The sequence below is a fragment of the Nomascus leucogenys genome, chromosome 4, assembly GCF_006542625.1.
Source record: "Nomascus leucogenys isolate Asia chromosome 4, Asia_NLE_v1, whole genome shotgun sequence".
In the NCBI taxonomy this organism is placed as follows: domain Eukaryota; kingdom Metazoa; phylum Chordata; class Mammalia; order Primates; family Hylobatidae; genus Nomascus; species Nomascus leucogenys.
In genome coordinates, this window is record NC_044384.1 from 83,409,195 (window position 1) to 83,548,176 (window position 138,982).

The 138,982-nt window shown below is 51.3% G+C and overlaps 4 protein-coding genes and 1 pseudogene across 28 annotated transcripts in view; 3 read left to right on the forward strand and 2 right to left on the reverse strand.

Annotated features, from left to right (window-relative positions):
• The first annotated feature begins 7,634 nt into the window (after positions 1-7,634).
• SPINDOC (spindlin interactor and repressor of chromatin binding) lies at positions 7,635-24,738 on the forward strand. 9 transcript variants are annotated; one of them, XR_004029677.1, is made up of 7 exons: positions 7,635-8,063; positions 12,048-12,377; positions 12,459-12,608; positions 12,770-12,895; positions 13,045-13,245; positions 16,502-16,719; positions 23,951-23,987. XR_004029677.1 is itself a non-coding variant. In XM_030811005.1 (7 exons), exons 1-7 carry the CDS (start codon positions 7,937-7,939, stop codon positions 24,081-24,083), a joined length of 1,125 nt encoding a protein of 374 aa, XP_030666865.1. In that variant the 5' UTR covers positions 7,635-7,936; the 3' UTR covers positions 24,084-24,738. The 9 variants fall into 9 exon arrangements, 6 of the variants coding, with proteins under 6 accessions (XP_030666865.1, XP_030666863.1, XP_030666868.1 ...); XR_004029676.1 differs by lacking the exon at positions 23,951-23,987 and adding an exon at positions 17,049-17,492; XR_004029678.1 differs by lacking the exon at positions 23,951-23,987 and adding an exon at positions 17,049-17,492 and having other exon boundaries at positions 16,508-16,719.
• A 12,121-nt stretch (positions 24,739-36,859) lies between these two features.
• Positions 36,860-110,205, forward strand: MARK2 (microtubule affinity regulating kinase 2). Of its 12 annotated transcripts, XM_030811011.1 has the most exons (19): positions 36,860-37,487; positions 94,339-94,518; positions 94,761-94,814; positions 97,409-97,457; positions 97,784-97,849; positions 97,939-98,009; positions 98,229-98,285; positions 99,061-99,297; positions 99,746-99,865; positions 99,967-100,066; positions 100,144-100,256; positions 101,369-101,501; positions 101,772-101,953; positions 102,229-102,326; positions 103,155-103,316; positions 103,955-104,212; positions 105,257-105,283; positions 107,447-107,491; positions 108,057-110,205. In XM_030811011.1, the coding sequence occupies exons 1-19, from the start codon at positions 37,434-37,436 to the stop codon at positions 108,415-108,417; spliced, it is 2,367 nt and encodes a 788-aa protein (XP_030666871.1). In that variant the 5' UTR covers positions 36,860-37,433; the 3' UTR covers positions 108,418-110,205. The 12 variants fall into 12 exon arrangements, with proteins under 12 accessions (XP_030666871.1, XP_003274190.1, XP_003274189.1 ...); XM_030811010.1 differs by lacking the exon at positions 36,860-37,487 and having other exon boundaries at positions 101,775-101,953; XM_003274142.2 differs by lacking the exons at positions 103,155-103,316; positions 107,447-107,491.
• LOC115834874 lies at positions 81,309-81,407 on the reverse strand (annotated as a pseudogene).
• A 200-nt stretch (positions 110,206-110,405) lies between the features above and the next one.
• RCOR2 (REST corepressor 2) lies at positions 110,406-118,827 on the reverse strand. 5 transcript variants are annotated; one of them, XM_030811021.1, is made up of 13 exons: positions 118,781-118,827; positions 115,597-115,828; positions 114,820-114,876; positions 114,443-114,523; positions 114,177-114,229; positions 113,929-114,090; positions 113,691-113,815; positions 113,535-113,607; positions 113,228-113,443; positions 112,055-112,132; positions 111,861-111,918; positions 111,490-111,719; positions 110,406-111,364 (listed from the first exon to the last, which is right to left on the reverse strand). In XM_030811021.1, exons 2-13 carry the CDS (start codon positions 115,721-115,723, stop codon positions 111,050-111,052), a joined length of 1,575 nt encoding a protein of 524 aa, XP_030666881.1. In that variant the 5' UTR covers positions 115,724-115,828; positions 118,781-118,827; the 3' UTR covers positions 110,406-111,049. The 5 variants fall into 5 exon arrangements, with proteins under 5 accessions (XP_030666881.1, XP_030666880.1, XP_030666883.1 ...); XM_030811020.1 differs by lacking the exon at positions 118,781-118,827 and having other exon boundaries at positions 115,597-116,220; XM_003274143.2 differs by lacking the exon at positions 118,781-118,827 and having other exon boundaries at positions 110,415-111,364; positions 113,535-113,604; positions 115,597-116,444.
• Positions 118,828-137,052: 18,225 nt separating this feature from the next.
• The window catches only part of NAA40 (N(alpha)-acetyltransferase 40, NatD catalytic subunit), an 18,167-nt gene continuing 16,237 nt past the window's right edge, over positions 137,053-138,982 (forward strand). For both annotated transcript variants that reach the window (XR_004029679.1, XM_003274144.4), the window contains exon 1: positions 137,053-137,299. Coding sequence is in view for 1 of the 2 variants with exons in the window: in XM_003274144.4 (XP_003274192.1) it covers positions 137,294-137,299 (6 nt within the window). In the remaining variant the exon portion in view is untranslated. The remainder of the gene's footprint in view (positions 137,300-138,982) is intronic.

Genomic DNA, 138,982 nt, shown 5'->3' on the forward strand with positions numbered 1-138,982 from the left:
CCACCGCGCCCGGCCCCCATATTTCAGTATCACCACAGCTATTCCCACTTGAGGCAGTCCACTCGCTGTCTCAGCTTGTCACAGGGGTCCTAAAATGCTACCAACAATAACTGTGCCAAAAGGAAATGCTTCCTCCAGCTTGGGCCTCCAGCCTAGGGGACACCATGGAGAGTGGCCTGGAGCAACTATTTGCTGGGACAGAAGCCGTTGGTTCTCCACTCTTCCTGTTTCCAGTCCGTCCTGCCCCATCCTAGGAATCTCATGTCTCAAGGCCAAATTCACTAAGTCAAAAGACGAGTTACAGACATAACTTAGATTAGTAAGGGTCTACCCTCTCTCCTCCACAGGGAGCTGTCTCAACAATTAAGATTCCTGGCTAGGCGCAGTAGCTCATGCCTATAATCCCAGCACTTTGTGAGGCTGAGGTGGGAGGATCATTTAAGCCCAGGAGTTTGAGACCAGCCTGGGCAACATAGGGAAACCCTGTCTCTATAAAAATACAAAATGGGGCCAGGCGCATTGGCTCACGCCTGTAATTCCAGTACTTTGGGAGGCCGAGGCAGGTGGATCACGAGGTCAGGAGTTCCAGACCAGCCTGGCCAACATGGTGAAACCTCATCTCTACTAAAAATACAATTAGCCAGGTGCGGTGGCTCACGCCTGTAATCCCAGCACTTTGGGAGGCTGAGGTGGGTGAATCACGAGGTCTGGAGATCAAGACCATCCTGGCTAACACGGTGAAACCCCATCTCTACTAAAAATACAAAAAAATTAGCTAGGTGTGGTGGCGGGCGCCTGTAGTCCCAGCTACTTGGGAGGCGAGGCAGGAGAATGGCGTGAACCTGGGAGGCAGAGCTTGCTGTGAGCCAAGATCATGCCACTGCACTCCAGCCTGGGTGACAGAGCGAGACTCCGTCTCAAAAAAAAAAAACAATTAGCTGGGCATGGTAGAGCGCACCTGTAATCCTAGCTGCTCGGGAGGTTAGGGCAGGAGAACTGCTTGAACCCAGGAGGCAGAGGTTGCGGTGAGCAGAGATCACGCCACTGTACTCTAGCCCGGGCGACAGAGCAAGACTCCACCTCAAAAATATATAATAATAATAATAATAAATTAAATAAATAAATAAATTCCAATTCTTGGCCAGGCACAGTGACTCACACTTGTAATCCCAGCACTTTGGGAGGCTAAGGCAGGAGGATCACTTGAGCCCAGGAGTTCGAGGCTGTGGTGAGCTATGATTTCGCCACTGTACTCCAGCCTGGGTGACAGAGCCAGACTCTGCCTCTACAACAAACGAACAAACAAAAATTCGATTCCTGTATTTGGCACTTTCTATGTAGCTGTGTAGCTGGTGGAGGAGAATTCCTGGAATTCCTAATAACTCCACTGAAGATGGTCTGGAGTCTTCCCTCAGAGCTCAGCGCAGAGAAGGTTTACTCAGCAGAGCAGGTATGCAAGGCAGAAGGCCTGGCTTTGCAGGCCGACCAATTTGCTTCTGTGACTTCCTTGTTGTTTGATTTGGTTTCTTCATCTAAGCATTGTAGTGTTTAAGAGCAAGGACAGGGGATAGACAGAGCTAGGGTTGGGTCCTGGCTTAGCAACTAGCCACATTTCATTAAATCTAGGACATCATGGGTTGCAAGATGAACCATTATTTTATGTATCCCCAAGGAAAAAAATACTGCTAAACTATGACAATGATTTCTTATCACTTGGAATTTTATTTTATGGTCATTAAAAGAGCTCTTTTGGCCAGGCTCGGTGGCTCATGCCTGTAATCCTATCACTTTGGAAGGCCGAGGTGGGTAGATCACTCAAAGTCAGAAGTTCAAGACCAGCCTGGCCAACATGTTGAAACCTCGTCTCTACTAAAATTACAAAAATTAGCTGAGCATGGTGGCACATGCCTGTAATCCCAGCTACTCAGGAGGCTGAGACAGGAGAATTGCTTGAACCCAGGAGGCGGAAGTTGCAGTGAGCCAAGATAGCGCCACTGCACTGCAGCATGAGCAACAGAGCAAGACTCTGCCTCAAAAAAAAAAAAAATTAAAAGAGCTCTTTTAGGGCCAGTGCAGTGGCTCATGCCTGTAATCCCAGCACTTTGGGAGACCAAGGCAGGCGGATAACTTGAGATCAGGAGTTCAAGATCAGCCTGGCCACCATGGTGAAACCCCATCTCTACTAAAAACACAAAAAATTAGCCGGGTGTGATGGCAGACGCCTGTAATCCCAGGTACTCAGGAGGCTGAGGTGGGAGAATCACTGAAACCTGGGAGGCGGAGGTTGCAGTGAGCCGAGATCGTGCCACTGTACTCCAGCCTGGGAGATAGAGTGAGAGTCTGTCCCAACAACAACAAAAAAAGAGCTCTTTAAGACTTGCAGATTTTTTTTCTTTTTTTTTTTGAGACAGAGTCTTGCCCTGTCACCGAGGCAGGAGTAGTAGCACAATCACAGATCACTGCAACCTCCAACTCCCAGATTCAAGCAATTCTCATGCCTCAGACATCAGAGTAGCTGGGATTACAGGGGCACGCCACCACACCAAGCTAATTTTTTTTTTTTTGAGATGGAGTCTCACTCTGTCGCCCAGGCTGGAGTGTGGTGGCGCGAGATCAGCTCACTGCAAGCTCCACCTCCCAGGTTCACGCCATTCTCCTGCCTCAGCCTCCCGAGTAGCTGGGACTACAGGCGCCTGCCACCAAGCCCGGCTAATTTTTTGTATTTTTAGTAGAGATGGGGTTTCACCGTGTTAGCCAGGATGGTCTCGATCTCCTGACCTCGTGATCCACCTGCCTCGGCCTCCCAAAGTGCTGGGATTACAAGCGTGAGCCACCGCGCCCGGCCTTTTTTTTTTTTTTTTGAGCCGGAGTTTTGCTCGTTGCTTAGGCTGGAGTGCAATGGCCCAATCTCAGCTCACTGCAAGCTCCACCTCCTGGGTTCAAGTGATTCTCCTGCCTCAGCCTCCTGAGTAGCTGGGATTACAGGTGCCCACCACTAGACCCGACTGATTTTTTGTACTTTTAATAGAGATGGGGTTTCACCATGTTAGCCAGGACGGTCTCAAAATTCTGACCTCAGGTGATTCCCCTGCCTCAGCCTCTCAAAGTGCTGGGATTAGAGGCATGAGCCACTGTGCCTGGCAATTTGTTTTTTTTTTTTTTTTTTGAGATGGAGTTTCCCTCTTGTTGCCCAGGCTGGAGTACAATGGCACAATCTCAGCTCACTGCAACCTGCGCCTCCTGGGTTCAGGCGATTCTCCTGCCTCTGCCTCCTGAGTAGCTGGGATTACAGGTGCCCACCACCACGCCCGACTAATTGTTTGCATTTTTAGTAGAGACAGGGTTTCACCATGTTGGCCACAGTGGTCTCGAACTCCTAACCTCAGGTGATCCAACCGCCTTGACTTCCCAAAGTGCTGGGATTACAGGCGCGCCCGGCCACCCAGCTAATTTTTGTATTTTTTGTAGCAACTGGGTTTGGACATGTTAGCCAGGCTGGTTGCGAACTCCTGGCCTCAAGTGACCCACCCGCCTTGGCCTCCCAAAGTGCTGGGATTATAGGTGTGAGCCACTGCACCCGGCCCTAGATTTGTTGATATTTTAACAGGTTTTCATGATATATCACTCTTCATATACATAAAAATGAAAATGTAGGCAAAATAAATTGGTTGGGGTTGTCAAAGCCCTGTGACCAAGGACCACCAGGAACACACCTGTAACCAAAATTAGGTTTAATTTGCTGCAGTGAAGGAGAATACATCCCAGGGAAACCCTCAGGGCACCCTCTGGAAAATCCTTAAATTTGGCCTTGTTCCCATAGTTCTATGGAGGAATTAGGGAAATGGAACTGGTTCAGGATTGAATGCTGTCAAGAAACGGGGGCAGTTCAGAAACTGGGTATCTTTTTTTTTTTTTTTTTTTGGAGATGGAGTCTCGCTCTATCACCCAGGCTGGATTGCAGTGGTGCAATCTCAACTCACTACAACCTCCGCCTCCTGGGTTCAAGTGATCAGCCTGCCTTGGCTTCCCAAAGTGCTGAGATTACAGGTATAAGCCACCACGCTCAGCCTGGACTAGAGTAATTTTTGCTAAAGAGAAGTAGCAATTGCTCCAAAAAAGGTGAAGTCAGGCCGGGCACAGTAGCGCACACCTGTGATTCCAGCACTTTGGGAGGCTGAGGCAGGTGGATTGCTTGAGTCCAGCCTGGACATGGTGAAACTCTATCTCTAAAAAAAAAAAAAAATTCTTTTTTTTTTAAAAAAGGCAAAGTCGGCCGGGAGCAATGGCTCACGCCTATAATCCCAGCACTTTGGGAGGCCGAGACGAGCAGATCACCTGAGGTCGGGAGTTTGAGACCAGCCTGACCAACATGGAGAAACCCCATCTCTACTAAAAATACAAAATTAGCCAGGCGTGATGGCAGCTACTCGGGAGGCTGAGGCAGGAGAATCTTGAACCTGGGAGGCAGAGGTTGTAGTGAGCTGAGATCACGCCATAGCATTCCAGCCTAGGCAACAAGAACAAAACTCCGTTTAAAAAAAAAAAAAAAAGGCCAGGAGCAGTGGCTCGCGCCTGTAATCCCAGCACTTTGGGAGGCCGAGGTGGGAGGATCACAAGGTCAGGAGTTCAAGACCAGCCTGGACAAGATGGTGAAACCCCGACTCTACTAAAAATACAAAAATTAGCCAAGTGTGGTGGCAGGCGCCTGTAATCCCAGCTGCTTGGGAGGCTGAGGCAGAGAATTGCTTGAGCCCGGGAGGTGGAGGTTGCAGTGAGCTGAGATTGCACCACTGTGCTCCAGGCTGGGCGACAGAGTGAGACTCCACCTCAAAAAAAAAAAAAAAAAAAAAAAAAAAAGGCGAAGTCACTTTGTGGTCATGAAGTGGCTTCATCTACGTCTCATTCTAAACATAGCTTACCTTCTGCTGGTAACGGCACAATCTGAATGCCAGAAAAGCCATCTTTCACTTTCTTGATAGTCCTAAACTTCAGTCCTAAACTTCACATTGATGTTGATTATAGAAAGCATCGCCATTTGAGGGATATTAAAATGTGGGAGAAGCTGGGCGCGGTGGCTCACGCCTGTAATCCCAGCACTTTGGGAGGCCGAGGCAGGTGGATCACGAGGTCAGGAGATGGAGACCATCCTGGCTAACACGGTGAAACCCCATCTCTATTGAAAATACAAAAAATTAGCCGGGCTTGGTGGCAGGTGCCTGTCGTCCCAGCTACTCGGGAGGCTGAGGCAGGAGAATGGCGTGAACCTGGGAGGCGGAGCTTGCAGTGAGCCAAGATTGCGCCACTGCACTCCAGCCTGGGAGACACAGCCAGGCTCCATCTCAAAAATAAAAAATAAAAAATAAATAAAATGTGGGGGAAATATTCACTCTAGGTTGGATGAAATAAGATTCTTGCTGTATTACCTTGGGCAAGTAATCTAACCCTTTAAGCGTCAACTTCCTGCTCTAAGCTGAGAATAATATGACCCAAAAGAAATAATGTCTACTAATTGGGTGGTACAATACTGGTTGTATCACTCAAGGTTCAACCAGGAAAATAGGAACCACTTTTTTTTTTAGACAGTCTAGCTCTGTCGCCCAGGCTGGAGTCAAGTGCAGCAGCACAATCTTGGCTCACCTGCGCTTCCTGGGTCAAGCGATCTTCCTGACTCAGCCTCCTAAGTAGCTGGGATTACAGGCACACACCACCATGCCGGGCTAATTTCTTTTTTCTTTTTTCTTTTTTTTTTTATGGTAGAGACGGGGTTTCACCATGTTGGCCAGGCTGGTCTCGAACTCCTGACCTCAAGTGATCCACCTGCCTCGGCCTCCCAAACTGCTGGGATTACCGTTGTAAGCCACTGCGCCCCGCCAGGAGGTAACCACTTTAAGTAGTGAAAACAGAGAGAATGTAATGCAAGGTTTTGGTGACACGATTAACAGGGGTTAACAGGGAGGTCTGGAAAGCCCAGCAGGGGACAGAGAGAGGCAGTACAGAGATTAGCAAAAGCAAGAAGCTGCCCACAACTCCTAACCTGCAGGGACAAAAAGAGGAGGTGGACTGAATAGAGCCCGGGGCATGGATCACCCTACAGATGTTGGGACCACAGCTACCTATCCATGAGCGGGAGCCACAGAGAGGCCTCATCTGCTGCTGGAGATGTCACCTGAGCCTGGGCAAGAGAGAAAAAGAGAAGAAATAACCTGGCTTTTTCTTTCCTCCTGCCTTCTCTTCTCCTGCCACTGCCTCCCATTGGCTAAAACGAAGCCTGAAGCCAGATGCTCTGGGAGCCTGAGAAACTGCCCCCCACAAGACTCAGCCCACTGCAATACAGAGCAGAGCAGAGGGGCACGGAAGGGATCTGTAGCAAATGGTAGAGAATGACCATTCAGTAGAAATAGTTAAACAGGCTTGGTAATACCTTTGTTGTAAAACCTTTAAAATATCAGATACACTTGCGCATAACAAAATAATTCCTTTAAAAATAGACTGCAAGGCTGGGCGCGGTGGCTCATGCCTGTAATCCCACATTGGGAGGCCGAGGCAGGCGGATGATGAGGTCAAGAGATCAAGACCAGCCTGGCCAACATGGTGAAACCCCGTCTCTACTAAAAATACAAAAATTAGCCGGGCATGGTGGCACGCGCCTGTAGTCCCAGCTACCTGGGAGGCTGAGGCAGGAGAATCGCTTGAACCTGGGAAGCGGAGGTTGTGGTGAGCCGAGATGGCGCCACTGCACTCTGTCTCAAAAAAATAAAAAATAAAAAAATTGACTGCAATCCATATAGACTAGTTCACACCTCTTCTCACACCCCCATCCTACTACGCGATTCTGAATACTACTGTGTCTAGTCTGCTATAACGACATTTAAAGATGGATTTTCAGTGTCAGACATTTTGCATTTTCTGAGCTGAAATCTCATGAGGGTTGCTATAGAAGAGGGAGATGCACATTCCATGTCACAGAAGTAAAAGCTCACCCAGAGTGTGGTTATAGGGCAGCAATGTCATGGCAACTGGACTCTGGTTTTGGGGCTCTCAAGGGATTGCTGTGTGTCCTTGGAGAGGGTCACAAAATCTCTGGACTCACGTGTAAAAAACGGAAATCATACCCATCAGGGTGGTTTACGTCCGCTCACAGTCCACTCCGCTCCTCTTCTTTGCCTTCCAAGAAGGGTCCAAAATGGTTTTTGAAAGAAACGATGAGCCGGACTAAGAAAACAGATAATGTGCCCACGGCCACAGAGCTGGCAGATGAGAAGGAATTCGGTCTCTGCGTTTCCACACCAAGGCCCTTTCCACTCACCCACCGCTTCTCTTCCTGCCCGGGGCATCTGCTGGCGGAGGAAGGCTTGTCCACGGAAAGGCAAAAGCGACTCCCGATCAAAATCCGAGGGCACCTGGTAGCGCTCTCCACGCCAGCAGAAACGCCCAACTGACTTCTTAATGGAGGGAAACCCCGGGCTCGGCCCGCCGACTGAGGCGCCCGCGTTGCGGGTTTCGGAGGCCCCTCTGCCTCTGCGCACCGGGCGGCCCCGGGTCCCCTCGGCCCTTCCCGCCGCCTCCCGGGTCCAGGGATTCTAACGGGGCCGCGTGCCCGGGGCGGGGCCACGCGCGATTGGCCGCGCGGCATCGGGGGCGGGTCCGCCGCTGGCCGGCCGGGCGGGCGCCGACAATGAGCCTCCATAAAAGGGAGCGGCGGGGGGCAGGGGCCCCGGATTGAGCCCTCCCCGCCCGGGCTCCCGACGCGCCGAGGTCTCGGGGAGGCCCGGACGCGCCGGTCGCAGGCCCGGCGGGCGGGCGGCGGGGAGGTGGCTGCGCAGGGCGGGCGGCTGGCCCGGCGCTGTTCCGGCCAGGAGGCGGGAGGTGGTTGCCGGCTGCGCGCCGAAGCCTGCGCGCCAGTCCTCCGGCCAGCGCTATCGCCCACGGCCGCACCATGGCCCTAAAGGCCGAGGGCGCCGCACTCGACTGCTTCGAGGTGACGCTCAAATGCGAGGAAGGGGAGGACGAGGAGGAGGCCATGGTGGTGGCCGTAATTCCGCGGCCAGAGCCGATGCTCAGAGGTGAGGATGGAGGGGATCCCACTTCCGCGTCACGGTGCGGGGCCCGGGCCGGGGCCGTCCCTCCCCAGTCGGGGTCCGGGACCCGGGCACCTTCTCACCCCCTTCAGCTAGGGGCCCAGGTTTCCCTCTCGGATCTGGGTCCAGGACGCGCTCTTGCACCTCCCCCACCATGGTTTAGAAGCTCAGGCCTCCTCGATTTCCCCCTCCCTCCCTCTTTCCCCCGCCCAGGGTCTGGAGGCTTCGATCCACGCCCCGCACGCTCCGGATCTTCCGGTGCCCAAGCGCCCCCTCTCCCGGGCCCAGCACCGGAGGCCGGATCCCCAGAGGCGCTGAGGTGGTTGCGGCCGCCGTCTCACAGCCTCGGAGGCGGAGGCAAGCACAACGGCCGGGCTGTGTTCTAGTCCGAGGGGCGGCGAAGCCTCTAGGCCGGAGACTGCAGGCGGGCGCCGCTGCCGACCTCCAGGAGAATTTTAAGGGCTCTCCGAGCATAACGCTTTCCTGCCCACCACCCCGCTTCATCCCCATTCCCAGGCCTTCCACTTGCAGGAGCCACAGGTGTCAGGTTCTGGAGAGAAGGGATGAATGGGACTGCATACAACAGCTAGTTTGGAAAAGCAGTGCAGTGCTAGAATGAGATTAGCTTTGGGAGTGGATGGGAGGAACAATCTCAGAACACTCGCTGTCCCCTCCCGCTTCACCGATTTCTAGTCCTCAGGAGCTTGCAAACCATAAGAAAACAAAGAGCCATCTTTGTGGGAGAGTTAATATGCATGAAAATGCAAATATCTTTCCATTCTCCCACCCCGCTTTTCTTAAGCGGGATAGTACCCAGAAGAGATTGAGAGCAGCAAGGCCATTCATTGAACTTCAGCCGAACAGAATGATGTCTGTCTGCATTGCCTGTCATCCTTTTTGGAACTGGAAGGGTTATAAAATTCATGAAGGAAATAAAGGTCACCTCCCTTCTTGGAGCATTTAGTCCAAAAGACAGGTTGTTTTCCTACTTCTGCTAATATTTATTGAGTGTGCATTGGGCATTGTCAGAGGCTGTCTCAGTTAATCCTCTCAACCCTGCAAGGGTGGCCTTATCCCCACTGTTAGGGCGAGAATAGACAGGTGAATTCATTCAACCAATATTCACTGGACATCTACTTTAGGCTGTTTAGGCTAGTGTTTTTAGGCTGGGAAGTAGTAGCAGTAAACAGAGCAACCAAAACCCTGTTTTTGAAGAACATATATATACCAATGGCTAAAGACAGAGAAATAGGTTCATGTATAGTATGTTAGGTGGCAGTAAATGGTTCAGAGATCACTAAAGCAGGAAAAGGAGAAAGAGGGGGAATGGGTATTTAATTGGATATATCGAGTGGTTCAGAAAGGGTTTTCTAATAAGGTGAATTTTGAGCACAGACCCGAAGGAATTGAGGATGCCAACCTTGCAGATATCTGCAGGAAGAGCACTTCAAGCCGAATAGCAAGTGCAAAGGTCCGGCAGCACAAACTTCTGCAAAGATTTCAGTGGAGAAAGGAAGATCGAATTCAAGGTTTTTGACCTGAGCAACTGGAGAAACAGCCTTCTTATTTTCCGAGATGGGGAAGGCTGCAGTGCTCGTGGGAGACTGGGAGTGAAAGTTTGAATATGATTAAGTTTGAGATGCCTATTTATGACATATTCAGGTGGAGAGTTCAACTAAGCAGTCAGATACGTGTGCCTGGATTTCTTGGGAGTATCTGGCTAGTGGCGTAAACGGAAATTGCCAGCAGGCAGACAGTGGGATGAGAAGGAAGTAGAGAAGTGTCTAAGGACTGAGTTCTGGGAAACTCCAGTGATGGAAGGTTGGAGACCGAGTCAGTCCCTCATCACACATTACTAAATGCCACTACATGCCAGGAGATACAGATGCCAGAGATACAGATGCAAAACATCAGAAATCTGTGTGGTCATGGATTTTTTTTTTTTTTTTTTTTTTGAGACGGAGTTTTGCTCTTTTTGCCCAAGCTGCAGTGCAATGGCACGATCTCGGCTCACTGCAACCTTTGCCTCCCGGGTTCAAGTGATTCTCCTGCCTCAGCTTCCAGAGTAACTGGGATTACAGGCATGTGCCACCACGTCCAGCTAATTTTGTATTTTCAGTAGAGATGGGGTTTCTCCATGTTGGTGGGGCTGGTCTCGAACTCTCAACCTCAGGTGATCACCCGCCTTGGCCTCCCAAAGTGCTGGGATTCAGGCATAAGCCACCATGCCTGGCCGTGGTCATGGATTCAATGGTGTGGTAAGGAGACAGGCAGTGAACATCCCAAAAACAAGTGCCAGGTGGTGACGTGTGCTGTGTTGGAGATGAAGCATAAGGGGAATAGGGTGCTCTGGTGAGGGGAGATGGTTCTTCAGCAACAAGCCAGAGGAAGGGAGGGAATATTGAGAAGAGATGAGGAAGAACCAGCACACGTAACTGAGAAAGAGTGCCAGGGAAGCAAAAGAAGAACCAACAGAAGGTCATGCCCTAGACGCAAGTGATGAAAATCAAGATGGAAGAGGTGATCGGCAGAGGACAAAGTTGAGAAACTAACTGCAGAGTTTAGCACTGCTGACTTGGATGAGAGCTGTTTTGGAAGACTAGTAGGGAAGAAAGCTGATTGCAACTGAGAGGTCAGGTTTTCTGCCCATGGTCGCATGAGAGATACGTACAAGACATATCTCGTTATCTCTTTCAGACACCACTTCTTGTATCCATGCAAGCCGAGGCTCCTATTTCTCATACCACCTCTCCCATGCAGCCCCCAGGTATTAGGGCCTCCTGTGTTTTAATTATGTCCCATCCTCTCTGGAAGGTAGGAGGGAGATGCAGCCGTGAAGGATCATGGGCACTTCGTAAAAGCACTGAGCTTCCAGGCTGATGCAGGTCTACGGCTGCCTTCTTTGCTGAACTGGAAAGGGCTGATGCCCTGTGAAAGCTTATGGTCTGTCTGTGTACACAAAGAGCAGGTATCAGGCAGCAGTAGGAGTGGGACCGTGGCTGTAAATGCTCTGTGAGCACTGAGAAGGGAGGCGAGTTCTGAGGGGATGGGGTGGCCTTTAGAACGGGCACGGTGGCTCATGCCTGTAATCCCAGCACTTTGGGAGGCTGAAGCAGGAGGATCGCTTGAGCCTAGGAGTTCATAACCAGCCTGGGCAACATAGCAAGACCCCATCTCTTAAAAATTTTTTTTGTTAGCTGGGTGTCATAGCATGCATCTGTCTGTAGCCCTAGCTACTCAGGTGGCTGAGGCTGGAGGGGTCCTTTGAGTCCAGGAGTTCAAGGCAGCAGTAAGCTATGATAACGCCACTGTACTCCAGCCTGGGTGACAAAATGAGACCCCCATCTCTTAAAAAAAAAAAATTATTAGCCAGATGTGGTGGCGCTCACCTGTAGTCCCAGGTGCTTGGCAGGCTGAAGCAGGAGGATCGCTTGAACCCAGGAGGTCAAGGCTGCAATGAGCTGAGATTGCGCCATTGCACTCCAGCCTGGGTGACAAAGTGAGACTCTGTCTCAAAATAAATAAATAAAATTTAAAAATTAAAAGAATTTACCTTCCTCACCCTCCAGAAAGTGTAGAAGTCAGATTTGGATGAAATCTATTGTCAGGGATTGGGGTTCTGGAAAGCTTCACAGGGATGATGTTGCCCAGCCCAATCAGGGTGGTCTGGACAGATGTGCAAAGGCTGGAGACCTGCAAGAATGCAGCCTGTTGGGAAAGTATGTGTAGTCCTAAGGTCCAAGACTAGATCAAGAGGAAGTATAGACGCGAGAGTCATGGGATCCCGGGCACGTCGGCTGTGTTGAGTGTGGCGTGTGCCTCATGGGCTCCAGGGGAAGGAAGAAGGACACTTTTGACAGAAATGCTCTCCTCCCCCATCCCACTCAAACCACTGAGTCTGGAGACATGCTAAGTGTTGTCGGCTGTGGGCACCTTTAGTGATAACACCCTCCCCCTCTCCCCTCACAGTAACCCAACAGGAGAAGACCCCACCGCCTAGACCCAGCCCGCTAGAGGCGGGCAGTGATGGCTGCGAGGAGCCCAAGCAGCAGGTGTCTTGGGAGCAGGAGTTCCTGGTGGGCAGCAGCCCAGGAGGCAGCGGGCGGGCACTGTGCATGGTGTGTGGCGCTGAGATCCGGGCACCCTCGGCTGACACGGCTCGCTCGCACATCTTGGAGCAGCACCCTCACACCTTGGACCTGAGCCCTTCTGAGAAGAGCAACATCCTGGAGGCCTGGAGTGAAGGGGTGGCCCTCTTGCAAGATGTGAGAGCTGAGCAGCCGTCCCCACCCAACTCAGGTAGTTGGTCCTGGGGCGGGCGAAGGGAGAAGTCAGACTTGTTTGGGCACTAGAAGCTCATTGTGCTCTTGCTCCCTACAGACTCAGGCCAGGATGCCCATCCAGATCCAGACTCCAACCCAGACCCTGCCAGAATGCCAGCCGAAATTGTCGTTCTTCTTGACTCTGAGGATAACCCATCCCTCCCTAAAAGGAGCCGGCCCAGGGGACTCCGCCCCCTTGAGCTTCCTGGTTAGTCAGCAGAAAAGCCAGTGAGCCCCGGTGGAGGTGGGGGTTTGGGGACAGGGTGAAATACAGGCCCTGTGTTCTGGGCAGGTATCTTCAGGAGCCCTGGGGTGGCAGGGTTCGGGGATGGCCTCTTAAAAAGGGTATGAGGTCTTTTCTTTTTGCAGCTGTCCCTGTCACAGAGCCAGGAAATAAGAAGCCCCGTGGTCAGAGATGGAAGGAGCCCCCAGGGGAAGAGCCAGTCAGAAAGAAAAGAGGCAGACCTATGACCAAAAACCTGGACCCTGACCCAGGTGAAGGGGAGGCCCGGGGGAGGCGTGGGCTCTGGCTACAGTGCTCTGAGGAAATCCGCGTCAGTGAGGATGCAGCAGGGCCCGGGCGCAGGGCGCCTGCAGCCCCTGAGGCTTTTTCACTCACAGTTCCATCCCATCCTCCCTTCCAGAGCCCCCATCGCCAGACTCGCCCACGGAGACTTTTGCAGCACCAGCCGAGGTCCGACACTTCACTGATGGCAGCTTCCCCGCCGGCTTCGTCTTGCAGCTCTTCTCCCACACCCAGCTCAGGGGCCCAGACAGCAAGGACTCACCCAAAGACAGGGAAGCGGTGGAAGGAGGCCTTCCCCGGGCAGAAAGCCCCTCTCCAGGTGAGCCCTCCTGAGAGGGAAGCACGGTGGGGACCTCGCAGGCAGCGCTCCTGGGCCGGGCTTCGGAGAGGCTGCTCTGTGGCAGAGCCCAGGGTAGGGGTGGGTGGTGCTCAGGTTTCCTGGGACACGGGGCCAGGGCAGGGGGATCTGAATGATGAGGAAGGCTGGCCTGAAAGCTGAGCTTTCCTTTTTTTGTTTGTTTGTTTTTTGAGACAGAATCTTGCTCTGTTGCCCAGGCTGGGAGGTAGTAGCACAAGCCCGGCTCACTACAACCTCTGCCTCCCAGGTTCAAGCAATTCTCCTGCCTCACCCTCCCTAGTAGCTGGGATTACAGGCGTGCACCACCACACCTGGCTAATTTTTGTATTTTTGGTAGAGACAGGGTTGCGCCATGTTGGCCAGGCTGGTCTCAAACTCTTGACCTCAGGTGATCCACCTGCCTTGGCCTTCCAAAGTGCACCACGCCTGGCCTATTTTTTTTTATCTTTTGAGACAAGAGTCTTGCTCTGTCTCACTCAAAGGAGTGCAGTGGTGCGATCTCGGTTCAATGCAACCTCCACTTCCCAGGTTCAAGCAATTCTCCTGCCTCACCCTCCTGAGTAGCCGGGATTACAGGCGCACGCCACCATGCCCAGCTAATTTTTGTATTTTTAGTAGAGACAGGGTTTCGCCATGTTGGCCAGTCTGGTCTCGAACTCCTGACCTCAGGTGATCCACCTGCCTCAGCCTCCCAAACTGCTAGGATTACAGGCATGAGCCACCGCACCTGACCAGATGGGCTTTTCTTAGTGTTTCCTTGTTTCCTGGAATTGGTCATTGGGTCGGGGTAGGCCAGTGTTTCCCAGAAGCCTGATACTGATTTCCACACATGCAGTTTGTTCTAGCTAGAGCCTGAGGGGTGCCCACCTTACCCTGGTGGAGCTGAGGCCCAGATGGGGCCACTCAGCAATTCAGTTAGGTGTCCAGAGAATAGACGAGATGAGCAGTGGACAGACACCTCCAGGGGACACCAGCTCAGTAAATTGCCTCATAACAGCAGTAAGTGCTTGTGTTGTTTGGTGTCCTACTGAGTTTAAGAAGCTTACATACAAGGCAAGTCGCGGTGGCTCATGCCTGTAATCCTAGCACTTTGGCAGGCTGAGGCGGGCAGATCACCTGAGGTCGGGAGTTTGAGACCAACCTGGCCAACATGGCAAAACCTCATCTCTACTAAAAATATAAAAATTAGCCAGGTGTGGTGGCAGGCGCCTGTAATCCCAGCTACTTGGGAGGCTGAGGCAGGAGAATCACTTGAACCTGGGAGGTGGAAGTTGCAGTGAGCCAAGATCGCACCACTGCACTCCAGCCTGGGCAACAGAGTGAAACTCTGTGTCTCCAAAAAAAAAAAAAGAAGAAGCTTACATACAGTTTATTTGGCCCTTACAAAAATAACTTGTATAGAAGGGCACATGTCCATTCCTTTTTCCAAAAGGGAAAACCATTTCTCAAAGAAATGGTTCCTTCTTCCCCATGGTCCTTATGTCAGTTTCCTATTTGCTGCTGTAACAAACCACACAGACGTAATGGCTTAAAACAACACACATGGCTTGTGCCTGTAGTCCCAGCCACTTGGGAGGCTGAGACAGGAGGATTGTTTCAGCCCAAGAGTTCAAGGCTGCAACGAGCTATGATCACACCACTGCACTCCAGCCTGGACAACAGAATGAGACCCTCTCTAAAAACAAAACAAAACACAGATTTATTATTTTACAGTTCTGGAGGTCAGAGGTCCAAAATGGGTCTCACTGAGCTAAAATCAAGGTGTTGGCAGGGCTGTGTTCCTTCCTGGAAGCTCTAGGGGAAAATCTATTTTCTTGACTTGACCAGCTCCTAGAGGCTGCCTGCATTTCTTGGCTTGTGGCCTCCTTCCATCTTCAAAGCCAGCAGTGGCTAGTAGAGTCTTTCTCAGATACTGCCCTGGGTTCCGGCTCATCTGCCTCTTCCCCATTCAAGGACCCTCATGATTATATTGGGCTACTCAGTCCAGGATAATCTCTTTTTGAGTCTGCTGATGAGCAACCTTAATTTCATCTGTAACCTTCATTCCCCTTTGCCATGTAACAAAACAGGTTCCAGGAATTAGGGTGAGAGGCATCATTCTGCCAACCACACATGACCCAGCAGACAGAATTAGGATGAGACTGGAATGTAGTCCAGCAGGGCAGAGACCGAGCCTCGTCCTCTGTTCACCTCTCCATGCCAAGCATAGTTTACAGGCGCTCAGGAAATGCTTCTTGAAGAAGTGAATGGGTCAGGAGTGCATGTCTCCTTGTACCAACTTGTCTGAAATGTGTGTTTGGAACTAGAGCCATAGAATGATGGCCAACGAGGTGGCTGGAGGCTCTCTTGAGAACAGGGCTCTCAAAAAGCAGGTGTGCTTTTGTTTTTGTTTTTTGAGACAGAGTCCCTGCCCAGGCTGGAGTACAGTGGCGCCATCATAGCTCACTGCAGCCTCAAACTCCCAGGCTCAAGCAGTCCTCCTGCCACAGCTTCCTGAGTAGCTGGGACCACAGGGGTGCATCTCCACACCAGACTAATTCTTAAATTTTTTGTAGAGACAGGTTTTCGCTGTGTTGCCCAAGCTAGTCTCCAACTCCTGGGTGCAAGCAGTCCTCCCACCTGGGCCTCCCAAAGTTCTGGGATGACAGGTGTGCATAAAGAAAAAAGCCTTGGCTAGGCACAGTGGCTCACAGACCTGTCATTCCCAGCACTTTGGGATGCCAAAGTGGGAAGATTGCCTGAGGCTAGGCATTCGAGACCAACCTGAGCAACATAAGGAGACTCCATCTCTAGAAAAATTTTCAAAATTAATTGGGCATGTTGGTGTGCACCTCTAGTCCCTACTAAGACTAGGGGCTAAGGCAAGAGGATCACTTGAGCCCAGGAATTTGAGGTTGCAGTAAATTCTGATTGTACTCCAATCAGATTGTACTACTGTACTCCAGCCTGGGCAACAGAGCTAGACTGTCTCAAAAAAAAACAAAGAAAAAAGCCAGCGTATTATGTACTCCTTTAGTCACACTCCACTCACCCCTCACAAGGTTTTTCACTGCTATAACATTCTTAATTTGGTTTGTATCCTTCAGCGAGAGCTCTCTGTGTGTTTGCGTGTGTGTGTAGTTGCTTTTGTTTATTTGCCTAAATTTGGGCCCCCCGTTTTGTGATCTCAAGGCAGGCCTCACCCTTTCACGTAGATCACAGTTTTAACTGTCTCAAGTTTCAGCTTGAGTCACATTCCAGTCCTGGCTCCCTGAGACCGTGTGTGCTGCTTGGACTTGAGCGTGTCCCGAGTCTCCTGGTTCTCTCCGGTGGATCCCTGCTCTAAATGGCTGACCTCTTCCACTGTCTAATGGGTCTTCTGGTTTCATTCTCGAAAGGGAGCCTTCATTTCGAGTCCTGGGGTACCCTGTGCGCAAACTCCACCTTTCTGGAGTGGTGAGTAGATGAGAAGAGAATCCCTGAGATTTTAGGTTTCTTTGGGGTGAGTGGGCAAAGTCTGAGAGGAAGGGGCTTCAGCAGGCTGCTTGAGTGATTGTAGGGTGTTGTCAGCAGTGGCAGCCTTCGTGGAGGTTGGAGATGCCTGGGAAACCACAGAAGATACCTCAGTGGTACACAAGTGTTCCTGGAGCCTGTGCCCGAGGGAAGCGCCCTGGGAGATGGCATGAGTGAGACAGCCTTTGTCCCCCAAAACTCTGTGTCCAGGTATATAGGCTGGAGGCAGTAAATCTTTAAAAACCAGGGGCCCCCATGGCGGTTCTTTGCAGAGCAGAGGCTCTGGACCTGTGGTTTCAGACGGTCTCATGAACCCAAAGCTTGGATAGATTTCTAAGAAACCTGTGAAGCTTCGACCAGAATGGCTCTACTTTCTGTGTTCTTCTGTACGTATTGAAGTTCTCTGAAGACTTTATTTAAATAAAGATCCTGCCACTTTAAAAAAAATTAGAGGTGTAAAAATTGTGGATTTAGCAGTTGGAAAAAGCCACCTATGGTCAGGTTAGCTGAGCTGATGAATGTGAATGTGAGGTACTCTGGGAAGACTCTAGAACCTTCTGAGGACCTTGCTGGAGGAGGATGGGGAGAGTGTGCAGGCCAGGAGAGGAGGTGGGCCACAATGACCCACTGACAAGTAATGGAAAGAGGAGCCTTTCTGTCTTGCTGGTGTTTTTCTTTTTTTTTTTTTTTTTTTTTTTGGAGACGGAGTCTCGCTCTGTCGCCCAGGCTGGATGCAGTGGCGTGATCTCGGCTCACTGCAAGCTCTGCCTCCCAGGTTCATGCCATTCTCCTGCCTCAGCCTCCCAAGGAGCTGGGACTACAGGCATCCACCACCACACCTGGCTAATTTTTTGTATTTTTAGTAGAGACGGGGTTTCACCATGTTAGCCAGGATGGTCTCGATCTCCTGACCTCGTGATCTGCCCACCTCAACCTCCCAAAGTGCAGGGATTACAGGCATGAGCCACCGCACCTGGCCTGTGTTTTTCTTTTTTTTTTTTTTTTTTGGAGATGGAGTTTTGCTCTTGTCACCCAGGCTGGAGTGCAGTGGCGCGATCTTGGCTCACTGAAACCTCCGCCTCCCTAGTTGAAGCGATTCTCCTGCCTCAGCCTCCTGAGTAGGTGGGATTATAGGCGTGCGCCACCATGCCTGGCTAATTTTTTTGTATTATTAGTAGAGATCACGTCTCACCCTATTGGTCAGGCTAGTCTCAAACTCCTGACCTCAGGTGATCCGCCCACCTCGGCCTCCCAAAGTGCTGGGATTACAGGCATGAGCCACCATGCACGGCCCTCGCTGGTGTTAGTTTAAGTAGAACCTAGGGATCTGGCTTAGGATACCTTGGCAAGAACTTGTGTTTGCAGGCCGGACAAAGGAGGAAGCGGAGTGAGAGTGAGCATGTGTGTGCATAAGTGTGAGTGTGAGCTTCACAAGGGTGTTTTTTGTTTGTTTGTCACCCAGGCTGGAGTGCAATGGTGCAATCTTGCCTCACTGCAACCTCTGCCTCCCAGGTTCAAGTGATTATCCTGCCTCAGCCTCCCAAGTAGCTGGGATTACAAGCGCCTGCCACCACACCCGGCTAATTTTTATATTTTTAGTAGAGATGGGGTTTCACCATGTTGGCCAGGCTGGTCTTGAACTCCTGACCTCAAGTGATCCGCCCACCTCCGCCTCCCAAAGTGTTGGGATTACAGGCATGAACCGCCACACCTGGCAGGGGTGTTTATTTTTGTTCACTATTGTATCTTTTTTTTTTTTTTTTTTTTTTGAGGCAAAATTTCACTCTTGTTGCCCAGGCTGGAGTGCAGTGGCGCGATGTCGGCTCACTGCAACCTCTGCCTCCCAGGTTCAAGCGATTCTCCTGCCTCACCCTCGCTAGTAGCTGGGATTACAAGCATGTGCCACTATGCCTGGCTAATTTTGTATTTTTTTTTTTTTAGTGGAGACAGGGTTTCTCCATGTTGGTCAGGCTGGTCTCAAACTCCTGACCTCAGGTGATCTGCCCACCTCGGCCTCCCAAAGTGCTGGGATTACAGGCGTGAGCCACCGCGCCAGGTCTCACTGTTGTATCTTTACCATCTAGAACAGTGCCTGGCACAAAGAGAGCCCCTGGTAAAAAAAATCATGGAAAAGATGAGTGAATGATTGATAGCTGCCTTTTCTTGCCATTCTGGTGGTGACATTTCTGGGAAAGAGGGGCATTTCTGGGGCAGGGGTGCAAAAGGGCTCAGTTTGTCCCAGAGACTGCTAAATCCTCCCAGCTCACTTTTTTTTTTTTTTATGGCCCTGGGATTCTGATCTCTACCAGATCTCAGGCCTCGCTCTCCCAACCTCCGCACCTACCCTTACCTCTGCTCTCCTTGCCACCAAGAATAACTGGCACTAGCCGGGCACGGTGGCTCAAGCCTGTAATCCCAGCACTTTGGGAGGCCGAGGTGGGCGGATCATGAGGTCAGGAGATCGAGACCATCCTGGCTAACACGGTGAAACCCCATCTCTACTAAAAATACAAAAAAATTAGCCGGGCGTGTTGGTGGGCGACTGTAGTCCCAGCTACTCGGGAGGCTGAGGCAGGAGAATGGCGTGAACCCAGGAGGCGGAGCTTGCAGTGAGCTGAGATCGCGCCGCTGCACTCCAGCCTGGGGGACAGAGAAAGACTCCGTCTCAAAAAAAAAACAACAAAAAAAGAATAACTGGCACTTAATTCTCTTGGCTTGGGAAGTCCCTACCTATTGAGCCCTTACTATGTACTGAACTCTTTTTTTTTTTTTTGAGTTGGGGTTTCTCTGTCGCCCAGGCTGGAGTGCAGTGGTGTAATCTCCACTCACTGCGACCTCCGCCTCCCAGACTCAAGTGATCCTCCCACCTCAGCCTCCTGAGTAGCTGGGATTACAGCCGTGCACCACCACACCTGGATACTTTTTGTATTTGTTTTGTAGAGACCGGGGTTTCGCCATGTTGCCCAGGCTGGTCTCCTGAGCTCAGGGGATCTGCCTGCCTTGGCCTCCCAAGGTGCTGGGATTATAGGCATGCACCACTGCGACTGGCCTGAACTCTTAATGTTACCTCATTAAATCCATACAAACATCCTCTAAAGTATCATGATTTCCATTTTACAGAACAGAAAACTGAGCCATGGAGAGGTTAGGTACCTCCCTCAGGGCCACTCACCTAGTAGGTGGCAGCTTGTTGTCTTTCTTTTTTTTGTTTGTTTGTTTGTTTTCAAGCAATCGCTTGAAATCCAGCCTCCTGAGTAGCTGGACTACAGGCCCCCGCCACCACACCTGGTTAATTTTTGTATTTTTAGTAGAGATGAGGTTTCACCATGTTGGCCAGGCTGGTCTCGAACTCCTGACCTCAAATGATCTGCCCACCTCAGCCTCCCAAAGTGCTGGGATTACAGGCGTGAGCCACTACGCCTGGCAGCCTGATGTATTTCCACTCCACCCACTCAGACACCTTGCCTGTAAGCAGTGTCCCCTGCCCCCAACCCCCCTCCCTCTGGCACCCAGGCTGAATTCCCTGCCTTCTCTCCAGCTTATGTAACTGAACTGCTCCTAGCAAAGGCTGGCCCCTGTCCTCATCACTAAAGCCCATCCTACCTCCCCCTTGTCACAATGCCCCTGGGTCTTCCCCATCAGCCTACACAAAGCCGTTATTTCTTCCTTCTTAGCCCCTTGTCCCCCTAGCCACTGTCTTCATTTGTCCCTATACCTTTTCAGTAAAGCTGGACTGTGTTTTCTGTAGCAGCTGCTTCCCATCTCTCTCTGGAATCTGCTTCAAACTTTCATCCTCAGCACTCCACACTAAAATTGCTCATTTGGCAAGGTCGCCGTTGACTTCCATAAAATTCAGTAGTCTGTTCTTGGGCCTTCTCTTTTTTTTTTTTCCCCGAGATGGAGTCTAGCTCTGTTGCCCAAAATGGAGTGCAGTGGCATGATCTCAGCTCACTGCAGCCCCTGCCTCCCAGGTTCACGTGATTCTCTTGCCTCAGCCTCCCAAGTAGCTGGGATTACAGGCGCCTGCCACTATGCCCAGCTAATTTTTGTATTTTTAGTAGAGATGGGGTTTCACTGTGTTGGCCAGGCTGGTCTCGAACACCTGACCTCGTGATCCGCCTGCCTCGGCCTCCCAAAGTGCTGGGATTACAGGCGTGAGCCACCGTGCCTGGCAGTCCTTCTTTTTTTTTTTTTTTTTTTTTGAGATGGAGTTTCACTCTTGTCGCCCAGGCTGGAGTGCAGTGGCGTGATCTCGGCTCACTGCAACCTCCACTTCCCGGGTTCAAGCGATTCTCCTGCCTCAGCCTCCTGAATAGCTGGGATTACAGGCGTGCACCACCTCACCCAGCTAATTTTGTATTTTTAGTAGAGACAGGGTTTCATCATGTTGGTCAGGCTAGTCTCAAACTCCTGAATTCAAGTGATCCGCCCGCCTCGGCCTCCCAAAGTGCTGGGATTACAGGCATGAGCCACTGCACCTGGCTGGTCCTTCGCTTTCTGATCTGGCGGTTACAGTGGGCCGATCACTCACTCCTTCCTGGAGACAGCTTTCTTCCCTTGGCTTTTCCGGCAGCTGCTCACCTGGTGTTCCTCTTCCCTCACTAACTGTTCCTTCTCAGTTTCTCTTGCCGCTCACTCTCAGCTCCCATTGTTGGAACACGTCATATCATTGTCTGCCTTTCCCTTTCTAGAATGTAAGGGCCTGCACGTTAGGGTGTTTGCGTCCTGCACTGTAATATCCCCGGTAGCCAGAACAGTGCCTGGCACAGCGTAGGCCCAGCTTATGTGTTTGGTGAATGAGTAAGTGCTTAAGTATCCCCAGCCATGGGTCAGTGTCGGTACTCGCTCCCTGGGAGATCTCATCTAGGTTCACAGCTTTCAATGCCATGTGTGTGCTCGTAACGCTCATCTTGGCAGCTCCTTCCTGGTTCCATCCTCTTTTCCAGTTGCCCAGGTGGTATCTCTACATGATTGTCTAAAAGATCTCAAACATCGTGCCACTGCACTCCAGCCTGGTGACACAGCGAGACTCCGTCTCAGAAAAAAATCTCAAACTCAGCACATTGAAACTGAACCCCCCAGTCTCCCCAATGCACCCCACCCCCAGACTCCACAATTTTCCCTTTCCCAATGAACAGGCAGCCCCAGGCTTCAGTTTGCTGTGGCCACACCCACACAGTCATCCTCTTCTTTCTCCAGCCCAGCATCTGTCCAGCAGCCGATCCTCCAAAACAAGTTCAGCGCTCACACTGCTGTCACCACATCCACTGCCGCTACCCTAGTCAGGGCCAGCTCTCGCCTGGTTCCTGTAACAAACCTAAGCCAGGTCTCCTGGCTGCTGAGCTTTGCCCGCTATGCTCTGCTCTCCTGTAGCAGCCAGAGTGTCCCTGCTGAGAACACAAGTCAGATCCAGTCACTCCTCTACTCACGGCCTTTCTGTACTGCTGCTGTTGCACTCCAGATAAAAGCCAGAGCCTTCGTGGTGACCAGTGAACTCCCCACAGGCTCCTTACCTCTCCCCCTACACCCCGCTCCCCACACAGGCACTGACCTTGCTGTTCCTGGGGAAGCCAGCGTGCTCCACCAGGGCGTCCATACTTGCTCCTCCCTCTGCTCAAAATGCTGTTCCCTCACCTGTCTGCCTCTCTGGCTCCTCGCTCCCTCTGTGTCTCTGGTCCCCTGTCAGCTCTCTGCTATCCTATCTCCTTTGCCTGGTGTACTTTGCTACTTTGCGTCTGTCCATATATAACATACTGCATTTTTTATTTGTTTATCCTATTTATTGGCTCTGATAACTAGAATGTGAAGTCCCAGAACGCCACTTAGGGAGCTCCATTCACCGCTGTACCCCAGCAATCCGAACGGCGTTGGGCATATAGTGCTCAATAAATTATTGTCAAATTAATGAACAAATGAGATTCAGTGTTCCTTCAGGGAGCCTATAGTTTATCGGGGAGACAAACTAGCTTCTGGGAACACAGAATAGAATTTGGTAGGTGATAAAAATTCGGTGGCAACCACTAAGTCATTTTAAATTCCAGCACATTGCACAGCAAAATTGTACCTGTTTTCTCTGCCACATTTTAAATAATCATGTCTCTAAAAACGGTAGAAAAGGAACACACACAAATGAATCCTTCCCAATATAGACAGTGGAGTAGTTGAAATCACCATTTTCTGTTTTTGCCTTTCAATGTAACGTAACTTTTTTTTTTTTGAGACAGTCTCGCTCTGTCTCCCAGGCTGGAGTGCAGTGGCATGATCTTGGCTCACTGCAACCTCCACCTCCCAGGTTCATGCGATTCTCCCGCCTCAGCCTCCCGAGTAGCTGGGATTAGAGGGGTGCACCACTATGCCTGCCTAATTTCTTTGTATTTTAGTAAAGGGTTTCTCCATGTTAGCCAGGCTGGTCTCAAACTCCTGACCTCAAGTGATCTGCTCACCTTGGCCTCCCAAAGTGCTGGGATTACAGGCATGAGCCACCATGCCCAGCCCTAATGTAACTTTTGCACACGTCCCTGTTGCATGCTCGTTTTTTATGGCTGCACACAGCCATGGCAGTCCTCTTTCCTCTGCCTCGAGGCCCAGCTTTGCCCATTATGAGTGCCTTCTCCATACTGCTAAGGTGGACGCCTGGTCTTGGTGATGTAGGTGTTGACACTCGGGAGATAAAGAGCCTGGTGGAAGTTCGCCAGGGGTCTTTTCTCTCCCCAGTGTAGTCTCTCATGAGCTCCTTGGTGGGCACAGCTATCCCTTAGACTGCTTCTGGGTGTTCCCACCCCATCACCTCTGCCCCACTCAGGCAGAACCCGTTAGGCTAGGATGCCCAGTAAGTTTGAGATAAAATGGAGTTGCAGGTAGGAGTTACAGGAAGAGGCAGGCAGCACCGGGCGTCCTTGTGCCAAAATACATACAGGAGGAATGCGGCCTGGCTTCATCTGGCTTGTCCCTAGGGAGGCTATGAGCCTCATTTTCTAGCTGGCGGCAGTCCTCCTCGATCACCCAGGAGTGGAGCTCCCTGCCATCCTTGGGCTTCCCCTCATGCCAGGCACTGGGCTGTGGACATAATGAAAGCCCTGGAAATGTGGGTACAGTTTGCAGAGCTTCCAGGGAGCATCCTCGTGGTGGGGTGCCTGGGGGGCTCTGACTGCTCTCTGCTCTCATCCCTGCCCAGCTCCCCCTCCGGGGCTCCGCGGGACACTGGATCTCCAGGTTATCCGCGTGCGGATGGAGGAGCCCCCAGCAGTCAGCCTCCTGCAAGACTGGTCCAGGCATCCCCAGGGCACCAAGCGTGTGGGAGCAGGTGACACCTCAGACTGGCCGACAGTTCTGTCAGAATCCAGCACTACTGTGGCGGGGAAGCCGGAGAAAGGGAATGGGGTGTAAATTCTTGCTTTCCTGGGGAGGGAGGGAGGGAGGAGGCAGCGTCCCCCAGTGGCTTATAACTCGGACCTGCCTGGCTCACCCACCTGGTCGAGAGTAGAAACAGGTGCCAGGGCAGGAGGGGGCGGGGGCAGCATCCACTGTTACTTTAGGGCACTGGAAAGTGTCTGTTCCTGGCCAGGCCTGAGGTCGGCGAGGGTGGCCGAGGCTGTTGTGCAGTAGGGCACTGGGCCTGTGGAGAACACCTACCCCAGTCCTTCGCTGACCCCCACCTCTCTTTGTCCCTCACGACCTCCTCCACCCTTCCCCTGCTCCCCACCATTCTCCCTTGGCACAGTGCCTTACACAAGAGTGGTCATAAGGGGGTTTGAACTGAGTCCCACTACCTCGGGGGACACCTCCCCTCCCCACTTGTTCAGGCTTCTAAACCAGGAGGCCTCCATTACCTCTTCCTGTCCCACCCCTGCAGAGGCCTGAAGCTGGGTCTGGGCACCCCATTCACTCCTGTTCTCATTTACATCTGTTTTCCTGTTGTATATATCACCTTTGTTGACAATAAATTATTTTTTTTTATTAAGAGTTCCGTCTGGGCCATCATTGGGGAAAAGGGTTTGCTAGCAGGATACCTGGCCACGTAGAGCAACCTTGAGGGGCAGGAGGGTTGGAAGATGGTCCTCGGGGAAGCCAGGGAGCCACCTCTCCTGAAGGTGGGACAGCACCAGGGCAGGCCTCTGTGGAGCCCAGGAACGAGGGCTGACTTATGCTATCAGTCACCTATGGCCGTCTCACCCCCTCCCTTCCTCTCTGCTCTGGAAATGGGGTCAGAAACAGTTTTCTTTAACATTGTACCTTCTGGCTCACCTGGTAGGCCTCTGCCCAAAAGAGGTCACTGTAGAAGCCCAGGGCTGCTCACAACCAGGGAGCTGGGAATTAGCCTGAGCTTGCTTGCTTGCTTTTTCTTTTCTTCTTCTTTTTTTTTTTTTGAGACAGAGTTTCATTCTTGTTGCCCAGGCTGGAGTGCAGTGGCGTGATCTCGGCTCACTGCAACCTCCACCTCCTGGGTTCAAATGATACTCCTGCCTCAGCCTCCCTAGTAGCTGGGATTACAGGCATCCACCACCATGCCCATGCCCCAGCTAATTTTTTGTATTTTTAGTAGAGGCAGAGTTTCACTATGTTGGCCAGGCTGGCCTCGAACTCCTGACCTCAGGCGATCCACCCGCCTCAGCCTCCCAAAGTGCTGGGATTACAGGCATGAGCCACCACGCCCAGCTTATCCTGAGCTTTCTAAAGTGAAATGGCGGTAGCCAGCTTGCAGGTGGAAAGATGCCTCTCCTCCCTTTCCGTGTGATGGTGAGGGGCACAGGGGTCCTAAACTCAGCCCTGCCTTCTCCAGCCCTACAGACCTGCACCCTCAGCTGTCCAACTTCATCCCACTCAACCCTTGGCTTAATTAAACCCAAACGCTTGCTGATTTCCCCTATTCCCTGGACCATGAGGAGGCCACTTTGGGTTTCTTCACCGGATTCCTTACCTTCCTAAACTAAACCAACAGGGGCCAGATCTATGCGTGGTTTTCCCTTTGGTGAGATGGAGCACACAGGCAGCCCCCTCTCAAACCCCAGCTGCACTGTCCTGTTTAGAGCCTATGGCAGGTGTGGCAAGCAGGACTGTATACCTCTGCACCAGCTGACAAATGTGCACATAGGAGAAGTGGGGGCACAGGTAGGACTCGGAGGGTAGCTATTCCTGTAGGACACTGACACCACCACGTTTTGTTTTGTTTTGTTTTGTTTATTTGGAGTTGCTCTGTTGCCCATGCTGGAGTGCAGTGGTGCAATCTTGGCTCTCTGCAACCTCTGCTTCCCAGGTTCAAGCGATTCTTCTGCCTCAGCCTCCCGAGTACCTGGGATTACAGGCGTGTGCCACCATGCCTGGCTAATTTTTGTATTTTTTGGTAGAGATGGGGTTTCATCATGTTGGCCAGGCTGGTCTCAAACTCCTGACCTCAGGTGATCTGCCCACCTCGACCTGGCAAAGTGCTAGGATTACAGGCGTGAGCCACTGTGCCCGGCCAACACTGCCAGATTTTGAGACTAACCAGGAAGTTCATCTCGGGCAGGCAGGGTCTGGGCCTGGGCAGCGTGTGCTGCGTGCTCATCTGATGGGATGTCACCATGTGCCAAGCCAGGTATGAGGGATCTCACGACTTGGTGGGCTCCTGGGACATGGTCCCTTCTCCCCATCTGACAAGCTCAGGAGGAGCCTAAAAATATACAGGATCTTTGTCTAGGGGACATTAAAAGACAGTGAGGTGTGGTGGACAGAAGGCAGTGGCCAAGGCTTCAGGATGCCTTGTATCTAGTGTGGCTCCCCCACTACGTGAGGCAGGCAGGCCGGCCACAGAACTCCCGTGTCTCAAACACCATTATCCGCAGATTGGCAAAACTTGTATCCTACCTGATAGGAAGGAATAAATAATGCTAAAAATCTGGTTCTGCAAGCACAAATACTGCAAATGGTTTTCTCTCATCCTTTCAATCCTGTGACTTGTGTTTACATTTATGCCAATGTGCTTTTAAAACAACATGACTGTGTTGCTGGGTGTTTACACTTGAGAAAACGTATGTAAAACTTTGTTGTAAAATTGTGAAGCTAAATGCACCTTTGCTGTTCTATGATTAATGGCTTGGCCTTCTAGACTGTGAGCTCCTGGGCAGGGACCAGGTTGTATTGACTTTGTTTTCCAAGTGTCCTGCCTGGGGCCTGGCACATAGTAGGTGCTCAATAAATGTTTCTCGAGTGCCCTCTGAGTGTGTATTCCTGTGTGACATTTTTCTAGTGCATGCTGGTCCCTGGAGTGTGGTTCTCAGCACAGGGTGGTTGCTACAGTGACTGTGGGTGGGAACTTCATCCCCACATTTTGGCCAATAGGGGTCTCCCCAGCCTCAGCCAGGGCCCTGGGGACTATGTGAATGTGTGTGGCCAGCAGCTGTGTGTGGCACCTCTGGGCTTCCAGGAAAGAGTTGGAGAAAGTGGGGCTGAGGATGTGACTCCAGCCCAGGCTGGAAGGACCTTACTGATGGATTGCCCAGGGCTTTCCTACTCCACACTGGCTTGGAGTCCCTGACCCTGGTCCTGCATCCTGGTGCAACACCGGAGAAGCTCTGCACAAATGTTGGTGACTCTCAGGGCTGGTGGTGGCACCTTCATCCATGTAGTGCTGAGGCCCAACCATGAGTTTGGTTGAAGAAGTTGGGGAAGTGCCGCTGCCCCTGACGGCTGAGCCACACACCCGTTTCCTGACTTCCCAGACCTCCTTGGCTCTCTGAAGCCAGCCACCTCCTGCCCTCCCAGCTGCCGTCCTTGGGATCCAGGTGTGGGAGATCTTTTTGGATACCTAACAAGGAAAAACTTTCTACATTCCCAGTACTTCTGACACCAATGTTAGTGGGGAGGGGGGCGCCCACACCATTTCTCCGACTCTGCAGACACCAGCCAGCTGTGCGAAAATTCAGTTCTGACACTCACTACCCGGAGTTAGCACAGACCCCACAGGTGAAGGGCTCAGTCCCAGCAGACTGTCCCTGCTTTAGATACCAGTTCTAGGTCCCAGCTTGTCACCTGTACTTCTGACCAGCCCAAATTTAGAAGTTCCTACAACCCCCTCCTCAGGTTTGATAATTTGCTGTAATGGCTCACAAAAATCAGGAAAACAGGCTGGGCGCAGTGACTCACGCCTGTAATCCCAGCACTGTGGGAGGCCGAGGCAGTGGATCACCTGAGATCAGGAGTTCGAGACCAGCCTGGCCAACATGGCAAAACCCCATCTCTACTGAAAATACAACAATTAGCTGGACATGGTTGCGGGTGCCTGTAATCTCAGCTACTCCAGAAGCTGAGGCAGGAGAATCACTTGAACTCAGGAGGTGGAAGTTGCAGTGAGCAGAGATCAAGCCACTGTCTTCCAGCCTGGGCGACAGAATGAGACCTTGTCTCAAAAAACAAAAAAAAAATTAGGGAAACATTTACTTACTTTTACTTGTTTATAAAGGAAGTTACATAGGATATAGACAAACAGGTGATGAGGTACTGAGGGCGAGGTTCAGAAGGGTTCCAAGCACAGGAGCTTCTGTCCTAGTGGAGTTGGAGTGAGCCATCCTCCTGGCATGTGGGTGGGGTGCTGTCACTGACCTGGAACCTCCCAAACCCCATTATTTAGGGTTTTTATGGAGGCTTCATTAGGCATGATTGATTAAATCATTGGCCACTGGTGATTGGCTCAATCTCCAGCCCCTCTTCCCTCCCCAAGGTCTGGGGTAGGGATGAAAGTTGCAATCCCCTAATCACGTGGTTGGTTCCTCTGGCCACCAGCCCCATCCTCCAAGAGTCATCTCATTAGCGTGAACTCAGGTGTGGTGAAAAGAGATACATTATGAATAACAAAAGATGCTCCTCTCTCCCCATCACTCAGGAAATTCCAAGAGTTTTAGTTCTGGGCCAGAAATCCGGATGAAGACCAGATATATATGTATGTCTTTTTATTTTCTTTTTGAGTCTGAATCTTGCTCTGTTGCCCACGCTAGAGTGCAATGGCGTGATCTTTGGCTCACTGCAACCTCCACCTCCCGGGTTCCGGTGATTCTCCTGCTTCAGCCTCCTGAGTAGCTGGGATTACAGGCGCCCACCACCACGCCCAGCTAATTTTTGTATTTTTAGTAGAGACGGGGTTTCACCATATTGGCCAGGCTGTTCTCTTGGCCAGACTGGTCTCGAACTCCTGACCTCGTGATAACTCCTGCCTCGGCCTCCCATAGTTCTGGGATTACAGGCGTGAGCCACCCGCTCCCGGCTGTCTTTTTTTTTTTTTTTTTTTGAGACAGGGTCTCGCTCTTGAGGCCCAGGCTGGATTGCGATGGCACAATCTCGGCTCACTGCAACCTCCGCCTCCAGGGTTCAAGCAATTCTCCCGCATCAGCCTCCCGAGTAGCTGGGATTACAGGTGCTTGCCGCCACCATGCCCAGCTAATTTTTTGTATTTTTAGTAGAGATGGGGTTTCACCATGTTGCCAAGGCTGGTCTTGAATTCCTGACCTCAGGTGATCCACCCGCCTAGGCCTCCCAAAGTGCTGGGATTACAAGTGTAAGCCACCGAGCCTGGCCAATATATATGTCTTTTTATATCACAATGCTGGTAATCCTCTCTTTCTTTCTTTCTTTTTTTTTTTTTTTTTTTTGAGACGGAGTCTCGCTCTGTCACCCAGGCTGGAGTGCAGTGGTGCAATCTCGGCTCACTGTAAGCTCCGCCTCCCGGGTTCACGCCATTCTCCTGCCTCAGCCTCTCCAAGTAGCTGGGACTACAGGCGCCCACCACCACGCCTGGCTAATTTTTTGTATTTTTAGTAGGGACGGGGTTTCACCGTAGTCTCGATCTCCTGACCTCATGATCCGCCCGCCTCGGCCTCCCAAAGTGCTGGGATTACAAGCGTGAGCCACCGTGCCCGGCAGGTAATCCTCTCTTTCTTGTGGACAAAGCCAGTTTGAGACAAGGGAACAGTCACCCCGCCCTCCTTGAAGAGAAACTGGAGCGTTTGGGAGTGTGAATGGGAATGGGGGACACTGGCTGGGCCCCTGCCGCACCCCAGTGGTGGAACTGGTCTGGTCCAGGCCTTGAGGCTTTCCAACAGATGCTCCTGCAATCTGAGCTTCCTGTTTCTCTGCAGAAAATGCGGCAGTCACCCCCACCTCCACCCCACACACAGCTGGGCTGCTATGTGGCTCAAATGAGACTCTGCATTTGGGGCCCTTTGTAAACTGTGAAATCCTGCACACCCCTAAGTTGTGGAAGAAGATGGCGGCTGGGATGGGAGAGGGTCTCTAATGGGCTTGCAGACCCTCTCTGCCATCGGAGTCTCTTGGGAGGGGGGCACCCCACTGAGGCTGCTTGCAGGTGCAGGGACAGGGAAGGGGCTGCAACACCTCCTGGGGTGTGTGCCTTCCTACCTCCCTGGAGCCAGGTGCCTCAGCCCAGAGCCATCATGCCACCAAATCTGCTCAGTCCCTCTCTCCCCTAGAAAGAACGCCCTCATTCTCAGGACAAATGTACCGGCGTCCAGGAAGGAAGAGGAGCCAGCCTTTGGGTTCCCAACACCGATGTCAATGGCTTGGATCTCCTCCAGCCCCACATCTGGTGGGGGCGGGCAGAGGAAGCAGGAAAAGCAGGTGTGTGATGGGAGATGGGGTGACCACCCTGCGTTGCTCAGATCACACAAACATCGATAAAGGACCCCATGGGCAGGCAGTGTGTTAGAAACTATGGGGTACAGATAGGACACCTACCCTGGGTTCATCACAGATCACCTCATGTTGCGCCCGTTATACAGGTGAGGAAACAGGTACAACGAGATGAACACGGTGACTTGCCTGCCATTCCAGAGCTAGTAAAGGAAGAGCTCTGGCCAGGCATGGTGGCTCACACCTGTAATCCTAGCATTTTGGGCGGCCAAGGCGGGCGGATCACCTGAGGTCAGGAGTTCAAGACCAGCCTGGCCAACATGGCGAAACCCCATCTCTACTAAAAATACAAAACTTAGCTGCGCATGGTGGCGGGCGCCTGTAATGCCAGCTACTTGGGAGGCTGAGGCAGGAGAATCACCTGAACCCAAGAGGCAGAGGTTGCAGTGAGTGGAGATGGTGCCACTGCACTCCAGCCTGGGCGAAAGAGCAAGACTCCGTCTAAAAAAAAAAAAAAAAGAGATAAGAAAAGGAAAAAGAAAATAAGAAAAAAGAAAGAAACAAAAGGGAAAAAGGGGTCTTACCTTGTTGCCCAGGCTGGAGCGCAGTAGTGCAATCATAGCTCACTGCAACCTCGACCTCCTGGGTTCAAGTGATCCTCCCACCTCAGCCTCCCAAGTAGCTGGGACTACAGTTGTGCCACCATGCCCAGCTAACAGGGGTCTCCCTATGTTGCCCAGGCTGGTCTCCAACTCCTGGACTCAAGGGATGCCCCCCACCAACTTTGGCCTCTCAAAGTGCTGGGATTACAGGCGTGAGCCATCACACCTGGCTTTTATTTTATTTATTTATTAGTATTTAGAGACAGGGCCTCACTCTGTTGCCCAGGCTGGAGTGCAGTGGTGTGATCATAGCTCACTGGAGCCTCGACCTCCCAGGCTCAGGTGTAATCCTCCTACCTCAGCCTCCTGAGTACCTGGGACTACTGGCAAATTTGTATTTTTTGTAGAGACGGGGGTTTGCCATGTTGCCTAGACTGCTCTCGAACTCTTTAGCTCAAGCAATTCATTCACCCACCTCAGCCTCTCAAAGTGCAGAGATTATAGGCATGAGTCACCATGCCGGGTCAGGCCTTATTTTTTTTAAAAAAAGGGCTGGGTGCCTTGGCTCACGCCTGTAATCCCAGCACTTTGGGAGGCCGAGGTGGGCGGATCATGAGGTCAGGAGTTCGAGACCAGCCTCGCCAATATGATTAAACCCCGTCTCTACTAAAAATACAAAAATTGGCCAGGCGTGGTGGCGCATGCCTGTGGTCCCAGCTACTCAGGAGGCTGAGGCAGAGGAATCTCTTGAATCCTGGAGGCGGAGGTTGCAGTGAGCTGAGATTGCACCACTGCGCTCCAGCCTGGAGACAGAGGGAGACTCCATCTCAAAAAAATAAATACATAAATACATAAATAAATAAATTTAAAATTTGAAATGTTTTTATTTTTATTTTATTTATTTATTTATTTTTTTTGAGACGGAGTCTTGCTTTGTCACCCAGGCTGGAGTGCAGTGGCGCAATCTCGGCTCACTGCAAGCTCCGCCTCCCGGGTTCATGCCATTCTCCTGCCTCAGCCTCTCCGAGTAGCTGGGACTACAGGCGCCCACCACCACGCCCGGCTAATTTTTTGTATTTTTAGTAGAGACGGGGTTTCACCGTGGTCTCGATCTCCTGACCTCCTGATCCGCCCACCTCGGCCTCCCACAGTGCTGGGATTACAAGCGTGAGCCACCGCGCCCGGCCACTGAAATGTTTTTAAATTTAAAATTTTTGACATATTTTATTCAGATAGTAGTCTGATCACCTATGGTCCAAGAACATTCAAATCATAAATCAAATATAAATCAAATGTTAAAGATGGATCTTCAAACATTGTAGCCAGTGATGCCACACTCACCTATGATCTCCATGTCCACACCCCAGTGGCCTCTGAAACATTCAACACAGCTTCCTTGACTGTGAGCTGTTTGAAGCTACCAGTTTGAGCACTATTGACTGTTTTTTTTCAGGCCCTGAATAACTCTAGGGATCTCAGCAGGTTTTGGAGGAACCAGCGCCCCTTGGCATAGTACCGAAATGTGGCCAATCAAGGCTTCAACTGAGTCACAGCAGTGTTCACCGGTACCAGGGCCTTCTCTGGCAAGGTGATGGACAAATCAGGTCATGGTTCTAGGATGGAAAGTCTGTCGCCCTGAAGGGCCCGCTGAATGCCAACACCTCCCGGCAGTTTTACTCTCTGTGTGTGTTTTGTTTTTAGTTGTTCAGGCGGGAAAACCTGCAATTGTCTTTTTTTTTTTCAGACGGAGTCTCGCTCTGTAGCCCAGGCTGGAGTGCAGTGGTGCGATCTCGGCTCACTGCAAGCTCCGCCTCCCGGGTTCACGCCATTCTCCTGCCTCAGCCTCTCCCAATAGCTGGGACTACAGGCGCCCGCCACCACGCCTGGCTAATTTTTTGTATTTTTTAGTAGAGAGGGCGTTTCACCGTGGTCTCGATCTCTTGACCTCGTGATCCGCCCGCCTCGGCCTCTCAAAGTGCTGGGATTAGAAGCATGAGCCACCGCGCCCGGCCCTGCAATCGTCTTTAACTCCCCTCTTTCATAACCCCAACCCTTCCGAAAGCCTGTTGGCTGTACCTTTCAAATATGTCCCAAATCTGATCACTTCTCACTACTTCCACTGCTGCTGTCTGGCCCCAAGCCACTGGCATCTCTCCGTTGAATTGTTGTAAAAGCCTCCTTGCTAGTCCCCTGGGTCTGCTTCTGTCATGCCCTTTCACTCTGTTCTCAGCCCAGCAGCGAGTTAGATCATGTCACTCCGGCGGCAACTCATCCCACTCCCAGGGAAAACCACAATGGTAGCCCACCAGGCCTGGTTCCCGTCGCCACACACCTACCTCCTCACTCACTGTGCTCCAGGCTCATTGGCCCCTTGCTCTTAAAATGGGCCAGTTATGCTCCTCTGCCTGGGTTGCTCTTCCCCTAGATGTCTGCAGAGCTCATGCCTTCACCTCCTTCAAGTCTTTTTTTTTCTTAGCCTCCCGAAGTGCTGCGATTATAGGTGTGAGTCACCATGCCCGGTCTCCTTCAAGTTTTTACTCAAGTGTCACCTTCTCAGTGAGGGCTTCATGAATCCCCTCAGTACTGTAGCTTGTCTTCCACCCTCTCACCCCTGTAATCCTGACCCCCCTTAGCCGGCTCTGTTTTTTTCTGATATCACTTAATACTGACTCTTTTGTTTGTTGTATGTCTTCCTCAAAATGAAAAGTAAGCTCCCCAAGGGCAGAGTTTGTTTTGTTTTGTTTTGTTTTTGAGACAGAGTTTCTCTCTTGTTGCCCAAGCTGGAGTGCAGTGGCGTGATCTCGGCTCACTGCAACCTCCGCCTCCTGGTTTCAAGCGATTCTCTTGCCTCCGCCTCCCAAGTAGCTGGGACTACAGACAGATGCCCACCACCGTGCCTGGCTAATTTTTTGTGTGTTTTTTTTTAGTAGAGATGGGGGTTCCACCATGTTGGCCAGGCTGGTCTCGAACTCCTGACCTCACATGATCCACCCACCTTGGCCTCCCAAAGTGCTGGGATTACAGGCGTGAGCCATGGCGCCTGGCAGGCAGAGATCTTTATTTTGTTCACCGATCTACCTAAAAGCCTAAAACAATGCCTTGCACATAGTAGGTGCTCAATAGGGATTTGCTGAATGAATGAACGAATGAATTTGCAGATTTAGAGAGGGGGTAAATGTGTGGCAATAATTCATCTTTGAGGAGAACTAGGAGGGTTCATGGATTTGAGTAGGTGAGATTTGAACTGGATCTTGAAGTGGTTCTGGAAGCTGAGGTGGATGACGGGCAGTCATCTATCAGCTTGAACAAAGGCATGGAAGTGAGAGAGATTGGCAGCAGGGTGGGAGTTAGGGAGAAGTATGATCAGTGATACTTGGAGAGGTTATTGCAAGGTAATGTGAGGCCAGATTGAGCAAAGTTTTGAATGCAGGCTAAAGGCTTTTCGTACAGCCAGGACCAGCTACATAATTTGTGGGGCACAGTGCAAAATGGAAATGCATGGCCCCTTTGGTCAAAAATGTCAAGATAGTGGGCCGGGCGCAGTGGCTCACACCTGTAATCCCAGCACTTTGGGAGGCCGAGGCAGGTGGATCGCTTGAGGTTGGGAGTTCGAGACCAGCTTGGCCAACATGGTGAAACCCTGTCTCTACTAAAAACACAAAAAATTAGCCGGGCGTGGTGGTGAGCACCTATAATCCCAGCTATTTGGGAGGCTGAGGCATGAGAATCACTTGAACCTGGGAGGTGGAGGTTGCAGTGAGCTGAGATTGCACCACTGCACTCCAGCCTGGGCGATACAGCGAGATTCACTCTTAAAAAAAAAATTTCAAGATGGTGACAGCAGAGCATTAATCCAAGCTCAGGGCCCTCCTGAGTACAGGGCTCTGTGTGACTGCATGGGTCATGGGCCCATGAAGCCAGCCCTGCCTATAACCGGTGAGGGAGCTGGTGATAGCTTTCTAGCAGAGCAGAGATGTTATTGGAGCTGGATTTTGGGAAGATTATTCTGACATGTCTGATGCAGTAGGTTGGAGGGAGTCTAGGCAGGGAGACAAGCTCAGCAGCCTTGTGCAAAGCTAGCAAGGAAGAGAAAGAATACATAGGGTAGGGGTTGGGGCTGAAGGTCAAAGGGCAGGGGTGAGGCAGGGGTTAGAGCTAGAGTGAGAAGCTTGGAGAAGATGGAGTCTATTTAGACGAGAGTGCGGACCAGGGAGAGACTGCTGGAACACCGACCACCAACTGCTTCCTCTCGCTTTTTCCCTGCTTTCCAGACCCTGGCATTAGAGGTGATACCAGGCACAGGAATCAGCAATGTGTCTCCTTTTGGCCACCAGAGGGCAGATGATTCTTAAGGATTGAATTTGGGTTGGGGGAGTGAAATGTCCTCTGTCCTTCTCTGTTTCCCTCACCTTCATGGGTGTGCCTTCACCACTTTCTTCCTCAACGGTTGGGTGCCTGAATAGAGCTGGCATGTGGCATGGGGAGCAGTGCTGGAGTCCCAGGGATTTACTAAGAGTGTAGTGATACCTGTTGCCTTAGGAAGTACTTTCATACCCCGGTAATTACATCTGCTCAGATGCCTATTTCTCTGATTGATAGGATGAATGAAGGCTAGCTCAAGATGCTGTAGCTGGGAGTTGGAGGTCAAGTAGCAGGGGTTCAGTCAGCAGTTTTCCCAATAACTCCTGGGGCCTCTCTGCTCCTGTACCTTTGGGAACCTGTTGCCTGAGTCTGGTTTCTGACTCCTGTGGGGCCTCTGCCTCCTGTCCACCTTAAGCCACTGATGGGCGGGTGTGGTTCCAATGTGTTCCAGGTACTACGGATGAGGACAGCTTGGCGCTGGGGAAATCAGCCCAGGATACTGCCTGTCCTTGGTAACACAGTGTAAGGGGAAGTGAGGAGTGGACTGCAGTTGCCATACAGACTTCCTCTTAGTCAAGGGCTCTCCGAAGCCGAGAAGGACCTCCGAGTTCATGAATCCAATGGCTTCACTTTACTGATGGGGAAAATGAGGCCCAGAGGAGGAAAGAAAATAAACTTTAAATGCCTTATCTTGCAGAGGCATTTTAAAAGGTAATTGGAATTCAGAAATGTCATTTCGAGTGTCAACGCAGGAGCAAAGGCATAGGAAACAGGAGCCTAAACTCAGTGATGTTATGTGATTTTTCCAAGATCATGCAGCATTGGCACATGGCAGAGCTGGGGCTGAAATGCAGGGCCCTGGACGCTCCCGCATCCGGTCCAGAGGACGCTGCCCTGGGCCTGCCTGGGGCCTTGCCGAGCCCTGCGGACTAGATGCGGGAATGCACGGATGGATCCATAGAAGCCAAGATAGACGGTGGCAGACAGGCAATAGACTGATGCTGCATTTGACAGGTATATTGATAGGCTAGATGATAAAAACAAGATGGATTTTATGAGCTGACCGACAGATGGACAGAAATGCAGACAGGAAGCTGCTATAGAACCAGAGGATGCCAATCGCAGGGACGGCTAACAATCTTGTTTTGTATTTAGTCAAATCACAAGCACAGACAGGTGACCCACGCTTCCTATTCAAGGTTTGAAAATGCCCGAAAACTGACGGAAAGACACGAAACGAATCAGACTCCGAGAGCCACCCGGGGAAACGACCGGGTGCTCGGAGGGCCTCGGGTGTTGCCGGAAATGGCCGACGACCGCCCTCGGCAGGGCTGTGGGAGGGGGCGTGGCCGGCTCACCACGCGGGGCAGCTTCGGGTATTTCCGGAAACTGCCGAAAGCCCTCTTGAAGTGGGCGGGGAAAGGCCGGTGGGCGTGGCTGGATGGCCGTGGACGGGGGCGGGGGGTAGGTACCCGGGGTCGCTTCGTGGATTTCCGTAAACAGAGCCGAAGCTTCGTCTTCGGAATCGAAGAGGTGCGCGCGTCCCCGGGGGTTACCTTCTTCGGCTGTTTCCGGAATTCACCCGTAGTCTGTGGCCGGGAGGAGAAGACGCGCCCCACCTCCCGTTTCTAGCCGCTTCGTATGTTTCCGGCTGCTGCCGGCGGAAAGAGCCGAGGGCCGGCGGTGGTGGCGGCCATGTTGGGAGCAGCAGGTCCGGCGGCGGCTGCCTGTGTGCCGGGCGCGGAGCAGTGCCGCTGAGGGCAGGGGAGGAGCGAGGCAGGCGGCCGGCTGCGGCGGCAGAGAGTAGGCGGAGCGGCGCGGCCCGGCCGAAAGTCGGCACAGCCCAGCCGGGGGTCGGGGGGGTGCGGTCTGGAGCCGCTCGGAGCCGGCGCGGCCTAGCCCGAGCGGCGCATCCCCGGGCTGGCGTGAGCGGCTGCCCGGCCTCCCCGCACCCCCGGCCGGGGCCCATGCGGCGGGTGCTCCTGCTGTGAGAAGCCCCGCCCGGCCGGGCTCCGCGCCTTCCCTTCCCTCCCTTCCTCCAAGCTTCTCGGTTCCCTCCCCCGAGATACCGGCGCCATGTCCAGCGCTCGGACCCCCCTACCCACGCTGAACGAGAGGGACACGGAGCAGGTAAGGAGCCCCGAGGGCTCCCCGAATTCTCTGGCTGGGCCCCTTGCACCTTGCGGAGCCTCCTCCCTCTTCTGCTCTCCTCCTGCCCCTGCTGCCATCCTGCAAGCCTCGGCTGCCCTGTCATCCGGCTCCCGGCTCCGGCTCCGCACATCCCGCTTCCGAGTCCTGACCTGGGACCCACCTCGTCCTGACTCCAAGCTGCACACTTGTCTTTCTGCCAACCCCCTTTCCCCTCACCGCCCTCCTGCGCTCTTCCGTGTCACCTCCCCAGCTTCCCTTTCTCTTCCCTTTTTCTCTCAGGGGCCTTTCTGGTCTTCCTCCACCCACGCTTAAAGCAGCCACCCTCCCGCTCCTCGAATAGCAGCACCCCGCGATTTGCCATAGATCGTTGTCCACCTCTCCCTTCGTCTCTCCTGCCTCGCTTCCCCTCCTCCCGCACCGGTTCTGCCAGTCTCTGGGTTATCACCCTCAGGGTCCTTGCCCTGGACTGCGCTCTCGATCCCTGGCCCCTTGCAGTTCCCCCAGCTTTTTCTACCCTGCTTCTTCGTTTTCCAAATTGTGCTCTCCCTCTTGCTTGCAACCCACCAGCTCCACCCTCATCACCTTTCCAAATCCTTCGCCTACTCTTTGCTCATCACTTTCCCTTCTTTGCTCCAGGAGCTCCCTGGATCCTGGCGCTGGCATTTGTCGCTTCCGTGTTTCCCCACAGCTGTCATGCGCATAGTTTTCCCACAGGTTGCGTTTGGGGTTCCAATCACCACTCCCTTCAGAGTCTTTGGATCCCTCTTGTTCTCTTCCCCTCGGGTTTGGCTTTTAGGTCCCTGGGCTTCGTGTTTCTCTCTGTGAGTGTTCTACAAGCCTTCTACTGGGCTCTTCCTTCCAACCGAGAGACACTTGGCCCCACCGTATTAACACAACCTGTTGCTCAGTCCTTTCCCAGACCTCGCTGCATCACAGTTTTTGCCTTTCTGTCTTCGTACGCTGTAACACAAACCATGATGACTTTCTGTGTCTTCACTCCCGTGCCTGGCACTTAGAGTATTTTCTTTCTCGCTTGTTGCCTTCCTGTTCTCCACCCCACCCCATCTTCCTTACTGTGCTTTTTAATCAGCGTTGCCTTTCATCTCCACATTAGTCTTCTGCCTTCTTCATGTCCTGTGTATCCCCCCACCATGCTTGGATCCATTCTGTTCCTATTGGCTAAGTCTCTGTAATTCCCAGGAAGTCCAGGTGTTTTGCATGCTAGTTTCTTGAGCTACACCTCAGCCTCACGACTCTACACGGTCCCCCTCATCCTGGCAATCACTGCTATGGTTTGTCACCCAAGTCTTAGCCTTTCTGTGTCATCTCACTTTTGATCCCAGAGACGTCCACTTTCCACCGCTCCCCTTTCTTTCACCGTCTCTAGCTTCCTTTGCTGACTGCTCTGTGCAGAGTCCCCTGCCTGTCATACCTTTCTTGGTGGAGAACTTTACTAGGCCAAAAAAACTTGACTTGAAAAAGAAGTGCTTCCGCCCCGGAGCTGCTGTGCTTTTTGCCTTCTTTCCCCTCCTTCCATCCTTTATGTTTCCTTCTTACTCCCTTCTTTCTTTGTAGCCCGGTAGAGCAGTTGTTGTATTCTCTTGCATGTGAACATTTTTCTTTGAAAAATCTTATCTCCTTTCTTTTACTGTGTTTTTCAATTTTGTTACACCCTGGCCCTCTGTCACCTGGGCAGTTAGGAACTCAAGAGAAGTTCTAGGCAGAGTTTTTCTCTGCAGCGTTGACCCTTTTATTACTTGTGCATTATTTGCTTCTGGGGGTGAAATAGGGGTTGAGAGGGAGGGATGGTTGATTTCCATTTCATCACTGGGTTTGGCAGCTGGTTCTGCATGGGACAGGGGTCTTTGGAGACAGAGGAGCATGTTCTGTGTCTCGCAGTCTTTCTCTCCCTTGCCTACCGGCTGTTTCTCTCTCTTTACTGGGAATTGCTTTCTCTGGGCCCTCTTGAGGTTGCTTATTCCACCCTTTTTCCTCTCACAACCTTTGTTTTAGCAGGTAAACCCTGCTTAACCAGAGAACTTTCCCAGACTGTTGATCGTGAGCTGGTAGGAGGAGGCCAAGTGACTGACTGGCACCCTCAGGCATTTGGGGAGTGGTGATGGAGTGCCTACTCTCTCAGTGAGGCTGGTGGGGGGCATTGTGTTCAACAGAGCAGAGTAACAGACTGCCTCAGTGTGGTTTCTTTGTGCTGCTTACTACATGTAAATGTATTATTGCCATGGTATTTTTCCTGTGATGTGTGTTGATTTCCTTTCTTCCTTACATGCCTAGCATACTGCTGAGCATATAGTAGGAATTCCACCGTAGTGCGCATCCACTGATTCCATGATAGCAGCAATCAGTGACCATTTGGGAATGTAAGTAAGCTCTTTGCTCTTTGATAACTTTGCCCAGAGCAGTAGCTGCATACATTGTCATCCTGTTACGATTATTAATTACCCATCCTATTTCTACTCTTTATGGACTTAGATTCTCCTTAGCCCTTTCATACCTTCTACTGTTGTTCTCAGGGTAGCCAGTCACCGTATCGACTTAATATTAAGTCTCATTCCAGTAAAAGCAGGGACTTTGGAAAACCTTGGGTGCACCTATTCCAGACAGATTCCTGTATTCTTTTTTTTTTTTTTTTTGAGATAGAGTCTCGTTCTGTCGCCAGGCTGGAGTGCAGTGGCACAATCTTGGCTCACTGCAATCTCTGCCTCCTGGGTTCAAGCGATTCCCCTGCCTCAGCCTCCTAAGTAGCTGGGACTACAGGCACACACCACTACACCCGGCTAATTTTTTGGATTTTAGTAGAGACAGGGTTTCACCATGTTGGCCAGGATGGTCTCAATCTCTTGACCTCGTGATCCAGCCTCCCAAAGTGCTGGGATTACAGGCGTGAGCCACTGCGCCGGGCCTGATTCCTGTATTCTTTAAAACAGGAAAAAAGACAAGCAGCAGCTCCTCAGGTCACAAGGCCAGGTATATCAAACACTGGCCTCCGAGAATAGATCATGCCACCAAGTGAAAGAAACCTCTTCTTGGTCCTGTTGTGATTTTAGCTAAAGTAGTCATGGAAGCTTGGTCATTACTATAGTCTTAATGTTTTTTTTTTAAAAATGGGGATTTAGTTGGGCTGATTTCCTCCCCTAAAGGTCCTCTGTCACCTTATTTAAATTTAAATTATTTAAACTGGTTTTACCAGAAAATAGGTAAACAGACACCACTGGTTGTCTCCAGTCTCTTTTCTTGCTCTTCCTCTCCCTCTTCTTTAAAAATGTGCCTGATGAGAACCTGTTTCCAGGAGCCCTTTGATCACTCTGAAACACACAGACACTGAAAATGTTGAAGCATAAAAATAAACCTTGCATTACAGGGAGATTGCCTGTTTGCTGTCGACTTCGCTTATAACAGTGAAAGTAGGAGATTAAAAAAAAAAAAAAAAGTTAAGCCCTGTCTTTAAGATGGTTTTTTGTGACACCTGATTCCAGATGTGCTTTTTCACAGCCATAGACTTCTTGCTTTTGCAGAAGGAGGGTTCTAATCTGGGGCTGGTAGTTTGGGGGATTCTTAGTCTGTGAGCTGAGCTTTCTGTTCGCTTCTTTTCCAAATGGCTCTGCTGGCCTGAAGCTTGGCAGTTTCGAAAGCCATCAGGAAGATGACTGTTTGTCTTCCAGCCAGCAGCAGCAGTCACAGGCAAGCCTGGAGAAAGGTCCAGCTTCCAGAGTTCACCTGCTAGAGTTTTCCATAACACCTGGGGGAGAGGCTACTCCATCTGGTACCTGCCCCACCTCTGGGCCTCAGAAGTTATGAGAGGGGGATTGAGAGAAAACTCACCCCACTTCTGCTGCAGTGGGAAGGGAGGGGGCTGCTGTCAGGCTTCTAGGCAGTGAGTGGCATTGTTTATTCTCTCAGTTCTAGGAAGGGGAGTTTAGAAGTACTGGTGAAGAAAACAAAGTTACAAGATCCTATAAAGAACAGCTGAACTACTCCAAACACTCTTCATTGGACCCCCATTGTTGACTCTGGATAAAAATATATATATAAAAATCTTTTTTTTTTTTTTGACACAGAGTCTTGCTCTGTCGCCCAGGCTGGAGTGCAGTGATGTGATCTCGGCTCACTGTAACCTCCGCCTCCTGGGTCAAGCGATTCTCCTGCCTCAGCCTCCTGGAGTAGCTGGGACTACAGGTGCCCACCACCATGCCTGGCTAATTTGTGTATTTTTAGTAGAGACAGGGTTTTGCCATGTTGGCCAAGCTAGTCTCGATCTCCTGACCTCAGGTGATCTGCTGGATAAATATATTTTTTTGTTTTTGGTGTCACTTAGGTAGATTGGATCAGCTAGCTAGCATCTTGCTCCACACTGAGCTGTGCAGCAGTGTGCCCTGGTGCTAATTCTCACTCTGTCCTTTGATTCTGGCCAGGGGCTCCTTGGTGGTGCTGCCTTCTGGTCAGGAATGTGGGTGAATGTCAGACCAAATAGTGTCACTTTCGGCTTGGCCCTAGAGATCAGGAAGGAAGTGTTGTTAGATCAAGGGCTTTGGGAGTCCTTGGAGTTCGTAACCTTTGAACCTGAAAAGTAACTGTACCTAGTAAATTATAATAATTTCTCTCTGGTCAGGCACCATGGCTCATGCCTGTAATCCTAGCACTTTGGGAAGCCAAGGCAGGAGGATTGCTTGAGGCCAGGAGTTCAAGACCATCAATAAAGTGAGACTCCATCTCTACAAAAAATTTTTTTTTAATTTAGCTGGGCATGGTGGCACATGCCTGTGGTTGCAGCTACACAAAAGGCTGAGGCAAGAGGGTGGCTTGAGCTGGGGAGGTCGAGAGTGCATTGAGCTGTGTTTGTGCCACTGCACTTCAGCCTGGGTGACAGAGCAAGACACTATCTCAGAAAAAAAAAAAATTACTTTTCTCCAATTTATGGACTTCAGGAAGTAGCTAAACAGATGGATGTAAGACAGTTGTTGAAACTCGGCCTGCTGCAGATTCAAATAAAGTTTGCACAGGGATAACTGAATCTTTCAGACCAACCAAAGTTTGGGCTGGAGATTTTTCTCAGCATAAATGTCCTAAGCAGAGTTGGTGCCTATGAGGTGGGAAGGGATTGAGACTTTGCCTGCCTAAGAGATTTGCAGGGTTTGAGCTCTTGGGAGTCAGAACTTCTCAGACTAGATTGTTTCCCCTTTGGACGGAACAACCCAATTCTCAGTGGGCATTTGATCAGGACTAACCCAGGCCTTCATGAACTCTTTCCCATTGAGCACTTAGCCACCTGGCTGGCATTTCTCTTCTCCCAGGAGCTTCCATGAGGTTCCTACGTATGTATTATGTCGACTTGAATGAATATTTTATGTCTAGAGTGCAGCCAAGCCTCAGACTTTGTGGCCCATTATCGACAAATGGGGTAGGGGGTGGGTACCACCTTTGGCCCCATGATAGCTTCTCTGCTAAATGGACTCCCCCCAGCAGCACTTTGAAGCCCATTAATGGATTGGAATGAAGTAACCTCAGCAGATGGAAAGGGTGAGGAGGGTGGTCACCTTCCTTTCCTGAGACTGCCTGATGAGGCTTTCCTGCAGTAACCAGGACCAGCCCCTATTCCCTCTGCTTGGTTAAGCTGTGGACTGGAGCTACTAGGCCTCTGCTTTGAGAAAAAGTATAGAAAGGATTTGATTCTCTTTTAGCCATGGTGGGGCCGCCAGTTTCCCCACTTTCCCATCAAAGCAAAAATTGAGATGGATGTGGAAAGGGTGGGTGGAGTTTAAACCTGGCCCTTCCTCCTTCAGTGGAAGTTCAGCAAAATGACAAACCAGGTAGGTGGCTAAATTTCCTTCTCTTGACGGGAGATTCCAGTATTTGTACGTTTTGCGCTTGAAGCTTGGATTCTCCAGGCCTCCTCCCAGCCTTCATCAAACATGAGTGAGTCACTGAAGTGTTATCTATGCATTTTCTCCCTTCTGTCTCTGTAAAGGGAAGAGTAAGCCTTTACAAACCTGTGGGGGAGGAAGTCACCCTCTTCCCACTGCTGGAGAGCCAGGCTATCCCCAGGTTAACCCTGAGAGTGCTAACTCCTGAGCAGAATGTTACTGCTCCCCGCCCCTTTCCTTTTTGATATAGGCCATTGAAGGTCATTGCTCATCTTTTTTTTTTTGAGACAATCTTGCTCTGTCACCCAGGCTGGAGTGCAGTGGCAGGATCTCAGCTCACTGCAACCTCCACCTACTAGGTTCAAGCAATTGTCATGCCTCAGCCTTCCAAATAACCAGGATTACAAGTGCGCACCTCCACGCCTGGCCACTTTTTGTATTTTTAGTAGAGATAGGGTTTCACCATGTTGGCCAGGCTGGTCTTGAACTCCTGGACTCAAGTGATCTGCCTGCCGTGGCCTCTCAAAGTACTGGGATCACAGGAGCCACCGCACCTGGCATCGTTGCTCATCTTTTAGACTGAGACGGTGCAAACAGCTGATTCTAAAACAGCACCCAGAGAGAATCTGACCTCTTGATTTCCAGTTGTGTCTCAGAGGAGGAGGCATCCCAGTTCCTCCTCTTGCCCTCTAGACATCTCCTCCTCTGATAAGTATAAATAGGCTAGATCCCTTTATCTTCATGTCTGTTTTTGTCTGGAATGTTTCAAGTTTCTCAAGGTAGGCGTGGTGGCTCATATCTGTAATCCCAGCACTTCGGGAGGCCAAGGCAGGAGGATCACTTGAGCCCAGGGGTTCAAGACCAGCCTGAGCAACATAGTGAGAGACTTCATTTCTACAAAAAAAAATTTTTTTTTTGTTTTTGAGATGGAGTCTTGCTCTGTCGCCCAGGCTGGAGTACAGTGGTGCAATCTCAGCTCACTGCAACCTCTGCCTCCCGGATTCAAGTGATTCTCCTGTCTCAGCCTCTTGAATAGCTGAGATTACAGGCGTACACCACTGTACCCCACTAATTTTTGTATTTTTAGTAGAGACGGGATTTCACCGTGTTGGTCAGGCTGGTCTTGAACTCATGACCTCATGATCTGCCTCAGCCTCCCAAAGTGCTAGGATTATAGGCATGAGTCACCCTGCCTGGCCAAAAAAAAATTTTTTTTTTTTTTTGAGACAGAGTCTCGCTCTGTCGCCCAGGCTGGAGTGCAGTGGTGCGATCTCGGCTCGCTGCAAGCTCCGCCTCCCGGATTCACGCCATTCTCTTGCCTCAGCCTCCCGAGTAGCTGGGACTACAGGCGCCCACCACCCCACCTGGCTAATTTTTTTGTATTTTTAGTAGAGACGGGTTTCACCGTGTTAGCCAGGATGGTCTCGATCTTCTGACCTCATGATCCACCCACCTTGGCCTCCCAAAGTGCTGGGATTATAGGCGTGAGCCACCACGCCCAGCCCAAAAATATTTTTAAAAAGTTACCTGGGTGTGGTAGCACATGCCTGTATCCCACCTACTCAGAAGGCTGAGATGTGAGGATCACTTGAGCCTGGGAAGTTGAGGCTGCAGTGAGCTGTGATCATGCCACTGCATTCCAGCCTGGGCAACAGAGTGAGACCCCATCTCAAGATAAATAAGGTTTGTCAGTCCCTGTGGGGGTTCTTTCCACAGATGTCTGTCTTTGGGTTGGCACTTATTTCCCCCTACTTGCAGTTATTCCTTACATTTCTCGTTAGAAAATGGCAAAAAGGGCAAAAGTAAATTCATTTCCTTTTTACACCAAATCATTAATTTTAGGCTTATAAAACTAAACAAACAGAAGATTTGGTAGGAGAGGAGGGGAGATGGACACTGATACTGGTAGCTAGGTGATCCTGAAGGACAACTGGTGCCTGGCAGAAAGAGAGGAGGGCTGTGTTCAGTGACTGGCTTCCAGCCACCTTTTTGGCCTTTTTCTTTTTAACATGAGGAAGGCGGAGCAGACCAGGGGCTTCTCTGTAGAACCAGTCAAGCTGGTTTTGGGCAGCCTCGGCCTATTTTCTTGTGTGCTCTTTGGGAAGTTGGCAATACAAAGGTCTGCCTCCTTTGGGGCTGTGTTTGTTGAGGTGGAAGTTTGGAAGACATCTATCTGTCAACACCCCCCTTCTCCCCCAAACACTGAATGGGTCTCTGAGCTGGTCCTTAACTCCAGGGAGGAGGCTTTCTCTCCACCCTATGCTGAACCTGAAGACAGCTTTGCTTTTTACACCTTTCACTGAAAGCTCTAAAACATTAACTCCTTTTTTGGGCCCCCTTGCCAGTTCACAACTTGGTGAAAGGCCCTCAGCCTGGCCAGGAGGAAGGGACTGGGTCTGCCTTTGGCTCCTCATTTATGGGTCTGGAAGGGGAGCAGGACTCCTTACTGCTATGATCTGGCTGCTAAATTCAGTGACATCCCAGGCCTTTTTTGGTCCACGCAATGGGACTGTCTGTCCAGGCCTGCTGGGAAAGAAAAGAGAGAAAAAATAGTTTTTGGTCTGTGGCAGCTTACAGGGACTTCAGCCATGGGAAACAACCTGTAGGAATGGTGGGAGCTACTGGTCACCACGTGTGCAATAGCAGTAGGGAGTCTTTCTCAGGGAGCAAGGCCCAGCCAGGTAGGATATTTCCCAGTCTCCCAGCTAAGCAGGAAATGACAAAATATGAACGTTTAGTAATTAGTGAGTGTAACTACCTGCAGACAGAGCGCCAGCCTAGACCTTGTCCTTGGGGGCTGGTTACCCCTGTTGATACTACAGTGAGCTACTCATTGCTTCTGATTACCATTTCAGCACAAGTTTTGCTTTGGTTTCTGATATCCCATGTGCAGCTCCCTTTTTTCTCCATCTTTTTGTTGTGTCTTTTTGTTTTTTTTTGTTTTTTTGAGACGGAGTCTTGCTCTGTCGCCCAGGCTGGAGTACAGTGGCACAGTCGCAGCTCACTGCAACCTCTGCTTCCCAGGTTCAAGCAATTCTGCCTTAGCCTCCCAAGTAGCTGGTACTACAGGCATGCACCACCACACCCGGCTAATTTTTTTTTTTTTTTTCTTGAGACAGGGTCTCGCTCTGACACCCAGGCTGGAGTGCAGTGGCGTGATCTTGGCTCATTGCAAGCTCCGCCTCCCGGGTTCATGCCATTCTCCTGCCTCAGCCTCCCAAGTAGCTGGGACTACAGGTGCCTGTCACCACACCCAGCTAATTTTTTGTACTTTTTTTTTTTAAAGTAGAGACGAGGTTTCACTGTGTTAGCCAGGATGGTCTCAATCTCCTGACCTCATGATCCACCCACCTTGGCCTCCCAAAGTGCTGGGATTATAGGCGTGAGCCACCGTGCATTTTTAGTAGAGATGGGATTTCGCCATGTTGGCCAGGATGGTCTCGATATCCTGACCTCGTGCTCTGCCCGCCTCGGCCTCCCAAAGTGCTGAGGTTGCAGGCGTGAGCCACCGCTCCTGACCTTGTTGTTTTTAAGAGACAGAGTCTCACCCTGTCACCCAGGCTAGTATGCAGTGGTGTGATCATAGCTCACTGCGGCCTCAAATAGCTCCTAGGCTCAAGTGATTCTCCCACCTTAGCTTCAGAGTACTGGGACTACAGGTCACACCTGGCCCCCTCCACCTTCTGGACTTTTCACTCACTCCATCACTCCCTACTTCTCCGCCACAGAAGACTGTCATTGGCTATCTTTGCATGTAGTATTGAAGCCACTTGGAGATTGTTGCTTTGTCTTTTTGCCCATGAAAGTTTGAATTACTGGTTCTCCAGTCACAGGAAGTGGGGCTCCGTAGGCCAGCACCATCTCACATAGTGTACTGATTATGTTGAGCTTATGGCACAGCTGAGAGGAGACTCCAACACTTTTTGAACACTTTTTGACTTCCGATAGTGGTTCCACTATGGTTAAGAGCAGGTTTGGTGGGCCGGGTGCAGTGGCTCATGCCTGTAATCCCAGCACTTTGGAAGGCCAAGGCAGGCGGATCACCTGAGGTCAGAGTTCGAGACCAGCCTGACCAACATGGTAAGACCCTATCTCAACTGGAAATACAAAAATTAGCCTGGCGTGGTGTTGTACACCTATAGTCCCAGCTACTCGGAAGGCTGAGGCACAAGAATCACTTAAATCTGGGAGGTGGAGGTTGCAGTGAACAGAGATCATGCCACTGCACTCCAGCCTGGACAACAAAGCGAGACTTTGTCTCAAACAAACAATAAGAGCAGGTTTTGTGGCTAGATTTCCTGTATTGGAATCCTGGATCATCCTCTCCTGTGATCTTAGGTTCCCTCTGTGTCTGTTTGCTCATCTGTAAAATGGGAGAAGAATAGTACCTATCTTATAGGTATAGCTGTTATGAGTATTAAAAGAGTTAATGAATAGAAAGCATTTAGAATAGCGCCTGGCACAGCAAAATGATCATTGTCATTATTGTTCCAGTTGAACAACACAGTGAATTTTATCTGAGCACCACACAACTCTAGGTCAGTATAAGGGGTGATGTTTGGGATTTCTCTGTAATCAGTTGAAAAAATCTTGTTCTGGCATCTTCAAGTCACTGGGGTCCTCTAGGTGCTTTTTCTAACATTTCTGTTTTGTTTGTTTGTTTGTTCGTTTGTTTGAGATGGAGTCTTGCTCTTGTTACCCAGGCTGGAGTGCAGTAGCACCATCTTGGCTCACTGCAACCTCCGCCTCCCGGGTTCAAGCGATTCTCCTGCCTCAGCCTCCCGAGTAGCTGCGATTACAGGCACCCGCCACCGTGCCCGGCTAATTTTTTTTTTTTTTTTTTGTATTTTTAGTAGAGACGGGGTTTCACCATGTTGGCCAGGCTAGTCTTGAACTCCTGATCTCATGATCTGCCTGCCTCGGCCTCCCAAAGTGCTGGGATTACAGGCGTGAGCCACTGCACCCTCCCTAGTTTGCTTTTTTACCAATCACCTATCTGAAAAAAAATGGAACGCTACTGGAGAGATTCATATACTTCTGAGAACACTTTTAGATCATTTTTTATAAGGCATCAATATTAGGTAGTTTTCTTGATTAAAGAAAAAAAAAACACCACCCACTGCCTGCCTGTATTTCTGTGTTGCAGATGATGGCGGTGGATGTGCAGCCTCATCCATGGCTAGAAGGCCAAATCCAAAGTCACCAGAGCTTGAGTTTTTTGAGAGTTGAGATCTGTGTGTCAAAGGGGAAGCCCTAGGGTTCTACTCTGCAGCACCAAGAGCAGGGATTCATACCATCATGTTCCTTTCTTTTTTCTTTTCTCTTTTTTCTTTCTTGCTTTCTTTTTTTCTCATGGGTTCTCACTGTGTTGCCCAGGCTGGTCTTGAATATCTGGCCTCAAGTGATCCTCCCGCATTGGCCTCCTGAAGTGCTGGGATTACACACTCAGCCATGTTCCTTTCTTCAAGTACGGTATTGACCCTTTGGCCACAGGAGAAAGCACCCAATTTTTCCTAAAGACCATGTGGGAACTCAGCAGCCCATGATTGTAGGTTCCTTTTTCCCTCGTAGAGTGGCCTTCAAGGGCAGGTTCTTGTTATCTCCCTTTCAGAGACCCGAAGGGACACAGGCATTTCTGCTCCTGGGAATTTGTGGACTTTGAATCTTGAGCTCAGATTTTGGTCTCTGTTGGTTGCTTGTTTATCTTCATCTCTTGTCATTTCTGGAGCCTGCATGCCTTCTTAGAGCAGCAGGTAAGTTGCTTAGTTTTTTCACATTGCAGCTGTGGCTGGGGGAAGGTAACAGTGTCCCCTCAGAACTCATGGAGATGCCAGGCATAGTGACTCACACCTGTAATCCCAATACTTTGGGAGGCTGAGGCAGGAGGGTCACTTGAGGCTGGAGGATTGCTTGAGGCCAGCCTGGGCAACATGGTGAGAGCTCATCTCTAAAAAATTTTTTTAAAAAGAACTCATCAGGGACTATTTCTTTCATTGTATTTTCCTCTTCCTTTTGCCCCCTCTGCTGACTTGTTTCACTTTCTTTTTTTCTGTTTGGTTTCTTTGAACTCCCTTTCTTCATTATCGTGTCCTCGTTCCAGTCCATCTTAGGTTTTTCATTTCCTTGTTCCACTCTCCCTAACCTGTTTCTGTGCCTGTTTATGGCATGGCTCAGGATATGAATTTTGATCTCCTTCTGAGATCTCTTTCAGGTATAGAATCCCAGACCACCTGGTCCTTTTTTTCTCTCATTCCTCTGATTTCTGTACATTTAAGGATTCACTGCTTTAGAAAACTTTTTTTTTTCTTGTTTCTGGAGCCACTTCTCTCAGTAAAGCCAGGCTTGGCAACTTATTAGGGACAGCATTCTGGTTTCCCTGGTGACAGGGTTTAAGCTGATTCTAGGCTGTTTCCTCTAACCCATTGGGAATGCCATAAGTATAGACCCTGTCTTGGGAGAGATCTGGAGAGGTACTTGAGAATTTTGGACACTGTAATATTGAATTCGGTTCTAAGTGTGATCTGGAGACCCTCAGACTCTTTCAGGTGATAACACGAAGTCTGTTCGTCCTAACATTAACACAGTGTTGCCTTTTTCACTCTCATTCCCTCACCAGTATACAGTGGCATTTTCCAGAGGCTAAATGATGGGTGGTGACATCACATTCTTCTGGCTAATGAAATATGTAATTCTGTATTCTTGTGTTTTCTATAATTTTTAAGGTAGTACTTTAAAAATATGGAAGTTTTCATTGATGGACTCAGTTTGTTCTTAGAACTTCTGTGCTCTTACTAGCTTTCTTCAGTTATAACTGCTATCATCTTTTTGTACACTTCATTACTGTCTAATAAATCCTTATTTTGAAATCCCAACATTTTCCTGGAACCTTTGAGAAAATATAAGAAATAAGTACTAATTGTAAAACTTGCTTGTAAGCTTGTAAAAACTTTTGGGAAAACTCCTAATTTTAAAAATTTTATTGACAACTTATTTTAGCACCTTATTCTAAAATAGAAAAAAATTTATAATATTTCTCTTATATGTAAGGGTGGATTGTTGGCTTAAAAAAGGGAGATTAGAAGACTTGCTTTTTCAACCCATAGCTGCAACTTGTATGTTGAAAAATACTGAAGTGGACATACCAACAAGTATAAAGGAGGACTCTAAAGAAACTGGGCAGAACTGTAAATAAGAACTAAAAAAAAAAGAAGAAAAGAAATGAAAGTATAATGAAAGCTACCTTCTCAGTTTCATAAATGTTCACAATGTACCTTACTGTGTCTTATGCGACAGAACATTTTCATGTAGTATTATGGTACCGGTTAAGTTGTGGCATTCTTTCAAGATCATTTAGAGTTTAAAGAAAAAGGAGTTGCATATTTTATGCGTACGTACTATGAGCTCTTTAAAAGCCAAAATTTCTTCCAGCTTTTAAACTAGAAATAAAAAAGTCACTGAAGCCTCTATCTAACAGGATAAGTTGCCACATTGCTTTGGCTGGAAAAGCCCACACAGAAACTGAGAGACGAAGTCTTGAACAGCTGACGTTCCTGAATGCCCACTGGATGAAAAGTCAGTAAAATTCAAGGCAGTGCCGCTTTAAATGTTACCAGGATTCATTAAATTAAAGATTTAGCCAGGTGTGGTGGCTCATGCCTTTAATCCCAGCACTTTGGAAGACCAAGGCAGGTGGATCACCTGAGGTCAGAAGTTCGAGACCAGCCTGGCCAACATGTTGAAACCCTGTCTATACTAAAAATACAAAAGTTAGCTGGGTGTGGTGGCACATGCCTGTAATCCCAGCTACTTGGGAGGCTGAGGCAGGAGAATCGTTTGAACCCAGGAGATGGAGGTTGCAGTGAGCCGAGATCGTGCCATTGTACTCCAGCCTGGGCAACAAGAGTGAAACTGCATCTCAAAAAAAAAAAAAAAAAAGATGTAGCTGCACACATGAAGACCAAGTTAATATCTTATTTACAGAATTTTACTTTCACCTTACAAATGAGCAAATCTATAGATGTGGCTCGACTTGCTGTATCAGCACCAACTGCTCATCAAAGAATAATTTATGTGAATGCTCAGCAGCAGATACAAATGGTGATAAATATTCAAAGGGTTGAATAACTTCCTGAATCTCATGATTTATCCTGGAACAACTTTATTTCCATTTGCACCCTTGGTGCAGAAGCAGTGGTGTAGAAAACTGCTGGTGCCGTAACATGGATCAAGGAAGTGGCACTAAACTCTACCAGTGGTCATTGTCATGGTCTTCTTTCCCACCACAAACTTGTGGTTGAAAAATAAAAGTCATTTTTACTTGAGAATGTCTTGAATGAAGGATTAAAGACTATCATTTTTATTTATTTACTGATTTATTTTTATTTATTTATTTATTTTTGAAACAGAGTGTCACTCTGTCTCCTACACTGAAGTGCAGTGGCGTGATCTGTGCTCACTGCAACCTCCGCCTCCTGGGTTCAAGTGATTCTCCTGCCTCAGCCTCCCAAGTAGCTGGGATTACAGGCACCCACCACCACGCCCGGCTAATTTTTGTATTTTTAGCAGAGACAGGGTTTTGCCACATTGGCCAGGCTGGTCTGGAATTCCTGACCTCAGGTGATCCACCTGCCTCGGCCTCCCAAAGTGCTGGGATTACAGGCATGAGCCACCATGCCTGGCCAAGACTATTAATTTTGTGTGTGTGTGTGTGTGTGTGTGTGTGTGTGTGTGTGTGTGTGTGTGACAAGGCCTCACTGTATCACTTAGGCTGGAGTGCAGTGGTGCAACCTCAGCCCACTGCAACCTCTGCCTCCCAGGTTCAAGTGATTCTCCCACCTCAGCCTCCCCAGTAGCTGGTACTACAGGTCCACACCACCATGCCTGGCTAGTTTTTCTATTTGTTTTTTTTTGTTTTTTTTTTTTTTTGGTAGAGACAGGGTTTTACTATGTTTGCCAGGCTGGTCTCAAACTCCTGACCTCAAGTGATCCGCCTGCCTCAGCCTCCCACAGTGCTGGGATTACAGGTGTGAGCCACCATGCCCAGTCTTTTATTTTATCAACCCTTTAATAAAGGTCTCTTTAGGCCAGGCGTGGTGACTCACGCCTGTAATCCTAACATTTTCGGAGGCCAAGGCGAGTGGATCACCTGAGGTAAGGAGTTTGAGACCAGCCTGGCCAACATGGTGAAACCTCGTCTCTACTAAAAATACAAAAATTAGCCGGGTGTGGTGGTGGGTGCTTGTAATGTCAGCTACTCGGGAGGCTGAGGCAGGAGAATTGCAGTGAGCCGAGATCGCACCATTGCACTCTAGCCTGGGCCAGCAACAGCGAGACACCATCTCAAAAAAAAAAAAAAAAGGTATTCCAAGTGACGAAATACAAAGTATTCATGAAGCATTGCTGCTGTATGCCAAACTTGAGGGAAGTACGTGTGTTGGAGCTGAACCAGTTGCAGGGATCATAATTTTTTCTTGAAAGAACAACTGATGGACAAACTAGAGTTGTTCTATGGACATTTTATGAAAATGAACAAAGTGAGCCTGTCATTGTTGCCATTGATAAAATTCAAGTTTTCAAGTGAAAATTAGAATTTTGGAAAACTTGTGTCTGCTAAAACTTTTCCGAGATTGGTAGTAAAATTAATGAGTATGATTTTTTGACATTGTGTGAAATGTCAGTATTTGGAAATTCTGCACAATTCAGTGAAGAAATATTTTCCAGATTGCTAGTGGGTGAAAGAGCCGTTCAAAGTGCAGGATGAGGCCAGGAATGGTGGCTCACACCTGTAATGTCAGCACTTTGGGAAGCTGAGGAGGGAGGATCGCTGGAGGTCAGAAGTTCAAGACCAGCCTGTGCAACATGGCAAGACCTCATCATCTCTGCTAAAATTTTTTAAAAATTAGCTAAGCATGGTGATATGCACCTGTAGTCCTAGCCACTCAGGAGGCTGAGGCGAGAAGATCTCTTGAGCCCACGAGGTCAAGGCTGTAGTAAGTTGTGATTGTGCCACTGTACCCCAGCCTGGGCAACAGAGTGAGACCTTATTTCAAAAAAAAAAAAAAAAAAAAAAAAAACAAAGTGCAGGATGACTAATGGATTTTAACGTAAAAGTATGTGAAATGTTCATTGATAAAATTTCAGGTTCTACATTGCAACTAGCCTTTAAAAACTACCACTTGTTGAATTTTGGTGTAGTATCAAAGAAGAAAATCCTCAGTATCTGAAAGGCTATTGAACTCTGTTTTTCAACTACATGTCTCTGTGAAGTGAGATTTTCTTCATATGTTTCAATCAAAACAACTTATGAAAACACATTGAATGTGGAAGCAGAGAGAAGTCAGCTGTCTTTCATTAAGCAAGACATTAAAGAGATGTGCAAGAATGTAAAGCACTGCTACTCTTGTGAAATTTCATTTTGTTTTGGAAAATACAGGTTTTTTATTTTAAAAAGATTATTAGTATAAACATGTGGGTTTATGATCTTGAATGGATTAATCAGTATTTTTTAAAATTAGTTTCAATTTCTAATAAGATAGCTGTGTAGTCCTCAATAATTTTTTAAGCACATAAAGGGTTCTTGAGACCAAAGGTGAGAAAACCACTGTAGCAGACAAAACATGGGGCCTTTGTCTTGATCGGTTGGTTGGTTACTTGCTATGACTTCATAAGGAGCTCTTGTTTTGCTGGTTCCCAGCCCCAGTATAATCCCTGCCTGGGCCTCAAAGAGGCATTCAGTACTTTGGTTTGCAGTCCTTCTGGTTCCAGAAGCTAGTTCTCTCTGATGTGAAGGACTTTGACCAAAGATAACTGATTTCCTCCTTCTGATACATATTCCACTGGCCCTGTGGGTTTTGTTGTTTTTTTGGTTTTTTAAATATGTGGCTTGTTTATTCTTTTTCTCCCCTTTTTTCTTTATTTCTCAATTTTCTCATTTTCCCTTTTCATTTCTTTATTGTTTGTTTATTTATTTTGAAACAGAGTCTTACTCTGTCGCCCAGGCTGGAGTGCAGTGGCGTGATCTCAGCTCACTGCATCCTTGACCTCTCCAGGCTCAGTTGATCCTCCCACCTCCGCCTCCCAAGTAGCTGAGATTACGGGTGTGCGCTACCACACCCGGCTAATTTTTGTATATTTAGTAGAGACAGTGTTTTGCCATGTTGGCCAGGCTGGTCTGGAACTCCTGGCCTAAGTGATCCACCAACCTCGGCCTCCCAAAGAGCTAGGATTACAGGTATGAGCCACTGCAACCTGTCTTGTTTTTTATTTTTCTCATTTTTTTCCATTTTTAAATTTTTCAGTTTTTTTTTTTTTTTTTTTTTGAGACGGAGTCTCTCTCGCTCTGTCGCCCAGGCTGGAGTGCAGTGGTGCGATCTCGGCTCACTGCAAGCTCCGCCTCCTGGGTTCACACTATTCTCCTTCCTCAGCCTCCTGAGTAGCTGGGACTACAGGCGCCTGCCACCATGCTCGGCTAATTTTTTGTATTTTTAGTAGAGATGGGGTTTCACCGTGTTAGCCAGGATGGTCTCGATCTCCTGACCTCGTGATCCGCCCGCCTCAGCCTCCCAAAGTTTTGGGATTGCAGGCATAAGCCACCGCGCCTGGCCTAAATTTTTCAGTTTTTGTACTCATCTCTTTTTTGTTTGTTTTGTTTCTGTAATTTGTTAGTATTTGTTGTTTTTTGAGACAGAGTCTCACTTTATCACCCAGGGTAGAGTGTGGTGGCACGATCTCGGCTCACTGCAACCTCTGCCTCCCAGGTTCAAGCAGTTCTCCTGCCTCTGCCTTCCCAGTAGCTGGGATTATAGGCACTTGCCACAATGCCTGCCTGATTTTTGCATTTTAATAGAGACAGGGTTTCTCCATGTTGGTCAGGCTGGTCTCGAACTCCTTACCTCAGGTGATCTGCCTGCCTTGGCCTCCCAAAGTGCTGGGATTACAGGCATGAGCCACCGCCGCCCCGGCCTGTTTTTTGGTCAGCTGTTGTGTTTTGATTGCATTATAAGATTAGATCATCAGGTAGACTTCCCTTGGTATATATTTAGTTGTGGTTTGGAAAATAAGTTTTTTATTAAAAATAAGTCGTTTATGTTTACATGTAATGAGTTTACCTATGTTCTGTTAAATGAATTGATACATATTTAAATTTTTCCTCATTTGAATTTCTAATATAGTAAATATTGATAGATAAAATTCATATAAACCAAAGCTTCTGGGTGTTGTTATTTTTCAAAATGCAAAGAGTCCTGAAACCAAAAACTGTAAGAATCATGGTTGTAGACAAAACTTGGTTTGGTTCTCCATGACTTTGGTTGATACATTTTTTTAATTTTTTATTTTTTGAGACAGGTTCTCACTCTGTCACCTGGGTTAGAGTGGAATGGCATGATCTCAGCTCATTGCAGTCTCAACCTCCCAGGCTCAAGCAATCCTCTCATCTCAGCCTCCCAGAGTGCTGGGATTATAGGCATGAGCCATTGTGCCTGGCTGTGTTATCATCATTGTTATTATTGTTTTGTTTTGTTTTTTGAGATGGAGTTTTGCTTTGTCACCCAGGTTAGAGTGCAGTGGCACCATCTCAGCTCACTACAACCTCTGCCTCCTAGGATCAAGCGATTCTTGTGCCTCAGCCTCCCAAGTAGCTGGGATTACAGGTGCACACCACCACACTTGGCTCATTTTTGTATTTTTAATAGAGACAGGGTTTTGCCATGTTGGCTAGGCTCCTGGCTTCAATTGATCTGCCTGCCTCAGCCTCCCAAAGTGCTAGGATTACAGGCATGAGCCACTGCGCCTGGCCCTGTAATATAATTTTACATGAGTTAATAGTGTAACATTTTCTCGGTTGTAATTTTTTTTTTTTTTTTGAGACAGTGTCTCACTCTGTCACCCAGGCTGGAGTGCAATGGCGCGATCTCCGCTCACTGCAACCTCCCAGGTTCAAGCGATTCTCCTGCCTCGGCCTCTTGAGTAGCTGGGATTACAGGCATGCGCCACCACGCCTGGCTAATTTTTGTACTTTTAGTAGAGATAGGGTTTTCACCATGTTGTTCAGGCTGGTCTTGAACTCCTGACCTCGTAATCCGCCTGCCTCTGCCTCCTAAAGTGCTGGGATTACAGGCCTGAGCCACTGTGCCTGGCCAGTTTTAATTTTAATACAATAAATATCAGTAGCTATCACCCACATGAAGAAAGCCATTTGACGTCATCAGTAAGAGTAAAGGGATTCCAGACAGTGTGAGAACTCTTTTGTAAACAGAGATAGGACTGATAATCCCTGTCCTCGATTGGTTGATTACTTGCTATGACCTCATAATGAGCCTCTGTTTTGCAATTTCTGGGGCCCTGGCTGGGCCTCAGGAAGGCACTTGCTGTCTTGGTTTTCAGTTGTTCTAGCTGAGGAAGCTGGTTCTCAGTGACCTGATGGACCCTGGCCAAAGTTGGCTCATTTCCTCCTTTGAATACATAGCATTACTTTGTGTTTTTTTATTCCATTAAAAAGATCATTTGGCTTACTTGGATTTTATTATGACAGTAGGTTTGTGTTTTTTTTTTTTTTTTTTTTTTTTATGTTGGCTATTGGTCAATTCCAAATTTGAAAACTGCAAAGCTTACACAGCTTCTATCCTTGAAGAACCTTGGTGCCTACAATAGCTGAGGGCTGGTAGGCTGCAGTCACTAAGGCCAGACACTCAATAGTCTATTCCCTGGGTGGCTTGAGACCTGACATACTTTGTTTCTTTTTGTTTCTTTTCCTTTTGTACTTGACTCTTTTAAACCCGTTTCTTTCTTTTCTTTTTTTTCTCCCCTTTTTTTTTTTTTTTTTTTCCCCGAGAGGGAGTCCTGCTCTATTATGCAGGCTGGAGTGCAGTGGCACGATCTCGGCCCACTGCAACCTCCGCCTCCCGGGTTCAAGCAGTTCTCCTGCCTCAGCCTCCTGAGTAGCTGGGATTGCAGGTGCCCGCCACTATACCCGGTTAATTTTTGTATTTTTAGTAGAGAAAGGGTTTCACCATGTTGGCCATGCTGGTCTTGAACTCCTGACCTCGTGATCCACCCGCCTTGGCCTCCCAAAGTACTAGGATTACAGGCGCAAGCCACCATGCCCGGGTTAACCCCTATTTCTTTCTTTTTTTTTTTTTTTTTTTTGAGACAGAGTCCCACTCTGTTGCCCAGGCTGGAGTGCAGTGGCAACCTCCACCTCCCAGGTTCAAGCAAATCTCCTGCCTCAGCCTCCCAAGTAGCTGGAACTACAGGTGCATGCCACCATGCCCGGCTTATTTTTGTATTTTTAGCAGAGACAGGATTTTGCCATGATGGCCAGGCCGGTCTTGAACTCTTGACCTGGTGATCCACCTGCTGCAGCCTCCCAAAGTACTGGGATTACAGTCATAAGCCACCACATCTGGCCTCTAACCCTTGTTTCTTAATGAAACATACCTATAAACCCCACTCTTATGTAGGTATACTTTATTTTTCCTGTAAGAGGTAGGTTTATTTGGAGTGTTTGTAGCAGGGTGTGAACTTTGTATTTCCTTGTTAAGTCCTTAAGTGACAGGGAAAATTGTAGTAGTATATAATCTCTAAACTACCCTGTAATTCTCAACCTTGTTCTTTTGCATATACTCATTCTCCAATTTCCATAGCACCTCTAACTTTTAACAGCTTCCCTAAGTCCTACAAATAATAGACCTTGGGCCTCCTCTAATAGTCACTTTGACCAGCTTTAAGCAAATCTTTTAAAACTCATGTCAGCTGGGTGCAGTGGCTCACTCCTGTAATCCCAGCACTTTGGGAGGCCGAGATGGGCGGATCACGAGGTCAGGAAATCGAGACCATCCTGGCCAACATGGTGAAACCCCGTCTCTACTAAAAATACAAAAATTAGCTGGGTATGGTGGCGCGTGCCTGTAGTTCCAGCTGCTCAGGAGGCTGAGGCAGGAGAATCACTTGAACCCAGGAGGCGGTGGTTGCAGTGAGCGGAGATCACGCCACTGCACTCCAGCCTCGGTGACCGAGTGAGACTTCATCTCAATGAAAAAAAAAACAACAAAACAAAAACTCATGTTATTTGCTCAGAATCACATCTCATTGGAATCGTTTTTTTAAAACTGTTCAATCAAGTGCTCAACATATCAATTCGTGTCTACATACAGGATCATAGCTCCATTTCCCATCACTCAGCAAGTCCCATAATCTGCTTTTTCCACAAAGCATATTTCTTTTCAGATTTACATGTGGCATGCATTTCAGTTCCAGAATTGAACTTAATGTGCTATTTTCTCTCTTCAGCTACTGGTCTATGTGGAAGATAAAGAATTTTAATTTTGGGTTGGGTGCCGTGGCTCACGCCGGTAATCCCAGCACTTAGGGAGGCTAAGGCGGGTGGATCACGAGGTCAGGAGTTCAAGACCAGCCTGGCCAAGGCTGGCTGCTAAAAATATAAAAAACCTACCCAGGCGTGGTGGTGGGCGTCTGTAATCCCAGCTACTCTGGAGGCTGAGGCAGAGAATTGCTTGTCCCTGGGAGGCGGAGGTTGCAGTGAGCCGAGATCGCACCACTGCACTCCTGCCTGGGCGACAGAGCAGGACTCCATCTCAAAAAAAAAAAAAAAAGAATTTTAATTTCAAATATTTGTTTACTCTATTAGTTAAGGCAACAGCTTAGTAATGGCACCTCCTGGATGGCCCTCTAAGCACATTAATCTGGTCCAAGTCATTGGGAAACTCAGCCTTAAAGGGAATGGACTGAGTGGTTGAAGAGTAGCCAGGGTCTCCTCATTTTTGCATGGTTTGCCTCTGAGGCTGTGTATCTTTAGCTGTAGACAGAATAGCTAACATTTATTGAGCCCTTACTCTGTCGCAAGCGCTTGTTTAGCTGTTTTACATTCATTAACTCATTTACTCTTTTTTTTTTTTTTTTTTTTTTTTTTTTTTTTGAGACAGAGTCTCGCTCTTGTTGCCCAGGCTAGAGTGCAACGGCACAACCTTGGCTCACTGCAACCTCCACCTCCCGGGTTCAAGCAATTCTCTTGCCTCAGCCTCCCAAGTAGCTGGGATTATAAGTATCTGCCACCATGCCCAGCTAATTTTTTTTTTTTTTTTTTTTGAGACAGTGTTTCGCTCTTGTTGCTCAGGCTAGAGTGCAATGGCACAATCTTGGCTCACTGCAATCTCCGCCTCCTGGGTTCAAGCGATTCTCCTGCCTCTGCCTCCCGAGTAGCTGGGATTACAGGTATCTGCCACCACGCCCGGCTAATTTTTTGTATTTCTAGTAGAGATGCGGTTTTAACATGTTGGCCGGGCTGGTCTCAAACTCCTGACATCAGGTGATCCACCCATCTCAGCCTCCTAAAGTGCTGGGATTACAGGCATGAGCCACCATGGCTGGCTTCATTTACTCTTTGTAAGTTAGTAGATCTTACTATTTTACAGGTGAGGAAATAGAGGCCCAGAAATGCTGAATAACTTGTTTAAGGCTACAAACCCAGGTGGTCCAGAGTATGTCATTGTCAGAACCAGCTTTTCTTGGTTGTGAAGAATCCTTTGTCCCTGGCTTCAGTTGTGTCCAGGCAGTAGAAGATAGTTTCCTTAGGATTAGCTCCCAGTCAGTGTGAGGCAGATGTCTCGCAGGTGGAATTTAGAGTCACAAATGGCCTCCTCTGCCTCCAGTTGTTTCTTTTGTCCTTGGTGGCCATTGGTAAATGTGGCTGAAATGGTGTGTATGGAGTGGGAACAGCTTTCTGGGCTTACCTCCCTACTATTGAGGGCTCTATGCAAGAGCTATGGGAGACCTTTTTAAGAAACCCTCTTTAACCCCAGCTTCTGATTCACATCTTTATCTTTTCCCATCTTCCGGAATTTCAAGAACCCCTTTAGAAAAACCAAAGCCCCGAGTCCTAAAATTAATAACCAACAATTAAGTACCTTAAAGTATAGGACATGATGGATTTCTAGGTTTGACTGTCCTGCTCTGTGGCACCCATGAAATGTTGGGATTCTAGAACTCTTTCTTTGTAAGCACCCCACTCCCCACCAAAAAATAACCCCACAAAACGTAAGCAGCTTTTGTGTGTGGATCTTGACTGTGTATATTTTGTCTCTAGGAAGCAAACTCAGATTGTCTCTTACAACCGTCTGTGTGCCACTTGCACACACACAGGCACAGAGCTACTTGCTTGTAGCCTTGACTACCAGCAGCCCTGAGCACCGTAGCTGGTGGTGCCAGGCCTTGTGTGTGTTTAGGACTTGCCAATTCAGTCCTGGGAGCTGAACTCTGGATATCCTGCTATGTGTCTCTTTATCCCATTGCTGGTGTAATTTATGCCACTACATCCTGTTTGCAGGATGCTCAGTCTCTCCTTTGGTTTGCTTCTCTCTGCTGAAGCCGATCCCCATAGCTGTGCACATGGCTAGCTATGGGGACTAGACATCTAGATATCCTAGATGTCTGCAGTTGTTTCTTAGTGGGAATGGTTACTTTGTGTCTCTCTACAGAATTTTAGTTAAACTTGAGTGTATGGTTTAATTTACTTGCTTGTCTAACTTTGGCAAGGGTGCCTTTTATTTTAAGATGCCAGCATGGGATGAGAGTAAAGAGGTGAGCAAGCTATTGCCCTCCCCCCACCCCCCACCCCCCCACTTTTTTTTTGAGACAGGGTTTCTCTCTGTCACCCAGGCTGGAGTGCAGTGGCGCAATCTTGGCTCACTGCAACCTCCGCCTCCTGGGTTCAAGTGATTCTTGTGTCTCAGCCTGCTGATTAACTGGGACTACAGGCGCCTGCCACCATACCTGGTTAATTTTGTATTTTTAGTAGACACAGGGTTTCACCATGTGGGCCAGGCTGGTCTTGAACTCCTGACCTCAAGTGATCTGCCTGCCTTTGCCTCCCAAAGTGCTGGGATTACAGGTGTGAACCACTGTGCCCCCACCAGCCACACACACACACCACCACCACTGTTTTTTTGAAACAGGATCTTGTTCTGTCCCCCAAGCTGGAGTGTAGTGGCCCAAACATGGCTCACTGCAGCCTCAACCTCCTGGACTTACACAGTCCTGCCTGAGCCCCCTGAGCAGCTGGGGACTAATAGGCACGTCCCACTACACCCAGCTAATTTTTTTATTTTTATTTTTATTTATTTATTTATTTTTTGAGACGGAGTCTCGCTTTGTCGCCCAGGCTGGAATGCAGCAGCACGATCTCGGTTCACTGCAAGCTCTGCCTCCTGGATTCATGACATTCTCCTCCTCAGCCTCCCGAGTAGCTAGGACTACGGGTGCCCGCCACCACTCCCGGCCAATTTTTTTTTATTTTTAGTACAGACAGGGTTTCACCATGTTAGCCAGGATGGTCTCGATCTCCTGACCTTGTGATCTGCCTGCCTCGGCCTCCCAAAGTGCTGGGATTACAGGTGTGAGCCACCGCGCCCAGCCTATTTATTTTTTGAGATGGAGTTTCACTCTTGTTGCCCAGGCTGGAGTGCAAGGCTTGATCTCGGCTCACTGCAACCTCCACCTCCCGGGTTCAAGCAATTCTCCTGTCTCATCCTCCCGAGTAGCTGGGATTACAGGCATGCACCACCACCAGCTAATTTTTTTTTGTATTTTTAGTAGATACGGGGTTTCTCCATATTGGTCAGGCTGGTGGTGGTCTTGAACTTCCGACCTCAGGTGATCTGCCTACCTCGGCCTCCCGGAGTGCTGGGATTACAGACATGAGCCACCATGTCTGGCTTTATTTTTATTTTTTGTAGAGAATGGGGTCTTGCTTTGTTGGCTAGGCTGGTCTCAAACTCCTGGGCTCAAGTGACCGTCACCCCCCTTGGCCTCCCAAAGTGTTGAGATTACAGGCGTGAGCCACTGTGCCTGCTCTGTTGCCCTTGATTAAAGTATCACTTAGGGCTGGATGTAGTCGGTGGCTCACAGCTGTATTCTCAGCACTCTGGGAGGCCAAGGTGAGAGGATCACTTGAGCCCAGGAGTTTGAGACCAGCCTAGGCAACAAACCAAGACTCCATCTCTAATATTAAATAAATAAATAAGATTTACTTATCCGAAATCACAGTTATGTGCCTTTTCTTTTCTTTTGAGACAAGAGTCTGACTCTGTTGCCCAGGCTGCTGTAGTACAGTGATGCAATCTCGGCCTTGACCTCCCAGGCTCAAGCAATCCTCCCACCTCAGCCTCCCAAGTAGCTGGGACTACAGGCGTGTGCCACTATGCCTGGCTAATTTTTTGCACTTTTTGTAGAGATGGGGTTTCATCATGTTGCCCAGGCTGGCCTGGAACTCCTGGCCTCAAGCAACCTACATGCCTTGGTCTCCCAGAGTGCTGGGATTACAGGCAGTCGCCATTGTATCCAGCCCAGTTATGTAGTTATGTGCAATTTCTAAACTACTTTAGAACCCATCTCTTTGGTGTTTTGTTTGTTGTTTGTTTGTTTGAGACAGAGCCTCACTCTGTCACCCAAGTTGGAGTGCAGTGGTGTGATCTCAGCTCACTGCAGCCTCGGCCCCCAAGGTTCAAGCGACCCTCCCACCTCAGCCTCTCAAGTAGCTGGGACCACAGGTGCCCTTTTTGTTAAGAGTGGAAAAGCCAAGGTCCATGTACGTTTTTTGAGAAAGACAGCCTGTTGGCTTTCTTCGGAGTGGTTCTGCCCCTTCCCGTACCCCATCTCCAATACATTTTTATCTCTCAACAGAGGTAGCTGCTATTCACTCAGGTGTTCTTTAATGCTATGGCCGCGGCTTCCTTGGAGAGTGTGGCAGTGCTTTCCTTCCTAATGAAAAGGCTGTCATAATGGGTTAGGTCCACAGGGGCTCTGCCCTTCTGTACTTGTATTCCCAGGGAGAAAAATCTCTACCTTAATTACCGACATCTCATGCTGGCAGAGAGGTGTGGCTGCTAATTGATGACAGTCCTTTTCGTTGATGTGGCACCGTTGGGGTGGTTTTGTTGTGTTTTTTCAAGTAAACAGATAGATTTGGGCCAGGTAAGTTGATTTTGGAGAGATGAAGTTCGTGTAGGGATTTCCTTTTATTAAGCTCATGTCTTTAGTGCCACTTTTGTGTCCTAATTTTCTAACTTGGTAGTAAGAAGTACTAAGTTGGCTTGTCTTGCCATTTTGGTGCCGGTGGTGAATATGTCTCTTCTACCCTGCTCTCTGGTGTGCTCCTGTTCTGTTTGGTAGCACCACATTCCTTTATTTCATTTGGTTTTCCTTCCCTCTTTCTCTCTTGGAATGATTGGACCCTATTCTGAAATATATATTTTAAGATAGTGTTACTTTGGGTGGTCGAGGCGGGCAGATCACCTGAGGCCAGGAGTTCGAGACCAGCCTGGTCAACATGATGAAACCCTGTCTCTACTAAAAATACCAAAATTAGCCAGGCATGGTGGTGTGCACCTGTAATCCCAGCTACTTGGGAGGCTGATGCATGAGAATTGCTTGAACCCAGAAGACAGAGGTTGCAGTGAGCAGAGATTGCGCCACTGTACTCTAGCCTGGGCAATAAAGCGAGACTCAGTCTCAAAAAAAAAAAAAAAAAAAAAAAAAAGTAGTGTTTAAAAGCAAACACCCTGCCTTTCTTGAAACCACAGAAACTGCTTGTGAAACAGCCGATAGGGCAGACTGCCAAATCCAGACTGTTACAACCAATCTCTTAATGACAAAATGTCAAACACTGATGTTAAACCTTCATTATGACTGTGGTGTGAGGATTTTTCTCAATAAGAAACGTTTAGGTGCTGAACTCCCAGTTTCACATTCAGAATGCTTCTATTATCAAATTCCTCTTGGTACATCATTTCCGAAGAGGCTTGTGTAGCTAATCCACTATCTACTGTACAGGAAAGATTTTAAATAAACCAATTCCCATTCACCCTCATCTGTTTTTTTGTTTTTTGTTTTAATTTCAAGAAGTAATTTTCTTTTGAGGTGATTTGGACCAACCGTCTCACTAGCTTTTCCCATTTAAGATAGGAGAACTAGATTCAGAATTGTGTCTTTTTCCTAACAGTAGACTGGGGCCGTAATCTTTACCCCCCAGGCTCTGATTAACTGACTTTTTTTAGATGTCATAGAATCTTCTGTCTGTCTAGAGAATTTTGTTTCTTGCCAGGCACTGTCAGGAATTAGTATTCATTCCTCCCTGCTGTCTTCCTGAAGAGCTCTGAACCTGCTGGTAGCCTGATGGATAAGGGTACAGTTATTTATTTATTGACACAGGGTCTCACTCTCTCACCCAGGCTGGAGTGCAGTGGCATGATCTTGGCTCACTGCAACCTCCGCCTCTCAGGCTCAAGCTATCCCCCAACCTTAGCCTCCTGAGTAGCTGGGACCACAGTCATGTGCCACAACACCCAGCAAATGTTTTGCATTTTTTGTAGAGACAGGGTTTCCCCATGTTGCCCTTGCTGGTCTTGAACTCCTGGGCTCGAGTGATCCACCTGCCTCAGCCTCCCAAAGTGCTGAGATACCAGGTGTGAGCTACCATACTTGGCCAAGGTATAGTTTTATGGGCTGAGCTATAGAACTGGTTGAATGGGAATTAGGGAAACCAGACAACCAATAATTGGGAAGTAAAGGAAAAATATATAAATGTGCCTCCTTGGTCACAGCTAGCATTGTGATACTGGGGTTTTGGATATAGAACTTCAGGAATCCCTTCCACCTCCTCCCCAAGAGAACTTCTTCTGTTGGTATTGTAAGGGGCTTTTTCCAACTTCATTTCCATTACCAAGAGTCTTGAGTGGCATTATTTTCAACTTGGGTTTTTTAAGCGCTTCTCATGTCACCTTTGCTTGTGTACTGGGCCTGTCTCAAGTTTCCAGAGGGAGATGAAAGACAAGAAAAGCTAAATGACTGGTTCTTCAGTGAGTTTCCCAGAGTTGGCTTCTTCTCATTCCAGCACTGCCTAACTCTCACCATGACTGATGCCGTGGGCAGGCATCCTCATTCATGGAAGGCCAGGTCCTAGCTGGAAGTGACACAGGGATCTTCAGATCTCTCTTAGCCCATTGTTCCTCTGAAAAAAAACAAAAGCCATAGACAGTAAATTGGGGGAATAGGCTGACCATAACTTCAGTTCCTGGATTTGGGTCCCACACTGGATTGTGTGATTTGTGCTTATCTCCTACTAGATTGTTACCTTCTTTGAAGGCTGGGCTGTATTTTATCCTTGTCTGTATCACTTTGGACACCCAGAAACTGTTGGAGTACTTTGGACATGGTCTCCTCTCAATGAATTATTTGTGAAACAAAAATTTTTTTAAATTGTAACATGAGGCTGGGTGCGGTTACTTATGCCTGTAATCCCCACGCTTTGGGAGGTAGAGGTGGGCAGATTGCTTGAGTCCAGGAGTTTGAGAACAGCCTGGGCAACGTAGTGAAACCTTGTCTCTATAAAAAATAGAAAAGTTAGCTGGGTGTGGTGGTGCAGGCCTGTAGTCCCAGCTCCTTGGGAGGCAGAGGTGAGAGGATTGCTTGAGACCTTGTCTCAAAAAAATAAAAAAAATTAATAAAAAAAATCGTAACATGGGTATTCTCCATTACAGTTACCCTTAGGGAAGTGTGTCCATATTGGTTTGTAAATCAGATATCTGTCTATCTGATTCTTTGGCTGTGTAAGTCACAAGTTTTAACCAGTATCTTAAGTAGGTGTGGTAATGACTACAAAGAAGTGCTTTTTCAGGATGAGAAGATGAGGGAGAAGATTTACACCATTGCTGGATTGTGTTAAGAACTCGGAGAGGAAACCACAGGGAGGATGCACTGCTGAGGAAATCGTCTGGCTTCCTGGAGTAGGAACCAGAGCCAGAGAGCCAAGCCCTCCCGGCTTTGCTGAGTTCTGTCCTTGCCCCTGACACCAATGTGTCTGCCTGCGTTGTTGCTCCTGGTTACAGTGGGTTCAGTCTTGCCTTTTTGATGGGTGGGCAGAGGAACACTAGTGTTGGGAATTTTGTCCAGCGTTGGAGAGATCATGTGGTCTGTCAGAAGGCTGGAGTTATTTATAGTGGGAGAAAAGCCCAGGAGCATGGCACGGGAAGAACTGATTTCACACCAGCTCAGCGCCTGATGATGGTGAAGACCCAGATTTTCCTTTGAGCATCTCAGAGCAGATCAGTTGCTTTTCCTGATTGACCCATGAACTGTGAGATTAGGGACCATGTTTTCCGAGACCACTGTGAGTGGGGGAAGAGTGAGAAGGATGACCATTTTCTTCTACCTTGATTCTGGTCTTTGTGATGTGTGGTATGAAAGCGCCATCTGACTTTTGAATCTCTTTTTATTGAACTGGTGAAGAAGGCACCAGCTGTGTGGGGTGGTGGAAATAAAGACCTGTTAAACTGGTCTGCTTGTACCTGCCTCCCTGCTCCCCCCTCACCCCACCCACCCCCACCCTGGGCAGGGAGGCTGAAACTGCTGCTTGCTAGGCTTTGCCAACTCAATTTCTCTTCATGGATTACCTGCTTGCGGCAGGCAGGCAGGCAGGCAGCTCCCCACCTGGAAGCCTGCAGACTCGCCGAGCTGAGGGGATCATGCTGCAGGTGGGGGCAGGTGCTAGGAACTAGGTGTGCCACTTACCCTAACAGGAGCTGTGCCTACTCTGGGCTGCTCAAACTAAGGCTGCAGAGCCCTGGGGCCTGTTGGAAATAGACTGTGCCTTTCCCTGTGCCTTGTGGCCACATTTATGGTATGTGGAGAGTCTGGGAGGGGCCAGGAGCTTGTAAATTGTGAGTAAATGAAGTCTAGGGAGGGAGATGATCCTTCTTGAGTGCACCCAGAGTTTAGGGTTGTCATGTTTCTGAGGTGTGCTGCTGCTTAGTATCTTGATTTCTGGAGTTGTCTACCTAGGTTGCTTTTCATTTTTTCAGCCTTAGGTGGAAGAGATTTTCCAGCCTGGTGTTGAGGCATGTTAGGTGAGGTTTACTTCCGGAGCCAGACTTTTAGGCAGGTTGTCTTGACGTAAGTCAAGGTCAGGAAGCGATCTTCAGGACATGCAGACGATGCCCACTTCCTGCTGTGGTCTTGAAGAGAGCTGGAAGGCTTGTGAGCACAGAGGCACTGAGGGCTGTCGCATCCACACAGGAAGACACTCAGGGCTCGTCTCTGGTGCCTCATTTTATAAGCATAGAAACAAAGGTCCCAGGAGGGTGAATGACTTGCCCAAGGTGACATAAATTGTTTGTGCAGAGCTGGGTGTAGAATGGATCTTAGGCCCTTGGCACCGTGCCCCCACTGCCATCACTTCAGAGGGGTGGCTGCAGCCCTCAACAGCAGAAGGCAAGCTGGGAAAGGACAAGTGGAAGGGTAGCAGGCCCCAGTTCTACACACTGGAGAGGAGCTCTGAAATCCTGCCAGAGACTGTGTTCATAGAGGTGCCAGAGGCCCTAGGGAATGACTATTTATTTTGTATTTTGTACTTTTGTGGAGACAGAGTCTTACAATATTGCCCAGGCTGGTCTCAAATCCTAGGCTCAAGCGATCCTCCCACCTGGGTTCCCAGAGTGTTGGGATTACAGACATGAGCTGTGGCGCCCGGCCGGGAATGATTTAAAAGTGGGCACCAGCATTCTAGCCCTGACCCAGGCTAAAAGGGGTCACATGGAGCAGAGCTGTGCAAAGAGCTTTTGGGTGAGGAGTCACTCTGAGAAAAGCAAGAAGACTCTGACCCCGAGACTTCCCATGGTGAGTTAGGGAAGCATTTCTGGAGAGCCTGTTAGGTGCCAGGCACTGTGGCTGGGCACTGAAGACACGAAGTGATTTAGTCTTGGAAATTCCCTTATGCTGCTCTCAGTCTGTGTAATAGTGAACAAGACAGCCAACAAGAGTTGTGAAGGAGGCTGTTCAGCAAGCAATGAAGTGCTAGTGCAGGAAGGCCCGAGCTGGGAAATGTCCGGAGAGACCCTGTGAAATGACGCAGGGATCAGGAAAGCTTCCTGGTGGAAGCGATGTCTGAGCTGAGGCTCACCACAAAGAGGAATGGGAGTGACTGCTAGAGGGAAAGTGTTCCAGGCAGTGGAAAGCTGTGGCCAAGACCTGAGGTCTGAGAGGCCATTCTACATTTGAAGACAGGTGGCTGGAACCCAGAGTGAGGTTCCAGAATGAGACTCTAGGAAGGGAAGAGAGTTAGTCTGGAGCTGCAGGCGGGGAAGGGGAGACAGCCAGCTCATAATACAGTGTGGGCAAAAATGCAGAAACCATGTGGATCTAATTTGGATATCAATTTTACATGTATATGTGTATATACCTGCACACACATACATAAAATCAGTTATGTTTGTGTGTGTGTATATACATATTTGTGTGTGTGTGTACGTGCATGCCTACAGAAAGTTGTTTTTTTAAGGCATGCTTTAAATATGAAGCCATCACTTCTTTTCCCAGTCCTGGGTGCCTTTTGAGATGACTGTTGATGCTCCCCCCACTGCCATGTGCCATCTTCTGGAGTAAGGGAGTGCTTTCACTGTGTGCAGGTGTGAGTGAAGAGTATTCACTGTGTGCAGGTGTAGGTGAAGAGTGTTCGCTGTGTGCAGGTGTGGGTGAAGAGTATTCGCTGTGTGCAGGTGTAGGTGAAGAGTATTCACTCTGCAGGTGTGGGTGAAGAGTATTCGCTGTGTGCAGGTGTAGGTGAAGAGTATTCACTCTGCAGGTGTGGGTGAAGAGTATTCGCTGTGTGCAGGTGTAGGTGAAGAGTATTCGCTGTGTGCAGGTGTGGGTGAAGAGTATTCGCTGTGTGCAGGTGTGGGTGAAGAGTATTCGCTGTGTGCAGGTGTGGGTGAAGAGTATTCGCTGTGTGCAGGTGTGGGTGAAGAGTATTCGCTGTGTGCAGGTGTGGGTGAAGAGTATTCGCTGTGTGCAGGTGTGGGTGAAGAGTATTCGCTGTGTGCAGGTGTGGGTGAAGAGTATTCGCTGTGTGCAGGTGTGGGTGAAGAGTATTCGCTGTGTGCAGGTGTGGGTGAAGAGTATTCGCTGTGTGCAGGTGTGGGTGAAAGTATTCGCTGTGTGCAGGTGTGGGTGAAGAGTATTCGCTGTGTGCAGGTGTGGGTGAAGAGTATTCACTCTGCAGGTGTGGGCGAAGAGTATTCGCTGTGTGCAGGTGTGGGTGAAGAGTATTCACTCTGCAGGTGTGGGTGAAGAGTATTCGCTGTGTGCAGGTGTGGGTGAAGAGTATTCACTCTGCAGGTGTGGGCGAAGAGTATTCGCTGTGTGCAGGTGTGGGTGAAGAGTATTCACTCTGCAGGTGTGGGTGAAGAGTATTCGCTGTGTGCAGGTGTGGGTGAAGAGTATTCACTCTGCAGGTGTGGGTGAAGAGTATTCGCTGTGTGCAGGTGTGGGTGAAGAGTATTCACTCTGCAGGTGTGGGCGAAGAGTATTCGCTGTGTGCAGGTGTGGGTGAAGAGTATTCGCTGTGTGCAGGTGTGGGTGAAGAGTATTCACTCTGCAGGTGTGGGTGAAGAGTATTCGCTGTGTGCAGGTGTGGGTGAAGAGTATTCGCTGTGTGCAGGTGTGGGTGAAGAGTATTCGCTGTGTGCAGGTGTGGGTGAAGAGTATTCGCTGTGTGCAGGTGTGGGTGAAGATTATTCGCTGTGTGCAGGTGTAGGTGAAGAGTATTCGCTGTGTGCAGGTGTGGGTGAAGAGTATTCGCTGTGTGCAGGTGTGGGTGAAGAGTATTCGCTGTGTGCAGGTGTGGGTGAAGAGTATTCGCTGTGTGCAGGTGTGGGTGAAGATTATTCGCTGTGTGCAGGTGTGGGTGAAGAGTATTCACTCTGCAGGTGTGGGTGAAGAGTATTCGCTGTGTGCAGGTGTGGGTGAAGAGTATTCGCTGTGTGCAGGTGTGGGTGAAGAGTATTCCTTGCAGGTGTGGGTGAAGAGTATTCGCTGTGTGCAGGTGTGGGTGAAGAGTATTCGCTGTGTGCAGGTGTGGGTGAAGAGTATTCGCTGTGTGCAGGTGTGGGTGAAGAGTATTCGCTGTGTGCAGGTGTGGGTGAAGAGTATTCACTCTGCAGGTGTGGGTGAAGAGTATTCGCTGTGTGCAGGTGTGGGTGAAGAGTATTCGCTGTGTGCAGGTGTGGGTGAAGATTATTCGCTGTGTGCAGGTGTGGGTGAAGAGTAGGCTGTCCAGGATTTCAATCCTTGGCTTTTGCTCTGCAGCAAGGGCTGGCTGAGGGCACTGTGAGGCTTCTTCAGGCCCAGGATTCAGGCCCACTTTCCCTTTTCTCTTGAGGGAATGACTCAGAGAACACTCCTGCCACCGGAGGTTCTGCAGGCTTTTGAGAGGCAGCCAGTGGAGGCTGATGGTAGCAGTTGGTGAGAAAGAGGAAGTACGTAGTGGCCATTCCTCCGGCCACTCCTGACAGATATTTCTGTCACTAAACAGCACCTCTCTGTGGCAGCCTTGGGCTGTGTTCTGGAAAGGGAGGAGCTTTCCTCTCCCTGTGGGAGGGCCCATCATCTGTGGCTTCTGCTTTGCCCTTGGCCACAGACTAGATTGCACAACACAGCCAATGAGAGTCCCTCTTCCCTCACAAGTGCTTGGAGTGCAGACCTTAACTTATACGGTTGTAGAAGTGACCGTGTTCCACACTGCAGGGTCCAGGTCATAGCCGGCGAAGCATATGAAAATTGACCTAAGGTTAGAATGTGATTGTCCTACTGGGAAAGGTTTACTGGGACAGCATTTCACTTCTGACTCCATAGGCTGTCATCTCCTGCCAGGGAGTGAGTTTTGTTTCCATGCTTGTCCAGTCTTTACTGCTTTCCCTCCTGCCTTTTCCCAGAGGCTACAAACCTGCCCACCTCCTGCTATGTTCTAGTTCTGATAGGAGTACCATTCAGAGTTCTTGGCAGGGGACCAACCCACTTCTACTGTGGTTGGTTTCCCCTCCTTTTCCCAGCTTGTTTGATGTGCACGTTCTCCAAAATTCTTATGCAGCTGGTTGGCTCTGTAGTGCCCAGAGATTGGAGCTCCTGCAATGGGAACCCTGGCACTTCCCTCCCTGGTTTTAGAGGCAGGGCTTGAAAATAGAGAATCATAATCTCCCTTCCCCCTCCTTCTCCTCTCCCCCACTTCTCCCTGCCCCCACCCCCACCCCCACCCTGCCAGGCAAACTGGAGTGACCAGCTCAGAGCGGGACTCAGTCCACCTCCCTGCTCTGCATGTCAGCAGTGATCTGGAGGAGATTCCTGGGCGCATGAGTATGTGAACTCTGGAGCACGTTACTGTCCCGGGCTGGCACTCTGTGGCAGGTGTGTGCACTCATTCTGCTGCTACTGGAGACCAGTCTCCTTAGGGGTGATGGTGACCCAGCTAGGTGTCTGCCAAGTCTGCCCAAGGCCACCCTGTTCTCTAATAGCTTGGGATATGGAAAGCACTCCTAAATACCCCTGCTCTTCAGAAGAGCTGGCTGGGTGGTTTGGGGAGTTTCTTCTTAGAATCCTTTAGAGTACAATATCCCTTTTTTCCCAAAAGCCAGGTTCTTTAGTTCCTAAGCTGCATTCTCTTGTCGCTAACTTACTACCTTCAGTTTTCTTAGGTTGGGTGCATCTTCCCTGGCCTCAACAAGACGGGCTGAAAGGTCAAGAGAGTGGTAGCTGTTCCTTTGCGAGAAAGGGGATGTTGGAGTGGGAGCACAGGCTGCCAGCAGTTGTTTCACGTTCCCCCTTTGGCTGGCTAGGAAAGGGGCACCACTTGAGTCTTCTGCCAACCTCCACAGCCAGCTGTGGGAAAACCCAAAAGGAAACATCCTCTCGCTGCTAAGACTTGAGAGCCTGAGGCAGAAACCAGCCAGTAGTAGCCCTACCCTGCTGAATGGGGAGGATTGTTTATTTTATTTTATTTTTTTCTGAGACGGAGTCTTGCTCTGTTGCCCATGCTGGAGTGCAGTGGCGTGATCTTGGCTCGCTGCAACCTCCACACCCCAGATTAAAGTGATTCTCCTGCCTCAGCCTCCCAAGTAGCTGAGACTACAGGCATGCGCCACCACGCCCAGCTAATTTTTGTATTTTTAGTAGAGACAGAGCTTCACCATGTTGGCCAGGCTGGTCTTGAACTCCCGAACTCAGGTGATCCGCCTGCCTCGGCCTCCCGAGGGACTGGGATTACAGGCATGAGCTACTGTGCCCGGCCTGAAGATTGGTTATTTAGGGGCTGTGACAAATGGTTTTGCAGAGGAGCGGTGGAAAGCCTGTAACTTCACAGAGCCAGGGGTCAGCTTTTGCACCATAGCCATATAGCTTCTGCGGCCTGTAGTGCCTGAGGCCAGGGGATCAGGTGCTGACCACCTTTCCCTCTTCCTTCCTGTGTCTTGCGGTCAGCGACTGTTATTGTCAGGTTGACCCTCTGGTTAGAGAGGATGACTTTGGCCTGGTGTCCAGACTCCCTGCTGCCTGATCCCCTCTGCACTGGAACTGCAGCTAAAAGCAATTACTTTCCTCCTGATTCCAACATAAGTGGTCACAGAAAGTTCTGTTTTGGCATTTTGATTTCTGATTGGGAGTTTAGGCATCTGAGAATTGAATGCTTGCTTTATACAAATATACCCTTAAGACATCTCCTCTTTTTTCAGCCCTACATGCTTTGCTTGGGTATTAATTGAACTTGGGGCTTTTTAGGGACCTTATGTTGCCTACCTTCCTAGTTTTCCCTCCACTCTACCCCCAAAAAACCCAAAGAACATTGGAAAAATTGAGCAGTGCCTCAAGGTCACTTGATCATAAGTGGTATTTGGCATAGTTAGCTGGTTTGGTGTTTGGTGAAAGATTTCTGCTTTATATTTGAGCAAAAAATTTCTTGGCGGGAGGCCTCTATGCTGTGTTGCCAGTGCTTGCCCTGTGCACAGGGTTTGCCCCCTCCCCTCCCTTGACAGGTTGTTTTAATCCCCTTGTCTATAAACAAGTGCAGCAGAACTTGTCGGCCCAGCTCACATGACCTTGGTTATCTCTTCATGGGGTAACCAGCATCAGCGTTAGATACTACGGTCACTTGACATGGTAGAGCTGTCAGGGTAGAGTAGAGATACCAGCAGGAATCCTGGTCTGCGAAGAAAGGTAAATGGGAGTGTGTGTGAGGCCTTAGGACCAGGTGGGAAAAGTCTGCTCCCATGGGGTAGGGCTTTCAGCTGTGAGAAGAGGACAATTTCATTCCTTCTCCTTTTTTAAGAGACTGTCTCACTCTGTCACCCAGGCTGGAGTGCAGTGGTGTAATCAAGGCTCACTGCAGCCTCAACTTCCTTAGCTCAAGCAATCCTCCTGCCTCAGCCTCCTGAGTAGCTGGGACCACAGGTGCATGCCACCATGCCCAGCTAATTTTTTTTTTTGAGGTGGAGTCTCACTCTGTCACCCAGGCTTGAGTGCAGTGGTGCGATCTCGGCTCACTGCAGCCTCAGCCTCCCAGGTTCAAGTGATTCTCCTGCCTCAGCCTCTTGAGTACCTGGGATTACAAGTGCACGCCACCACGCCCAGCTAATTTTTATATTTTTAGTAGAGATGGGGTTACACCATGTTGTTCAGGCTGGTCTCAAACTCCTGACCTCGTGATCTGCCCACCTCAGCCTCCCAAAGTGTGGGATTACAGGCGTGAGCCACCACGCTCAGCTAATTTTTCTTTGTTGAGATGGGGGTCTCATTATGTGACCTAGGCTGGTCTCGAACTCCTTGCCTCAAATGATCCGCCTACCTCAGCCTCCCAAAGTGCTGGGATTACAGGTGTGAGACACTGTGGCCAACTTTCATTCCCTTATCACCCTAAAATTTCTAGTTCTGGCATCTTGTTTATCTTTCTCAAATCCTGTCTGCAGGGGCCCAGGACCTGCAGCTGTTTCAGGAAACTGCCCTTGAGATGGGGCAGATGTATGCTAGTTCATGGGCTACAAAACCCAACACCAAAAATCCCATCTTCCTTAACAGTGATCCTGTTATGTTGTGTGAAGGACAGTGGCGATGGGTGCCTGGCTGCCAGAGAGGCTGCTGGATTCTATGGCAGACACACTCAGGAGCTGGAAGTGTGGCTGAGCTTTCACCAGCACCATCACTTCCCTCCCCATACACATGCACACAGGTTTCCTTTATCTCACAGCTGAAGAGGCAGCACCCAGCTTCAGTAAGCACTGTGTATGAGAATGGACTTACTCTGGCCACACTGCACACGCATGTGTGTGTGAAACACTGATCACATTTCCCATAAAGACTGTTGATTTGCAAAGTTTCCAGGCCCATACATCTAGGGCGGGATGTGCGTGTTTTCATCAGGGGAGAGTACAGTGGCCTTTTGTGGAAGGGATAAAATGGTTGAGCTGCTGGAGCCTTTTCTAGCTCCATTTATACAGCAGCCTTTCTGCCTGGGTGCAGACTTGAACCCAAGTGCAAGTTCAAGCCATGTGCGTAGATGACCAGAACTTAGCCTTCAACTGCAGGACTCTCTTGGAGAAAACATCCATCTCCTTCTGGAGATGCAGAGAATTCATGATGAGCTTTGAGTAAAGAAGTCCAAGCTATGTTTTCTGGCAACCTACAGAATAAGTTGGGAAAGGATATGGAATTATAGAAATAACCAGCATGTTGCCAGGCATTGCTGTCCATGCTTTAGATGGATATTTGGTAATTTCTGATTGTTTACCTTCTGTTTTCAAGACTTGGTAGGGACCCCTTTATGGCTGTGGGGTTCTTTGTCCTTGGTAGTTAGCATGAACTATGTAGAGCAACAGAATGGGTAGCCGTGGCCTGTGGCCACCCAGCTAAATTCTACTGATGAGAGGTATCCTGGGTGGGTTTCTTCCTTGGTTCTGGTTCTTCATTTATGCCACCATTCCTATTGCCAGTTAGAGCTGCCTTTTAGGATTTGTTGGGTAGGAGCTGTATTCCTCTTGGAGCCATCTTTTCTTCCCTGCCATCTCTGAGTGAATTCAGAGGTGGAGAGCTACAGACTTGGCTGCTTGCCTCCTTCAAAACACCCAGCATTCCTTTGTCCACAGTCTGTGTAGCAGCACGTCTAACAATGCCCAAAAGCGGCCCCCTTCCTCCCAGCCACTTGTAATGGGTAGTTCTGGTTCCTGAGGGCTTCGACCAGTGCATGAGCTAATCTCACTAAAGAGTGCCATTCCCAGGTTCATACCACAGAGGTTAGAAAGCTCAAAGCCCAGGTCTTCTGCTGCCTTGGGCCGTTCCCTTCTCTTAGACAGTTCAATCAGACTCTTTTTTTTTTTTTTTTTTTTTTTTTTTTTTTGAGATGGAGTGTTGCTCTGTCAACCAGGCTGGAGTGCAGTGGCATGATCTCGGCTCACTGCAGCCTCGACCTCCCCCGACGCAGGTGATCCTCCCACCTGGGCCTCCTGAGTAGCTGGGACTACAGGTGCCCGCCATCACGCCCGGCTGATTTTTGTATTTTTAGCAGAGATGGGGTTTCACCATGTTGGCCAATCTGGTCTCGAACGCCTGACTTCAAGTGATCCGCCTGCCTCAGCCTCCCAAAGTGCTGGGATTACCGGCGTGAGCCACTGTACCCAGCCCAGACTCTTTTCATAGGATGCTGAAAGGATGAATTAAGTATAAAAAGTGCCTTTTGGCCAGGTGCAGTGGCTCATGCCTATCACTTGGGAGGAGCTTGGACAACATGGTGAAACCCCATCTCTACAAAAAATACAAAAATTAGTTGGGCATGGTGGTGGGCACCTGTAGTCCCAGCTACTCAGAAGGCTGAGGTGGGAGGATCACCTGAGCCTGGGGAGGTCGAGGCTGCAGTGAGCCAAGATCGCACCACTGCACTCCGGCATGGTGACAGAGACCCTGTCTCAAAAAAAAAGTGCTTTTTAATAAGGCACATGTAATGGAAAATGGCTGTCATCTGGTTTGCCATACTCTGCTCCTAGGTAGAAAGTACAAACAGCAAGGGCCCCTTGGAGCGAAATTGTCATTGCTGCCAGTGAATAAACAGCAGTGGTTGGCTTTGAGGGGCACCTTCAGCCTAAAGCCATAAGCTGACATATACTCAGTCTCCCTGAGAAGCTTGGGCTTTCCACTGTTCACCTAACTGCTGACAAATTAATCCTCCGTTGATCTGGCAAGCTGGCCAGGATACCTGCCCAGGCCATGGCCACTTAGTAACAGGATCCAGCTCTCAATGCAGGGTTGAGACTGCAGCAGCAGTGGCAAGCCCAGTAAGGCAGGTATGAAGCACAGCCCCCGCGTCAGTTGCCTAGTAGGGAAGACAGTCGTAAAGAGCATTTGCCCCTGTTATGTCAGGGTACTGTTGCAGGTTGTCTTTTCTCCTCTAGCTGGAAGTTGTTCTACCTGGTCTTCCTTAATTAGCTCTTCTTTTGTGTAAGGCAGCACCCATTTAAAATTCTTTTCCTCTAGCCTCAATCCTCATCTCCATTTGGGTTTATATCTTCTCAGACCCTCTCTCCTACCCAGCCTTAAGCTCTACCCCAAATGCTTTGAAGCTCTCTTGTTCAAGTCTTTTTTTTTTTTTTTTTTTTGAGATGGAGTCTCTCTTGCTCTGTCGCCCAGGCTGGAGTGCAGTGGCACGATCTCGGCTCACTGCAAGCTCCGCCTCCCGGGTTCACGCCATTCTCCTGCCTCAGCCTCCTGCGTAGCTGGGACTACAGGCATCCGCCACCTCGCCCGGCTAATTTTTTGTATTTTTAGTAGAGACGGGGTTTCACCATGTTAGCCAGGATGGTCTCGATCTCCTGACCTCGTGATCCGCCCGCCTCAGTCTCTCAAAGTGCTGGGATTACAGGAGTGAGCCACCGCACCTGGCTTAAGTCTTCTTGATTCAAGCCCTCACCCAGAGCTTGAGGGCTAGGGAGCCCCAGTGTCTGCTGCCCATGGTGCTTGGAGAGCAAAAATCTGTTCCCAGGTCCTGAGTTGGAACTCTGAATTCATTTCCTGTTCTGGGCTATGGTTTTAACTCTTAAGTACGATTCACGTACCCCTTGAAATACTATGCTGGGACCTCATGGGCTGGCCTGAGAACACAGCTACCATTTGTAACATGTTTCTATGGAAAGAGTTCCTTCTCAGAACAGAACTTTTGGTAACTTGGGGATTTCTTGACTAATATACTGCAATAGATTTGCATTTGCCTGTGGAAGTGTCTCTTTATTTTGTATTCAGCTGGGCACGGTGACTCACGCCTGTAATCCCAGCACTTTGGGAGGCCGAGGCAGGCAGATCACTTGAGGACAGGAGTTTGAGACCAGCCTGGCCAACATGGTAAAACCCCATCTCTACTAAAAATACAAAAAAAATAATCTGGGCCTGGTGGTGAGCGCCTGTACTCCCAGCTACTCTGGAGGCTGAGGCAGGAGAATCACTTGAATCCAGGAGGTAGAGGTTGCAGTGAGCTGAGATGACACCACTGCACTCCAGCCTGGGCGATAGAGTGAGACTCTGTCTCAAAAAAAAAACATTTAAAAAATCATATTTTGTGGTGATGGCACTATCTATCACACAAGTAAGTTGTCCTCCTATATGCCAAATGACAAAAAAGAAGCACCCTCCTCTTCCTACCCAGAAAGGTTGCTGGAAAGCTACCCTTGTCTTCTGTGATTGCCTTGAGGGGCAGGTTTGTCTGGGTTCTCCATGTCAGCTGATTTGATCCATAGTCCAGTAGCACCTGAAACAGGATGCCCTCATTCTACAACTTAGGTGCCCTCTCCTGCTTGGTTTTTTAATGATCTGCTGCAGGAGAAAGATAGCACCTCTCCCTTCAGCAGGAGCAGCCCAGTAAGGGCTTGCTTCTAGAAAGATCGGCCAGTTGGATTTTTAGTGGTCACTTAAGTGGAGTAGTCACTTTGCAGCCTGGCCCAACAAGGAGACAGTTCTGAGGTGAGTGTGGCAGTGACAGCCTTGGGGTGGTTTCTGATGCGCTCTGACCTCTGGCCATGGTGACTTCTGGAGCAACAAACTTTGTCCCAGTGTTTTTTTCTGACATTTCCTCCTCCTTATTCAACTCCCTCTTTGAAACTGGAGGAGTAGGGAGGCAGTATTTGTTCACTTCCAGAGAAAGATGCAGCAGGAAGAGGCACATGCCTTGTTCTGCACTTTCCAGAAGCAATGCTGGGACTAGGGGGTCTAGAAGGCCTGTTTCCCAGCTCCAGGCTGGATCTTATCCTCAGCATACAAGCAAGTTTTAAGGAAACCACATTGGAAAGGGCAGAAACAAAGGGTTAAATCTGTACCCAGGTAGAAAGACTGTTGCATAAATGCTGAGAGTTTTTTTTTTTTTTTTTTTTTTTTAAGATCTCATGCTTCTTTTTTACTTTGTGTTGGCAAAAACCCCAGGAGAAGATGGGAGATTCTGGGAGGAGATGATTATGCTGGGTGAGTCAACTGAGCTCCCCAGCTGCTGTTTTTAGTTCCTTTGCTTTTCTGTAACAGGAGGCAGTTTGGGGAGGGGTTGGGGGCAGGGTGGGAATGCTGATTTGTGCAGCAGGACAGGAGGCAGGTGTGTATGGGTGAAATTATTTTGACACCCTAGAGTTAACAGGGCCTTAGAGTCAGTACATTGGTTCAAGTAAGAAATATCAAAGCAGAACTCTTAGTGTGGCAAACAATAAATAATTGTCTCCTAGATTCTTATACAAGTCACTGTCTGTCCCCAATTGGTAGCTCTTAGAATGGCTCGAGTTGCATTCATTGTCACAGCAAGACACAATGGTTTTGATAGCAAAGCAGTAGAGAAACTAAATGTAGAGAGGCAGAGAGAACTGTCTTAAGTGGGAGGACCTGGGGGTTGTCATGGGCAGCAGGAAGTTTGAAGGAGAGGGTTTTCCCTCTGATGAAAGGACAGCTAGGGCTTGATTCAGGGGAGCAAGTGGGATGGGCGCTGCTGGTCCCTGGCTGTGCCTATATTCTGAGTCTGTCTCCAGCTCACCTTGGTGATCACTCACTTTTCATCCATCACTGGGATAGGGGATCTCATGGCTCACTACCCTCATGGGTATTTTTTGTAGAGTACACTGATGTGGGCTATCAGTTATCATTTGGTCCCAGAGGCTGTCATGAAGACACTGCAACATGTTTTCTTATTTATTCATTTGTGCACATTTATTCATTCAGTACTTTATTGAATACTGTGCTGGGCATTGTTCTGGGCCATGAATAAGACAGACCTGGCCTGGTGCAGTGGCTCACGCCTGTAATCCCAGCACTTTGGGAGGCCAAGGCAGGCAGATCACCTGAGGTCAGGAGTTCGAGACCAGCCTGGCCAACATGGTGAAATCCCGTCTACTAAAAAAAAAGAAAAAATTAGCCAGGCATGGTGGTGGGCACCTGTAATCCCAGCTACTTGGGAGGCTGAGGCAGGAGAATTGCTTGAACTCAGGAGGCAGAGGTTGTAGTGAGCCAAGATCACGCCACTGCACTCCAGCCTGGATGGCCAGAGAGAAACTCTCTCAAAAAAAAATACCAAGGTCCGTCCTTTTGTAGTGTAGTCTAGCAGGAAGGACAGATAGTAACCAACCAACTTCAAGGGCAACGAATGCCTTGAAAGAGGGGAAATGGGGCTGGTAGCAAGAAGTTGTGATCTTCCTTCCTCTACCCTTATCTCTTGGGGTCGAGAGTGGGCAACTTTAAAGATCAAAAAGTTGTGCCTCTCTTATTCCCTAAGTATTGTAACATGGGCCAACTAGGTGTGGGCACCGTTGGGCACTGAGGGTATATGAAGGTGAGGGAGGTACTGGCTTTGATCTGTCAGAGCATGAGGGGGTTAAGATATGAGGACACAAACAAGAAATTAATGGGGCTGGGTGTGGTGGCTCACGCCTGTAATCCCAGCACTTTGGGAGGCTGAGGCAGGAAGATTGTTTGAGCCTAGGAGTTTGAGGCCAGCCTGGGCAAGATGGCAAGATGCCATCTCTACAAAAAAAAAATGAAATAAATAAAAAACTAGCCGAGCATAGTGGTACACACCTGTAGTCCCAACTATTCGAGAGGCTGAAGCAGGAGAATCCCTTGAGCCCAGGAGTTTGAGGATGCAGTGAGCTGTGATTGTGCCATTGCAGTCCAGCCTGGGCGAGAGAGCAAGACTTCATCTCACAAAAGAAGAAGAAATGAAGAGTACAGATAGAGTGCTGAGAGTCTAGAGAAGTGAGTGACCACTCCCAGCTAAGACAGTGTCTGGATTTAAGATAAACAAGGGATAAGAGGACTTACCTGGATCATAGGAAGGCACGTAGGATAGATGACCACTTTCCTTTTAGTATGTGTAGATCTGGGTAGCTCTTTGTACCACAATTCTGACCCATTCTTTTTTCTTGTTATTTTTATTTATTTATTCAAAATAATAATTTTTTTTTTTTTTTTTTTTTTTTTTGAGACAGAGTCTTGCTCTGTGGCCCAGGCTGGAGTGCAGTGGTGTGATCTCGGCTCACTGCAACCTCCGCCTCCCAGGTTCAAGTTTCTCGTGCCTCAGCCACCCTAGTAGCTGGGATTACAGGTGCGTGCCACCATGTCCTGCTAATTTTTGTATTTTTAGTAGAGATGGGGTTTCACCATGTTGGCCAGGCTGGTCTTGAACTCCTGACCTCAGGTGATACGCTCACCTCGGCCTCCCAGAGTGCTGGGATTACAGGCATAAGCCACCATGCCCAGCCTGAAATAATAAAATTTTTAATCTTTTAAAAAATATGGGCCGGGCTTAGTGGTTCATACCTGTAATCCCAGCACTTTGGGAGGCCAAGCTGGGCGGATCACCTGAGGTCAGGAGTTCGAGACTAGCCTGACCAACGTGGAGAAACCCTGTCTCTACTAAAAACACAAAATTATCCGGGCATGGTGGTGCATACCTGTAATCCCAGTTACTCGGGAGGCTGAGGCAGGAGAATCACCTGAATCCGGGAGGCGGAGGTTGCGGTGAGCCGAGATCACGCCATTGCACTCCAGGCTGGGCAACAAGAGCGAAACTCTGTCTCAAAAAAAAAAAAAAAAAAAGGAATGCTTCACAAATGTGTGTGTCATCCTTGCACAGGGGCCATGCTAATCTTCTCTTTATTGTTCCAGTTTTTTGTATATGTGCATGTACAGAGTGGTGGAGCTGGGTTATCACTACAGTCTAACTCCAGAATGACACCCTTCACTACTATACCATATATGGTGCCCCAGTATACAGCAGTGGAGCTAGGAAGAAAAGCCCAGTGTCTAGAGAGCCCAGAAAATATGCCAAGAACATACATACTAGGCAAAGAAAACGAGGTTAGGAGGAAGCTCAGCCACCTCAGCTGCACTGGTTAGGATCTGTAAAGTGAGCTAAACCTCTATGCTGCTGGCTTCATTCTGCCTACCCCCACCACCCCCATCCCCCAGAGCCCTGGGCTACTGGCAGGCTGGCTCTCCTGTGATATGGAGGAACTTGTTGGTCTCCATGGTTACGGTAACCCACTGGTATGGGAGGAACCGCATAAAGTGCGAGGCTGGCAGTGTGAGCTTCCCCCAGCCCTTGGCACCGTGTGGTACTGGTATGTCAGTTGTTTCATGGACCTTTTCTGGGAGGAGGGAGTTAAGGAACTGATGAAGAAGGGAAGAACCCTGGCAGGACCACTGTCGTCATCCTCTGGGCCACACAGAGGGCAGAGGCATGGGCACCATGTCATTCACCTACTCCTCCTGCAGGATGGTTTTATGTTAGGAAAGAGGGTCCTCTTTGCCTGATTGCCCAGCCATGGCAAGAATTTGACTTTTCCTTGTTTAGAGGGAATACCAGGATGACAGGAATCAACTTAGCTATACTGGTACTTAGAGTCAAATTTCTAGGTATCGTAGCTCTTCCCAGAGCCCAGAGAACCCTTGGAGATGGGAAACAATGGTTCCTACCCCAAAGTGAAGCTAGATAATAATAGAATACATCATCAAGACATTACTGAACACCAGGTTCTATGGTAAACACTGACATGGATTTTCTTTTTTCTTTTTTTCCTTTGAGACAGGGTCTTACTCTGTCACCCAGGCTGGAGTGCAGCAGTGTGATCACGGCTCACTGCAGCCTCAGCCTACCTCCCTGGGTTCAGGTGATCCTTCCACCTCAGCCTCCCAAGTAGCTGGGATTGCAGGCACATGTCACCACACCCCAGCTAATTTTTGTGTTTTTTTTGTAGAGCCTGTGTTTCGCCACGTTGCCCAGGCTGGCCTCGAGTTCCTAGGCTCAAGGGATCTGCCTGTCTTGGCCTCCCAAAGTGCTGGAATCAGAGGCGTGAGCCAACACGCCCGGCCAGATCTTCTCATTTAATCTTCACTCTAATTCTGTGAAATGGGTACAGCTAGTATCTTTATGTCCCAAATGAGGAAACAGATTTGGAGAAGTTATGTCACTTTGCTCATGTTCAGTCAGCTGGTAAGCAACAGAGGTGGACAGAGCGACTATATTAAGTTTTCTGTATAGTTTACCTCTTCTAAGTTTCTGGAAGGCAGGAGCCATATCTCACTGAGCTTTGCAACTGGAGCCAGGGCTCCAGAGTACTGCTCAACAAAGGTTTGCTAGGGCAACAGTAGCTGGGGATTTAGCAACCAGACCCCAGCAAGCAAATTCTCAGGGATGAAAGTGGTCCTGGAAGCCTCTAAAGCCCTGGTTGCTCAGTAGAATCTAGTTTCAAGAGGAGCCCAGCATTTCAAGTGGCTCTGAAGACAGAGGAGATTTGGAGAGTGCTCTTTGCATTGTGGCTTCCAGGCCTGAAGGAGAGTGAGCTGGAGGTTGCTCTCTGTTCTCACCTCTTATGCCATGTCAGGTTTTTCCCAGGAAGGCTTGAGTCCTGGGGGAGCCCCACCTCATGGCCCAGGCTGCAGTGCTGATCTTCCTGCCTTGTGGTGAGGATTGCAGCTCAGAGAGCTAAAGGGCAGTAAACCACCTTGGTTTTGGCTTTGTGCTTAAGTTGCAGGCTCTTCTGGTTATCCTTTGTGAGGGAGGCTCTTACCCTGGCTGGAAAGAGGGAGCAGCCCCTGCCTCCCATCTACAATAGGATAGTAAAGGAATGTGGCTGTTTCTTAAGTTTTACAGTCACAGTTAATTTTGGGGGTGGGAGCATCCAGGCTCTCCACTGGTGAGTGCCTGCCAGTTTTACAAGCTGTCCTACACTGAATGCTCCTCTGGTTTATTGACTCTTGGCAGTTGATAGCAATAGTTGCTCAGAATCAAAGGATGAAAAGACGGTTTCTGGATACAGTGAGGGAGGAAGGGTTAAAAAAACAAGGGACTCCAACTCCCAGTTACAAGATGTCCCATACGGCCATGCGCAATGGCTCACTCCTGTGATCCCAGCACTTTAGGAGGCCAAGGTGAGAGGATTGCTTGAGCCCAGAGAGTTCGAGACCAGCCTGGGCAACATGGAGAAATCCTGTCTCTACAAAAAATACAAAAATTAGCCAGGCTTGGTGGCCCATGCCTGTAGTCCCAGGTACTCAAGAGGAAGATCACTTGAGCCCAGGAGGCAAAGATTGCAGTGAGCCAAGATCGTACCACTGCACTCCAGCCTGGGCAACAGAACAAGACCGTGTCTAAAAATAAATAAATAAATAGGGACTTGCCACAGGCACATGACTTTTTTTAAGAGACAGAGTCTTGTGCTGGGAATGGTAGCTCATAGCTCGTGTCTATAATCCCAGCACTTTGGGAAGCCAAGGTGGGTAGTTCGCTTGAATTGTTGAGTTCAGTACCAGTCTGGACAAGCTTGCAAAACCCTGTCTCTACAAAAAATACAAAAATTAGCCAGGCGTATTGCCATGGGTCTATAGTTGCAGCTATTTGGGAGGCTGAGTTGGGAGGATGGATTGAGCCCAGGAGGCAGAGGTTATAGTGAGCCAAGATCGTGCTGCTGCACTGTAGCCTGGGTGATAGAGTCATACCTTGTCTCGAAAAAAAAAAAAGAGGCTGGGCATAGTGGCCCATGTCTGTAATCCCAGCACTTTGGGAGGCTGGGGCGGGTGGATTACTTGAGGCCAGGACTTCAAGACTAGCCTGGCCAAGGTGGTGAAACCCCATCTTACTAAAAATACAAAAATGATCTGGACATGGTGGCACGCACCTGTAATCCCAGCTACTTGGGAGGCTCAGGCAGGAGAATCACTTGAACACAGGAAGCGGAGGTTGCAGTGAGCCGAGATCGCACCACTGCACTGGGTGACAGAGCAAGACTCCATCTCAAAAAAAAAGAAAAAAAAGAAAAAAAAAAGCCGGGTGTGGTGGCTCAGACCTGTAATCCCAGCACTTTGGGAGGCCAAGGCGGGCAGATCACAAGGCCAGGAGATCGAGACCATCCTGGCCAACATGGTGAAACCTTGTCTCTACTGAAAATATAAAAAAATTAGCTGAGTGTGGTGGCAGGCGCCTGTAATCCCAGCTACTCGGGAGGCTGAGGCAGGAGAGTCACTTGAATCCAGGAAGCAGAGGTTGCGGTGAGCCGAGATCGCACCACTGCACTCCAACCTGGGCAACAGTGTGAGACTCTCATCTCAAAAAAAAAATAAATAAATAAAAGAGGAGTCTTATTCTGTCACCCAAGCTGGAGTGCAGTGGCACGATCATAGCTCACTGTTACCTCCACCTCCTGGACCAAAACAATTATCCTGCCTTAGCCTCCCAAGTAGCTGAGACTACAGACCCATGGCACCATGCCTGGCTAATTTTTGAATTTGGAGAGAGAGGTTCTCACTATGTTGCCCAGGCTTGTCTCAAATTCCCAGGCGCAAGTCATCCTCCCACCTTGGCCTCCCAAAGTGCTGGGATTAAGGCATGAGCGACAGTGCTCAGCCCCGTGTGGCTTTTTTTTTTTGAAACAGAGTCTCACTCTGTCGCCCAGCCTGGAGTGCAGTGGTGCAATCTCTGCTCACTGCAACCTCCACCTCCCAGGCTCAAGCAGTTCTCATGCCTCAGCCTCCAAGTAGCTGGGATTACAGGTGCATGCCACCACGCTCGGCAAATTTTTGTATTTTTAGTGGAGATGGGGTTTCGCCATGTTGCTTAGGCTGATCTCGAACTCCTGACCTCGAGTCCACCAGCCTCGGCCTCTCAAAGTGCTGGGATTACATGGTGGGGGCCACCATGCTCGGCCCCCATGTGGCTTTTTATCTAAATCCTACCCTATTTCTTCCCAGCCTTTCTGTTTGAAGTCAGTGCTTTGTATTTCCTCAGTTTACAAAATCCCTTACGGTCTCCCACAAATAGGATTGAGGAAACAGTCCTTCTGTCACATGGCAAAGCCCTAGACAAATGAAGGGACTAGAAAAATGAAGCTGTTTGATCCTGCTCTGGTTCTCAGTCTACCAGTGAGTGAGGGGCCAGAGGGCCTAGGCAAGCGTGAGCCCAGGATCCAGTGGGCCCACTGAAGTCAGGGCCTACTTTTGGGGGGCTGGGAAAATGAAGGGTTGCTGTGGAACCACTGGGATAGGCCTTTAAACAGCACTCCACCATTGGCCTGAATCAAACATTGTCGTTCCCATTGTCCCGAGCACCTTTCCTGAGTCTTTTTTTTTTTTTTTTTTTTTTTTTTTGAGACACGGAGTCTTGCTCTGTGCCCCAGGCTGGAGTGCAGTGGCGCGATCTCGGCTCACTGCAAGCTCCGCCTCCCGGGTTCACGCCATTCTCCTGCCTCAGCCTCCCGAGTAGCTGGGACTACAGGCGCCCGCCAACACACCCGGCTAATTTTTTGTATTTTTAGTAGAGACGGGGTTTCACTGTGTTAGCCAGGATGGTCTCGATCTCCTGACCTCGTGATCCGCCCGCCTCGGCCTCCCAAAGTGCTGGGATTACAGGCTTGAGCCACCGCGCCCGGCCCTTTCCTGAGTCTTCATACCTTCTGCCTCCTAGCTTTTGGAGGAGGAGCCAGGGGCTTATCTTTTGGGGGAAATGAGAGCACGATTAGGCATCAAGAAGGGTTGATGAGAAACTGGTAAGGGGGACTGACTGTCAAGAACAGCAGAGTGCTGAAATGGTGACAAAAGCTCTGGGCTCCGGCCCCAGCTCTGTACTGTGAAGCTGTGAGATTTTGGGCAAGTCTCATAACCTCTGAATGCCAATTTCTCAATGGAAAACAGGGAGACTACCTACCCTGTAGGTCTGTGTTTGGAGAAAACAAAGTGTAAGCGCTGGACATACAGTAGCATCAGAAATGTTGAATCTGTTGGCCAGGGCTCATGTGTAAGGCAAACATTTCTTGGCCACTCCTGAGTAGCATGGTCTTGCAGGGATATATGCTTAAGTGCTGTGAGAGCACAGAGGAAGCTTTGCCCTTCCCTAGAGGGTTAATGGCTACCAACATGAGAAGTCACGGAGTTCTTTAATGAGAAAGAGCCTAGCCTAGAATAGGGGATGAATGAGAAATTGTTCTGAGAACCAGAGGCAAGGCTGCAACCAGCACATAGACAGGGGTCATTGGTCTGGAAGGGAGTCTTCTCCAGATGAGAGACAGCCAGCTTGCCCCGTGCTCACCATGTGCCCAGATAGTGGGGGCTTAGCAGGAGGAAGGTGTGAGGAATCCCAGGCCTTTGGAATTCCTTGAGAAAGCAGTGTTGTTTTGAAGGTAAGGCAGGGGATTGGTGACTGGAAACTTGGAGGTGAGTGAGAACCTAGGGATGAACTTTCAGAAGCAGGGCTGGAAGGAACTTAAAAGGGACATTTGGATTGTTTCTAGCTTTTGGGCAAAATCTAGGATTAAACATGATTTTTTCATTGATAGAATGCTCTATCAGTGGTAAAGGCTCTTAATCTAGAAAACATAGACCTCTAGGGGGCTTTACAGAGTCCCCGAACTCCCTGAAATTATGCTCAAAATGTTTTGTGTCTAAGTGGAATGTGCATGTTTCCAAGGTTAAGCACTGCTTTTTTAGGAAGTAGGAGGTCCATCCGCCACTGTCAGCTTGCTGGTTTCTGCTTACTCTCCTCCCCACTTCGTTCTTGAGGGGGTGGTTTGCTGGTCTTTGGCAGGGCCGCCACTCTGGGTCAGCACATCTGAGTCACACATATTCCTCCCCAGCCCTATTGGAGGCTTTGTTAAAGTCATCTGCCCCTACCCAGGTCCCATCTGCTACAGGTGAGCTAGGGTTTTATGACAGCCGTGGCTGCAGTGAGTCTCCTCGCCCTCTCACCAGCTGTTACCCAGCAGAGCACCTTGGGGAGGGTGGGGCTGCCCACTTCCGGGGAGGGAGGCAGGGGGAGGGGAGAAGGAAGTTGATCTAAACCCGCCTCTCTCTCTCTGTCTCCCTTCCTGCCCTGTTCCCCTCCTGCCCCTTCCCTCCCACCTTGCTTCTGGTGTACTGTCCTGGAATTGCACGTACTTCCTGACCACCAGGCTCTGGCCCTTGAGAAGCCAGCGGGGCTTTGTCCCTGTTGCTCTCCTTGCCAAACCCAGTCTCTCTGCTAGTGGTGGTTTCGGTTGCGACACCGTCCAGGTTCCCAGGCAGGAACCGCTCGGCCTGGCTGCTTAGCTACTTTTCACTGAGGAGGTGGTAGAAGGTGTCGCCTGCTCCGGCTGAGTAAGGGTGGCTGGCTGAGCCGGCAGCCCCCGCCCTGGGCCTGGCTCTTCCCGGCCTCTGTACTTTGCCCTCGCTGCCTGACAGGTTCTGCTGTGGGCTCTGCTGAATGGAAGTCGCTGGTAGTCCTTTTCCCTTTCTCCAGTCGGGTATGTTGTCCCCCTTTTTATTCTAGGATTGCCTCCTCCTCTTTCTACCCTCTCACCTCAAACATAGGATCTTTAGAGAGCTGCTAAGGGGCGCCTTGCCTGAGTCCAGCATAGTAATGTTCATGGGAAGGGTGTCCAGATTTGGAAGAGGCATTGACTAGGAAAGGAAGAGGGGGCACATACCAGAAGAGTCTCCCCTGAGAACAAGCGGCTTGACAAGTGGGCAAAGAGGGGCTGGTAGGAGGCAGAGGCCCGAGGCCTCAGAGAGGATGCCCCGGTGCTACAGTGAGGGGGAGCCTAGGATCTGGGGCCATCACCCAGGGCTGGTGCCCAAGGGACACTTTTCTCCCCTGACTCTATAGTGCCTGGCTTACTCTGCTTCTGGCCAGGGAGTATCACCCCTCCTGGTTTGGCCCCTTCTCAGCCCTCGGGAAGCCAAAGGACACTTGAGGCCAGCCCTGAATGCAGAGCCCCAAAGCATGAGCTTCTCCACGGCACAACTGTTGGTAGGAGCCTCCAGCATTAGGGCAGGGGCCCTGCCTACCTGAGTCAGCACCAGGCCTCTCGGGGTGGAGGCTGTCTTCCGGGCAAGCCTGACAACACACCTAGGCCGAGTCTGAGATCCCAGGCGGAAAGGGCCTGACAGGCCCAGTGGGCAAAACTCTTTTTATTTTCTCCTCCATGTCCTGCCTTCTCTCTTCCTCTCAGTAGTAGACCCCAAAGTTGTTGCAGCCCTACTTCCGAATCAGGCCTGCTTAATAACTGCTTGGTTTGCCTTTTGGTTCCAAATAACTGCCTTGCAGCGTGACCCCTTATTCTTTCTAAAGGCTACTTGAGAGCCATAGGGGCTACTCTTGACAGGCCTCCTCCATCCTTTAGGGCCTGCCTGGAGTATGATATAGGCCAAAGCTTTAGGAGTGCCTGGTGTGCCACATCTTACTATAAGCAGGGAGGATGGTGGTAGAGGAGATAGCGTGGCTTTCACCAGGTCCTATTGAGTTGGCCCAGCAGGGCAGCTAATCCTCAGCCCGCCATCCTGTTGGTGAGACCCAGGGCCAAGCTGAATGGTGCAGCCAGAACCAAAAAAGGGAAACTCTCTCTCCATATTAGCCACTGCATACTCTTACCTCTTTATCCTTCAGGGAAGCAGCTAGGTGAGGAAGTTGCCTCACTTGGGGCCTTGGCCCAAGAAGCATTTCTGTTGGAGACTTTCTCCTTTCTTTTCTCTTTCTCTTTTCTCTGCTTCCTCCCAGCGGCTTGCCTCCTTACCCTGGCTCACATCCCTGCTGTGGGAGACATCTTACAGCATAGAAGAGGGGGTGCAGGGGTAAGGGAAGGATTGAGCACTTGGAGTCCTGTGGTTCAGTCCTGAAAAGGGGGTTGGCGACTTTGGAGCAGGGGATCAAAGAGCAAGCACCAGTGCTTGTTGCTTCTCTGGCTCCTGAACAAGCAGAACCTCCTCTCTTTCCCTGTGCTGGATACCCAGCATGGGACCAGCCCTTCACAGCCACCCTGTCTTGAGTTCCTGACTCTCCTTCTTCCCTCTTTTGAAGGCTAGAGGTGCTGGTGTCGGCTAGCAACAAGTTGAGGGAGTGTGGCATTTCACCAGGTCTGGAGGAGAGCGGGCACTCAACCTGGCCCCTTCTGCAGAAAGGCCCATAGCATCTCTTGTCAGCCTCCAACTGAGCTGCACCTGGCTTAGTGGGCTCAACTTCGATTTGGAAGGTTGTTTTGACAGTGAGACTTCTGGATTGGCAGACAGCAGTATTTGGGGACATAATGGTTGCTCTTACTGAACATTGGATAAGGCGTTTTACATGTATTCTTTCATCTACCTGTGTAAAGTAGGGAATGTTTATTGCCACTTTACAGATAAGGAAATTAAAGCTTGTAGGTGGGGGAGCCAGGACTTGAACCTGGTTCTGTTGGACTGCAGAGTTCCTCAGGATCCTGCCTGGCACAGATGTCTGGCAATATTGGCCACTGGTCGTTTTTTGGGTAGTTCTCTTCCCCATTTGTAATAGTCTCACCTCCTTGATAATGTTGATGTTACACTTGTTTTGTTTTCGGGTTTTTTGTGTTTGTGTGTGTGTGTGTTTTCCTTTTTGTGAATGCGGGGTCTCACTATATTGCCTTTTTAAATATATTCTTTTTTTTTTTTTCCTTTTTGTGAACAGCAGGTCTTGAACTCTTGGGCTCAAGCTATCCTCCTGCCTCTGCCTCCCTAAGTGCTGCCTGTAAAGGCATGAGCCACTGTGCCTGGCTTGATGATGTTGATGATAATAATAAAGTTAATATGTGCTGAGTAGGTGGCAGATTTAGGATTTGAAACCTGGCAGTTTATCTCCGACAGTCTTAACCAGAAAGGAAGAGAATGAATGGCAGAATCTTGCTTGTGGTTGTTAAGCTCCTTGAGGCCCAGTGTGCAGCAGGGCCAGGCAGGGAACGCTGACCTGCTGTGCCACACAGACCAGCCCCTCGGTTCACCAAGAGGGATGGGCAGAGCAGAGCTCAGGATGGGCATGGGATGCCCAGATTTGGTCTCAGCTGGCAAAAGGCCCAAGTCTGCAGGTAGATGCTAAATCCCTGGTCTGGATTTTGAGAACTTAGAGACCGTCACACTTCCTGCTGCCTTGGGTTTATATCCTCGGAGAAACAGGGAGTGACAACAAACTTAGAAGGTGAACTAGAGGTTGCCAAGGAAACTTTCCCACCCATCTTCCTCTAGTAGGAGTTGGGGCAGAAGGAAGGTTTTTTCCTGTTCATTGCCCCTCAGGCAGACTGGGCAGGGTTGGAGGCAGTCTAGCAGCACTGAAAGGGAGGATGGGGCTGAGAAAAAGGTAGACTGAGGGGACCAGGCTTTCAGTACCCTGCTGGACAGAGCTAGGGTACCCTTCAGGAGACTGGCCCAATCAGGTGCCATCAGGGCCTAGAAATGCCCTTCTCTCCAAGGGGTGTGAACCCTAGAGTTCTTTTGGAAGGGAAAAAAGCAGGTATTTAAAAATCCACTTGTCTCGCAGACACTGTTGAAGGACCAACCAGGCTTAGGTAAGCTACAGGGTGCGTGGAGAACAGAGCACCAGAGAGCCCTGTGGGCTGGAATGAGCAGACAGTAAGAGCTGGGGGGCTTCATGGAGATGCAAAGGTTGATGAGGAAGAGAGAAGGAAGGAAGTTAAAAGGGCCTCTTCTGGGATGTGAGGAGCCTCCCCCTTCAAACATCTACCAAATGCATGGGATCTTCCTCCTCCAAGGTCCAGCCCCATGTGTTTCTGGGATCTGGTCAAACAGCTCACCAAAAGACAGCCAGCAGCTACTATGCAAAGGCCCTACATGGGCACAATGAAGAAGGGGAAATGTCAGAATCAGGATACTGTACTTAACTTGCTGCTGTCGTTTCTGCCTGAAAAGCATCTGGTTGAGCTAGCAAGCTTCTTGTCTAGGAATGCTGGACAGTTCCTTGGGTAGTAGCAAGTCATTCTTTTTCTCTGTGGTTTTTGAGTGCTTCACTTACAGCCAGCAGGGGCCGTGAAAGGAAGAACTTTCACTCGCACTCCTCTGGTCACCCTGCTGCCCTCCAAACTGTTTCCTTGAAGTTTCCAAGGCAGCTCTGGATGGTTCTGGGATGAGGCTCTTGCCTCATATGCTTTGTTGCAGTATGTTGGAGCGATCGCTCCAGATGTTCTTTGTGAGACATAAACCAGGGCTCTAATCAGGAGTTAGACCAGACTCTGCATATTTTTTTTATCACCCAGGCTGGAGTACAATGGCATAATCATGGCTCACTGCAGCCTCGAACTCCTCCTGGGTTCAAGCGATCCTCCTGCCTCATCCTCCAGAGCAGCTGGGACTATAGGTGCGTGCCACCACACCCAGTTGATTTCTTAATTTTTTTTTTTTTTTTTGAGACGGAGTTTCACTCTTGTTGCCCAGGCTGGAGTGCAGTGGTGCGATCTCAGCTCACTATAACCTCCTCCTCCTGGGTTCAAGCCTGCCTCAGCCTCCCTGGTAGCTGGGATTACAGGCACCTGTAATCCATCACGCCCAGCTAATTTTTTGTATTTTTAGTAGAGACAAGGTTTTACTATGTTGGCCAGGCTGGTCTCGAACTCCTGACCTCAAGCAATCCACCCGCCTCAACCTCCCAAGATTTCTTAATTTCTTAATTTTTTGTAGAGACAGTCTCCCTATGTTGCCCAGGCTGCTCTCGAGCTCCTGGCCTCAAGTGATGCTCCTGCCTCAGCCTCCTAAAGTGCTGGGATTATAGGTATGAGCCACCTTGCCTGGCCCAGACTCTGAACAGTTTTAGTGAGAGATAATTCACATACCATAAGTTTATCCATTTGAAATTTAAATTCACAGTTGTGTATCCATCACCACAATCAATTTTAGAACATTTTCATTATCCCAAAAAGAAACCCCATACTCCTTAGTTTTCACCCTTAAATTTCCCCCATCCTTCTCAGCAACCACTAGCCTACTTTCTGTCTCTACAGATTTGCCTGTTCTGGGCATTTCATAAAATGGAATCATACAATATGTGGTTCTTTATGACCAGCTTTGTTTACTCAACATTGTTTTCAAGTTTCTTCTGTGTTGTAGCATATATTCTTTTTTACTGCCAACCAATATTCCCCGGTAAGGATATGCTGCGTTTGTTTAAATTGTTTCCACTTTTTGACTATTATGGATTATAGTGCTGTGAACCTTGGTTACAGGTTTTTTGTGGATTTCTGTTTTCATTTCTCTTTTGTATATACTGAGGAGCGGAATTGCTGGCTCACATAGTCTGTGTTTAGCACTTTGAGGAATGTACACGTCTTCACATAGATGTATGTTTTTTGTCTAGACCATACCCTTTTTGTACAGGTTGAACATCCGTAATCCAAAAGCCAAAATGCTCCAAAATCTAAACTTTTTGAATGCCAGCATGATGCCATAAGTGGAAAATTCTACACGTAATCCCATATGACAGGTTATAATCAAAATTCAATCACTTTATTTCATGCACAAAATTATTTTAAAATGTCATGAAATTTTAGGCCATGTATATAATGTACACATGAAAAATAAATGTTTAGACTTGGGTCCCATCCCTGAGATATCTGATTATGTATATGCAAATATTCCAAAATCCAAAACAATTTAAAATCTGCCACGTTTCTGGTCCTAAGCATTTTGGATAAAGGATATTCAACCTGTATTATGTTTATATGCCTGTTCAGTGCTGGTCGTTGTAGCTTCTGCTTCCTCATCCCCTCATTTGAGCCAGGAGGGCAGAGCAGGGCAGACTGCTGCCTTGCTCAGACCTAATCGTTCAGTTCTTTCATTGTACAAGTATTCATTGAGCAGCAAACATAAGCTAGTCCCTCTAAGTGCTGGGATGTATCAGTGAATAAAGAATATATGCCTGCTTTCATGTGCTTCCATTTTTACTGGGGGAGACGGCAAATAAATGTAAAGTGATAAATAATAAAGGCTCAGTGGGGCATTGGTAGTTCAGCGGCAGAAATTTCATCTCCCACGCGGGAGACTCGGGTTCGACTTCCGGCCATGTAGTCTTTCGATGCAGGAAGGGCTACTGCGTTTCTACCCAACAAAGTTATTATGGCCAGGCGCAGTGGCTCACGCCTATAATTCCAGCACTTTGGGAGGCCGAGGCGGGCGGATCACCTGAGATCCAGAGTCTGAGACCAGCCTGACCAACATGGAGAAACCCCATCTCTACTAAAAATACAAAATTAGCCAGGCATGGTGGCGCATGACTGTAATCCCAGCTACTCGGGAGGCTGAGGTGGGAGAATTGCTTGAACCCGGGAGGCGGAGGTTGCGGTGAGCTGAGATCGCACCATTGCACTCCAGCCTGGGCAACAAGAGTAAAGTTCTGTCTCAAAAAAATAAATAAATAAAAAATAAAGGTTCATGTAAGTTTTGGGTGGCGATGAGGGCGTTGAAGCAGTTATGACCATGTTGCTACTGTGACTTTGAGATGCAGTCTTCTCGCAGTGTGCACAGGCAGCATGGAGGGAGGCGGGGTTCCGGCTCTCCCTCCTGAACCAGACGAGCTGTTGTGTTGCCAGTGGAGGTTCAGGGAGCCAGTGATGGGACAGCTCTGCTTCTGAGCTTTGCTACCCACAGGACCTGGGCACTGGACCTTATGATGTGCTCCTTTGGAGTGAAGACTGGCTGTCATCTCAGCCCCCTCTCCTTTCTTCTGCTGCCCTATGATTCTTCACATGCCTACCAGCCCCCTGGAGTCTGCCCCTGCACCCTCATCCCTTACATATTTTGCAGAGAGCGTTTAGAGGACTGGAAGTGTAGCATGTAATGGTATCTCTGTTTCCATCCTGCAGCCCACCTTGGGACACCTTGACTCCAAGCCCAGCAGTAAGTCCAACATGATTCGGGGCCGCAACTCAGCCACCTCTGCTGATGAGCAGCCCCACATTGGAAACTACCGGCTCCTCAAGACCATTGGCAAGGGTAACTTTGCCAAGGTGAAGTTGGCCCGACACATCCTGACTGGGAAAGAGGTGAGGACTGGGACTGGGGACATGGCAGCACCTCCCAGCCCTGCTGACACTCCAGCAGGTGGTGATGGGACTACTACTGCAGCCAACCTCTTGTTTATCCAGCAGAAATGAGATCTGAGATATAGGGGTGCAAAAAGCTGTGGGATGAAAAGGAGTAGGAAATATAAAGGAGGAAGTAGATTGGAATCCTGGGTTTCGCCTGGTCAGAGAAGTGATTTGGGGCCTTTTTGTCTCATCCTCAGGTAGCTGTGAAGATCATTGACAAGACTCAACTGAACTCCTCCAGCCTCCAGAAAGTAAGCACATGGCACCTCCTGTCCCTTTTTTTTTTTTTTTTTTTTTGAGTCAGAGTCTCACTCTTGTCGCCCAGGCTGGAGTGCAGTGGTGTAATCTCGGCTCACTGCAACCTCCGCCTTTTGGTTTCAAGTGATTCTCCCACCTCAGCCTCCCGAGTAGCTGGGGTTATAGGCGCCCGCCACCACACCTGGCTAAGTTTTGTATTTTTAGTAGAGATGGGGTTTCACCATGTTAGCCAGGCTGGTCTTGAACTCCTGACCTCAAGTGATCCGCTCGCCTCAGCCTCCCAAAGTGCTAGAATTATAGGCGTGAACTACTGCCCCCAGCCCTCCCGTCCCTTTCTAAATCTGTCTTCTGGGGTCAATGATCTACTGACCCCATTTAGACCTTCTCTTGAATTCCTAATTTAAATTTTCTGGCCGTTTCACTCACCACCCCCCAACCATTCCCTCCCATGGCTCTGCTACCTTCGGGGCTTTAGTTGGATCCTCTGTGGTGACTCCTCCTGAGTGGGCTTCCTGGCCATAGGCACTGGCTCTTGTGAAGTCTTTCTGTTCATTCCCAGCCACTTGGCCTACCTGTCTGACCTACTTCCTGCATCTTGTTATCTTCTGGCTTGTGGCCAGCCCTATGCAAAAACACATGTTTGTAGCCACTACTAGAAACACATGTAGCTACTTCAAGATCTGGAATGATCCAGGGGAATGGCTTCAGAAATACAAGAATAAGAGGAAGCAGGGAACCTGCCGCTGGGTTCTGTGCCAGCTACCTTTTAGAGAATGAGCTCCAGCTCAAATTTTCTGAACAAAACCTAGTTCTGTTCATCTTGTGGCAAATCAGATACTTTCTCCATAAGCATATTGTGGCAGTTGAGTTAGGAGAAGGCATGATTCGTGCTAACAGAGTCAGATACAGTGATACTGGGAACCTTAGGAGTAGGGGCTGAGGATTGTTGTTGAGGGCGATGCTCATGGAATTCGAGTGGATGAGTTGTTCCCCCGACATGCAAATAGCCAGAACCAAGGTGTTTCCTACTTATTGTTACCCCTGGGATCCCTTCAAGGGTTCTTCAGTTCAGTGGAAACATTGTTGTCATCACCAGGGTGTCCCTGCTTGGCGCTTTCCAGGAGGAAGGGAAAAAGGGCTGCTCATGACATCCTGGCTCCAACCCCACAGAAGAAGAAGTCAGCGTGGGGTGGGCCATTTGGCCTTGGGAGCAGTCTAGCCTGCCATCGTAATACTCGCCAGTCCACCAAGCCATCTTATTCCCGACCTTGTTTTTCTCCCTAATTCTTCTTGGTTTTTCTCCCTAATTCTTCCTGACTCTCTGAAAGGCACCAACACCAGACAAATAGAGCCATTTTCAAAACCTTTTGAGACTCTTTGTTACTAAAGCCAGTCTGATTCTGGCCAAAAATGTGATCTCAGCAATGATCCCTGAAAAATGAACATTGAAGAAGCTAGCCCCCTCAGGGGTCTAGATGAGCCCAGAAAACCCCAAGTTCTCCCAGAAGAATGTCACTTCCATGCCAGGTGAGGAGCCTCAGGGGAAGAAGCCCTGGCAGCTGCCTCTGGCCCCATTTCAGTGCTGCCCCCCATTACTGCCCCAGAGGGTGGTATCCAGGCTTTTTGCCTCTTCATCCAAAATATCTGTTGGACCAGGGAAAAAAGTAAGAAAAACCTAGGCCCTAATAAAGGGTAAGGTCAGCACTGAGTTCCTGAGGATTGGAAAGCCTTTTTCTTCTTTTCCTTTCTAGCTCAGGAAGGCTCTGGGGCATCATTAAAGGGGAAACAAATGTATTCACTTAATTCCATAAACCATATCTTGAATTAGGGCTTCCCCTACCCCCAACAAAAACAACAACAAAAACTAGTTCTGTTCTTTGTGCAAGTGATGAGGCCTGAAATTACAAAAAGCCCCACCTCCAGTTCTCTGGCCCCCGCAGAGGGGAAGGAGTTCATTTCTGTCATCTTTCTTTATGGAAATACATGGTTTGGAACCCCTGGTTTTGTTTCACAAAGAGAGCGTGAGTGTGTGGAGGTGGATTTGATTAAAATTGGCATCAGCTATATATAGGAGTGGCTTCTTCTGTCACCACCCTGGAGGCCCAGGAAGGAAAGGCCTATCCCCTAGAACAGAGCCCTCTGACTACTGTAAATCAGAAAATGATGAGGTCCCCCTCTGGTGCTCTACCACCCCTTTACACAGACCAAGCTGGGGTGTGTACTGTCACTGAACCAAGGCAGCAGCTCGGGTTCTGAATATTCACGCACATGGGCTCACACTCCCTCCAGTAGAGGCACCCAGCCAAAACCCGCCTGCTGTTTTGGGGCTGGATTTGGTAGACGCAGCAGAGGGCATGGCTGGCTCATCCTGATGCCATCCCGGGTAGCACGTCCCCACAGCCAGCCCTCCTCCAGCTTCCCCAACTTCCCAGCCATGGGGAAGGCCGTGCATGAGCTGTCCACCCTATTTTCTTTTCTCTGCCCGGTTTTGGTTTTTTGGAAAAAATAATCCTGGCAGGGACTGTGTTTGGAGAGACCTGAGGGGAGCAAGTTGGGCAAGCATGACCCCTGGTATTTTATCTTCCAGCTATTCCGTGAAGTAAGAATAATGAAGGTTTTGAATCATCCCAACATAGGTGAGCACAAGTTGTCATTTCTTTCTTCTTCCCCAACAGCAAGGCACTGCTTTCCAGCATGTCATCTTCTCCCGGAGGCGCACTGCCTTCTGGAGGCTGCAGTCTTCAAGGGTGCCCCTGGGGAAGCTCAGCTCAAAATCCATCCCCCTTCTGGCACACTGGGCTGTCCTTAGCAGTTTGGCTGGCATGAGAGGAACTTGTTCTTGGGAGTGGAGGATCATTAAAGGAGGGGAGACTTTCGTTCCTAGGATGCTCCTGGACATGTTGAAGAGCAGTATGTGGCCCCTCTTGCTTCTTGACTTAAGGCTTGGCCTTTTCTCTTGTAGTTAAATTATTTGAAGTGATTGAGACTGAGAAAACGCTCTACCTTGTCATGGAGTACGCTAGTGGCGGTAGGTCTGGAACTGCCTCTTCTTGTTGTGCCCCCACTTCTTCCACCTCCAGCCAGCTCTGACTGAGATCCCTGCCTGGTCTCTTACAGGAGAGGTATTTGATTACCTAGTGGCTCATGGCAGGATGAAAGAAAAAGAGGCTCGAGCCAAATTCCGCCAGGTAGGTGTGACTCCCTCCGTAGGAGCTAGGCCTGACCTCTGCCTTTTGGGGTTTGACATGTAAGGATAAGCTGCCTGTCTGTAAGTGGCCCTTGGAGAGTACTTTGGGCTCTGCTTATCCGTGTGGCAGGTTAGCACAGGCTCACAGGGTCACTGCTCTGTCAGCCCCCGTGGCCCACCCTCAGGCACCCCTGGGTTAACCCTTCTTCCTTCCTTTCAGATAGTGTCTGCTGTGCAGTACTGTCACCAGAAGTTTATTGTCCATAGAGACTTAAAGGTAAGGCATGCACTTCTCCTTGTGCCTTTGAGTGGGGGCCAGGTTGTTGCCTCTTGGTTCTCCATGATAAAACCATCAATAACCAGCAGGCCCTGAGTGTTCCAGGAAACTCCAGCCTTTCTTTTTTTCTTTCTTTTTTTTTTTTTTTTTTTTTTTTTTTTTTTGAGATGACCAGAAAGCCCCTAGGGCTGCCTCTGATAGAGGCCTTGTGGCTGGACCTCGGGTTCCATTCCAGCCCTTGAGCAGGGGGCCTCTGCCATTTCACCTCTTGGCACATCACTTTTCAGTGCTGCCAAGCGAGGCAGGCACACTCCAGGCTTTCTCGGTCTTTCAGGCAACCTGGTAGCTGACCCAGGGAAGAGTGCTGAAAGTTCCACAGCTGTATTCCAGCTGCTTTGCAGGCAGGCACGCACATACCATCTCCATTACCAAGATACTCAAGTTTGAGGACACCTGTGGGTCTCTTGGCTGCTGAGTCCTCACAGACATGATTTGATTAACCTGGGCCTGATGCTGAAGCTTTGCACAGCTCATAGGGTCTCTGGGCCTTCAGATCCCATCTCTCCCATGGCTGCTCGTGTGAGGAGTGGCCTACACTGCCTTCCTCCTGCCCAGCCTATTCATGCTGATTGAAGCCCTGCCCTGAAATTGGTGGAGAAAGTTCTGAGACTGAAGATGACTTTCCATTTGTTCTCCCATTCCTCTCAGCTCCTTCCTGCCCAGGGCCTTAGTCTGGTTCACTTGGTTCCCTGATGTTTTCCATCTTACCTCCCAGGCAGAAAACCTGCTCTTGGATGCTGATATGAACATCAAGATTGCAGACTTTGGCTTCAGCAATGAATTCACCTTTGGGAACAAGCTGGACACCTTCTGTGGCAGTCCCCCTTATGCTGCCCCAGAACTCTTCCAGGGCAAAAAATATGATGGACCCGAGGTGGATGTGTGGAGCCTAGGAGTTATCCTCTATACACTGGTCAGCGGATCCCTGCCTTTTGATGGACAGAACCTCAAGGTGGAGTGAAGTGCAAGCTTTTTATTGCTTCTCATTTCCTCTCGGCCTCTGGTCTTAGCCCTGACCTCCCGCCTTTGCCACCTGTCTACATTTGTCCCGAGCCAAAGCTTCAGAGAAGGGCTTGCTGAGGTAGCAGCAGTCAAAGGCCTTCTGCACCTGGGAATGAATAACCTCAGTTCCTTTCTCGAAAGATGGGATAAACTGTGTGTGTGTTCATCCCCCAAGGCACTCCGGATTGCAGGCCTCGGACTGGTCAAGTTAGAGGGTACGAGGGTATTTGACTTCACTTGCCTCTCTGGTGAGGTGTCTTTTCCCCAGGCTGTCTGCCTTCTTCCATATTTCATTTATGTCTGCTTGGCCAGGCTTAAGCTCTCAGGATCTTGGATATTAGGTTTCTTCCTTTGGCCTTGGGGTGATTTCAATTTTCTAACCCTGGATCCTCCTACAGGAGCTGCGGGAACGGGTACTGAGGGGAAAATACCGTATTCCGTTCTACATGTCCACGGACTGTGAAAACCTGCTTAAGAAATTTCTCATTCTTAATCCCAGCAAGAGAGGCACTTTAGAGGTGAGCAGTGGAGCCCAACTGGCGGAAGGGCCTGGGGTCCCCACAGAAACTTTCCAGCTGAGTTTCTTCCCCCTGCCTTTGTCTTTCTCTGTGCTCCCCAGCAAATCATGAAAGATCGATGGATGAATGTGGGTCACGAAGATGATGAACTAAAGCCTTACGTGGAGCCACTCCCTGACTACAAGGACCCCCGGCGGACAGGTGAGGCTGTGCCAGGCTGTGAGGTTAAGCTTGCCTAGGAGTTGAGGCCAGTCTTAACTGTATGTCCCCCTGTGCAGAGCTGATGGTGTCCATGGGTTATACACGGGAAGAGATCCAGGACTCGCTGGTGGGCCAGAGATACAACGAGGTGATGGCCACTTATCTGCTCCTGGGCTACAAGAGCTCCGAGGTGTGTGCTCCCTGCTCCATTCTCTGACCTGGCCAGCCTCACTGTCAGTAACACCCATGCTTCTAACACCTGTTGAGGGCAGAAGCTCATCTCTGAGTAGGTGTGCTCTCTGCTCACCAATTTTAAGCCTCAGCTTTGGTGTCTAAGGTCCTCTGGCCCATTCACTGATCTCCATGAGTGAATTAATAGAAAGCTGGTTAGGGTCGGTGTGGGACTGGGTCAGAGTTTCAATACGGGTGAGTTGATCTAGAGTAGTCTGCATTGATTAGATATGTCTAGGTCATCGGCTAGCACTTCTACGTTGATCTAGATATCTTTGTGTCTCTTTCTGTATCTGGAAGTGTACATTTCTGGGTGGGTGGGTGTGTGTGTCTGATGGGAAGCTTGAGTCTGTTGCCTTTTTTTTTTTTTTTTTTTTTTTTGTTTTTTGAGATGGAGTTTTGCTCTTGTTGCCCAGGCTGGAGTGCAATGGCAGGATCTTGGCTCACTGCAACCTCCGCCTCCCGGGTTCAAGCGATTCTCCTGCCTCAGCCTCCCAAGTAGCTGGGATTACAGGCATGCGCCACCATACCCGGCTATTGAGTCTGTTGCTTCTGTCTAGTGCTTTACGTTTGGATGTGTGTATCTGTGTGTGTGTGTATGTGTCCGTCTTCCCGTCTATGGATCTGGAGACTTTGTGATTGTTCTTCTGCCCATTTGGGTTTTGTTCATCATCTGAGTGTCCCCACATGAACTCCCAGCCTCCCTGCCCTGCTCTCCCTCTGGTGGTGGGATCCTTAAGAGGCACCTGGTGACACTTGGTATAGGCCCATATTGCTCTGTGTTGAGGGGAGTGGTCTTGAGTCTGGACATGTGTTCTTGCGGATGTTTGTGTCTCTGGGTGTGTGGGCTTATGTATTCCTCTCTGAGGCTGTGTTTGTCAGTGTCTGTGTCAGAGCATGTATGTCTCCAGGGTCTCCTCCTGGGGGATGTATTGGTCTTACAAGTGGATGTCTGGTATGATCCTGGGGTGTTTGAGTGTTGGAAGAGGGCGGTATGTGTAAATGTGTCCATCCGTAGGGATCTGCACGTGACTTCTGCCCTCCCTTGAAGCTGTTTTCTGTTTCTTTCAGCTGGAAGGCGACACCATCACCCTGAAACCCCGGCCTTCAGCTGATCTGACCAATAGCAGCGCCCCATCCCCATCCCACAAGGTACAGCGCAGCGTGTCGGCCAATCCCAAGCAGCGGCGCTTCAGCGACCAGGGTAAATGCTTTTGGGAGTTGTAGGTGGGGACTCACCCCTCTCCAGAGAGGTCACAGGTTCTGTGGGGACTTGGGTAACACAGCTAAGTTTCAGTCCTGGTTCAGCCACTTAACAGTAGTGTGGCTATGGGCAAGCCACTTCCCTTCTCTCACCTCTGTGGAATGGGGGCTTGCTGGGTTGTTGGCCAGCCCTGTAGGAGATGAGCGTGCATGGGGCTGGCGCTCAGTGGACCCCTTGGCCTTACCCATTCCCACCCTCCCTCTGGCCCAGCAGCTGGTCCTGCCATTCCCACCTCTAATTCTTACTCTAAGAAGACTCAGAGTAACAACGCAGAAAATAAGCGGCCTGAGGAGGACCGGGAGTCAGGGCGGAAAGCCAGCAGCACAGCCAAGGTGCCTGCCAGCCCCCTGCCCGGTCTGGAGAGGAAGAAGACCACCCCAACCCCCTCCACGGTGAGCCATACCCCCCGCCCTCTCCTTCCTTCCTGCAGTGGGGCCTGCCCTCTCCAGGCAGCTCTTCTCTTAATTCAGACTCTTCCCTTTGGCTGCTACTTCTGCTTATAGTAGGAAGCCTCACTCCCAGGAGTAAATGCAGAATCCTTTCCTTAACCTACCACTGTCTGCTTCAGGTGGAAGGGACAGGAAGCCTGTTCCATGAACCTGGGGGGAGAACCTGGCTGTAGACCACTTGGCTTTCTGATAGAATGCTTGCTCTTTATTCCCCACAGAACAGCGTCCTCTCCACCAGCACAAATCGAAGCAGGAATTCCCCACTTTTGGAGCGGGCCAGCCTCGGCCAGGCCTCCATCCAGAATGGCAAAGACAGGTGAGAGACCCGGGCCCTGCCTGCCTCACTCCCTAGGAGCCATGTCTCACAGGGTGATGTCTGTCAGCAGCACCATCTCCTGTCCCTGCCAGCGCATTGCTCCCTGCTCCCTGGAGTTCCATCCTGGCTGTGTCCAGTCCAGCTTTCCCCTCCCCTATTCCACGCCATTGCCTCCTCCCCATCTTCCTCTGACTGCTTCTTGCAGTTTGCCAAGGGTGGGGCTGACCATGGCCATCTCAGCTACATGCTCGCTTCTTGACCACGGCCAGGGCATGGCAGCTGCCCTCCTCTAGACATGAACAGCTAAGGCCTTGTGTTGGGGGTCCCAGCTCAGCGCAGAACCAAGAGATGCCCACCTTGAGGGGTGTACACATGGAGGGCGACTCCAGCCATCCCCATGAGACCAGAGCTCCCCAGCCTTCACTGGCCGCATTTCTTGGTGTTGCATTCCTGGCTCTATCTCTTCTGAGTTTATGAAAGTTTCCCCTCAGCAATACCCCACTCTTTCTGTAGAAGCAACTCTCCTGTTCTTAGAATTCTTAGGAGGCCAGTGCAGCCTGGAGGCAGCGGCCCCTTGTCTGCTCTCCTTCATTTCTGGTTTCCTCTTCCCAGGCACTGACCCACCTCGCTGCTTCCCGACCTCACTCACCTCCACTTCCCAGCCCCGCATTCCTCAGTTCTGACTTGCATCCCGCTGCTGCCCAGGCCTGACCTCTACCCTGCCGGAGCTCCCCAGCTCTGGCCCTTCCCCTGCCCTTGCTTCCTAATCCAGGCCTCCCGCCCTCACTCACCCCTAACACGGGCCTCTCCGCTGCTTTTGTCTCCTAGCCTAACCATGCCAGGGTCCCGGGCCTCCACGGCTTCTGCTTCTGCCGCAGTCTCTGCGGCCCGGCCCCGCCAGCACCAGAAATCCATGTCGGCCTCCGTGCACCCCAACAAGGCCTCTGGGCTGCCCCCCACGGAGAGTAACTGTGAGGTGCCGCGGCCCAGGCAAGTGTGCTGGGGCAGCTGGTGCACCTGCTGCCCTCAGCCCACCCTATCCCCTTGCCCCAGCAATTTCTTCTTCCCACTTGGGGGTCCTGCTCTGTTCTTGTCATCTTAGCCACAAGAAATGGGTCTGTCCCCTGCGGCCAGGAAGTGGAGGGAACAAAAAGCATTAATGCCCCTCTTTTCCAGTTCTCCCTCTCAGAACAGGTATGCAGGAAGCTGTCCTGAGGCTCCAAAGGGAAACCTTTTTGTTCTGAACCTTCCCGGGTTTCCTTAGGGACCCTGGGGATAGTCCGCATCACAGGGACTCAATCCTCAAGGGTTGGTCCCCATTGCCCCCTTGAGGGTCCAGTCTGCCCGGCTCCCAGGGAGCCCGCTCTCTCCAGCCTAAGCCACACTCCACACACGGGTCCTTCCTTGCCTCCCTCCCTCCCTTCCCAAACCATCTCCTTCCACTTCCACGAGACTTCCTTCTCACCACTGTCCTCAGTAGTCACACCCTTCCTTCTGTGTCCTCGTGATGGCTGCCTCTGCCCTAGCATCCCCCTTCCTGTCCCCACCACAGGGTGTCCAGGTGCCCAGTGATGATGGCTGTCCTGTACCCTAATTCGTCCCCCTCAACCCCACTTCTCTTCCCACAGCACAGCCCCCCAGCGTGTCCCTGTCGCCTCCCCATCCGCCCACAACATCAGCAGCAGTGGTGGAGCCCCAGACCGAACTAATTTCCCGCGGGGTGTGTCCAGCCGAAGCACCTTCCATGCTGGGCAGCTCCGACAGGTGCGGGACCAGCAGAATTTGCCCTACGGTGTGACCCCAGCCTCTCCCTCTGGCCACAGCCAGGGCCGGCGGGGGGCCTCTGGGAGCATCTTTAGCAAGTTCACCTCCAAGTTTGTACGCAGGTAAGCAAGGAGCTTTGGGTGGCAGAGAGGCTCAGGCCAGGCCTTCCTACTTGACTCGGGGTGGGTTGGGGGTTGGGGGTTGGGGTTTGGGACACTGTACCGGTATTGGGTCCTGGGGTTAGAAGAGGCTTCAGGAAGCACAAGAAATTAAGTCTTTGTCAACACCTTATGTGCCCAGGCCCACCCCTCTTAGGCCTCTCCCCAACTCCTCACAGGCACCCCTCATTCCCTGGCCCCAAGCAGATGGCCGATGCCGCCTCCTCTCTAGGAGAGTGTGAACTCAGATGCTAAAATAAAAGCCCCCCCTTCTCTCCTGGGTTCCCATGGAAACTTATATTTGGTGACGCAGCTGCAAAGTCATGAGGCATGAGCCAGGCTGGGGCCAGCAAGGAAAATTTTGTCCTGGTCTCTTGCCCCTTTGACTGCCTCTCCCGCTAGTTGGTTCTGTTTCTGGCTGCAGCTGCAGCCATGCCCTTCTGCCTGGGGGTTCTTAGGGTGAAACCTATAAATGAAATCACTGGCGAGGGCCTACAGTGGCCTCCTCCCTAACCTAACTCCGATGTGCCAAAGCTTTCCTGTGTTGGACCCAGGGTGGGGGTCTCTTCACGGGGTTTCTTACACCTGAGCCCCCAGCCACCACAGAGGGGCAGCTTGAAGTACATCCAGCCAACTGGCTGGCCTCCTGGGATGCTCCGCATCCCCATCCTGCCATTCGTCTCCCTGCCTTGGAGTAGCAGCTCAGGAAGCAGCAGGGGCTTTGAGAGAACAGGCTCGCCTGCCCTTCCTCTACGTTTCACTCCACTCTGCTGGAGGAGCCAAAGCCACTGCCCCATCCGAGCCCCAGAATGCAAGTGTGAGGCCTGCAGAGAGTGTGGGCAGATCTGAAAGTCTGGGACTCTAGTCTCGCTGAGCGGCTCTTCCGAAAATGGGATGACCCTTGAACCTGTAAAGCCACCCTCCCCACCTGCTTATCCACATACCGTCTTGTTGGTTTTTTTTTTATTTCTTTTTTTATTTTGTCTTTTTTTTTGTTTGTTTTTTTAGAAATCTGTCTTTCAGGTTTGCCAGAAGGTAGGCGTTGAGCCCGCTGTGTGTGTGTGTGTGTGTGTGTGTCTGTGTCCTGTGTCCTGCCTCCATCACTAACTCCCCTTTTCTGGCTCTTACTCTCCTCCATCTGCTTAACCAAGTCTGTGTGGCCCTCCTCTCTCTGCCATCTTAAAGGGATGAAGACTGCCTCTGATTGGGCATCAGCACAAGGCCTGCCCTCCGTGCCCCCAGTACAAACAGGCAGGGCTAAGAGGCCACATTGGCCCACTCAGGGCAAATGGCTTTAAAAATGAGGGCCTTCCTTGGGCCCACAGTTATGCCTGTCCTCAAGTAAGGGGAGACTGTCTCAGGGAAGCCTCCCTTTAAGATTGTCTCTCACCCACCTCACCCCACCCCCACTCCCCCTCACCCCAGGTTTTGGTCACAAGTGTTGGGATCCTTTCCTGCCCTTTCCCTTGTCATGTGCATGCGCTATGAGGAAGCTCCAGGGTTACAAGTGCATCTGGGATGGTATCTTGTTTGTTGGCTCCTGGGCTTCCTGAACTTCAGAGCTGTGTGACCTCTTCCTCGTGGCCTATGGGATCGCAGGACTTTGGAGACACTACAGGGACCCTGGGGCCCCAAGGTTTCAGTCTGGCTCCCCCAGACCTTTGGAGCTTTTGTCTCACAAATGGAGCACAGCACCCCCTCCTGGCAGCTCCTGCAGAACTAGCCCCACCCACCCGCACCCTTGCTCCAGCACCCCTGCCCCAGCACCCCTGCCACCAGCAGCATCTGGATAAATCAAGCCTCTTCTCCTCTAGGCTGTTTTCTCCAGATATGGCCTGTCTCTTCCAAAGTGCGGGGAACTGGGACATTCTAGGGCAAGGGCCATTCTACCCCAAGCCTTAGCAAAACAACAGGAGATCGCTGCACCCTTACTCAGGGGTCTCCCTTCACAGGCCCCTTCCTGGCTCTTTCACCTCTGGCCTTATGCTCATCCTCTCTGCAGGCCTCGGGGGCCAAATACCAAGCTGAAGACCAAGGGCCAGGTTAAGAGTGCTTGTTCCCCAAGGCTGTCTGCTCAGGCCCTGCAATGGGACTGGGGTGCCTGGCAGGCACATTGGTGCCACAGCTGATGGGGGAACATCCAGACAGGGTCTTCAGGCTTTCCCCATCCCCTCCTCCTCCCACCCAGCTCTTGACTGCATGGCTGGCTGCTGCCTCAAGGGGCCCCAGCAGGGGGCTGCCCCACAGGGGGTCTGGAGAGAGCAGGGAGGGTGCCTTCCTCGCACAGCCGGGCTCCCTGCTCGCAGTGCGCTTGTATGCACCCCTGTGTTGGTTGTGTCTTCCTGTTTATTTCTATGTGCTGCTGCTCTTCCTCCTTCCTCTCACATCCTTCCTCCTCTGCAATCCCCAATTTCCTAGCTCCAGACACCCATCTTCCAGCCAGGAGCTGGAGAAGCCGCTCAGCGGGGCCAGACCTCTTCCCCACCTACCCACCCAAGGTGTCTGCCCTGCCCTGCCCCGCCCCACCCCGCCCTCGTCCTCCCTGTGTATGAGCAGATGGCCTGGCAGGCCAGCAGGTAGGGGAGTTGGGAAAGGTCGGAGGAGGCGGCCTTTTCCACTTAGCAGCAGGCACCCATCCCCAGGTGACTACCATGCAGACCCAGGCCTTGGCACTTTGAGTCTCCTGACAGAGGCCCTTGCGTAGCCACGGCCCCTCCTCCTACAGAGATCCAAAGCATTGCAGCCCCTTTCCTCCAAAAGGACTGCAGTCCTGAGACCCTAGCGTGTGGCTCCAAAAACGCACTCAACACCCGCAACCCCCAGAACAGCGCGTGAGCCCTGGCTGTGGGGGAGCAGCCTCGTGCCGGGCCGTGTGCTCAGTGTGCTCAGTGAAGTGCGTGCACAGCCACTCCCCCTCCTCCCCCAGAGCAGAGGCTCCTTCTCCCCGGCACAGATCTGGGAGTGTGGGGAGGGACAGGCCCCATGTGCTGGGCTCCTTGCTGGAAAGGAATGGTTGAGCCGCCAGTGTGAGGTGCTGCAGAGCCCTGTTGGCTTGCCAGGTGATGGGCAGAGGGCCCTGGGCTTGGGTCCTGCCCACCCACTGGTGGCACCTCCCCAGACCCACTCGCATCTGGGTCTGTGGCGGCGGAAGGAGCGAGAGATCCCAGCACTAAACTCTCCCTCGCTCTGTTTTTTGAGGAACCTGAATGAACCTGAAAGCAAAGACCGAGTGGAGACGCTCAGGTGAGAGGGCTGGAGCCAGCACTGGCCCTGCCCGGGCCACCGGGCTTGCCACAGCCTCCTGCTCCTCTCTTCCTTCTGCCACTTGGCTCTTCCTCCCGTGGTTCTGCCCTGTCCCTACCCTCTGGGGCGTCCCTTTCCTCAGAGAGTTTCCCCTTCCCAAACCCAATTGCAGGAGTTACGGGCCCTTCTCCTCAGGTCTGGTATATTCTGGAAGTCGGAGTTCTGGGTCGGGTGGTCGGGGCTACAGATTCCTACCCCTGGACTATCCCACCTCCCTGTGCTCCGAGGCTTATTTCTGGAGAGTCTGTGCCCATACTATTGAGGGCACTGGCGTCTTCCCTGACCCCACCCCACCTACCCCAAGGCTGGCTTCTCCCCTTCGCTGTCCTGAGAGATGGGGGTTGGAGGACTGCCACCCTCCGCCCCCGCAGGCCAGGGCCCACTCCTGGCTGCTCCTGCTCCCTCCCACTCTCCTCTCTGGGCTCAGGGGCTGTCTGCCAGGGTGGCTCTCCTGGGGTGGGGTGCCTCAGCACCCTCGTGACGCCCGCCTCTGCCGTCTCCACAGACCTCACGTGGTGGGCAGTGGCGGCAACGACAAAGAAAAAGAAGAATTTCGGGAGGCCAAGCCCCGCTCCCTCCGCTTCACGTGGAGTATGAAGACCACGAGCTCCATGGAGCCCAACGAGATGATGCGGGAGATCCGCAAGGTGCTGGACGCGAACAGCTGCCAGAGCGAGCTGCATGAGAAGTACATGCTGCTGTGCATGCACGGCACGCCGGGCCACGAGGACTTCGTGCAGTGGGAGATGGAGGTGTGCAAACTGCCGCGGCTCTCTCTCAATGGGGTTCGATTTAAGCGGATATCGGGCACCTCCATGGCCTTCAAAAACATTGCCTCCAAAATAGCCAACGAGCTGAAGCTTTAACAGGCTGCCAGGAGCGGGGGTGGCAGGGGCGGGCCAGCTGGACGGGCTGCCAGCCGCCGCGCCGCCCCACCTGGGTGAGACTGCAGCGATGGATTGGTGTGTCTCCCCTGCTGGCACTTCTCCCCTCCCTGGCCCTTCTCAGTTTTCTCTTACATGTTTGTGGGGGGTGGGAGATTGTTCTCCCGCCCCCCACATTCACCCCTGCCCAGAGATTCCCCCTTCCCCTCTCCCCTACTGGAGGCAAAGGAAGGGGAGGGTGGATGGGGGGGCAGGGCTCCCCCTCGGTACTGCGGTTGCACAGAGTATTTCGCCTAAACCAAGAAATTTTTTATTACCAAAAAGAAAAAAGAAAAAAAAAAATCCCAGCGGCCACCTTTCCTCCCTGCCCCATTGGGACAGTCGAGACTGGATCTGTGGGGTTTCCCGGGAGGGTGGCTCAGGGCTGGAACACTCTCAGGCAAGAGTGGTGGAGCTCCCGTCAGGCCCTCCGCCAGGCCCACTGTGGGCTTCTCCCCTCTCCTCCCTCCTTCCCCTCCAAGCAAACCACCAGAGGTGGCCTTCCCCTGACCTCAGGCCCCTGGGCTGGAGGCCTGGGTGGTGGGGCAGGGGGCGGGGGTGCTGCGCAGCCCTGCAGTGGGTGGGGCTGGGGGCTGCTCCGGGGCTGCCGAGGCTAGAGGGCCGGCACAAGGCTCCGCCTCCCTCCACACTGTACCCTCTGCCCCTCCTTCCCAGAGCTGGGCATTTCCTTCCACAAGCTGCTGTGGGGACACGTGTTCCCTCCTCAAAAGTCTGTGCCATCTTCTCCCACCCCTCCCGGGTAGAAGGAGGGGCTGACCCCAGGGCTGGGAGAGGGGAGGGGACTGCAGGGCAGACTGGCTCCTCGGTCCCCAGGGGGCCTCTTGGGCTGTTGGTCTCCAGAGCAGGGCCACTGGGCACTCTGTGATGGGGGAGCCTTTGTCTGAAAGCACAGCCCCCTCGCCCTTCCTCTCCCCATGGCTTCCCCTTCATTGGCATTAATCTGGGCACCAGCTCTCTCCATAGCAGTGACTTCCCTCGCCACTCTCATCTCTCAGCCTTGCCTTTTCTTCCTGACACTGTCGCCCCCTCCTCTCAGGAGACACTGCCCAGGGCCACCTGGCAGAAGGCTGGGTTAGGCAGCAGGGCTGGGAGCATCTGCCCTCCACAGGGTGGGGGACAGATAGGCGAAGCGACTCCCAGCTTGCTACCCTCAGTGGCCAGTGTGGGCGTGGGCGGTTTGGGGCGCTTGGCTGGTGGTGGCCACTGCATCCCTTAATTTATTTCTCTGCTGTTTCTGTTCTTGAGAAATTGGGGGAGGGAGTCCTACACAGAGGCTGCCCCTACCCTCACCTGAGTTGTACATTTTTTTGTGATGGGTTTTATTTTTTATTTTATTATTTTATTTTTTTTTTTTTTGATTTATGATGACTCCACCCCTCCTCATCACCCCCACTCCCAGGCCAGGCTCAGCGATTAAGCCGAGCCCTTGCGTCCTAGGAAGGGGCCTCGCCAACCTCAGCCCTCCTGCCCCACACTCCTACTGCGGCTCAGACCAAGGGCTCCCCCTCCCTCCCTTCCCCCCTCCTGCCCTATGGAACAGCCCGGGTGCTCTGAGGGGGCCGGGAGGGCATGGCTTGGCTCCCAAAGGGGGTAGGGGCCCGGGGCACCCAGGCAAGGTGGCCCCTCCCCGTCTAGCCCCCTCCTCCCCAACCCTGCACTTAGTTTCTCCTCTGGATCAAACACGTAATAAAGAGAATGTTTGGAATCTGAGCTGCCTCCTCCTGTTTCTTCTCCCAGCCAGGCAGGGACCCAGTCCCCTGTGGGTAAGATGTGGCCCAGCCCGCCTGCCTTGCAGGAGAGACTTGATTCCTGTCTGGGGCCAGTGCTGGGTGGGCCCAGCTCCCCACTTACCCACAGGGCAGAGACAGGAAGCAAAGCCCAGGGCCCTTGCACCAAAAGGGAAAGAAAACTCAGTAAGCTTAGATTTTATTTTTTTTAATTTTTAAAAAATGTTGAAAAATAAATCCATGTCTGCATAAGTTCCCAACCCCCATTTCTCCAAGTTTCTGGAAGGTGGGCTTGGTGGGCACCCTCAGCTCCTTAGCATTTCCCAGCTGGCCCCTGAAGACAGAGTTTCTCTTCCAGCCTCTGCTGCTGTAAGGCCGCTCTGCCCACCTCCCCCCCTGCAGCCTCCCTCCCCACCTCACCCCAGACTTATTGCTAAAAGAAGAGAAAGAGGAATGAGAACAGCCAGCACACCCAACTGCCCTCTCCCCACTCCACACTAAGGTCACTACCCCGGACACACAAAGGGCAGGACCCAGAGGCCAAGCCCCAGCAGACTAGGAGGCAGCCATTCCAGTCCCGGCCAGGAAGCGAAAGTGCCCTCAGGCCAGCTCAAAGGCCCGGGAGCCCGGCCATGGCCCCAGGAGACAGGCCCAGCTGCCAGGAACACATGCAGAACCCAAAGGGCGGGGCTGGGCTGTCCACAACTCTGGTCTGACAAAGACCCCGCCAGAGCCCTAGTCCCTTCTGTCCTCAGTGACACCAGAGATGCCTGGGGACGGCCAGCAAAGGGGTCCTGGAGCCTGTGGTTGGTGGAGGACCTCAGGGCTCAGAGTGAGGGCGCTGGAGGCTCCAGAGGGGCTCCAATCAGGGTGGGTGGGGGCTGAGGGCCAGGGCGGGCACTGTGGCGGGAGGCAGCCAGAGCGGGGCGGATGAGAGGCGGCGGGGGCTGGTTGGGGGCCAGCCGAGGCTGGAGGAAGCGGCCCTGCTGCAGTGGGGGTGGCTGTCGGAGCAGAGTGGGAGCCGTGGGCAAAGGTGGCCTCAGCAGCGGGGGCGGCTGGGACAGCGAGGTGGGAGGTGGAGGGGGTGGTGGCGCAGGGGGCACTGATCGGGGCACTGACGTGGAGACCGATGTAATCTGGACCTGAGGGGAGAGGAAAGAGTGAAAAGCCAGGCTCTTCCCACCCTCAGCCCAGTCTAAGGACCAAGGCAGCGCCTCGCCTCGCCTCTCCTCTCCTCTCTGAGGGGTTTCTCTCACCCCCTTCTCACCTCATCATCTTCCTCTAGGGCTGGGGCTGGCAATGGAGCCCCTCTCCTAGCCTCCTCCATGGGGACTGGGGCTCCAGGGGCCCCATCCTGCTCAGCCTCCCATTCCTGCAGCACCTCCTCCAGATTGAAGCGGCGCCGGTAGCTCACAAAGAAAGTCTTCACCTGGGTCAGAGTCTTGTTCCCAATCACCTCTGCAATAGCCCCAAAGTCTTTGCCATACCTACGGATGGCTGCAAGGGTCAAAAGGGCAGCAGTGTCAATACCCCTTAGAACTAGTTACTTCCCTGACCCTTCCCCTCTGCCCCCCCACTCCTTGGAGGGTGGGGAGATAGATTCCTGGGGTCCTCTCTTCTCACCACAGTTTAACCCACCTTGGACAGCCAAAAGCTGCTCATCTGTGGTCCAGCGGGAGTTGAACTTGGTGTTGGCCTGGAAAGCAAGGAACAACATATCCTTTAGACTCAAAACCATGCAAATGGCAGCCCTGCTCCCCAAGCAGTACTCTTTCTGCTCTACCTCTGGAGAGAAATCCCCTTTTGCACCCTAATTTAAAGAGCAGCCATACCTCCGGGGGGCGGAGTGGATCAATACCGCCCTCCAGGGCTTGGCGCAGGCTGCTGTTCGTCTGCTTCATGCTCTGTACCTGGGAAGGCCAGGAAGTGGAGGAACATGAGACTCCCATCTCAGGCAGGCCACTATGCCCCTCACGGGACCCTACCTCTGCACGGACACCAGCACCACTGCCCTGGCAAAGCTTTCTGCCATCCACCATCTGGCTTGTTCCCCCTAAACAACTACTCAGTAGGGGAGCCGCTGGGGTTCTCCCCTTTCTGCAGACCAGTTTATATTTTTTACATATATATATACACATATATATATACATATATATACACACATATATACACACACATATATATCCACACATATATATATACATATATATATATATATATATTTTTTTTTTTTTTTTGAGAAGGAGTTTTACTCTTGTTACCCAGGTTGGAGTGCAATGGTGCAATCTCAGCTTACCAAAACCTCCGCCTCCTGGGTTCAAGCCATTCTCCTGCCTCAGCCTCCCTAGTAGCTGGGATTACAGGCGCCTGCTACCACGACTGGCTAATTTTGTATTTTTTTTAGTAGAGACAGGGTTTCTCCATGTTGGTCAGGCTGGTCTCGAACTCCCGACCTCAGGTGATCCACCCACCTCGGCCTCCCAAAGTGCTGGGATTACAGGTATGAGCCACCGTGCTCGGCCTAGTTTTTTGTTTGTTTGTTTGTTTGTTTTGAGATGGAATCTTACTCTGTCGCCCAGGCTGGAGTGCAGTGGCAAAATCTCAGCTCACTGCAACCTCCGCCTCCCACGTTCAAGCGATTCTCCTGCCTCAGCTTCCCGAGTAGCTGGGATTACAGGTGTGTGCCACCACGCCCAGCTAATTTTTGTATTTTTAGTAGAGACAGGGTTTCACTATGTTGGCCAGGATGGTCTTGAACTGTGTACCTCAGGTGATCCGCCCGCCTCAGTCCCCCAGAGTGCCTGGATTACAGGCGTGAGCCAGCGCACCCAGCCTGCAGACCAGTTTTTAAAAGAAGGCCCAAAAAGAACACCACATTACTCAGAGTTCAGAGGATGGGGCTCGGCCCCTGAACCATCTTGCTTACACCTCAGCTCCCCCCAGACTTCAGTTCCCAGGTGCCGAATGCCCCCTTTGCATAGCCCGTTCATTTCCCAGGGCCCCACCTGGCGCTTGAGGGAGATGAGCTGAGAGTCAAGACCTCGGAGCGTGAGGTTGGCAAGGTCCGGGCTTCCTGACACTGCCGTGAGACCCTCAGGGCTCAGGTACATGCCCTTGGGTGGACGACGCCGGGTTCGCAAGGGGTGGTGGCGGTACTGAGACACCTGGACCTCCTTTTTCCCAGGGCCTGGGCGTGCATTCAGGGGCCGAGAGGGTAGAGGCTGCCAGTGAAAGGAGAGGCAGGTAGGTGGTGCAGAGCCAGAGAGAGGCAAGAGGACAGGCAGGCAGGGCCCAGAGGCTCTGGGAGCTCACCTCTCTCTTGGGATCTCCAGGATCGGGCTCTCCCTCACTCACGCCTCCTCGACCCTCTTCGAGCTCATCACTGCTGACACAGGGGCCAGGGAGAGAATGAGGCAGCTGCCAGGAGCTCTACCTACCCCCATGCCCAGTGCTTGCTCCTGCCCCGACCTGTCTTCTTTGTCCTTGCGGCCCCCCAGCCGCCGGGCCTGTCTGTCCATCACACTAGTTCGGCTGCGGGTCTTCTTCCAAGAGTAGTAGTATTTCACCAGGCTGGGAATCAACTTGTCAGGCAGCTGGAGGAGGCAACACCAGAAGCTGGGGCCCACTCAAGACTCTGGGCCCCAGGTAAGCTCTTCAGAAAAGAGGGGCAGAGGAGCACCGGGGAGTGGGGATGGAAGGGCTTTACCATCTGCTGGATCCGCTGGAAGCACTTGCCGTGGAAGCCAAATGCCTGTTCAAACAGCACCTTGTCCTCTACTGTCCACTCATCAGGGAATGGGGTGAAGTTGGCCAGGTCGGCCAGCGACTTCTCCACGTCGTGCTTATGCCACAGAAGCATGCCCAGCGCCTGGCCCGGGGCAAGGGGCAGCTCAGGCTCAGCTGCCCCCAGCACCGTTCCACCCCGTTCCCAAGTCCCTGGGGGCCAAGGCTCACCTGCTCAATGTTGTAGCCATGCTTCTCCTTGGCCATCGCAATGTACTTGTCAACTGCAGGGACAGCAGGGGCAGGGTCTCGGTGAAGGGCGTTATAGCTCCTAACCCAGGCCTGTCCAGAAAGGGACCACCCCCCAACAGCCAGGTCCCTGAACAGGAGCCCCAGGGCAAGGGTTGGACCTCAGCCTCCAGCCCCCTTCTGAGAAGAGCTAGCTTGGAGCTGGGATGAACCCAAGCCCCCACATCCCAGGACTGTGCCCCACTCACGCTTGGCATCTGACACACAGTGGTTGGGTGACCACACCAGCATCCCCTTCAGCTCCTTGTTGCTGTAGCGTGCGGGGCTCTCTGAAAGGCCGAGGAGCAGGAGGGAATACACTCAGATCAGCCTGGTGGCACAAGCCTGGACCCATGGCCAGAGGGCAGCAGAGGAGTGGAGCCAGGGAGGTTGAGGCCCAGAAGGGAAGGAGGGGCAGAGACCCAGACAGGAAGGCAGGGCAGGAAAGCAAACCATGCTGCGGGGCCACCCACCCCTGCCAGCCTGTCCTTCCAGGGGAGCCAGCCAAGGGCGCCCCAGGTGGGGCTGCAGGCCAAGCCCCGGGCCTCCACCCCCACCCCACTTCACAGCCTGTCCTGCCGCTCACCAGGCTTGCACTCCGGAATTACGGCCTGGTAATTGGTTCCAACGCGGATCATGCTGTCTGTGGAGCCAGGGGAGGCAGTCAGGACTCCAGGGAGGGCGGGCGGGAGGGAGGATGTGGCGGGGGAGGTGGCTGGCCTGGAGTTCTCCTTCCTGACCACCCAGGGCCCCCACCTTCCAGGAGGCTCACGTTTCCCTCATTGTCCCCCTCAGTTACCTGCAGCCACAGAAGGGACTGGAAGAGGAAAAGACCCTGTCCAGCCATGGCCATTGGGGCTGGAGGGTGGACAAGGGGACAGTTTTAGAACCCAGGCCAAGCAGGGTGCTTTGTTCCGGCTGGGGGGAGGGGAGCGGGGTTGGAGGGCAGCCCCTAGACCTGGACCACAGCCCTGCAAGGAACCCAAGGCTCCTTCCCACCACAGGAGCCTCACAGCTCTGTGTGGAGGTGTCTCTCCAGCCCCTGCTCCAGCCAGAACTCAGTTCCCTGCAAGGTGGCAAGGTATGAGGGACCCACTCTATGCAAGGGAGGGATGCCTCGGTCCCTGAGGGGCTGAGGGCAGGGCAGGGGCCGGCAGGACGCCTCCACAGCAGCTAGGGGCCCAGGTTCCAGATTGGCTGTGCCGGCAGCCTGGGCTTATGGGAGAAGCAACGCAGAGGCTCCAATCCAGGAGAGGCAGGAGCCATCAGTGTAACAGGCTCGTGGTCTGCAACTCTTCCCCCTCCCGCCCCACTCCGCTCCCCCCAGGCCGGCGCGCCTTTAACCCTAGGCCACCGGGCTCACCGTGCGAGTGCTCCTCCTCGCTGCTGTCATCCTCCGAGTGGGGCTGTCCGCCGTTGGGCACCGTCTTGGCCCGGCTGCGAGACAGGATCCCAGAGCCCGCGCTCGGCTTCTCCATCACCGAGGGCATTACCCCGCCCAGCTGCCCCGGGGGGCGCGGGAGCCTTCGGAGAGCGACAGTGGTTGCCGCACTCGCTCCGAGTGCCAAGCCCGGCCCGGCCTGGAGAGGTCGCCACTGAGGTTAGGAGAGGCAGGAGGTCAGCGTGGCTAGGGTCCGGCGGGGTGGGAGCCCACCTGGCAGCCCCAGCGCTCTCCACGACCCCCACGACCAGGGCGTCAGAAAAGTTTGTGCAGAAGTCGGGGACGCAAGGGATGAGCGCAAGGTCCGGTGTGGCTGGGGCGCGATTACTATGTACGCCCCTCAGGGTTGGGGTTCCCCTGAAGTCGGGGCCCCCTGTCCTCGGGGCGCCCTGGAACCCCACCGCCCACCTGTCCACGCCGTTCAGCGGCCGGGCGCTGAAGCGCAATCTGCGCCCCCCGGGCTCTGCGCCTCTCGGCTGCGCCGGGGATGCCCCAGTCCCCGGGCGGGGACCCGTGTCCCAAGAAGACCCCTGCCCGCGACGGCAGCCGGCCGGGGCACCGGCGGCGGCGGCGGCGGCGGCGGCGGCGGGACGGCGCGCGGCGCTGGGCAGAGTTGCCGGGAGGCGGGCGGAGCGCAGCCGCGGGCGCCGCCTCGCACCCTCCCCGGCGCGCTCGCTCTCCCCGCCGCGCTCGGGCTGCCGCTTGCTCGCCCGCTCTCCGCCGCCGCTCGCTCCTCGCGCACACAATGAAGCTGCTGGCAGGGAAGTAGTGCCGGCTGCGGCCTCAGCACCCCTCCCCCAGCCGATGCCTCCGCCAGCTGAACATCTGGCCCTGGGGTGGGAGGGAGGGCCCGGGGGGCGGGGCCTGGGGGCCGGGGCCAGACCTCCAGGGGGTGGGATCAGGACCCTGGTGGGGCGCGCGTCCCGCTGCGGGGGCTCCCCTCGCCTCCCTGGGCTCCTAGACTTGCCCCTGGGGGAGACCCCACTGACCCCCAGGAGCAGCCAGGGGTCAGCCCCACCCACACGCACACCAGCACCACACACCAGTGGGCTCGGGTTACTGCCGCCTGCCCCGGGGGCCCTGGGGCCGCCTGCCCGCCCGGGTGGAGCCCAGCTTTTCCTTCCATTTCCCTTCCTGCCAAGGAACTCCCCGCCCCCCTTCCGCAGGGGGGACCCCCCTCATGCGCCCTTGGGGGCCAGAACGGATGGGAGGCTGGACAGGCAAGGAATGAATTCCTCCAAGAGCTACCCAGCCAGAGGCTGGCTTCTGGTGGATCTGTGGGTCCCCAAGAGTCTCCCCAATTCCCTTTAACTGCTGCAGTGTGCACCCCTAAACAGTGGTAGCAAGGGCTGAGGGATGGGGAGTGGGAGGTGTAGGGGAAGGTCTGGGCTGCAGGGGAGAGAGGAGCTGGGTCTCCTCCCCACTGGGTTCACTGTCACCCCAGCTGGAAGCAGCATCCCCCTCCCCCCGGACAAGCACGGGCAGAGTGACAGACAGGGAAGCGGGTAGAGCGGCACAGACGGAGATGGGGGAGGGGGTGGGCAGAGACTTTCAAAGCCAGACCCAGCCACCCTGCCAGGCACACAAAGAGCCAGCGCACACACCGGCGGCGGCTCCGAGCCTGCGAGCTGCGCCCGTGCCCGTCCCCGCCGCCCGGGGCACGTGCTGCAGCGCACACAAGCTGAAGCCCCCGCCCGCCGCCCCTCTCACCCGGAGCCCCAGTCTCCTGGACACACCTCCACCCGGGCACACCCCGCTGTGCCCAGACTGAGCCGAGCCCGCACTCGCGCCCTCCTCTCCCTTCCCTTCCTTGGCCACTCTGTAATCAGATTCCTAAATTTAGAGGCAGCCCAGGGCCCAGCCAGGGATCCCTGCCCCCACCCGCTGCCTGCGGCCGAGCGGCCGGGGTCTTGCGGTCGGGCCACGACCCGGCTGGGGCCGCTTGTTCCTGGGGGCTCCTGCGGACAGCCAGGGAAAGCCAGGCTCGACCCCACCCGGCTGCTGCGCCGTCGAGTCACATGGGGCCACCCAGCCAGCGGCCACGTTGCCCGCCACACCTCGGGCCAGGGCTACGGGGCCTTTATCGTCCTCTTGAATCATGGATTGGGCACCAAGCCCCAGGGTGAGGAGGTCTGGACAAAGGAGAAGAATGAATGGACCAGGGACTGGTCTGAGCTAAGGAGGTCTGCTTCAAGACTGAGAGTCTTCCCAAGCCGACCCCTCCTTGAGTAGCAGGGCGCCATCCCTGTCCCCAGCACCTCCACCCTTTGGAGTCTCTCATCTCTGTCCCCTCCTGCCTGGCAGGCAACCATTGCTGCACACCAGCCTCTCCTACCGTGCTGTCTTCCATCTTGCCCCCGCCCCCTATTAGGCAGGGCCTCAGTGGAGCCCCCCCATCCCCCCTTGCCTCCTTTCCAGACTCAAACCTGGGGACCCGGCCCAGCCTCTTTGCCCCCACCCCCAGGCTCAGCATCCTGCTTCTTTCTTGCCTCCCTACTCCAGGGCTGCCCCAGGTACCCCAGTCTCTCTAGCAGGGATCCCCAGCCACTGGATTCCCTTCGGCCCAGCATCCCTCTCCCCCGCCTTCTAAGAATCTCATTCTCTTCATTTCTATCTAGAGCCAGGCACTCTGGGCCAAAGGAAGACTCTGCTCTGGAGGTGGGGACAGGGAGGGGAGGTTTATTCCTTGGGGCGGGGGTTGGGAGAGTCCCTAGGCCCTGATGCAATGAGGCTTCTGCCTAGGAGGTGGGCCACGACACAGGAAGTGTGTCCTAGGAGTTTGGGGGCGACTGTGGGGGCCACGGGGTCCAGAGGGAAGGCGCATTCCTAGTGAAGAACCCCCTCATGGAGGGGCAAGGGTGCAGGGTTAGGAGGGGGAGGGGCAAGGCCCCACCCCTCCCACCTGCTACAGCCGCCCCCTCCCCAGCTGGCCCCCTCTTTTGTGCGAAGCCACACAAAGGACAAGGGGCCCCGGCCGGCCTGGCCATCTGCTCCCAGCAGCCTGAAGGCTCTTAAAGAGACAGCACCCCCTCCCTGCCGCCCCGGGGCTGCGGGGCGGGGCTGCGCCACCGGATCCGGGCTCCGCGGTATCCCAGATCCCACCCACCTTTCCCTGGCTCCACTTGTCCCCAGGTCAGAAATCATCCTCCCCCAGGCCTGGGGCACAGAGGTGCCACGTGGCCAGGAACATGGGGGTGTGGGAGGGGAGGGAAGGAGAGGCAGCCCGGGGACCAGCCCCTCCTCTCCTGCAGCCTGAGGCAGCGGAAGGGGCCAAGGAAGCTGGGCAGCGCGGCCGAGAACCCGGGGCCCTCACCTCCCCGAGCTACCTCCGAGCTTGGCGCGAGCCGGAGGGCTCCCGGGAATGCCCTCCCCGCCATTTTCGCTGATGAGCTCGGGCTCACCCTTCCACTGGAAGCGACAGCGCCTTCTTTTCGAGGGCTGCAGGCCAGGACGCAGGCCGCCTGGAAGCAAGCGCGATCAGGGCACATTTATTTCCTACGGTGTTCCAGATGAGGAAACTGAGGCCTTGCACAGCCCCTACACAGGCCTCCGCCAGAAGCAGCATCCCTTGCCTGGGCCAGAAAAGGCTCCTCACCCCTCCAGTCCCCAGGGAAGCCGGCCCTAGCCAGGCCGAGTCCCACTCAGCGCCCTTGCCACACACACAGCTCAGAGACACAAGTCTGTATGATGCCTGTGGTGGTTTCCTTGCCTGTCTCTGGCTGGGCTGTGTCCCCATGAGGGCAGGGGCTCTGTTTGCTGCTGTGCTTTAGGGGCATGGCATACAGTAGGCAGTGTTTGCTGAATGAATACGTGTCAGGAGCCCTTTGCCTTCACTGGCCTTCTCTGCGCTCTGCCTGCTGGGTTTCTTGCTTCCTCCTTCCTCAAGGTGAGGCCGAGGGGACAAAGGTTGAACAGGGATGCTGGGAGGGAAAAGGAGGGTGACCTTGGGCAAGCCATCCGGCCTCCCCTTGCCGCTCCCTCCTCCCACAGGCGGGGGCAGCTCCAGCCAATCCCAAGCCCGCCAGCCCTGCCAGACAGACTGGGACTGTCCCGAGCTCCGGCCCAGCGAGCCTGGCCGCTGTGGTGTGGTGCCTGGGACCCTGGCCAGGCCATCAGTGGCCACAGCCAAGGGGCTAAACTTGGGGAGGGAGGGAGGCAGCGGGAGGGCCCTGGGGTTGGGGAGGGAGTGTGGTGGGATCCGAGCCAAAACCTGGCTGAGCAATTAGGGGGCTGGGGGGAGGTGCTTCCATCGACTGGGGGCCTGGAGGGAGGTGACCCTGGGGAAATGGAGGAGGTGGGCTAGAGTGGAAGGACCACGGCAGCTCCCTCTGGGGCCCCCACCCTCTCAGTCCTGCCCAGACAGGAATTCGGTTCCTCCCTCCCCTGCTGCCCACTGGGGCCCTGGGCAGGCTGTGTGGCCCAGGGTGCTGCCCTCCTCTTTTCTGGGCCCTGTCGGTGACCCCCCTGGCCTAGCCGGCACTCCTTCCCCCACCCCACCTCACCCCCCACCCAGGGTTGTGAAGAAGCTGAAAGAGGTGACAGAGGTGGCAATCTGGCGCTTGGCAGCACCCCGGCACGGTGGCCGTGCAAGGAGGGGGCAGAGGGAGGCAAGACAGGCACATCTGGGAGTGGCACGTAGGGGAGGATGCAGCAGACTAGGCTCTGCCTCCCAGGTTTAAACGATTCTTTTGCCTCAGCCTCCCGAGTAGCTGGGATTACAGACATGCGCCACCATGGCTAATTTGCCATGTGTTTTTGGTAGAGACGGGGTTTTGCCATTTTGGCCAGGCGGGTCTGGAACTCCTGATCTCAAGCGATTCACCTGCCTTGGCTCCCAAAGTGTTGGGATTACAAGTGTGAGCCACCACGCCAGGCCGCTGAACACAAATGTTTAAATATAGCTTCGATTATGTCCCATTCCTGCTCAGCCTTCCATGGTTCCCTATTGCCTTCCGGGCAAAGGTGTCATAGCCCAGTACTCAAGGGGTTTCTAGCCCATGTATGATCCAGCCAAACAGGTGGCTCACCATTCTCTGAGCCTCACCTGGTGCCCCAGGATGCTCCACTCACCCTGCAAACCCTGGCCTGGCTCACCCATCTGCATGCCCCATGCCCAGCCCTTCCTTCAGGGCTGCTGGGTTCTGCGGGTGAGCTCTGCTCTGCCAGGGCACATCCAGGGCTTCTGGCTGAGCAGTGAGTACCCTTCCTGCCCTCCCCACAGTCCCCCTCCACCACTCCACCCACCATACGGCTTTTAGCATAGGACCTTGCCTCCCACTTCCAGAGAGAACTGAGGCCGTCTGGGAGGAACCCCTTCATGGCCTTTGTCTGCTCCTTCCCCTCCCTGTAGCATAGATGGACCTTCCCCCTTCAAGGCCAACCTCACTCCCAGGCTTTGCATCACCCTCAGCGCCAGTCCCACCACACACACACACCCCAATCCTGAGCACCTTGATTTTCATTTTCCTCTCCTTACTCATGTTTGTCTTCCCCCCTCATCACATGAACCTGCTTAAGTCCATTCATCCTAAACACACACACACCCCTGCACCTCTGGTACCCCACTCCAACCCCTCCCTCCATCCCATGTTCACCTGAGTTGCCCCTTTCAGCTAGCAGTATTGCTGCCTTAAAAAAAAAAAAGTGCTTCTTAAAGAGATGTTCACACCCCTCCATCCCTGTCCTCACCTCCCACTCACTCCCCAACTCCACTACTCCACAGAAACCGTTCCTCCAAGGTCACCAGTGACTTTGTTATCTCTAAACCCAAAGGACGTTTGGCGGGTATGTTCTCACTCCAACTCTGGGCAGGACTGGACAGACAGGGCCACCTCTAACTCCAGGATGTGAGCTCCTCCCTGGCTCCCTTCCTAGCTGGACTTCAAACCTTTCATGTGGGTCCGTTGGGCTCGATCCACTCCCTCAATTCCCCAGGCTCAGATATATCAAACTGTGGGCTGTGGATAACCCCCTCCTTCCCCAGCCCAGACCCCTGACCCCAGGCTCTGAACCCCTATATCCTACCAATTGCCTTCCGGACTCAGCATCACTTGTTGTCTCCCAGGCCTGTCCAAAACCATCTCTGAATCTTCACCAATCTTCACCACCATGTGCCCAGCCTGCCCCTTCCCTATCCCTCTTCCGTTTATTTTATTTATTTATTGAGATGGAGTTTCACTCTTGTTGCCCAGGCTGGAGTGCAATGGCACGATCTTGGCTCACTGCAACCTCCGCCTGTAGGGTTCAAGCGATTCTCCTGCCTCAGCCTCCCAAGTAGCTGGGATTACAGGCATGTGCCACCACGCCCGGCTAATTTTGTATTTTTAGTACAGACAGGGTTTCTCCATGTTAGTCAGGCTGGTCTCAAACTCCCAACCTCTGGTGATCTACCCACCTCGGCCTCCCAAAGTCCTGGGATTACAGGCGTGAGCCACCATGCCCGGTCTATTTTATTTTATTTTTTGAGAAGGAGTCTCACTCTGTTGCCCACGCTGGAGTCTGGTGGCATGATCTTGGCTCACTGCAACCTCCACCTCCCAGATTAAAGCAATTCTCCTGCCTCAGTCTCCTGAGTAGCTGGGATTACAGGCATGCACCACCATACCTGACAAATTTTTTGTATTTTTAGTAGAGACAGGGTTTCACCATGCTGGCCAGGCTGGTCCCGTAATCCTGACCTGAAGTGATCTGCCTACCTAGGCTTCCCAAAGTTCTGGGATTACAGACCCTTTATCTCTCTCCCCATTGGGATCCAAAGTAGAAAACTGGGAGTGGCCCTCCACTCTTCCCTCTTCTTTACTTCCTGATCCATCAGTCTCCAACTCTTGTGAAGTCCCCTCTCCCACTGCCCTTCCTGGCCTTCATCCTATTCCTGAAAGAGTCCCCCACTGGACTCTCTGCCTCCTCTCTTGCCTTCCTCTAATCTGTTCTTTATTCGACAGCCAGGGTGATCTTTCTTTTTTGTTTTTTGAGATACAGTCTCCCTCTAAGGCCCAAGCTGGTCTTGGACTCCTGGACTGAAGCTGCCCTCTTGTCTCAGCCTCCTGAGTAGCCGTGATTACAGGCACATGCTACCATGCCCAGCCAAGGTGATTTTTTTTTTTTTTTTTGAGATGGAGTTTCGCTCTTGTTGTCCAGGCTGGAGTTCAATGGCACGATCTCGGCTCACTGCAACCTCCACCTCCTGGGTTCAAGCGATTCTCCTGCCTCAGCCTCCCGAGTAGCTGGGATTACAGGTGCCCGCCACCATGCCCGGCTAATTTTTTTGTATTTTTAGTAGAGACGGGGTTTCACTGTGTTGGCCAGGCTGGTCCCGAACTCCTGACCTCAGGCGATCCACCTGCCTCAGCCTCCCAAACTGCTGGGATTACAGGTGTGAGCCACTGCACCCAGCCTCCAGGGGGATCTTTCTAAAACCCAATCTGATCAAGTCAATCCTCTGCTTCTCATTTTCCTTGGATTAAGATCAAGCTCCTTAGCATGACTTATCTCCTTCAAAATCTGGTCCCCTGACATCCATCCCCCTTCCCCTTTTTTGTTTGGGGATCCATGTGGTGCTATGGCGTTGATCCCATGCCAATGCCAGCCTTTCCCAAGGACCTGGATACCATGAATGCTTCAAAAATGAACTAGAAACCAAAGCTGGTCCAATCAGCATGTTGTAAATATAAGACAAAGACCAGGAAGCTGAGCACAGGAGTGTTGGCTGCGATCTTTGATCTTCGGGGAAAGCCAACACTATGGAGAATACCACAAGGAGATGGAAAAAGCCACCCAAGGCCAGGTGCAGTGGCTCACACTGTAATCCCAGAACTTTGGGAGGCAGAGGTGGGTGAATCGCTTGAACCTAGGAGTTGGTGACCACCTTGGGCAACATGACAAGACCCCTGCCTCTACAAAAAAAAAAAAAAATTAGCCAGGTGTGGTGGCATGTGCCTGTGGTCCCAGCTACTAGGGAGGCTGAGATGGGAGGATTGCTTGAACCCAGGAGCCATGAGTGTGCCACTGCACTCCAGCCTGGGCAACAGAGTGAGACCCTGTCTCAAAAAAAAAAAAAGAAAAGATGGGAGTCTGAGGCATGAGAATCACCTGAACCTGGAGGTAGAGGAGAAAAAGTCACCCAACCAACCTCACTTGAAGTCACTGAACCTCTGGACCTTTTATTTTTATTTTTGAGATGCAGCTTTGCTCTTGCCGCCCAGGCTGGAGTACAATGGCCCAATCTCGGCTCACTGCAACCTCCGCCTCCCAGGTTCAGGCAATTCTCCTGCCTCAGCCTCCCGAATAACTGGGATTACAGGCACCCACCACCATGCCCGGCTAATTTTTTTGTATCTTTAGTAGAGACGGGTTTTCACCATGTTAGTCGGGCTGATCTCGAACTTCTGACCTCAGGTGATCTGCCCTCCTCAGCCTCCCAAAGTGCTGGGATTACAGGCGTGAGCCACCACACCTGGCCTGAACCTCTGGACCTTTTAGTTATGTAAGGAGTAGGCCAATACATTTTTTCCTTATTGTTGAAGGCTGGTTGATTTCTGTTTTCTGTCACTTGCAATCAAAGCCTCAGAAACAATACAGCTCTCAACACTATCCCACTTAACGATATGCCTTAGTTACACTCAGCAACTGGAAATGCCCAGGATGCCCCAAGTCCCCTCTCTTTCCTCCAAGTCTTTATATATACAATACCTGGGGCCAGGCGCGGTGGCTCACGCCTGTAATCCCAGCACTTTGGGAGGCCAAGGTGGGTGGATCACGAGGTCAGGAGTTCGAGACCAGCCTGGCCAATACAGCAAACCCCATCTCTACTAAAAATACAAAAATTAGCTGGGCATGGTGGCATGTGCCTGTAGTCCCAGCTACTTGGGAGGCTGAGGCAGGAGAATTGCTTGAACCCAGGAGGCGGAGGTTGCAGTGAGCCGAGATCACACCACTGCACTCCAGCCTGGGCGAGAGTGAGACTCCATCTCAAAAAAAAAAAAAAAACAATACCTGGAACGAAGCTCCTCCTTTCCTTGCTGTCTAATTCTCTCTCTCTCTCTTTTTTTTTTTTTTTTGTTGTTGTTATTTTGTTTTGTTTGTTTGTTTGAGACAGAGTCTGGCTCTGTCGCCCAGGCTGGAGTGCAGTGACATGATCTCGGCTCACCGCAACCTCCACCTCCCAGGTTCAAGCAATTCTCCGCCTCAGCCTCCTGAGTAGCTGGGATTACAGGCGCCTGCCACCACGGTGGCTAATTTTTTGTATTTTTAGTGGAGATGCGGTTTCATCATCTTGGCCCGGCTGGTCTTGAACTCCTGACCCCACGATCCACCCACCTCGGCCTCCCAAAGTGCTGCAGGCATGAGCCACTGTGCCCGGCCTGGTTTTTTTTGTTGTTGTTTGTTTTCGTTTATTTATTTATTTATTTATTTATTTATTTTGAGACAGTCTCGCTTTGTTGCCCAGGCTGGAGTGCAGTGGCGCGATCTCGGCTTACTGCAACCTCTGCCTCCAAGGTTCAAATGATTCTCCTACCTCAGTCTCTCGAGTAGCTGGGATTGCAGGCGTGTGCCACCATGCCTGGGTAATTTTTTTGTATTTTTACTAGAGACTGGGTTTCACCATGTTGGCCAGGCTGGTCTCATACTCTCGACCTCATGTGATCCACCCAAACTCCTGGCCTCATGTGATCCACCCACTTTGGCCTCCCAAAGTGCTGGGATTTCAGACATGAGCCACTGTGCCTGGCCCCTTGCTGTCTAATTCTTATTTACCTTTCAAAATGAAGCTCAGATATCACCTTCTGCAGGACATCTGCCCCCTCCCTATCTCATCACTTATCACAATCTAATGGAACCACCTACTGGCTTTTGTTTTTTGTTTTTTTGTGTTTTTCTTGAGGCAGGGTCTCACTGAGTCACCCAGACTGGAGTGCAGTGGCAAGATCACAGCTTACTGCAGCCTCAATCTCCCTGGCTCAAGCATTCCTCTCACCTCAGCCTCCTGGGTAGCTGGGACTACAAGTGTGTGCCACCACACCCAATTAACTTTTTATTTTTTATAGAGATGTGGTCTTACTATGCTGCCCAGCCTGGTCTTGAACTCCTGGGCTCAAGTTATCTGCCTGCCTCAGCCTCCCAAAGTTCTGGGATTACAGGTATGAGCCACTGCACCTGACCCCACATACCTGTTTATCACCTACTGGAGGCTGTGAGCCCAGAGGGTGGGGCACCTATCTTACCCCAGCAACTTACACAGTTCCACAGCAGCTGGTACACAGTAGGTGCTTAACAAATGGCTGCTGGGAGAATCAGCCTCAGGTGTCCCAAGCACCACTTCCCCAGGAAAGCCCTTCCTAACTGCCCCCAGCTCCCTAACTGCCCCCAGCTCCCTTCCTAACTGCTCCTCCCCTCCCTAACTGCCCCCAGCTCCCTTCCTAACTGCTCCTCCCCTCCCTATCTGCCCCCGGCCCCTGTCACTACAGATACCCACACTGGTAGGTCCAAGAAGATCACTTCTGCCAAACCTATCTTGATTTTACCAACATATCAGGACCTGCTCCTTGAAGGCAAAGTCTTGCAATAATAGTAGAAGTAAGAACCAATTTCAAGTGCTTATTAGTTAGTTTTTCACAACTACATTCCCAAACCCTATTAGTGCAAGTGCATAGTAGGTGTTTAAATCCGATTGTTAAATAAATTAATGGAGGAATAAACAAATGAAACGAATGCATATATATACCAACCACCATGTGCAAAATGCCTCACCTGGGTTATTTTTCCCCCACAGCAGCCCTATTTTCCAGATGAAAGGCTGAGGCTTCAGGTCACCTGCTTAAGATCACACAGCTTGATGGTGGCAGAGCTGAAAGCCAGTCCCAAGCTGGGTGATACCAGAGACATATTTTCAAAATTTTGTGTCCCCTCCCTTTCAGTTAAGATGCATGTGGCTGCAAGTAGAGGAACAGCCACTCAGTGATGATTTGGGCAAAGCAGGCATTTTATCTTTCCTAAGGAGTCAGGAGGTCAGTGTCACCACTGACAGAGGCTCAGTGGTCATCAAGGTCTCAGGTGCTTCTTTTTTCTCAGCATTGTCCCTTCCACGTATCAGATTTCTCCTCATGATCACTAGATGGCTGCAGCTGCTCCAAGCATCCCATCCTCTGAGGACAATTTCCAAAGTGGGAGAGGAGGGGCAGGGAGCAGGGGCTTTCTCCTTGGCATTTGTCTTGTTATCAGGAAGAACAACCCTTCCCAGGAATCCCAGAATAGGCCCATGCCCCTTAAACCAATCCCTCAAAGGAGAATAGGATTCCCAGGCTTGGATTGGACCCATGGTGCTTGTACTCCAGCACACCTGCCATGACCCCTACCCATCACCTGAGCAAAGGTGGGGTTCTGCCGTTGTCTTAGTCCATTGTGCTGCTGTAACAGAACATCTGAGACCGGGTTATAAAGAACAGAGGCGCTGGGTGCGGTGGCTCACACCTGTAATCCTAGCACTTTGGGAGGCTAAGGCGGGCGGATCACGAGGTCAGGAGTTCGAAGCCAGCCTGGCCAACATGGTGAAACTCCGTCTCTACTAAAAATACAAAAAATAGCTGGGCGTGGTGGCGGGTGCCTGTAGTCCCAGCTACTCGGGAGACTGCGGCAGAAGAATTGCCTGAACCCAGGAGGTGGAGGTTGCATTGAGCCGAGATCGCACCACTGCACTCCAGCCTGGCGACAGAGCAAGACTCGGTCTCAAAAAAAAAAAAAAAAAAAAGAGGCCAGGTGCGGTGGCTCCTGCCTGTAATCCCAGCACTTTGGGAGGCTGAGATGGGTGGATCACCTAAGATCAGGAGTTCGAAACCAGCCTAGCCAACATGGTGAAACCCCGTCTCTACTACAAATACAAAAAAAAAAAATTAGCTGGGCATGGTGGCACATGCTTGTAATCCCAGCTACTTGGGAGGCTGAGGCAGGAGAATCACTTGAATCCAGGAGGCGGAAGTTGCAGTGAGCCGAGATCGCCCCATTGCACTCTAGCCTGGGCAACAGAGTGAGATTCTGTCTTAAAAAAATAACAACAACAACAACAAAAGATTACTGGGGCCATGCTGGTGGTTGGCTACACAGGCCGGATAAGAGGTCTGGTACTAGAGAGGGTTCTGGGGGTGGAGGTCCTGAAGGAAGAAACAGAGATTTTTGGAAACATGGAGCCTTGGGAGTGTGTTAGTTTTCCCGGGCTGCCCTAATGAAGTATCACAAACCAGATGGCTTAAAACAACAGCAATTCGTTTTGTCCCAGTTCTCCCAGAAGCTCAGAATCAAGGTGTTGGCAGAGCTGGTTCCTTTTCTAGGCTCTGCGGGAAAACCCACTGCATGCCTCTCTCCTTGGCAGTCCTTGACTCCTAGTTGCCTCGTTCCAGTCTCCGGCTCTGGCTTCACATGCTGTCTTCCTGCTGTATCTCAAATCTCCCTCTGCTTTCTCTTCTAAGGACACCAGTCATTGGATTTAGGGCCCACCCTAAATCCAGGATGATCTCATCCCAAGAGCTTTAACTTAATTACATCTGCAAAGACTCTATTTCCAATTAAGTTCACATTCACAGATACAGGGTAGGGGGATGGTTAGGACTTGAACATATAATCTGGGGGGATTCTATTCAACCCACTGTGGGAGATATCTCCATGGAGGGGCTGTTGGTGTATGACCTAATAATTCCATCTGCAGGGCTCAGGTGTTACCTCCTCTAGGGACTTTGCTTCTTTTGTGCCCCACAGCACCTGTGCCTGCCGCCATCACTGCCCATATTCCTTCAGCTAACATTTACTGAGTGCGTGCTCTACACCAGGCACCAAGCTGGTGCCAAATTTAGCACATAAAAATACAAGACGGCCGGACATGGTGGCTCATGCCTGTAATCTCAGCACTTTGAGAGGCCAAGGCGAGGGCATCACTTGAGATCAGTAGTTTGAGACCAGCCTGACCAACATGGTGAAACCTCGTCTCTACTAAAAATGCAAAGATTAGCTGAGTGTGGTGGTGCACACCTGTAATCCCAGCTACTTGGGAGGCTGAGGCAGGAGAATAGCTTGAACTTGGCAGGGGGAGGTTGCAGTGGGTCAGGATGGTGCCACTACACTCCAGCCTGGAGACAGAACAAGATTCTGTCTCAAATTATTTTATTATTTTAATTTATTTTCTTTCTTCCCAGGTTCAAGCAATTCTACTGCCTCATCCTCCCAAGTAGCTGGGATTACAGATGCCCACCACCACGCCCGGCTAATTTTTGTATTTTTAGTAGAGATGGGGTTTCACCATGTTGGCCAGGCTGGTCTTGAACTCTTTACCTCATGCGATCCACATGCCTCAGCCTCCCAAAGTGCTGGGATTACAGACGTGAGCCACTGTGCCTGGCCAGTTAAATTTAAATTTCAGATAAATGGTAGTTGGGCATGGTGGTGCGCAGCTGTAATCCTACCTACTTGGGAGGCTGAGGCAGGAGAATCACTTAAACCCGGGAAGCGGAGGTTGCAGTGAGTCGAGATCGTGCCACTGCACTGCACTCCAGCAGAGTGCCACAGAGTGAGACCCTGTCTAAAAATAAATAAATAAAATAGAAAATAAATTTCAGATAAACAGTGAGTTTCAGTTTGTCCCACTTATGGAATCTGGCAACCCTAACAGCAGAAACGCACAGTCCCCCACTGCAGGGAGCACAGGATGCCACACGGAGCAGCAGCCCTGGCCAAGCGGGCAGGGGTGGAACAAACCGTACAGAGTTTAGAGCCGCAGAAGGCCTTTAACTGACCAACCAGATGTGGGTTTTAGAAAAACAGGGGCGTGTGGTGTCACAGGAGCCAAGGGAAGAACAGTGTTTCAAGGAAGAGGGAGGGAATAACAGAGCTACATGTTGCAGGAAGGGCTGGAAAGCTGAGGCTGAGACAGGGAAGCACAGTTGGAGTTAGCAAAACTTCTGGAGGCACCAGGAGGGAGCAGGGGACAGCAGCCAAGTTTCAGGGGTTGAGGAGTGAGAGGAATGAGAAGCTAAGGAGGGAGACACAGGGTAGTCTGCCACCTCCACAAGCTTTTTGTGTGTGTGTGTTTTTGTTGTTGTTTTTGTCACCCAGGCTGCAGTGCAGTGGCGAGATCTCGGCTCACTGCAACCTCCGCCTCCTGGGTTCAAGTGATTCTCCTGCCTCAGCCTCCCGAGTAGCTGGGATTACAAGCGTGCATCACCACTCCCGGCTAATTTTTTGTAGCTTTGGTAGAGGCGGGGTTTTGCCATGTTGGCCAGGTGGTCTCAAACGTCTGACCTCAAGTGATCACCTGCCTCGGCCTCCTAAAGTGCTGGGATTATAGGCGTGAGCCACCACCCCCTGCCTCCTACAAGCCTCCCCCTAGGGCAGGCAGGAGCCAGGAAGGAGTACAAGCGAAGGAGGCCTGGGGAGAGAGGTTCACAGCCGGGAGGGACCCTGAGGGGCCTTAGCGTTTGACACTGTAGGTGGACCTGGCCTTGGGTGGCAGGAGGAGAAGTGTAAATTCAGATTCTTCTGGGGAAGGCCGGGGACTCTCAGCTGCCCACTCATCACAGTGCGATGACTGCCCTCCCCAAACATGCTCTCCCTCTCGGCAGGAGCTGTCTCCCAAGCTGTTCCTTCGCACAGAAGGCAAAGCGGAGCACATGGCGGCCCCCGTGCCTTGGCTGAATGAAGGAGTGAATGAATATTTGGGAGCGGCTGAGGGCCATAGAGGGAGAAGAGGGCAAAGCCTGGAGGTTGGGAGTGGCTGTGTCTGAGGAATAGGGAGGAAGAGGCAGTGGAGGAGGGAGGAGCCAGGGAGTCCAGGGGCCTGGGAGAGATGAGGGAGACAGAGTCCCTTTCCAGAGAAGTTGGAGCTGAGCGTGGAGAAGGGGCGCTTCAGCCCCCTGCGTGGGGGTTGGAGAGAAGGGTAAATGAGGCAGCATAGAAAGCCTGGTCAATGCGGGTGCGGCGGGAGGGATGCGATGCCAGGGAAGGGAGAAGGGGACACATACTTTTTTTTTTTTTGAGATAGAGTCTTGCTCTATTGCCCAGGCTGGAGTGCAGTGGTGCGATATTGGCTCACTGCAACCTCCGCCTGTAGGGTTCAAGCGATTCTTCTGCCTCAGCCTCCCAAGTAGCTGGGACTACAGGTGTGCGTTACTACGCCTGGCTAATTTTTTTTGTTGTTGTTGAGATGGAGTCTCGCTCTGTTGCCCAGGCTGGAGTGCGGTGGTGCGATCTCTGCTCACTGCAACCTCTGCCTCCCAGGTTCAAGCAATTCTCTGCCTCAGCCACCCGAGTAGCCGGGATTACAGGTGCCCGCCACCAGGTCTGGCTAACTTTTGTATTTTTAGTAGAGACGGGGTTTCACCTCTTTTTTTTTTTTTTTTTTTTTGAGATGGAGTCTCCCTCTGTTGCCCAGGCTGGAGTGCAGTGGCTCAATCTTGGCCCACTGCAACCTCCGCCTATTGGGTTCAAGCGATTCTCCTGCTTCAGCCTCCTGAGTAGCTGGGACTATAGGCACCTGCCACCAGGCCCAGCTAGTTTTTGTATTTTTAGTAGAGGTGGGGTTTCACCATATTGGCTAGGCTGGTCTCGAATCCACCCTCGTGATCCACCAGCCTCGGCCTCCCAAAGTGCTGGGATTACAGGCGTGAGCTACTGCACCTGGCCTAACTTTTATATTTTTGGTAGAGACGGGGTTTCACCATGTTGCCCAGGCTGGTCTCAAACTCCTGGCCTCAGGCGATCCACCCCCCTCAGCCTCCCAAAGTGCTGGGATTACAGGTGTGAGCCACTGCGCCTGGCCGCTTTGATATACTTTTGTATGGGTGTATGGGGTTCTGTTCCTGCCCCAGGCCTTGCCATCCATCCCATCTTATTTAATTCTCACAACCACCCCTAGAAGAAGATTTTACTGAAGACGAAGATGATTGCTACTGGTGGTCTCACTTTACAAATAAGGAAACTGAGTCTCAGAGATAGTAGGCACCTTGCCTCAAGTCACAAGGCCAACAAGTAGCAGAAAGGAGATTTAAACACAGGTTGGTCCAACTCCAGAGCAGGCTCTGTCCACCACCCCATAAGAACAAGGAAGCCCTGAGCAGGAGAGATGGCCCATAATCAGGGCAGGCCTCAGACAGAAGGATGCTGCCTTGGGGCAGAAATAGGGCACTGGGCCTTTTCGGGCCTCTTGGGTGGCCTGGATGATGTCACCTCCCCCAAGGACTACTGGGCTCACCTCCCAGGCCTTGCCTGGTTTCCAGCAAATTCCAGCAGGCTGGGGGAGCAGGGAGCAAACCCAAGAGTGGGGTGTGGCAGAAGGGACAGGGCACAGGGGATGGTGGTGGCACTGAAACGGCTGACCATGAAGTTCCCTGTAGGTAAGGAGACCAGAAAAAACAAAACACAGTGGGGACTGTGCTGAGGTGAGGGTGGAGTCTCATCCCCCACCTTATCCACTCCCTCACAGCGCCCTGGCTCTGCAAATCCTTTTCTGTCAGTTGAAATTTCCTTGCCTAGGCTGGGCGCGGTGGCTCACGCCTGTAATCACAACACTTTGGGAGGCTGTGGCAGTCGGATCATGAGGTCAGGAGTTCAAGACCAGCCTGACCAACATGGTGAAACCCTGTCTCTACTAAAGATACAAAAATTAGCCAGACACAGTGGCACATGCCTGTAGTCCCAGCTACTCAGGAGGCTGAGGCAGGATAATCGCTGAACCGGGGAGGGGAGGTTGCAGTGAGCCGATATTGCACCACTGCACTCCAGCCTAGGCATCACAGCTAGACTCCATCTCAAAAAAGAAAAGAAAAGAAATTTCTAGGCCGGGCATGGTGGCTCATGCCTGTAATCCCAGCACTTTGGGAGGCTGAGGCGGGTAGATCACGAGATCAGGAGTTCAATACCAGCCTGGCCAAGATGGTGAAACCCCGTCTCTACTAACAATACAAAAACATTAGCCAGGCATGGTGGCGGGCGCCTGTAATCCCAGCTACTGGGGAGGCTGAGGCAGAGAATTGCTTGAACCCAGGAGACAGAGGTTGCAGTGAGCCAAGATTGTGCCACTGCACTGCACTCCAGCGCACTCCAGCCTGGCGACAGAGCAAGACTCTGTCTCAAAAAAAAAAAAAAAAAAAAAAAAAAAAAAAGAAATTTCCTTGCCTTCTCTTTCTTCTTCAAGGATAAGCTCAGATATCCCCTCTTCCCACCTGGCTACCCTCCTTCCACTCTCAGCTCCCTCTCCTGGTCCCTAGAGGGCTGGCAACCACAACAAATTTCCTGACCACACAATAGGGCTGTCAGGCCAAAGATTCACTCATTCCAGTCTAACTGCATTCCCTCCACGGCCTCATCCAGTCTCACAGCCTTTTTTTTTTCTTCTTGTGGTAGAGACAGGGCCTCGCTATGTTGCACAAGCTGGTCTTGAGCTCCTGAGCTCAAGGGACCCGTCTACCTCGGCCTCCCAAAGTGCTGGGATTACAGGCGTGAGCCACCACACTTGGCCTCAGTCTCACAGTTTTATTAATTTATTTATTTAAAAAAATCAAATTTGATTTTGTCTTTTCTTTTTATTATTATTATTATTTTTGAGAGGGAGTCTCGTTCTGTTACCCAGCCTGAAGTGCAGTGGTGCAATCTCAGCTCATTGCAACCTCTGCCTCCTGGGTTCAAGCAATTCTCCTGCCTCAGTCTCCCGAGTAGCTGAGATTACAGGAGCCTGCCACCATGGCCAGCTAAGCTTTTTTTGTACTTTAGTAGAGACAGGGTTTCACCATGTTGGTCAGGCTGGTTTCAAACTCCTGACCTCAAATGATCTGTCTGCCTCAGCCTCCCTAAGTGTTGGGATTACAGGCGTGAGCCACCACACCCAGCCAGTCTCACAGCTTTAAATATTATCTATGCGCCGACTGTGCCGAAATTGTTATCTCCAGTGTGGACCCCTCTCCTGAGCTCAACTCTGACTACCCCACGTCTCCACCAGAACGTCCAAAAAGCACTCAGACCTGATGTGGCCAAAACAGAATCCTGATCTTCCCTATACTCAAGCAAGCTCCTTTCAAAGTCATCCACATCTCAATTGAAGCCACTCCATTTTTCTAGCAGCTCAGGCTAAAAACCATGAAGGTAGCTTGGCTCTGATCCTTCCCTCACACCTCACACCCAATCTGCAAGTCCTGTAGGCTCTACTTTCAATGCCCTTCTCCCACGTCTGCCGCTGCTCAACCATGGAGGCTTTATCTGTTGCCTTGATTATAGCAGTGGCCTCTGCACGGTCCTTTTTTTTTTTTTTTTTTTTTTTTTGAGACAGAGTCTTGCTCTGTTGCCCAGACTGGAGTGCAGTGGCCTGATGTCTGCTCACTGCAAACTTCGCCTCCCAGGTTCAAGCGATTCTCCTGCCTCAGCCTCTCGAGTAGCTGGGATTATAGGCCCCTGCCATCATGCCTGGCTAGTTTTTGTATTTTTAGTAGAGATGGGGTTTCACTATGTTGGCCAGGCTGGTCTCAAACTCCTGACCTCAAGTGATCTGCCTGTCTCAGCCTCCCAAAGTGCAGGGATTACAGGCGTGAGCCACCACCTTGCCCAGCCTGGACTGTCCTTCCTTTGACCTTGTCCCTACATTCTCATCTCAACCCAGAAGCCGGGGTGGTTCTAGGACCTCCTCTGCCTGCAATGCCCTTCCCCCAGACGTCCTCATTACTTGCTCCCTCACCTTCAGATCTTGACTCAAGTATCACCTCATGTTTGCCTTTCCTGAGCATCATAGTTAAAACCATAAGTCTCTCTTTTTTTTTTTTTTTTTGAGATGGAGTTTCATTCTTGTTGCCCAGGCTGGAGTACAACAGTACGATCTTGGCTCACTGCAACCTTTGACTCCCCAGTTCAAGTGATTCTCCTGCTTCAGCCTCCCGAGTAGCTGGGATTACAGGCATGTGCCACCACACCCAGCTAATTTTGTATTTTTAGTAGAGATGGGGTTTCTCCATGTTGGTCAGGCTGGTCTTGAACTCCTGACCTCAGGTAACCCTCCCGCCTTGGCCTCCCAAAGTGCTGGGATTACAGTTGTGAGCCGCCATGCCCGGTCTTTTTTATTTATTTATTTATTTATTTAACTTTATTTTTCGAGACAGTCTCGCTCTGTTGCCCAGGCTGGAGTGCAGTGGCATTATCCTGGCTCACGGCAAGCTCCGCCTTCGGGTTCATGCCATTCTTCTGCCTCAGTCTCCCAAGTAGCTGGGACTACAGGCACCTGCCACCACGCCCGGCTAATTTTTTTGTATTTTTAGTAGAGATGGGGTTTCGTGGTGTTAGCCAGGATGGTCTTGATCTCCTGACCTCGTGATCCGCCTGCCTCGGCCTCCCAAAGTGCTGGGATTACAGGCATGAGCCACCGCGCCCAGCTTTTATTTATTTTTTTTGAGACCGAGTCTGGCTCCGTTACCCAGGCTGGAGTTCAGTGGCACTATCGGCTCACGGCAACCTTCACCTCCCGGGCTCAAGCAATCCTCTAACCTCAGCCTCCGGAGTAGCTGGGACCACAAGTGCACACCACCACGCCTGGCTAATTTTTTTTTTATTTTTAAATGTTTTTGTAGAGACAGGATCTCACTCTTGTTGCCCAGGCTGGTCTCAAAGTCGTGAGCTCAAGCAGTTTGCCCATCTCAGCCTCCTAAAGTGTTGGCATTACAGGTGCGAGGCACTGCGCCAGGCCGAAACTATAAATCTTTTTTTTTTTTTTTTTGAGACGGAGTCTCGCTCTGTCACCCAGGCTGGAGTGCAGTGGCGCAATCTCGGCTCACTGCAAGCTCCGCCTCCCGGGTTTCCGCCATTCTCCTGCCTCAGCCTCTCCGAGTAGCTGGGACTACAGGCGCCCGCCACCATGCCCGGCTAATTTTTTTTTTTTTGTATTTTTAGTAGAGACGGGGTTTCACTGTGGTCTCGATCTCCTGACCTCGTGATCCGCCCGCCTCGGCCTCCCAAAGTGCTGGGATTACAAGCGTGAGCCACCGCGCCCGGCCCGAAACTATAAATCTTGACCTTCCCTGTGCTCTCTCCCTGCTTTTTCTTCCTTCTAGAGCCTGTATCATTTAACTTACTATGTATATTACCTATTTATTTCATCTATTATCGGTCTCTTCCTTCTAGGATACAAGGGTGGTGCCTATTCTGTTTCTTATTGTTGTTTTCCTTGCTGCTTGGAACAGTGCCTAGCATACAGTAGGCGCTGGATAAATGTTGCTGAGGCCACCACTGAACTGAGCACTAAGGTTGGAATAATGAGGCTAAGCACAGTGGCTGACGCCTGTAATCCTAGCACTTTGGGAGGCCAAAGTGGGAGGATCGCTTGGGCCCAGGAGTTTGGGACCAGTCTGGGTAACATAGTGAGACCCCATCTCAACAAAAAATAAATAAAAATTGAGCTGCGTGTGGTAGTGCACACCTGTAGTCCCAGCTACTCAGGAAGCTGAGGCGGGAGGATCGCTTGAGCCCAGGAGGTCGAGGCTGCAGTGAGCTGTGATTGCACCACTGCACTCCAGCCTGGGCGACCGCGAGACCCTGTCTTTTAAAAAAACAAAAAGATGGAATAATGAGCAAAACCTGAAAAAGTCCATGAAGCTTAAGTGTTGGGCAGCATTTCACTAATTTTCGTGTCTAAGACCCTACACCTGGGGAGCACTAGGAAGTGAAGACTCTGGCTCCACCCCTGGAGATTCTGGGGTAGGTTGCAGGGGTATGCACATTGCGGAAGCGCCCCCGGCGGTTTGGATTCGGGTCACGTTGGGTCACTCCGATGTGCTGGGGATGGGTTGAAATTAAAACTGTCCGGGATGCCTGGTGTTTACGCTAACAGCACCATCCACTCTTTCCTAAACAGTGCTTACGTGCCCGTCTCCCCTCTAAACCCTGAGGTGTGGCGCTGAGATGGCACCTCGCTCCTCTCTGTGCCCCCTGGGCTCAGCACCGCGTAGGTGCGAGTTAATTTTTATTGAGAACGTGAATGAATGGAGGGGGAATGAATGGTTAGAAGACGAATGAATGAATAACAGGACTCTGGTTAGAAAAGGAATTTCAAGAGTCAAGATCCGGAAGGTGGGAAAGTTTCCAAAGACTTCCGCTACGCGCGCTAGGGCTCTGGAGGGGCAGGTACTTCAGAGGTCGAGAGGCGATTGGCCGCCTGGGAATGTGGTTGCGCCGCCGGCTGCTACCCGCGGGGCCAAGGAGTCGCTGGCCGCAGGGGAGGTGCTGCCAACCACCCGGCCCCCAGCGGCGTGCGGCTCACGGCCTGGGTGAGCAGCCATGCTTGGCGCCGCCGTTACCATAGTTACAGACGCAGCCCTACGAGGGGGCGGGCCCGGGCCGCACGTCATTCCCGGCGCGACGCTCCTCCGCGCTCCCGCCTCCTCCTGGTCGGAGACCCTCGGCCATCCCAGCGGGCGCTCCACCTGCGCGCCGGCTCCCCGCTCCCCTACACCAGTTCTGCGCCGGCGCGGTACGAGGGCGCGCGGGGGAGCTGCGAGGCGCATGCGTGGTGCGGGGCCCGCCGCTCTGCCGCCGACGCCGTTACAGCCGCCGCCGTTGCCGCCTCCCTGCCAGCTAGTGTGTGAAGAAGCTGAACGTTGTCGCCGCCGCTATGGGGGTGAGTGAGGCAGAGAGAAGAGATGGGAGGTCCAGGGGCGCTCTTCGCTACCCTCGCCCCCTTTGTTCTTAAACCTCTCACGTGACCCCGACCCCCTCCAGCCTCACGTGACCCCTGACCCCCACATGACCTGACTCCCCCATTCTAAGGGTCCCTACGCTAGGCCTAGCCCGGGAGTCCTCTGAAGAGCCCCTTGTCCGGGGCCCCACCCCCTCGGCGCCCCCAGCGTCACGCCCGCCCCTTCCTGCCTCGCGGACCCGTTACCGGCCTCTCCACCCCCGTCCCTCGCGGGGACCCTGGGGTTAGCCTCCTGCTCCCCCAGGGTCACTCATCACCTGGCTGTCACCAGCTTCGTCGCTTTTCACATCCGAGGTCAACCCTGGCTTGGAGGGAATTGAAGCCCAGAGGAAAGAAGGCTTCTAGCCAAGGTCACACTGGCGGGGGCGTCAGACCCCACCTTGGGTCTCCCAAATCCCAGTCCACTGCGCTTCCCGCTACTCGAGTCTCAGCGAAGCCGGTTCCCCTACACTCTTTCGAAACCTCTTCACCAGGTTCCTGCTGCTCCTGATAAACACAGCCTTCCTTTCCCATAGACTCCTTCCTGCCTTCGACGCCTCCTGGTTGCAATGAAATGGTTCTTATGACCACTTGGGTTGTTAGGCGTTTTGGTAGTGCAGGTGTTTTTGCAAGCGGAGGGCTGTGCAGGTGTGCGGGGAAGATGCCGGGAGGCGGCGGCGGCGGCCCAGCCGCGGATGGATATTGACCACCTGTTCCGTGCCGGCAGCCTGGAGGTGCATTTTAGTTTACTTTCCCGGGATATACGGTAGGGCAGAAGTTATTTGCAAGTTTCTGTGCGTTCACCGTACTAAGTCTCAATTACAGCAGTATCAGTCACCCTCCTAAAAAGATAACGCCTTTCCTAGTATTGGCTGTTTTTTTTTTTTTTTTTTTATGGAGTTTTGCTCTTGTCGCTGAAGCTGGAGTGCAATGGCGCGATCTCGGCTCACTGCATCCTCCTCCTGGGTTCAAGCGGTTCTCCTGCCTCAGCCTCCCCAGCAGCTGGGATTACAGGCGCCCGCTACCATGCCCAGCTAATTTTTGTATTTTTAGTAGAGACAGGGTTTCACCATGTTGGCCAGGCTGGTCTCGAACTCCTGACCTCGTGATCCAGTCGCCTAGGCCTCCCAAAGTGCTGGGATTACAGGCGGGAGCCACCACACAGGCCTTTATTAGTATTTACATGGAATTTCCATCACCTTAAGGGAACCCTGACTTTGGAGCCCGAGGTACCTCAATTCCAGCCCCGTCTTCGCTGCTGGTGGTATAATAGTGTGCCAGTGAGTTGGCCTTTATGTGTGTGAATTTCCTCACCTCTGAAATTGGGATGCTGATACCTCACCCTTAGGGTAGTAGTGAAGATTAAGTGAGATAATGGATGTAGATTGCTAAGGAGGTGTCTCCTAAGTAGTGGCTGTTATTTTTGTCTGTATCCTCAGCCTTCACTTTACTGATCTAAAATAGAATTGTGCTATTTTTAACCCATTGGGTTTGTCCCTACTGTTGTTAACCTAGTTTTTTTTTCCCCTCACTCCACTATTTATCGACTGAACAAATCAACTTACTAGACAAAAATAGTTGTCTAATCCGTGTCAGAACAGTCATCATGTTTTAACAAATAGTTTT

Excerpts from the sequence above, each read along its gene's own strand:
- SPINDOC (XM_030811003.1), top strand. The coding sequence starts at position 7,937 with ATGGCCCTAAAGGCCGAGGGCGCCGCACTCGACTGCTTCGAGGTGACG. Across the intron at positions 8,064-12,047 it reads GCCAGAGCCGATGCTCAGAG|TAACCCAACAGGAGAAGACC; the intron begins GTGAGGATGGAG and ends CTCCCCTCACAG. Across the intron at positions 12,378-12,458 it reads GCCGTCCCCACCCAACTCAG|ACTCAGGCCAGGATGCCCAT; the intron begins GTAGTTGGTCCT and ends TGCTCCCTACAG.
- MARK2 (XM_030811011.1), top strand. The coding sequence starts at position 37,434 with ATGTCCAGCGCTCGGACCCCCCTACCCACGCTGAACGAGAGGGACACG. Across the intron at positions 99,298-99,745 it reads TTGATGGACAGAACCTCAAG|GAGCTGCGGGAACGGGTACT; the intron begins GTGGAGTGAAGT and ends ATCCTCCTACAG. Across the intron at positions 107,492-108,056 it reads GACCGAGTGGAGACGCTCAG|ACCTCACGTGGTGGGCAGTG; the intron begins GTGAGAGGGCTG and ends CCGTCTCCACAG.
- RCOR2 (XM_030811021.1), bottom strand. The coding sequence starts at position 115,723 with ATGCCCTCGGTGATGGAGAAGCCGAGCGCGGGCTCTGGGATCCTGTCT. Across the intron at positions 113,816-113,928 it reads TCCAGCGGATCCAGCAGATG|CTGCCTGACAAGTTGATTCC; the intron begins GTAAAGCCCTTC and ends TGCCTCCTCCAG. Across the intron at positions 111,365-111,489 it reads CCCTAGAGGAAGATGATGAG|GTCCAGATTACATCGGTCTC; the intron begins GTGAGAAGGGGG and ends CTCTCCCCTCAG.